This window comes from Cricetulus griseus, chromosome 3 (assembly GCF_003668045.3).
Source record: "Cricetulus griseus strain 17A/GY chromosome 3, alternate assembly CriGri-PICRH-1.0, whole genome shotgun sequence".
NCBI classification, from domain to species: domain Eukaryota; kingdom Metazoa; phylum Chordata; class Mammalia; order Rodentia; family Cricetidae; genus Cricetulus; species Cricetulus griseus.
This window is the reverse complement of record NC_048596.1, coordinates 167,984,824-168,129,002: the sequence shown is the minus strand read 5'-3', so window position 1 is coordinate 168,129,002 and position 144,179 is coordinate 167,984,824. Positions and strand designations below refer to the sequence as shown.

The following is a 144,179-nucleotide window of genomic DNA, read 5'->3' as shown; positions in this document are numbered from 1 at the left end:
AGTCTGTGCAGAGCAGAGGCCACACCAGAGCCAATGGGGCTGATTCAACCTTGCAAGCAAAACCAGCCTGCCAGAGCTTTCTTGACTGCTGCTAGGTCCTAATTATGATGCTCATGGAAGTGCATCTTATGAAGCTCTGACATTCTGGATGTGATCTGAGAAGAAGACAGCATCTCAGAGATGCTCTAGAAAAGGGTGTCCACCAGGAGCGAGGCTCCAGGACCAGGATGCAAATGCATTAATGGTCCTGAGGCTGGGTTACCCAGCCCTAGCTGAAGCCTGGAGGGTGGCTCTGAGAGAAGTACCACGCCCTCTATCCTATAGTTCATCCATCCCCTTCCCATAGCCCTACAGGCCTTCTGCACAGGTACTGAGTGGAGACAGCAGCACTCTCAGGAATCCGGCTATGCCTGTCAATCACCATCCTGTTTTCCAGCATCCCTGTAGCTAGCTATTCAGATAGGTACAACTTGAGCCAGGCCCAGGTTGCCCAATCTGAACTCCTTGCATCCGCTGGACCACTAGTGCCCAGAACCACTGCTGGGGGTGGGGCACCACTCTGTCATGGTAAGGGAGAGTGTCTTGAGTGTTTGTCACAGAACAGATATGAGGGCCTCTAAGCATAGCCAGCTTGGCATGGCAGAGTCTTTCACATTCATATCAACAAGCCAGAAATTCTTCATTGTCAGATTAAACCACCATCTAGAGAGAGTTTCTTCAGGGCCCTAGCAGGACTGTGCTTAGGGAGTCCAAAGTGGAGGGCAATGAAATTTTGGAGCTGTACTGGCCAGAGTGGAACTGGGAGGGTTGTGTCTATTAAGTCATGGTGAGATGCAGGGCTGTGGTGTCCATACTCTGGCCTCTAGATTCTGGGTTCAATGCTATAGAGAACTTCAAGTGACTTGCAAAGGTCTCTTTACTTCTTTACTCCTCAAAGTCTTACCCTTTGCAAACAGGGATGATGACAGAGCTTTTAGAGAAATGAGTTGCATATGGGACATTCTAGAACACTCCCTGGCACTCAACAAGCCCTTCTTGCTGCCAAGTAACTTTTGTGTGTGAGGCAAAGCTCTGTGAGTCTCAGTTTAATGTTGGATGAGGGAGGAGGGGAAACTGGGAGACTGAGTGAGAAGACAGAGCTGGTATGTGGAGGACAGGGCCTGGACACAGCAAGGTTCAATAAATCAGCAGTGTTGCTTCTGCATTATTGACAACCACATCCTGATTCTAACGTCTCCGCCTCCTCATCAGGTCGATCCTCTGACTCGCCAGCATCGGAAGAGCTGGAGGCTCTTCTCAGCTCGAATTCCTCTCAGTAAAAAGATCTGTGTGCTAGGACTCGCATTGGTGCGATGGATCACTGTGCTGAGTGAGCTGAGATTGATATGATTCCCCCGCCCTCTGCCTCTACCTATTGGGTGACAGCTTCTGTAGAAAGCAATCGGGGATGCTGGCCAGGCTGTTTTCTCTATCACTCTGTTCTCTTTCCAGCTATGCAGATGCAGCATCCAGCAGCTCATCCCTTAGGGCAGTGGTTCTCAACCTTCCTAATGCTGGGACCCTTTAATACAGTTCCTCATGTTGTGGCAACCCCTAACTACAGAATTATTTTCATTGCTACTTTATAACTATACATTTGCTACTGTTATGAATTGTAATGTGAATATCTGTGTTTTCCAATGGTCTTAAGATGACCTCTGTGAAATGGTCGTTCAACCCCCAAAGGGCTGAGACCCACTGCTTTAGAGTTATCCGGGAGCACCCAAGCCTACTACCAAGGTAAAAACAATGCTCTCTAGTCAATACTAAGGAATTCTGAGCCATGCTTGGGGGCTTGAATACTGAAAGCATCGTACCATGCTGGGGTTCCTAACCTGCTGAACCACCCTGGACTGGTGCTTCATCTCTCTGGGTTTACGTTTCTTTTTTTTTAAAACAAATACTAAATATTTTATTGTGGTGTCATATTCATTTCACAAAACCACAAGTGAGGGTGAGGTTCTTTCTCACTTTATTGGGCACTATTGTGAGAAATTTTTCCACTCTGGGTTTTTTTAATTCTTTAATTACTACTCATATTTACATATCCACCCCCCATTCCCTCACTCTCCCATCCTCTCATGTTCCCCACCAACACCCCAACCCATCCCTAAACTCCTCCCCAGGGATAGTGAGGCCCTCCACCAGGGACCTTCAAAGTCTGTCATATCGTTTGGGAGAGGGCCTAGGCCCTCCTTGCTGTATCTAGGCTGCAATAGTATCCCTACATAGGGAATGGGCTCCCAAAGTCCATTTGTGCTCCAGGGTTAAAGACTGGCTCCACTCTTAGTGGTCCCATAGACTGTCTTGGCCTCCTAGCTGGCACCCACATTCAAAGGGCTTGGTTCTGTCCAATGCTGTTTCCGCAACTTTATGACTAGGGTCTCCATGCTCTCACTAGGTCAGGTCAACTGTTTCTGGGATTTCTGCAGCATCGTCTTGGCTCCTTTGCTCATCCCTCCTCCATCTCCACAATTGGATTCCAGGGGTATGGTTCAGTGCTTAGCTGAGGGTGTCTGTTTCTGCTTCGAACAGCTACTGGATGAAGACTCTAGGAATGGTAACCAAGGTAGACACCAATCTCATTATAGGGGAAGGACATCAATGGCATTTTCTTCACCACTGCTTGGATTCTTAGTTGGGGTCATCCCTGTGGATCCCCTAACATTTCCCCTGTGCCAGACCTCTCTCCATACCTGTATTGGGAGCGGGGAAGGAGGAGGAGAACAAGAGGCCTGAGAGAGGGGAGGAATAGAGGAGGTCAAGAAAGGAGATGCCTTGATAGAGGGAGACAATACAGGGTTTTTGTTTCTTTAGGGAAGTATTAATAATGTCAGATCCCAAACATTATGTCAAAAGGAAAGCAAAACACAGGGCTTGGCTCCTCCACTGTAATTCAGAGCAGGATGAAGTGCCCTGGAATTCAAGGGACCTGGGTCCTTGCCCAGGCTGTGTGACCTCAGACAAGCCACCCCACCTGCCGTGGACTTGTATTGCATGTCTGTAAAATAGGCATTACACTCCCCAATCAGTTGTTTGTGTTCCTGGCTATTTATATTCTGCCTGCTTCCAAAAAGGATTTGAGTCAGCTTGTAATCAGATGCTATGAAAATAGACATGGAAAATCAAAGACCACAGGGAAGGAGGAGGAAGAAGCAGATACACTGGCCACACGGCCCAACATAGCTTCTGTGGCTAATCTTACCCTTTTTACTTTGGACCCCAGGAAGCACAGGGCTAAATTTGTTATTCTAGAGTTACACAATCTGAGCAATTACCTGTTCGAGGAAAACCTACTCTTCCGAGTTATTCAAAAGAGACATGTCTCTTCCCAGAATAAACTCTGAAAATAATCAACAGAGGTACAAACCTCTGAAAAATGTTCCACAAATATTAGTTTTTGCATGGATTTGCTCAATAACTGTTTACTGAACAAGAAGCAAGGCATTCAGAGAGGTGGGGATGCAAGTGAATGAAAGCAGCACCTTGTCTGCCCACGTGAAGTGTATTCCAGTGGAAGAAAACACACACTGTGTAATCACAGCAGGTGAAAAGGTAGGAAACAATGAGATGTTAGATGCTGGGGATGGGGATGTGCTACACTGAGAGCCTCAGAAACACCTCTGTGGAAAAGTTGGGACTGAATGGCAAGAGAAAAGGATCCCTACCATCACTTGAGGAAAGAGTATTTTCTGAAAAGGGGATAACAAGTGAAAATGTCCTGGAGTCAGAGACTAGAGAATGGCTTGGCACCTTGAGGAAGATGAAAGGAAGGAAGGAAGGAAGGAAGGAAGGAAGGAAGGAAGGAAGGAAGGAAGGAAAAGCGTAAGAAATGAAGAAGACAAGCAGGAGGGATGAGAGCAGAGTTGGGCAGAAGGCAGATCATGGAGGTCAGAGGTTGCACTCAAGGCTACATATTCAAGTCACCCAGAGAACCTTTAGAAAGGTCCCAAACTCTAGCCCTGTCCCTAGAGATTTGGACAGCAGTAGTCTGGGGTGAGTGCCAGGCCATTGTATGTTTCCAGAGCTCCTCGGGTGACTCTCCAGAGCAGGGCAGAGCTGGGGATGTAAGCAGGGGTTTCCATCTGGTTGAGATCTGAGTGTAGCTCCAATTCTCCTCATTGCTGGGGGTGAACAGAGCAAGCAGGAAAGGTGTGTGGGAAGGAGTAGGTCACCTGACTGCAAACAAGAGCTCAGTGTTCCATCTCTCTAGGCAACTGAGACATCAAATCGAAGAGGAAGCAGTAGCTGCTGGGTCCCAGGGTTCCGTGCTTGTAGCCCAACATGATCAACACAAATTTCAAAATTCCTTGGGGGCATCTAGTCTCTTTTGTATTACAGGCAGGCCAGGAAATACCTCAAGACCTCAAGCAGGGAACAGGAGTCCTGTGCCCCAGTTCCTGCCTAAAATCAGTCCCTACGGCCACTGCCGGTCTTGAAAGGGGCCTTAGAAACTTCTAAGAAAATGACTGGAACACAAGCACCACTGAGGCGCAGAGCCCAGGGAGGCAGCACGGGGGAGTGGGCGCCTGGGTGATACTGGCTAGCCATGTGAGGGTAGGGACTGAGTGTGGAGGAAAGGGTCTTGACTGGGGGTCTAAGACACACAGTGTAGTCAGAAGTCTCCTACCAACACAAATCACAGAGGGTGGGCAGCAGGATTGCAGACAGATATTTGAACTTCCTGTTTGGGCAGACATGGCAGGATCATACATACTTCTTTACCCACTTGAACTTGCCCTTAGCCGTGAAAATAGCGTGTGATTATTCTTGCCATGGCCTCCATGCCTTCCTCTCCACCTGTGCGGGACAACACTTTCATGATTAGGAAACCAGATGGTGTCAGCCTCCCCACCTTGCAGGCTGCTTGAGTGGGAAATCCACTCTGTTGGTGGAGGCCTTTACATTTGGAGTCAACCTGGCCTTGACTGCCACTGATTCCTCACTGCCCTGGCTGGAGTCCTACCCACAACTTTCACTTGTCCTGAGCCCATTTGAGGTGTTTCAAGCTTCATCCGCTGTGGCAGGACCCTCCTTTAACAGCTGATTTCTAGGCCTTCATGCTTCTAGAATGAAACAGGCCCACAGCCAGAGGGAGCATGGCCCTTAGCCTGCAGGCCGGCCAGCCCAGGCTGTGGAGCCCCCGCCCGGGCTGAGGCTCATTAGATGAAAGTACTATCACCTGTCAGACAAACTGCTAGAACTGTGATAAATTAATGATCAAATGGTACAGTCGGCGCAGCTACTGTACTGCTTCGGCGAGTTACAAGCTGGCCGGGTGCTTAAAAAATGCAGCCAGCATTAAAAAAAAATCAGGCGTTAAAGGAAAATGTCACCCAGCTTTTCAAACAGGATCTGTTTTAAAATGACCACGGACGGCTCAGTTTCGGGGTCTTTATTTGATTCCTGTTCTTTGTATTTCGTGTTATGACTCACAGGGAAGGGGGGGTGGATGGAGAAGGGACAGAGGGAAGGCTGGAATGGCTGTCTTCACAGCCTTTATCCATGCCTGGTGTCCTAGGTGGGCTTCAGCCCTCCTGATGGATATGGGCAAGTGCTTCCCAGGCCTGGCAGGAATGGGCAGTGATTGACAGACAGTCCAGGGTTTTCTCTCTTCACTCACTGTGAGACTCCGCTAGATGGGTAACAACGATCCCCAGTTGCCTGCTAAGAACACTGCTACTCAAGTTGTCACTAGGGTTAGCATTCTGGAGTGCCTACTGCATAGTCTTCACGTGCGTATATCATACAACCACTACAGTGTGTGTGTATATGGTAATAAACATGAAAATGATGAATGTGGTAATGATACTTGCCACATTTGAGAAAAGGGGCAAAACAGGACCAGAGAGGTCATGCCACTTGCCCACAGTTACACAGTTAAGAGGTAGAGGGAGAGACTGCATAGTTGTTTCTGCTGCCTGGGACCCTGGAATCTCATCCCTGAGACACTGTGGGGACACATTCCAAAAGGGAACTGGACAAAGGCTACCTTTGACTTCAAAGTACAGGACCAAACCTGGACCCCTAATCATGATAGGTACTTGTTACATAAATGTATAGGCTCCCTCCGTGAAGGGAACTGCTCCTCCCTGCCCTTCCGTCTACAGTTTTATGAGCTTAATTTATTCTTTTTAATATAAAATCTCATTACCTGAGCATGATAGTTTCACTTTCACGTTATCTTTGATATAAGAACAGAGAGAAACCTAAATCAAACCTTTAAATCAAGTCTATAATCAGCCCACACTCCTACTTACTTTTCAAATTTCTAAACAAAATTAAGTGGCAATACCTGGAGGCAAAGGAGGGGGGAAGAGAGAGAGAGGGGTGCATGGCAGGCAGGGACCTTCTGAGCACCCAACAGCCACAGAGAACATCACTACTCAGAGAAGGAGGAAGTCTGTCTGCTACTAGGCTCTTGCTATCCCCCACCAACCCAGACCCAGGTTTGGAGGCCAAATGTAATGAAGTTCGCCCCAAACCTGAGTGTGCTGACATTGATCTCCAAAACCCATTTGCCTCTCCTTGATGTATTTTTCAAGACATTTCCTATCCAGTGTTAATTTTCATAAAGGGGGAAATTGATGATCAGTTTAAAGAAACGCAGTTAAGGGTTTTTTTTTATTCCCCAGGAGCCTAAGGTGGGCAAACCCAATACTTAGAAGCTGAGGGTGGTAGGGCCAAGGAGAAGCATGGCACTAGCCTCGGGGGCTTGTGCCCACAAGAAGGAACTCCTGGGGGAGCTAGATTTGGGGTCTTGAGAGGGCTAGAGTGGAGAAGAGAGGAAGCTCCACTACCTATACAGAAGCAACTATATAAACCAGTAATGGATTCCTCCAGAAATCCGCTGAGCTAATATCTTCACGCTATAGGAAGTGGCCCAGGTCCCCAGATCCCCAAACATAGGCCACTAGTCTGAAGCTTCAGAGCCTACCTATGTGATCAGAGGAGTGAAATGTGCCACCAAGGAGGCCACGGGAGCCACAGGAACACAGTGGAGTGATCTGTGCCTCACCACTGGTGTGACAGTAAGCTCAAGCAAGCCATTTGAATGCTCGGGGCCTACCACGGTCTCTCTGTTTGTAAAGTGAGGAAAAACACTCCGAAGCTCACAGTGGGCTTCCATAGAATTACAACCAACTGGGCAAGGGCTGGCCTGTGGCCACACACACAGGTAAGGGACAAGGGTGTCACTGGAGCACCAAGACCTGAGCATCTTCTTTTCTTTCTTCAGCACATAGCTCATATCAGGACCTGTCCAAGAGCTCTCCTCTTCCAGGAGACCTTCCTTGATTGCTCGTCAGGCTTCAGGAACTGCTATGCCAGCACTCTTCTGGCCTCGGGTGATGGGTGTCTCTACAAAAGGAGAAAGGCCAGCAGCTCAAGGTCAAGTGATCTGGCTCAGTATGAAGCCCAGAAAAGTCACTTACAAGCTCTGAGGCCTCAGCAATTTTTTTTTCTGTAAATTGTGTTTTTAAATCCCTTCTTCACAGATGTTGAGATTAAATGACTCCCTTCAAGCAACAAGCTTGGAAGAGTCTGCAAGTCTCAGGAAGTGTCAGCAAATAACATTATCAGTCCTCTTATGAGAGCCTCTCTGAGCACCTGGGATGCCCTTGGCAATGTGTGCCTCACACACATGCATCCTGCCTGGGGGACTTGACACTGACATGTACTACATATACACTGCATACATGGGAGAAACACAGAGAGAGAACACTCTAGCCTGGGGGTCAACTCATTCCACACAACCTTTGGGAGATCATGTGCCTCTGCCAGGAAGCCACACACAGCCTTAAGCACAGCATAGGGGATGCTGACAGCTTGGACACTAAGCTGTGGTGTGCCTGGAAAAGGTCAGAAGAAGCTGCCATGACACATCAGGGATGACCAGCCAAAATCTAAGCCTCAGTTCTGTCACTGACTACCATGACACAACCCTAAACCCATCCCCTCTCTGGGCCTCAGTTTCCACATCTGTCTCTGGGAATTGGATGTAGTAATTCTCACAGTCCTTGGGGTAGATGTGGAACCCCACCATATGCCAAACCTTTTCTCTTACAAGAGAGCAGCAAATGATAGGGACCCCCCATCCTGTCTGTGAATTCTCTTCCCAGAAAGAAGGGCTCAGCAGGAAAAACTGACAGAATGAGGAACACTGTGCCTACACAGGATTTCACGGCTCCAAGGCCCTGGTGCAAAGGCCATGCTAGGCACCTGCCACATCTCCTCTCTTAGGACCTTTAGAGTATGTCATGCCAGGCCTGGAGCAACTTCAAAAGTGATTTTCCAGAGCCCTCTTCCCCAAGGTGTGCTCCCCAGTTCCGAGTTGTGCTCCCCAGTGTCTCCCTAAGGGGGATGAGGCATCAGAAGAGATTTCTTCATCTGCGTCATTTTTCCCCAATTTGTCCAAATGAGGATAAAATCTTTTGACACAAGGGAAAGAGAGTGATGGGAAAGAACAGCTCTCAGTCACGGGAAACAGACTTGAAATGGTTCCTGTCCCTCCTGGTGGTACACAGGGATGGTTTCTCCCAATGGGAGCCCACCCTGTGTCCCCAGAGGCTTTGACAGGAGTTCCAGTGTCCTCAGTCATCTGCCATTTCCCTAAAAATGAGTACCTTGCCTTAGGGCCCCTGTTTCCAGCCCAGAGAAAGAGCCTATCAGAATCAGGGGACTCTGGAGGAGCCAGCCTCACCCTCAGGGAAGAGAGCACAGGCTGAACTGGCTGCAGGACCTGGACCAGCCCTGGGGAAGAGGAGGGAGTGGTGGGCATGAAGTAGAAAGTGAACTGTGGCTCTTATGGAGGAGCTGTGTTATGGTTTGAATCTCAACTGTCCCATCCTGAAAGTTGCTATTAAAGAGGCTATGCTGCCTTTAGGAGGTGGCCCCTCACTAGAAATGGGCTACTAGGGTGTGGTTTTAATGGGTTATCTTCCCCCTGGTTTCTGCTTTGTTCTCTGATTCCAGTTCTGCCTCCATTCCCTACACCTACTGCCATGACCTGAGTGACTCTGTCATATCTTGTCCTCCATGAGGTTTTGAAATCCCTCCAATTTGTGAGGCCAAATGACTTCGGTCACAGCAACACAAAAGTATTAATTAATCAATGTGCTGATATTAATTAATGTGCTGAGGGAAAAGCTCTTTAAGTGATAGCATCAGGGGTAATATTCCAAATATTTATTGATGTTTCCCACAGGCCCCAGAAGGCTTTCTGGAACACATTCCAAGCAATCTGGGCTAAGTCAGACTTTCTCTGCTGCCCACTAAATAGCAGAAAATCTGAGGCTCCTAAGGAGGTCTGGGAGCCTAGGGTTGGAAGGTACCAGGGGGCTGTAGACAGGGACTTGCTGACCACTGCTTGGATATATTTTAATATTTTAACCAACAATGGGACCTGGGTAAGAGCATGGAAAAGGGGAGGGGCATGATCTCAGAGTTCACAGTTCCTTGTATGAATGTAGAGAAGTTCTGTTTCAGATGGATATGGTTGCACACACTTGTTATCTCAGCACTCAGGAGACTGAAGTAAACATATGGTCGTTCTGGGGCTAGACTGGGCTATATAGCAAAACACTGTTTAGAAAAAATGGAGGGGGTAAGGGGAAAAGAGAGGGAAGGGGAGAGAGGATGAAGGGGAAAGAAGAGAAAAGGAAGGAGAAGAAAGGAGGGAGGGAGGGAAGGGGAAAGAAGTTTCTAACCTGGATATAAGGGCCACCTGACTCAGAAGGCAGAAAAGGCTGCCTCTTTGCCTATGTGTGAGGTTCCCCAGTGGCCCTGGCTGGACAGGGACTGCCGATCTAAAGATGGCTATGCCAGTAAATGGGGTGCTTTCCAAACCTCTTTCTTGTCAACATTTCCAGATGGGAAAATCTCACACACAAATCTGAACTTCCAGTATCTGTGGGGAATTCAAAAGACAGCTAGAAGCCACAGTAGCTCCTACCCAGTGCCTGTGGCACCATGAGAGCTGCCGAGCCCTTAGTGTACACCTCACAGTCCCCAAGGCCCTTCACTGTAGTGAGTTACTATTGGCCCCAAGCAGACAGGAAGAGGGGCTGAAGCCAGAAGTCCTTCAGAAGCTCAGAGAAACTTCTGGAATGGCACCTTAGAAGCAAATTTGGGTAGCTTCTTGTTTGTGGTGCTTATGAAGATAGAATGAAGCCTATAAATCACCGAGAAGTGGCATTACATAGGAAGAAAGAGCAGGGTATCATAATTGAGATGTTTTCAAATCCTGTATTCAGAACTGTCCAATTGAAGGTGAGATGCTGGCACAGGTCCATAATCCCAGCTACTGAGGAGGCTGAAGCAGAGGATTGAAAGTTCAAGGCCAGCCTGGGCTACTTACAAAGTGAGCTCAAAGCAGGCCTGCAAAGCTTAGTGAGACGCTGTCTCAAAATGAAACTGGCCTAGAGGGATGGGGACAAAGCTGTCATGGCAGGGCCCCTGCCTAACTTCTGGCTCCTGGGTTCAATCCGAAGTACACATAAAAACCAAACAAAATTCATCAGGTTACATAACTTTAAGTGAATCCCTTAACCTTCCCATGTTTCATTTTCTCATCTGCAGCGTCATCATCCGTCTGAGAGGCCCACATCCCAGGCCATCCGAAGGGCGCTGTGGGCATCTTGAAGTCCTAAGCCTGAGGAGCATGTGTGTTCGCCTGTGCCAAGAACCTTTGTGTCCACCATATACAATTACTTCAAGTGCCCCCATCATCAGAAAGGCCCTGGATGGCTGCTCTCCACGCACTCTTTAATTAGCTCCCCTGTCTCCTTTTGCTATGAGTGAACCTGATATTTGGGCTATGACAGTGGGACACACAAAAAGGCTCAAACCGTTATTGTTGGCAATCTTCAGCCACTAAGAGCCAGGGCACTGGCCTGCAGAGTGTCTTAGCTGTGCTCATAGCCATTGTCTTGTCTCAGAGCTGTGATGTGAGGATGCTCCTCATATACAACTGGAGAAGCCCCTCTCCTGCCCAGGAGCAATCTGAGGCCCTAATGACCAACCTGGGATGGGGATAAAATGAGAGAGTGAGGAACACTGGGCAGCCAGTCTTGTATCATACTCTATCTGAACCCAATCATATGTTTACTCTCCTCCATGATGTAACTCCCATCCCCTGGTGCATTCTGCCTCCCCTATCCATCCACAGTGGGTGCCTTTGAAGTGGAGCCAGAGGCCACTGGGTCTCCATTTATTCAGTACTCGCTACAGAACCTGCCAGCCCAGCAGCAGGAGCCATTACCATTTTTGCCCTGGGAAAGAAAAGCAAAGATCTGAAACAGCTCTAGGAGAGCCAACCAGGGAATCTTTAAAATACCAAAGGTATGGGAAACAGGGATGGTATATCCGTTCCATTTTCCTCACTGGCTCGCTCGTAGCAGCAACAGGAAGCTTTCGAAGCGCTTTGGGCAGTGGAGCCATGAAAGGGCCAGTGAGTGTTGCTGGAAGGAGGAGGGACTGAATCACCCTCGGTTCCCACAAGAACCAGTCAGGGCTCACGATCCTTAAGAATGTTCCAGGAATCTTGTGGGCCTGGACTGGGGTCCAAAGTGGCTGCATTTCCAGCAGTGCCTGGAGCTACTGTTCTGGGACCACACTGAATTTTCATGAGTGCCATGGGGCTTGCTTGGTGCTGTAGCGGTTAGTGTTTATGAGGATAGGGTCTGTGATACAGAGAGTATTCTGTGCTGGTTGGGGAGCTACCATCCAGCAGTGTCACTTTGCTCTCAGAATCAAGTTCCAACTCTTCCCAAGACTCAGGCAGCCTCAGTGCCCATCCTGACCTTCTCCCTGGACCTCTATCCCAGACCTAGGCCCTGCAATGCAGACATAGTCCTCTGCAAAGCTTACTGAGTCCAAATACCTTCAAGCTTCTGGGCTTTGCTGTTCCCTCTGTTTGGACTTGCAGGATCCTCCTCTTGGCATGTGATGTTCATTCTCTGCTTCGAGATCTCAGTATGGACAATTCTTTCTCCAGGGAGTCTTCCCTGGTATGGTGGTTGATTGAAATGTGGACATGACTGGGTGGTGAAGCATCTAGACATCTGGACAAACACCACTCTGGAACAAGCCTAACATTTGAATATTTATACCAAGACAGATTGCTCTCCTTGGTGAGGAAGGGCCTCTCAGAATCAGTGGAAGGTCTGAATGGAACAGAAAGACCACACCACATGTGAATAAGGGGGATCTCTCCTGTCTCAGTTCTTTCACTCTGGAACATTGGGCTTTGTCTTTGGGGTTAAAACATTAGCTCTCATGGGGTTCAGGGTCAGGATTCAGCCTGGACGCAAACCTCTGGCTCTCTCAGGTCCCAGCTACAAATCTTTGGACCTAACCAATTCCTTCTAATACATTTTATCTGAATACACACTGCCTTGGTTCTGTTTCTCTAGGTAATTCTTAATTCACTAACCCACCCAGAAATTTCTCCCATTTCTGTTGTTTGCATATTTGGATCTTACACCAAAAATTTAATCCAATACCAATCAAAAGAACTTATTTTCACTCCAGTGACACACTGTCCAATAAGGCAGCCTCTAGGCCACATGTGGCTATTGAGAACTTAAAACCTTACAAGTACAAATTGGCATGTGTAGTTATAGAAAAATAAAATATGCATCATATTGGATGGCTCAATAAGAAAACAGAATAAAAAAAATCCTTGTTAGAAATTTGTTCTATTTACCACCTGTTAACATTGATCTTTATGTACAGGGTTAAATCAAATATATAATAAAGGTTAATTTTAAGTGCTTGTTTCCTTTCTGATATAATTATTGGAAAATATTGAGAGTGACTTTTGTTTCTCTTCCTGTTTAACAGAACCACTGTATCTTGAGGTATCAATCAGCTTTCTAAGTTCCTGAATCTGCTACCTCAAGATGGTTTCATAAGAAGAGCTCTTAAGGGTTAGCTGTGGCTAGCCAAATCCATTTTGCCACCTCCTGTGTCAATACAATAAAGTTTCACCGGAACCCAGCCTTGCCTACTCACTTACATGGTCCATGGCTGCCATAATGCTGTCTGGGAAGAGTAGAGTGTTCACAGTTAGACCAACAGTCTGCAGACCTCGGTATTACCCTCTGGACCTTATGAAAGTTTGTCAAGCTCTAGTCATTAGGATGCATGAAAGCTGAGGGACCAAAGCAGTTCCAACTCCTGGAAGCTTTGGTTGATGGTGGAAGTGTGGCCTTCTAGCTTCACTTCGCTTATATGTAGAATGGGACTGTACAGTAATGACCTCATGGAGTTGCCTAAGCCTTAGGTGAGGTGAGGCCTCTTGGGCACCTGTGCATGAGTGATGAGACAGAAAAGATCCTGCTTGGGGTTGCTGTCTGCTTTGCTGACCTTGGACCTCTCCTGGCCTTTGTAAAGAACTGTCTGTCCTGGACAGTTAGCTCTCCTAGGGCAGAAAGTTCTGTGTACCCCTGCCCCTGTGCCCACAGTGTCCAGTTCTGGGCTAGCCTGGAGCCATGGGGGCAGTACAGTCTGGCTCCCTTTCTTCACAGCTCCTGACTTTTACTTTGCCAACGGCCAAGGGGCCTGCTCCAAAGAGCTGGGTAAGGATGGGGGTGTTCCATCCCACCTACAGCCTGAACACTCCTTATTGTCCTCCCCAGTTGGGTCTTAGGGCTCTGGACCCTGAGGAGGCAGGAGGTGGTCTGTAAGTTCCACAGTATACAATAGTTTCCTCTCCCACCACTCATGGGGGCCTCTGAGTCAGTGAGAGGCCCGAGCCACATCCAGATGGGACGGAAACATATTTTTAGCCCCTATTGATCTCTCTCACTGAGAAGCCATCATTATCTTGGTGTAAAAAGGCAGCTGCTTGCGGCAGGAGTCTCGTGGCCCCTTTGGCCCATGGGTGCCCAGAAAATTGCTCTAAGCCACCAGTCAAGGAAGACCAAAATAGCTTCCCAAGCTAGCGGCTCGAGGGCCGGCCCTCCTGGGCCCTCGACAAAGGGCTAACTTTGACTCGTGCTAACATTATCCATGGCTTTTCTCGGCATCTTTGAAACCAAGATGAAGTCAGCCTCTAATTGATCTGTCTGTAGTTCTCAGCTCTGTCTGGCCACTGGGCAGTGGTGAGAGGCCTTTGGTAAAGTCCAGGGACCCTAATCCCCAGGGTGATTTGGCTGCCCAGGGCTCCAACTCATGAATAGCAGAGATCTACTACACCAAACCAAACTTGGGCCATGCTTTTATGATGTTCTATACCAACCCAAGTAAATGGCCTGAGCCAAGCTCCCACACAGTCCCCAATAGTGAAGAAATAAATCCATGCTCTCAGCCTAGCGTGGTGCCACACACCTATAATCCCAGGCTGGAACAAGAGGATCTCTAATTGGAGGCCAGTATGGGCTAAATGTCAAGACTGTCACAAAACCATCTAAACACAAAAGAATATACCTTCTTCTCAGCGCCACATGGAACTTTCTCTAAAATCAACTACATACTCAGCAACAATGCAAACCTCAACAGGTACAAAAAATTGGAGTAATCCCCTGTATTTTTAGGATCACCATGGTTTAAAGTTAGAATTCAACAACACAAATTGCAGAATGCCTTTAAACTCATGGAAATTGAACAATGCTCAATTGCATCACTCCTGGGTCAAAGGAAAAATAAGAAAGAAATTAAAGACTTCCTAGAATTCAATGAAAACATACCCAAATTTATGGGACACATTGAAAGCAGTGCTAAGAGGAAAACTCATAGCACTAAGTGCCCACATGAAGAAACTGGAGAATGGTCACACTAGAGAATTAACATCACACCTGAAATCTCTAGAACAAAAAGAAGCAAACTCACCCAGGACAAGTAGACACCAGAAAATAATCCCATTGAGGGCTGAAATCAAATGGAGTAAAATAAAACAAGTTCCCATGCCAGGCAGTGGTGGTACACACCTGTAATTCCAGTTCAGGAGGCAGAGGCAGGAGGATCTCTGTGAGTTTGGGGCCAGCCTGGTCTATAGAGTGAGTGCCAGAATAGGTAGGACTACACAGAGAAACCCTGTCCCCAAAAAATAACAACGACAACAAAAAACAAATCCTTGCTGTCCTGAGTGGACAGAGTGCAGGGTCACCACCTGTACACCAGGCTCCATGGCTGTGGAGAGCAAGTGGAGAAATACAGAGTTCACAATGGAGGGTCATGGGCTGTGTGACAGGCAGGGTGAGTTCATTTGTAATGTACTAGTCTGTGTTTAATAGACGGCTTTCTGGGCAAGGGAGGAAGAACCTTATTTGTGGCAATGCTTGCTGATTCCCATGATTAAACATTGCCACTGAGAGCTGATTTCAAGACACCACAGGGGTGGACAATGACCTTGGGGAAACACAGCAGTCCTCCATAGCTGCTGCACCAGACACCCAAGTACCACCCACTACATCTCTTCCTCTATGGCTCTGTGACCTTGAACTAGTTATTTAACTTCTCTGTGCAGTTAAGTTCTTGAGTATAAAACAGGGACAAGAATCAGTATTTACCTCTTAAGACCATTGCATGTTTAAATGTGTGGGAAACAGCTTAGCAATCTGCACGGTACATAGCAAGCACTCAGTGAATGCGGGTGTAGCTAATATCACAGCAATCACTGCTACTATTAAATTCAGAACTGAGTGTTAGATTATACTGGTGTGTATATAGTGTATACATGCGCATATGCGTGTTCTCACCACAGGACAGAATAAGTACTGAGGACTGGCAAGCCTCTGCTGGAGCAGGAACACATTGGGATCTGAGTCAGGTGCCTGGGGGTGGGGGGGATGAAAGGGGTTTGAAGCAAGAAGCCTAGGAAATCAAGGGCTACCAGTGGAAAGGATGCCAAGTTCAAGTTCAGACTGGACTCTTGGGTGTTTTAGATACAATGTTGGGGCCATTTGGAAGACTTGCAGGGAAATAGAAAACAGTAAGCAGACCACTGGGGGCCCAGATGCAGAGGGAGGGACCCAGTGGGGTTCAGAGCTGATCAAGCACATAGGAAGACAATACCTCAGCACACAGCAGTCATGTACACTTCTGTCAAAGGCTGCTAGTACAGGGAATGCTAAGGATTTGGTCTGAGATGTGGCTGGGGCTCCCAGCAATCCCAGAGAATACAGTTAGTACAGGGAAGTCATGAGCAGGCCCCCTAAGGCTTTTGGAGTGCCTCTGGCCAGTGACTCCCAGGCAAGTACATGCCAGAGAACTTTCCCTAGTGCAGGTACCATGCCCCCACCCCACTGAGGGTTAGGGCTTCCAACTGCACCCCCCTCCCTGGCTGCTGCCCCAGCACAGCCCTGACTAGGGTAATTGCAAGCGATAATTATTGTGTGCACACAAAGGCCTGGCTTGTTTTCTTATGAAGGTGGGGGCCTGGGAGCTTTGTTTGGGCCAGGAATTGTCTTGGAGCCTCTGTTTAGCCAGCACTGTCTCCTCTTTGTTAACATTCCTTGCTAACCGTGGCTCCTCTGGGGCTGGAGAAGAGGCGGCACCCAGGCCTTCCAGCCTCTGGCCCCCACCATATCTGCAGACCCCTGGGAACTTTGACCATACTTCCTTTCCCCCCAGATAGGCCAGGACAGGAACAAGACAGGCACTGCCAGGCCCAAAAGTAACCCTGTTCACCTGGCAGGTGCAAGACTCCATCTCAGGCAATGGCCTTAAACATGGGCCTTTCTCTTTACCCACTTCGCTGAAAACAGTCATTAGGTGTCACTTTCCATGGCAGCCTTCCCTCTCTTGGGGAGCAGTGGGGATAATTACACGTCCAGGCCCCTCGCTACCTTGCACAGCCCCCAGGACAGATGCTACCTGTGCTCTTTCCACACTTGGAGCCCATTCCCACCCAGCACTTAAACCGCCGACAAATGAATGTTTTCGCCTGTCCTGGGTTCACATAAATAGCCACAAATTCCTATAATTAACTACAGTAAGCTAGGCTGGGATTAAAACAAAGACGGGCTTGTTTACTGGGATGTTCTGAAACAAGCAATTTTCAGCATTACAGTGTCAACTACTGTCTTTGTCTTTGTTAAGCAAGGCAGCAGGAAAGAGGGGGCAGGCATGAATGGCGAGGGGCCCCCACATGAGCTGGATCACTGGGGTGATGGCTTTTGAAGCTCAACCAAAATCCCTTTGTCCCCAAGCTTCTCTAAGAGTCCAAGACCCACTCAGTCACTAGCAAGGGACATGGGCGGAAGGCATAGCCAAGACAGCCATGGGTTTGGGGGCTTGTGGAGGGTAAGAATCCATCGTTAAATTCACTTAGCAAAATGCCTGCAATTCCCACAGTATCAGTCTGGTCACTGCCCAGCTCCCTCTCCCTAGATTGGGCTTGCAGGCCAGTCCTGTTTCTTGGCTATTTCTTTTCATAGCCAGTGAGCTAAGAATGGTTTCATGATTTTAAATTATTAAAAATTAATTAATTAAAAGTGAAAAAAAGAGTACTCTTACACAGGACCTAAAAAATCACATGAAAATGTGTTCATAAAACAAAGTTTATTATAACACAGGTTCATATATGGTTATTCTGTGTTACAGTGCAGAGCTGAACACAAAAGTGAGTCCACATGGTCTGTGAGGCTTGAAGGGCTAAAGGGCTGGGGCTGTAGCTCAGTGGTAGACAGTTTGCCTAGCACACATAAGGCCCTGAGTTCAATCCCCAGTGTGTGTGTGTGTGTGTGTGTGTGTGTGTGTGTGTGTGTGTAAATACTGTGTGATACTTACTGTATCAGCTGTAAGCTGATGCCCACTCTAATACCTGATGTGATGCTCTACTGTCTTGTCTAAAAGAAAGGTTTTAAAGCAGATTTTTTTTCTTCCAAGTCTTAAGAAGATCCTCTTCCACATGGAAAGCTGATCATGAGAGTCTGGATACTAATGCAAAGTGGTGCAGGGGGGCGGGGCTGCAGGGCTACAGTACCCTACAAAGATCTTCCCCCTCCATGCTGGAGCTGCTCCATCACTCTGTAGTCTACATTACAACCCCATGCAGAGGAGCCATGGTCTGTGAGACCCAGGGTCAGAACTAGGGGGCTACAGACCCTTAAAGAGTAAACTTGGTCCACATTTACTCCTCAGACAAAGGTTTTCAGAGTTCATCCTTGGCACCAGGTACTTTGTGAAGTGTGGAGATAGTGAGGGGGACAGAATGGACCAGTCTCCACTCTCATCCTAGAGAGGGATGGTGACAGAGTCGGCGAGAAACTGAAGTTGGGTGATTGCATGATGACAGGGATGAGAGAGAGAGGAGAATGAGAGTTCAGAGAAACAAGGGGAAGCTAGGGGAAGAAAAGAAGGATTCTTAGGAGGTGATTCTAAGTACAGAATAAATGAGGCAAATAAGTGGAAGGATGGAGGAAAATTCAGAATTTAGACTTGAATAGGATGGTCTGGCCCACAGCCTTGCAAACTCTACAGAGAAGCATACTGGCAATTGAAAGAGGACAGACCTTAGTAATGTAACTAGAGACTTAGCTGATCCTAGGTCCATCACTTGGGATCCTAGTCAGATCCCCATGCCAGGACCCAAGAGCATGGAAGCTTGTTTCTGTTGGCATGATCCAGGAACTAAGGCTTGAGAAAGCTACTGACAATTCCATGCTCTGGAATCTCCATCTCTTGACTTCTAGAGATAGGTTCCAGGCAATGGTGGGCAGCCAAAGTCATGCCCCGTGTTAGTAACACATGACCACTAGTAATAGTCCCTAACCCTGAATGAAGCTCCCAGCATCCAACCTCTTCTAGTCTTTGCCATCTTGAAGACACACATTATGGCACTGCCATAGAGACAGTTTAGCATGTGGTAGGGTGACAATATGCCTAGAGAGTATACAAGGTGCTTAATAGCCATGTAGTGGTATTGATGGTGCTGGCAGCATTGTGCCAGCATGACCTCATGGCAAACTTGAGGACCTACAAAGGCCTCAAGCTGGCTAGTGCTAAGGAGAGGTGAGATGATGAAAGAGGGTCTAGAAACCAGAGGTGCATTGAGAAACAAATAGGCAACAAGATACTCTGCCCCCCAAGTGACCTTAGGCCCATGCCTCATGGTCCCTGGACCTCTGTTGCGTCTCTAAAGCACGGGAGTGAAATGAGTTGGACATAAATGCAAATGCAACCACTTAGAGTCACCATGAATAACAAATGAAGCAATAGGCAGGAAGTTCTCTACAAAACAGGAAAGAGAGATGCAGGTACCTCCAAAGTGTGGCAATGGGAGTCCAGCCCAGATGAGGGACTGTTACACCTTGGGCAGGAGGCTATCCATGCAGAAATTAGGTGGATCGCCTGGGAAAGACTACAGAGTTCAAGTCCCAGCCCTGGTCTGTGGGGTAAGGGTCTTGGGTCAAGCAGCTTGTTTTACCAGAGTTTCAGCTTCATCTCTTATGTAATGGGGGTAACAATGGGGCTCAGTCTTCCTGTTGACACCAGTAGCCTGTCATTGTATACACAAAGCAGTTAGAGAGTCCTCCATCCCTGTAGAAAACAAGGGTTGTCTCTGCTGCCCTAGGACAGCAGCACGGGTAGAGGACAGCCTCTGAAGTCAGGCTTGCTCTTTCTGGTCTGGGGGCTGGCCTGGATAGTCTCCCTTCCACCTTCTCTCCTCCCCTCCCTCTAGCTTCTCTGCAGAAAGGGAGAAATCATCTCTGCAGCCCTGTCAGACATAGTGGCTTTCCTTTTCAATGAATTATTTGCTAATTGAGCTTGAGGCATTAGTCTAAGATACAATGAGGGGCAAATAGACCAGCTCCCTGCTGGTGGAGGAGACAATACGAAAAATGGAGGCAGCTGAGGGTTGCTTCAGCCAAAGCAACCAAGGACAGCAGTGCCTTTGAGGAGACTCCAAGCACTATCCCAACCTGAGGTTCCCTAACTACGGAACCTCCATCCGCAGAAGTCTGTTACTGCACTCCCTTGGCTACTGCTTCCTAGTGACAGTCCTGGTTTGTCACTGGAAGTCCAGACCCCTACATGTCCCCAGCCACCAGCTCAGCTCAGGAATATGATCCCTCAGCCCAAAGGAGACTTCTTCCTTCCTTCCTTCCTTCCTTCCTTCCTTCCTTCCTTCCTTCCTTCTATCCTTCCTTCCTTCCTTCCTCCCCCCTCTCTCTCTCTCTGACTAAAGGTGCAATTTGGAGCCTCCTTAACTAGGGTCACACCCTGCTCCAGGTCCTCTGATCACTCTTGACTGATGGCTGGAAGGAGGGGACCCTCTCAGTCCCCCTCTGTCAACTGCAGGGTTATTTTGGTGGCTGTTATTTGGGCAAGGAGTGGGCTAGTGGCTTGTGGAAGGGAAGGAAGGAGGGACATGCTAAAAATACTGCAGCCAGACCAAGGCAGCAGGCTCTGTGTTCTCAGGGCCTAGCCTCCCTCCACTGGTGAGGAGGGTCTATCTTCAGTGTCTCCTGGGGTTCAAAGCCAGGAATCCTTTCAGACTAGCTGAGGTGCATCCTGGTGCCAGTAATCATCAGGAGGTCCTGAAGCCTAAAGGTAGCTGTATGGGTCACACAGTTACCTTGAGAAAGTTCTAGACACAGAGCACAGGCTGGTCCAGGGTGACCATGTCCTGCTCAGAACATAGTTTAAAGGAATCCATGTCTCCAGACCTTGTCTCCACATCTAAGTCCCAGCAATCTAAGGCCATCTTCCCTAAGAAGTGTGCAGTTAGTAACTATCAGCTGCCTCTGCTGTCTGCTCTATGAGCCCATAGTAGAGATTGGCCCTGAGGTCCAGGAACAAGATGACTCTTCTGAGCCTTGGCACAGTCCGGTCTGGAAGCTGGATCATCTCTGGTATCTCATCCAACATCCTGGGTCTCAGTTATTAGGCTCTGACCAACTCTGATCAACTACTGTCTGGATGACCCCCATGCTCTTCTCAGGTGGAAGCCCCACATGCATGGTACACAGCTCCACTCAGCTCAGAGATCAAAGTGTCCTGCACAAGGAAGCCCACCTCTAGCAGGGAGGAAGTTGTACAAGACAGGGAGCCCAGAGGGATCTTGAAGTTGGGAGCTGATCATTTATTCACTATTTGAATCTTCACTCTTGTGGTCCTTAAATATTCCTTGAGCGAGGACCACTGATATATAAACATTGTTCTAGGAACTGCCAATACAAAGAAGACAAACACAAAGCCTCAAACACTGTGGAAACCAGAGAGTAGAAGAAAAGACAGAGAAGGGTTGAGAGGGTAACCCAGCAGTAGAGTATTTGCATGACTCTGAGATCCATCCCTAGACACACACACACACACTCACACACACACACACACACACTTTGAGCGTGGTGACATATATCTGCAAACCTATAACTCTAAAGAGACAGAGACAGAAGTATCTTGAATATTTGGCTAGCCTGGGTTACTTAATGAGAGCGAGTCTAAGAGGTGGGGGAGAGGTATCGAGGGGAGGGGTGGGGCTCAGAAGTGATGGGAACCAGGAAAAGTAAGAAAGCATGGTTGAGAAAAGAGAATAGAACATGTGTGTTTGTGTTGTGTGTGTGCTCACATAATGGTTAGGGTCAAGAGTGTACCAAAAGCAGTCTTCTGGAAGTGAATGTGTAAATACCCATCTAGGAACAAAGGTCAGAAACAGACAAAAACAGCAACATTGAGCAGAAGGAATGATTGACCCCACCTGTCTACAGTCTCTGTCCTCATCATACTGATCCAGGAACCTCTGCCAGTATTTTTGTCTCCTTGTGGCCCACGCTCATCCCTCCCTAAAGGTGCCCATCTGCACCTGCCTAGGGAAGGGGCTCCAGGACCACTTCTAGCTGGGCTGTCAGAGATCCAGTCCAGGGCAGGTCCTGGATCTTCTAAGCCCCCATGAACCTTCACCCTGCAATTACCATTCTCTGCCCTGGGCTATTTCCTGCAGACTTGTAAATAGAACTTCTTTCAGCTCCACACACATTATGGTTTGTCTAAAACGGTGTCAAAGGAGCCAATTTTCCTCAACAGGAACATTGACTATAGAGGATTCCCGCAGGACTTGGGCTGCACAGGTCAAAAACAAGAACCTGGGGTGATGCAACTGCCTAGAAAAGCTACCTCGACTACATGGGTGGAGCCTGGCCTTGTCTGGGGGCAGATTACTGGGAAGATTTTGGGAAAAGTAAGATGTGGCGCTACAACCTCACCAGGCTTAACCAGCCTTACAGGACAGGACACCTAGCTCAGGAGTCGGACCAAAGCTGGCTGTTCCACTCCTCTACTTTCTCTGAGCTTTCTCTCCCTTTGCAAGCACATGTGAAATCCTGAGGCTTACCAGCTGTAATGAGTGACATCCATCTTGCAGAAGGTAGGGGGCTGCTCATAGAGAAACAGGTACAAAAGGTAAAGAGTGAAAGGCATATGCATCTGCACCCATTGTGCTAGCCATCAGTGACCATCCAGGAGGGGCAAGCCCATGTGACAAGTAAGACCTGAGAAAGGTACCTTCTCCAGGCTTCAGCAGGCCCCAGGCTCGGTAGAAAAGGAAGGAACTGGCCTATGTCTCTATCCTTCCTGTAGATGAAGGCGCTGAGGATGAGGAAGGTGTAATGACATATTCCTAATCACATTTTAAGAAATGTTTGAGGCAGGATTTGAACCTTGGACATCACACACACACACACACACACACACACACACACACACACACACACCCAAGTCTATGAATCTTCCACAAGTCCTAACACTTCATTCATTCTGACCTTGCTCTTGGCAGGGTGCAATAAGCAGGGTGTGTCTTGTAGTCAATGACCTTTCCATGGCCTTAGGGGAGCAACATGCCAGCGGTGCATGACCTGTTCCTTCCAAATTCTGGCCTGAGCCATACCAAGCCAGTGTCACCCAAATTATGCTTCCCTAGCCTTCTATGAATAAAGGTGCAGGGAGCATTTTGGAATCAAAACCACCCGTCAATCTTCCCCGGCTTTTTTTATTGTAACAAAACAAAGCTAGAACAGATGTTCAAGGAAAGTCCTAGCTGGAAAGTTACATGCCTTTGAGTTACATAAGAAGGTCCCATAGGGGACTTAAGAAATGTCTCAGTGGTTAACAGTGCTTGGTGCTCTTGCTGAGGGCCAGAGATCAGTTCCCAGCACCCAGTATGGATGGCTCACAACTGCCTGTAACTCTAGCTCCAGGGAATTTTACACCTTTTCCTCATCTCTGAAAACACCTACACACACACACACATACACACACACACACACACACACACACACACACACACACACTCATGCATGATAAAGTAAGATAAATAAATATTTTAAAAAAATAAGAATGTTCTAGAAATACAGGGACCCAGAAATCAAGTTCTGGGATCATACTTACCCTGTATATCATTCAACTCATCTAAGTTGCATCATGTCTCAAGGGGAACATATGTCAATGTGTGGCTGCCAATACTCCCATTTGCCTGCAGAAATGGTTGGATGTGCAATGAGACAGGATGAACAAGAGCACAAGTCTTCAGATCAACCATGTCTGAGCTCCAATGAGTGTGAGGTGCCTAATGGGTAGGAGAGTATGATACACAGCCCATGCATTCCTCCTCCCTCGGGGACTCATTTGATAAAGGCTCTCTTAAGTGTATATAAATGATAAAATCATAAAATCATGACCTACATACAAATATCAAGTGAATATTGACAAAGCTTTTGTTCAGAGATCAGAGGTAGCTTGCTTACCTAGCATACCCAAGGCCTTGTGTTCAAAGTACAGTTCAAAGTACAAAAGAAAATAAGAATATACTTCATGTAACTTATTAATTAATGAGGGAATCAATAAGATGCTATAGTCTGCTCAAAAAGAAAAATTCAAAGGACACAAATATACAGGTTTAATTAAGAGAGCAGAAAAAGAATTCACAAATAGGTTAATAAACAATCAATTAACTTTTCAACTGAGTTCCAACCCACAAAACTATTTATGTTGCTACATATGAGAACTGTTGGATTACTATGTCTTCTACAGCTTTCTGGAAGGTTTAAAACACCAAGGAACATTAAAATAATCTAGAAAGACTGGCTAGATAGGACGCCTACCAAGGCTGCTTCTTCCTGCTTCAAAGACTTCCACAAGTTTTCTTTACATAGAGTACTGTCAACCAACCATGTTAGTCAATTTTCTGTTGCTGTGACAAACTACCTGGAAAAAATCAACTTAAAAACTAAAAAGTTTAGGCTGGGAAGTGGTGGTGCATGCCTTTAATCCCAGCACTTGGTGGACAGAGGCAGAGGCAGATGGATATCTGTGAGTTCAAGGCCAGCCTGGATGACAGAGTGAATTCTGGGACAGCCAAGGCTACACAGAGAAACCCTGTCTCAAAAAAAAAATAAGAAGAAGAAGGAGGAGGAGGAGGAGGAAGAGGAGGAAGAGAAGAAGAAGAAGAAGAAGAAGAAGAAGAAGAAGAAGAAGAAGAAGAAGAAGAAGAAGAAGAAGAAGAAGAGGAAAGAAGGGGAAGGGGAAAGGGGAAGGGGAAGGGGAAGGGGAAGGGGAAGGGGAAGGGGAAGGCGAAGGGGAAGGGGAAGGCGAAGGGGAAGGGGAAGGCGAAGGCGAAGGCGAAGGCGAAGTTGACTTGACACATGATTTCAGGGGCCACAGCTGTCTTCTCTGCTCTGAGAACTGCTGGGATGCATCATGGATATTGGAAGGGCTCAGCCTAGGATGTGAACCTTATGTCTGAATTGTTCTAGATGTCTCACCTTGAATGAGGTACTCAGAATCTCTTTGCTATAATTCTTTCATTTCAGAGAGAAAGCAACCATGATTATAAACCCTGTCTGTACTGGCTACTTTAATATCAACATGACCTAAGCTAGAAACATTTGGGAAGAGGGAGCATCAAATGAGAAAGTGTCCCCACCAATCTGGCCTGTGGGGTAAGCCCATTATGGTTTGTTTGTTTTGAGTAATGATACATGTGAGAGGGCCCAGCTCCCTGTGGCAATGCCATTCCTGGGCTGGTGATCCTGGGTGCTATCAGAAAGACAGCTGAGTAAACCATGGGGAGCAAGTCAGCAAGAAATACTTCTCCATGGCCTCTGCTTAAGTCCCTGCCTCCGTGTTCCTGCCTCAAATTTCTACCCTGAATTCCTTGGATGATAGACTGTGATGTGGAAGTGTAAGGAAAATAAACCTTTTCCTCTACAAGTCATGTTTGGTCATGGTGCTTATCATGGTGATAAAAAGCTAACTAAGACATTGTCTCACTGGGTGTATTTGTCAGGACAGATGAGGTCATGCTGTATAACAAATGGTTTCAACATCTCAGTATTTCAAAATAAGATTCACTGACATACATGTTATTTTATCTTCATATTATTGCACACTGACAGGAGTTCTGTTCCATGGCATCTCATTCCCAGAGGCTGAGAGAGGCCACCTGCACTTTCATTAGTCATCATAACAGAGCGAAAGGACATGGATAATCAGGATGAACTCTGAAATGCTTCTACCCAGAACTTGCTCAGGCACGTTACAATAGTGTGCCTGACTTTAAGGAGACAAGGAAACACATGGAATCCTGGAGGGAGAGGAGCATTGGAAATATTGACAGGTCAGGTGGGATTCATCTTGAAGAGGAGCACAGAGAAATCCTTATTCATGGAGTGTTTTGGAAGTGATGGCTCTCACACTAAGTACTATTCCTGGAACAGAAACCACCATACTGTACAATGCTATATCATGTTAACTTGTTCTTACTATCAAGACATGCAAGTGTAATCCCTGAGGAAAAACAACACATGTCACTATGAAAGGTGGCAAATGAGGACAAATAGGAAAATGTGCTGTGGAATTTCCCCAGAACTTAAGACTATTGGTTTAACAGTCAAAAAGAAATACACTTCCTCAAAGTCATTCCTCTCAAATATATATATATATATATATATATATATATATATATATATATGGTATTTATTTATTTATTTTTAGTTTCCAACGTCTTTTACTGTAAAACCAAAAGCACAGGGTAAAGACCAGGTGCATCCTAGGTCACCTTTCCGCTTGAACAGGCCCTGACATTCTAGTCACATCCATGCTGGTTAACTTAAAGCTGCAGCAGAGGTATCAAGTGACAAGCCAGCATCTATAGTTGTACCAACAAGTGCTAGAGCCATAGAGGCAAGCTGTGTGTGGTTGGTGTGTTGAAGCTCAGCAAAGCTCAGCAGGGCTAATGGCGCCTGGGGTGTGTGTGGCTGCAGGCTGGTCTGTTTATTAATAAACATGCACTTCTTAAACCAAACCACTCAGTCCCTTTTAAACAGAGACAGGATGATGTAAACCCACTGCCACAACTTCTAGAAGGAACTGGATTATGTCATGAAACTGACCTTTTCTGGGCCTAGGAAAATTGCTGTATTAACACAACCTGGATTAATTTTACAAAGTGTGACTTTAGGTCAAACATATTCACAGAAGGGCAGTTTCACTAGGAGCTGCCAGGCAGGCTGCCTTTCTTGGTAACTAGTCTGCTGACTGCTATTGTAGTTAGCTTTTAAAAAATGGACTGAATTTCAAAATACAAAACTTGACAGGGGATGTTAAGGCATATGCAGGAGCAGTGCAGGCTCTGGAATCACTTTGCTCCACCCTGTATTCAACAGTCCAAACAGCAGAAGTGGCAGCTATACTGCTGGAGGGGCAAAGCAGGAAGAACAAGTAGGAACAGTGAAGAAAACATTTATGTGGAGTTACAGAAGGATCACAGTGGCATGGGGACAGCCAATATTTCTGCCTTCATATATCATGTTGCCAAGGTGTCCAATATCCATCTAAATATATATAATTCACTTGACTATTCTAATCAGACACCTAAAGGGACAAAGCACGTGTTCTCTCCAGCCACAGTGGGTAGCATGAGGTTGCACAAAGAGTCCCCACCACCTTGGTTTTCTTGAGGATACAGCTGTCTAGAAGCCTATCTTGCCCCTGGTCATGGAGGAACCCAGCTTGGCTTCATTGTTAATGAAGGACATCAGCCCCACGTAGGTCTCGAAGAGGAGTGGGCGCTCCAGCGCCAGCACGCTGTTCACCTGTCCTGGCAGAGGGTTTACCTTCTGGGGTTTCTTGACAGCTTGGATCAGGAGAGCCTGGAAGCTTTCCAAATGGCACAAGGTCTTCTCATCCATGCTGGCCATCGGGTGTTCTATGAAGGTGGTCTAGAGCATGTTTGTGGATATGTTGATGAAAGAAGGGCGGCTCTGCTTGTCCTACTGAATGTAAACCCCTAAGCCTTCTCGCTTGTTGAGCGACTTCGGAGGAAACTGGAATTCTCCGGAGATGGTGTCCACGGCGCTGAGTGCCACCCTGACCACCTGCTGGCACCAAAGGCTGATGAAGTCATATTTGCAGATGAACAGTGACTGGTCAGTGATGAGCACCAGCTGCTCCTTCTCCTCGTTCCAGTGGTCCATCTCGGGCAGCAGCCACACCCCCTGGATATCGCCATCCTCCACTGGTCGTACAATGGCGCGGATCTCCTCCACCACCTGCTCAATGGTGCTGGGGAAGCATGAAGTACTCCTTGACATTGGCATGTAAGGTCGTGGACGCTCAGCGGCCACAGTGTTTGGCGGCCCGGTGTGCAAGCCCCCAGACCGCCTGCAGTCGCATCCTCGCCAGTCGCCAGCAGTGTCGTGAGGATTGTGCCCCCTGAGTCCACCATGAGCTGCAGCATTGTGCTGCCACCGGCCGGCCCCACGGACAACAACGCCACCCCGGCCCCCTCAAATATTTTTAAATGTGTGTGTTACTATATCTAAATTTGATGTATAAGTCTCTAGCCTATTTTGTACTTGTCATTTTAGGAGACACTTGGCAATTGTTTGTCACCCAATATTGAACTGTCTTGCTGTGGCTATGTTATACTTATCTTATGAATTAAGGTCCAATTCCTTATGGAGAAAGTAGAAATGGCAAGCATTTGCTTTTGTCAGGATTCTTTTGCAGCTAGAAAAAAAATCACATGACTGAGTCTTCCAGTAAGATACAGTCTAACAAGACTGATCAGAAGCAGATGATTAGAGAAAAAAAGGAGACTATTATAGAGAAGCCTTTCAGGGGAGGTTGGCAGCTTTGTTTCTTCGTCACTTGAATCAGGTGCAGCATCTGGGGTGTCACCCAGGAGCAGGAGTCAGCAAAGAATGGGTGGCCAAGCCAGCAGCAAGTGCTATCACTTTATTTGACATTATAGGTACTCCATCGTTATTCTCTTTTGCTCCGTGACAGCCAATAAGTCACCTTGCATTCTTTAAATGTTTTCTCTTTAAATAAACTACCGTTGTTTGCTGTGTTTTCAACATACATATAAACATTCAAGTAATGTTAAAACTCATTTGTGTCAAATTATGTCATCCACAAGAAACACACACTGTACACCCTTTTGAAGAGTAGGAAAAAATACACTAAATTAGAGAAAAGCCAACCTGGTAGGACCCTTATGTTTCCAAATGAGAAGCCTAGGTATGCATTAGGAGAAGGAGCTGCCTAGGATTCCACAGCAGGTGAACTATGGCACTCACACCAACACTTGGATTCCTTGTGCTTGGCTCCACGTGCCTTCCAACAGGGCAGAACAGCTAGGGCAGCACGTCTTTCTCTAGGGCCAGTGGCAGACACCCAGGCAGCTTTTTGCCCCCTAGCAGCTGTTCCCCTGAGCATCCTAGCAAAGGTACCCCTTGATTGAGCTCTAAGACGGATAGCCAGACTCAGACCCAAAAGCAAGCAGGGAACAGGGGAGCAGGCTTTGCCCTGGAGCCACCAGACAATCACCGTGAAGTTCCTATCCCTCCAGTAAACAAGCTGTTGTGCCTCAGAGAACCTGGTAATAGCAGGCCCTGCCATCCTGCCCTCTCTTTGCCGGGAAGGGCTGCAATTACTGCCTTAACTGACTCAGATACCTCTGGTGAAGGGTATACATTTCCTGAAGTATATACAATCTTTGCAAACTTTCTCCTACACTCCCTTCTAGATCTGGGGGCTCTGGTTCTCTCCTTGCAGCCCCACCCTTAAAACTGCTCTTGGAATTGTAAATAGCCCACACTTCAGTCTTCCTTCCCTACAGGCAATGGGGTCTTTATTAAATGTAGCTCCTGTCTGCTCCTCACTGGCCCTGGCATCAGAGAGCCCTCTCTCTTGGTAACACTGAGATCTCATGCTTGATAATGTAAATTCTTCGGGACATCAGAAGGGCTCCTTCAAGAAGCCAGTAGTTCTGAAGCTTTATAAGGGGCCTGTTAATCCAGGCATAGTCCCACACCTCTAATCCCAGAGCTCTTGAAGCTGAGGCAGGAGGATGAGTTTGAAACCAGCATGGACTACATAGCAAAGTACTGTGTCAAAAAACAAACAGACAAAAAAACCCAGAACTTATTAAAAAACCCAAAGCTTATTAATAATATCTCTGTCCAGCTAGTAGTTGAATGGAAGGACAAATACCTGATCCAAGGCAGTTCTTGGCACTCCCTGTCCACTCTGAGTTCTGCAGAGGTGAGATGTCTGTAGAATAGAAACTGACTGACAGTGCCTGAGTGTGTTAGTCACTGTGGGTCTGTTCTTGGCACTCACTGTCCAGTATGAATTCTGCAGAGATGAGATGTCTGCAGAATGGACACTGACTGGAAGCTGCTGACTGAGAGATTGCCTAACAAAGGTACAACCAGCCATTAAGTGGCTTGTAAACAACACATGTCCCTTCTGCTTACCACCCATTGGGAAGCTAGACAACTAGCTCATCCAATTGCATGTAACAGGAAGAGAAGGTACCTCTAAAGCTCAGAAATGTGTGGTGAACTGAGAAGGCCTACCACAATAATCACAGAACAACCTCTAGGGATGCTGAGGGGATTAAATGAATTACATCTCTAATATGCTTTATTTTAGTATAGGCTGTCAGTATTATAGTAATGATGATGGTGTCGATGTTCATTATTAGTACTACTATTATCATGAAATCCAATTAGAGACTCCAGAGATAACCAGTCCAAAGTGCTTGCCTTGCAAGCATAAGGATCAGTGTTCGATCCCCAGCACCTCAAGACTACATGTGGGTGTAGGGCTGGAGGAGCAGAGATAAGGTGAGTCCTTGGGACTCACAGGTCAGCCAGTCAAGTCTACTCATTAAGCCCCAAGTCCAGTGAGAGACTTTATTTCAAAAAGTAAAGTAGGTACACCGGGCATAGTGGAGCACATTTTTAATCCCATCACTTGGGAGGCAGAAGTAGACAGATCTCTATGAGTTGGGGGCCATCCTGGTCTACACAGTGAGTTCCAGCCAGGGTTATGTAGAGAGATCCTGTCTTAAAATAGATACATACCTACCTACCTACCTACATACATACATAGGCAAAATAGAAAGCTCCTGAGGAATGACACCTAAAGTTGCTTTCTGACTTCCACACATGTAGAAACACACAAACACATCTAGGCACACCTGGGAACCACTATTCCCCACACATAAATAAACCAATTCAACTGTGAATGAAAGAATAATCACTGTTCTGAATTTTTATTACAATTATTACTAGAACATTTATGCACCCCTTGTAATCCCAGCACCCAGTAGGCTGAGGCAGGGGGACACCAAGATTTCAACGCTAGTCTGGGCTACATATTGAATTCAAGGCAACATGTTGGACCATGTTTGAGATGTAGGAAGGGAAGATGGGAGGAGAAGAGGAAGGGAGGGAGGGAGGGAGGGACAGAGAGAGGGAGGGACAGAGGGAGGGAGGAACAAAAGCAGGAAGGAAATATGGAAAGAAAGAAGGAAGGAAGGAAGGAAGGAAGGAAGGAAGGAAGGAAGGAAGGAAACAATGTAATATCAAAAAATATCAAGTTGATCTGCAAGAGTGGGGAGGAGAAGAAAGGAAAATGGGAGTTAATATTATCAGAATACATTAAATTCATGAAAACTTCATAATGAAAGCCATCACTATATATAATTAATATGCACTGATAAAATTTTGAAAAAGTTTTTTTTTAAAAAAAAAGGGGGGTTAAATTCTGACCTTGTCACTCATTTGCTGTGTGATCTTAGGAAACATGCTACTGGTCTCTGAGCCTCCATTTCCTTATTTGTTCGACCCAGTCTTGAACTCAATACCAAGCAATGAGCTTGGGGAATGGGTAGAATGTTGGGAGGAGTCAAGGGGCTGGTTTTACTTACCCCCATCAGGTGGGTTGACTGTACTCTTTGGCTCTGTTCTCAAGAAAATCCTGGACATTGGAGCTGTCTGCATCAGGCTGATAAATGTCAATCCCTAAATTATAGGTGACAGTGGCTTCTTAAAGAGGAAATGAATTGCTGCAACACAATCCAGCCATGTTGCATCAATATGACTAGCTAGTCAGCCATGATGTGTAGTCATTCGCTTTGATTTTTAAGAACCCGTTAGCAGCCAGCCCTAATGAGGCGGTTATAAATTGATTAGATTCCAAGAATCAGCACAGTTCACAGATTGTTTCAGAAACCCGTCAGGATCCCAGGGCTGACATCTCACTGGATTTAATGATTGCTAGAGAAAGTGTGCATCCCAGCCAGATACAATCACATTTGTCAGCATGATCCTTTTAAGCACAATTCAATTAAAGTGTTATTCTCTAATTTTATTAGAATCGGAGCCCAGAGCTAATGCAAGCTCCCAATATTCCATCAGGAGGGGAGTGTGCACAGTTTAATTTCCCTAATTGGAGTTTAGTGATCTAACATCCTTTTCATATCTTAATTCTTGGGATAATCTACCACTTTTGCACCTGCTACAATTCCTTTAATGGAAACCAGCAATCAAATGTGATGGTTCCGCCTCACATAGATTCCTGGGGTCACATCTGCTTCACTGAAGGGATTTTGCACATCTGGGTCTCTTGATTCTTCTGATCTTTTCACACCAATCTTGGTCTTGACCTCTTCAGTTTAGGAGGCTGTTGCCCAGATATGATCTACTTAACTACCAGGCTGGCAGTCTCAGAATCAGAGAGTGGTGGAAAGCATGGGCATTTGACTCAGCCTAAGTTTGGGTCACAGCTCCACCATTCACTCATCCATCTACTCATGTACCCAACCATCCACCCATCTACCCATTCACACGTTCATCCACCTACTTACCCATCTACCCATACAGCCACCCATAGACCCATGCACTCAACTAGTATGTAGTGGATTAGTGGGTGTTTGCTATATTCCAGGCACTGTGTTAGGTACTGGGGGGGGGTCCACTATGAAAAAACATAGCCTCCAACTTCAGGGAACTTACAGCCTGCTGGGAGAGAGGATCACAAAATACTAAGCATTCCATTAACTAGATAATCCACATGTTCACAAGAGATGGGAGAGAAAGAATGATGGAGGAGAGACCTACTCCAGACATGACAGTAAGGAAGATCTGTTTCTATAATGATGTGACATTTCAGCTGAGATTCCAAATGATCCCTATAGTCTGTAGACCTGGAGTGAGAGCAAAATAAAGGACCATGGACTCTAGAAAGTGGACCCTCTCTCTGGCTGGAGCACCTTGTCCCTGTCGCTAGACAAGTGTCACCTATCGGTTTATAGGAAGAACCCCAAAGTAAGAAGAAACTTGGATCATTTATGGAGCTAAGCCTAGGGATTTTGGATTAAAGGAAGTAGACTCTACCAAGAAATTAACTTATCCAGACAGGTAAGCAGGGTTGGATCCTGACGTACTTTGCAGTCAGGTCAGGTAGGGACTTAAGTGCCTCCTCTGTTCACACTTGGTATCCAAATGGGATTCTTTTTTCATCTTTTCTTAATTCCAATTTTCATTTTGATTCTTTGGTTGTTTAAGGTTTTGGGGTTGTTTGTTTTTTTCTCAGGAGACAAAGTCTTGTTATACACCTCCAATGGCCTAGAATTTTCTATCCTCCTGCCTTAGCCCTTTGAGTGTTGTGATTTTAAGTATATCAACACATCAGTCTAGGTGTGGCTATTAATAACACCCCTTTCAGGCTCCAAAGTGCCCAAGGGTGAATGTTCAACTACATGGATATACAGTTGCAGGCCAAGTAGAAACGCCTGTTTTTTTATTGATGTTGCTGCCACTGTGATAACATGAGTTTTCATACCAGTTTTGTACTCTCTATAGACAGAGGACAATTTATTGCCTATTCTTAAGGCAGAACACACTCTTTCTCTCCTTGACCCCATTACACTGAGTTGGGGGGGGCAATTATCATTTTCGTAGGATAGAGGGTACAGGGAATTGAACCTGGGACCTTGCACATACTAAGCCCAGGTTTTATCATTGAGTCACACTGCAAACAGGCATTTGTAATTTCAGTCTTCTAGTAGCAGGCAGTCAGAGTAGCCAGCAGCCAGCATATGATGTGGTATCTCTAGCATCCAGGATGCTGCTGCACACACAGGATTTAAAGTTCCATCTATTTTTAAGGCCCCCACTGACTTGTCTGTTGGAAAGTGAAGTGGAGAAAACAGGAGTGGATGGCAGCCAGGGTCCTTGCAGAGGCTTCTGCATGAGAGGTGAGCGTGGGTGGCTTTGGCAAGAAGGAAGCAGTGACAAAGCTGGAATGGGGAAAGAGTAGAAGTCAGACACTCATTTGTTCTATGACCCTAAGCATTTGGCTGACCTCACCAATCCAGTCTCTTTGTCTTGTGAAATGAAGAGCCCTTTATCAAATGGGGGTCTAGAAGTAATCTTATGCTGTGCTGGGAACACACTGTTTCCTGGCAGTTGGTCTGCACGTGGATGCACACCACATTAGTTTGGCTGAAACTATCTTCTAAGCAACAACAGCCATCAGTTGCTCTTGACCACTTTCTTCTAACTTGGTGCCAAAGGCCTTACTTGTCTACCTAGATGCGAAAGATGTCATCCTGGGCAATAGCCCATAGATTATCCTCTTCCTAAACCTAAGTTTCAGGGGCTAAGAAATCTTTCCGAAACTTAAGACAAACTCAGTGCCTCCAATGGAGTGATCATAGTTCCCTACTGTAACAGTGGAAGCCTGGGTGAGAGCCTAAACCTACCCTGGAAGTCCAGGACAAAGAAGGATACATCTTACAGCAATGCTGTAATCAAGCACCAAGCTGAAACCATTCTGACCTCTCCCTCTCAGAACCTGCATTCCAGACAGTCTTTCCCTTGATAGAGATAGGAAAACAGCTACATGTTCTTCATGGACCTCCAGGTACAAGTCCTTCTACACATTATCCAGCTGAATGTTCTCAGCCATAGGAGAAAGCTGTGCTTATGTCCCTTTGACAGGTGGAAAGACTCCAGGGAAGGTAAGCAACTTGTCTACCAAGTTAGCCATAGAGGATAAACTCAGCATAGCTGACCTCTGTCTAGGAACCACTTGCCACCAAACTCTTCTCCCCACCTCTAGCCCTGGAGCTTAGAACCTGGGAAGGGCAGAAGTCAGAGCTTCTCTCAGGTAGAGTGGAATGTCCTGAGCCCTGTGAGCACTGCACACTCCTCTGTCTTAGACAGGTCCAAACCAGCCCAGGGCCTCCAGAAGACAATGGCTGGGGCAGAAACTGCCCGAAAATTTGATACTGTTGTAGTGCAAAAGCAGAGCTGGCTAGGTTACCTGCTTCTGGTCTCTGTGAGGACTTCATCTTAGCAATGGCCACAGCTGAGTGACAAGCAAGGAATACGGCTTGGTCAGAAATAGCTTCCCATGCCCTCAGAACCAAACCTTTCCATGTCTTTTTCACAAAGCTTTGGAAGACCCAGCCTCTGCTGCACACCCAGCTCTGTCCCCTGTCACTCTCTGTGCCTGGGTTCCACGCACTCTGACCTCCTCTTTGTGCCTCCTCCTCTCTCCAGGTACTTGCTAACCTTCAATCTAGAACATTCTGGAACATTCTTCCTTCACAACTACTTTCAAGTGCAAATTTAGATGTCATTCTCACACGGGCTTTCACTGACTAGTCTATGAAGAGTATCTCCTTGCCCTTTACCCTACACATCTACTTTTCCTATAGCACCTACAGACACCTAACATCGTCTGACATGTATTTATATACTTCTGTCACAGGAATAGCACCGTTTTTTTGTTTTTTTTCTTTTTTCCGAGTTTCACTGATGGCTCTGTCCAGAACCAGCCACCCTGCATGGTTGCTAAAAGCTTACTGGATAGACAGATGTCATGAAATAGCAATTCCTAAAACACAGACTGCCAAACCTGAAATTATTCTCCAAATGGAGGCCAAGCCTCTAACCTTTCACTGAAATAAGCACAAGTTCTTGAACCAGAAAAGATGTGTCCCAGGCTAGAGAGCTGGGTCATAGTCCTGGCTGTCAAACAGATTTTAAAATAAAATACTAAATAATTAGAAGACACAGCAGTTGGGGGAGTGGGAAAAAAAAACACTAGTTTGGCCATCTATCATCAGGTGGAGTGAGCTCCCTTAGTTAACTTTCCCAAAGAAAGATCCTAATCCAGAGAAGCCATTGGTCAGCCCCACCCTAATCCCTTCCTTTGGGTGTAGTTTAGGAAAGAGCAGGAGAAGGGAACCATTTGCAGCAGGGTCAAAACCTGACACAGATTTGTAGACAAGGGACATGGTGCTCACCCACTCTCTGAATGCCATATTAAAATTTGAATCCATTGCTAACATGCAAAATCATATAGGCTGTGAAAATCCAGATCCCTTGCACTGCTTGAACCATGAGAAGACTGGGTGATGCTGAGTTCAAGTACCTGCTCCTGCTGGGTCCCTGTGGTGAACCCTGGGCAGGTCAGCCTTGCCTCCAGAACCAGGAAAGAGATCCTCAGCTCAGCTGAGGGACCTGAACAAACGTTCTCAAGAGGCAGGCCAGGGACTGCAGGGCCCAGGGAGGAAGTGGGGTCAGTGCTTAGCTGTGATAGACGCTGCAGGTAGAGGCAGGTACATTGGGACCTGCCAGACCTGGGACTGACAGGTGGGTCAGGGCAGACACAAATTCTGCTAGACTTACCACTGTCAATTACCAGAGCAAGGAAAATACTGGCTTCTCTTGTCTTCCTGCCCACAACTTCTCACCAAGACCTCCCATTGGCTGGACCCTGCTGACAATCAGTTGGTAAAGGATTGTGGGAAGTGTAGTTCATCTTTACCACGCACAGGAAGGCCAGAAACTGGAGAGGGATGGACCCAAAAGCAAACCAGCTGGTGGCTGGCCATCTTTTTGCCTACATGTACAGCTGCTATCTGTGTAGTCAGTGGTCCTGGGGGGCCCCGTCTTGTTATCCGAACCTCTAACAGACACATGCATGACCCACATTGACTACAGAAAGCCAGAAGCTGAACAAGGAAGGCCATAGGCATGGTGTTTTCAAAGGTCCTCCGGGAAACAGAAGAAGCAGACCCAGAGAACCCCACAAAGATGGCAAGCAAGTGTAGACTGGTACCCCATGTGCATCTGCTTCATGTCTGAGCCCTGCTTCTCTTTCTGCCCTTCTTTCTGTGGGTCCTTCCCCTGTGACCCCGCCCTCCCCTTCTCCCTCCTGAAGACCCAAAATGATCCTTATGAGTCCTATGTCTACTGCCTCCCAGGCTTGCTCTGCTAAAGATGGTGCCCGGTATAGCCCAAGAGTGGAGATGGGAAAGGACAGACAAATTCATCTTGAACTGTCTGTCCTCGGGGCTTTGTGTTAACATGTATGTAAATACATGGAGGAAGTGGTACTGTTCTCCAGTTGCAGATGAGGAAGCCTGGGCCAGGAAGGTTATTTAGATGAAGACAGGATAGTTGGTAAATGGAATAGTCTGACTCCAAGGTCCTTGGGCTTTGCACCCTCTCTGCTGCCTCCTGGTCTCTAGACCTGAGGAGCACCAAGCAAGGGAACAAGGTGCAATAGACTAGTGTAGGGGAGGGTATCTGGAGACACATGGGCCTCAGGGATCCTGGACGGCACAGAAAGCTGAGTGTTGGCTGGTGATGCTGGGACACTGAGAACTTGCAACAAGATGCTACTTCCCTGCTCCCCCTTCCTCCCAGCCACACCCTCTACCCTGGGCTGGAGCTGTGTGGGAGGAGGTCGCATTAGTGTACTCCAGAGTTCCCAATTTCATGTAGAAGGTGGGTACCTTGCTGTGGGAAGTGCTGATTCCACTGGAAGCATAAGGGGTCAGCTTTGGGAGCCAGGCTAGGGCCAATCAGAAGGAGAGAGAGAGAGAGAGAGAGAGAGAGAGAGAGAGAGAGAGAGAGAGAGATGCAGTTAAAACAGGGAAGAAGCCTAAGAGAAGGGGAGGGGAGAGACTCGATAAGCTTAACAGAGACAAGGAAAGAGAGACATGTTGAAGCAATTGGGAAAGAAAAAAAATATTGGAGAGGAGGGCAGAACTCTGAGCGCACCCTTCCCCTCCCCCAGTTCTGGAATCTACAGTGTGCCTCCCCTGCCCAGCTGGTGACCGAGTTTTTCTATGAATAACAAATGGAACAAGACTGGCTTCTTGAAAAAATGATTTGGGGAAATAATTCAATAATTTTCTTTTATAAGATGATTCTAGGCCCTTTGCTTCCTAGGATGGGGCCAGCGAAGGGTCAGGGAGGGAAGCAGGACCAGGCTCAGTTACAGGCCTGCTGGGTAGGGCAACCTCTCAGCCCATGCCTGTGTGTTTGTTCATTCTCCCTCTTCCCTGCCCCCTTCCACCTCTGCCTCCATCTTAGTGCATGACCGTCCCATCCAGGAAAAGGCTTAAGACAAAGGACAGTGAAAAACAGCTTGTGGCTGTAGGAGAAGCATGGGAGAAGTAGCAACATGCTACAATCTAACCTTCCTGTGCTCACACAAAGTACAAAGAACAGTTGTGACGATGATGAGCCAAGGAGTCCTGGAATCTGTAGAGTTACCCTTAAACTGGTGTCATCTGTGTGTCCTGGATTCAGCCTGGTCACACCCTGTCTATTAGCTGTGGGCAGGAACAAGGCTGGGAAGGTTCCTGGGTCCATGAGAACCAGGTAGAAAGATGGGTGGCCTTTTCCCCCAGGAAGGAACAGCTTTGCTTCCTGACTATGCAGCCTGCCTCAACATTCCCAGGAAGAACCCCAAGAAGAACCTCCTCTGCAGCCTTTCCTTGCCTTCTTATATTTGAGAACTAGGGCACTATGGGGGCCTCCACTATATGGTGCTAACCCTAATTGGATGTGGCTTCCTTCCTCAAGCCCTCTCACTTTCCTTCTCTCCTGTTTCTTCTGCCCTCAAAAAAAAAACCAAAAAAACAAAAAAAAACCTGTTGTACACCAAGCTCTATTATACCCCTCCCCCGTGTGTGTGTGTGTGTGTGTGTGTGTGGTGTGTGTGTGTGTGTGTGTGTCTATGTGAAGGACAGAAAACAGCCCATACTGTTCCTCAGGAAACAATCCACTTTTTTTTTTTCTTTTTTCTTTTTTCTTTTTTTCTTTTTTTTTTTTTTTTTGAGGCAGAAACTGTCATTGACTTGCAAATTGCCAAGTACTCTAGCCTGGTTGACCAGTAAGCCCTAGGGATCTACCAATCACTTCCTTCCCAGCTGAGATTACAGGCATAAACTACCAAGCCTGACTTTTTTTTTTTTTAATGTGGGTTCTGAGGATTGAACTCAAGTCTTTGTTTTTTGTAAGATAAACACTTTACCAACTGAATTATCTCCTTAGTCCCTATTCTAATTTCTGTAAACATGTCGATAAACAAAGTAAATGATTCTCTGCCCTGTTAGGATAGAAAAACTGCAGATGGTAAAAGACAACACACAACACTCTAAACAACTGTAAGAATGGGAAGCAAAGAATGCCCTAGGGCTAAGGAGTGTACAGGGACATTGGTCACTAGGCTGGACATTTGGAGCCAGCATTATGCGAGGGACATCCTGTGAGCAACTGGAAAGAGTAGGGGAGGAAGCAGAGGATGTGTAGGCAGGCGAGGCAGGACAATTTACTCAGAGTGAGATGGGAACTCCCAGTGGGTCAGTGTGGTACCTCCAGTTATAAAGCCATGGATATAGAGACCAGGTCAGGATCTCTGGAGGATGCTGAGGCAACAGGCCAGGGAGAATGAGTCCAACTAGAGGCAATGGAAATAGTAAAATGGGAGTGGAGACTATGGCATCCTGAATATACTTTGCAGGTAGAGCTATCAGGACTTGCTTAAGAATTGGACAGAGTCATTGTCCTTGGATGCCCACAAGTGAACCCTGGAGGCATTGTATGTGACTGTCTACATGAGTGGGCCAGGAAGCCTCAACCCTTAGCTGGTGGCCTCCACCTAGATGACAGCAAGGCAGGAGGCAGGCTCCTGGCCCTTCTCTCCAGGAGGAGGGGAATGTACCCCCTCAGAACACTTATCCTTGCCACCCCTGCAGGGCGCTTTGCTGAAAAGTGTGATCAACTCCCTTTTTGCACAGGGGGAAAATATGCCAGGATTTCCATTGATCCATCCTGAATCAATGCTTTTAAAAATCTTACGCACATTTGGCTTAAGAGCCAAAGCATGCATTTTATGTTTTGACATCATGTCATCGATCGGAGGCATGCGTCTTTGCCCCACCTGCCCAAGCCCCCCACCCACCAGGGCAGCTGGCCTGGTAGCACTATGCCCTTAATGGCCTTGCTCCCACCTGCCCCTTCCAAGCCTGCCCTGGCCCCCAGCACGGCCCTTTCTCGGGTTTTTGAAGGGATCGATAAGGTGCTGAGGCCTCCCGCTGCTGCCTGTCACTCACACACCACCATGCCATAAATTATGCATTTGCCCCTCTCTCCTTCTGTCTCTAATTTCTATTGCGTTTGTTGATGGCTCTACGATGGTTGGCTTTTCTCAGCTTCAGAGGCAGGGATACTATTGAACTATGGTAAAAATATGGAGCTGGGGCAGTAGGTTTAGGAAGGGGACAGACATACCAACTATGAATGTCCAGAGAGATATCTAAGGGGGATGGTCTGGAACGGAGAGCACTAAGCTGTGGCCTGTGGTCTTGGTGACTTCTCCTTGGGGCAAGGGTGCATCCATAACCTACCCTCAGCCCAGCAGCTGAGGAGGAGAGGCAGAGTGGCATTTGCTGTCTCCAGCTGGGTCTCCTCTGAGGCTCTGGGGTTGACAGGCACTTTGCTGAGGTTCACTGTGTGTGACAATGACCATGGACACAGCTTTGGCTTGCTGGCAGTTGGGCTTCCTCCATCAGGAGTCCCTAGAATACCTCCCCTGGGTGGAGTGTTCAAAGAACAGGAAGCTGGAGGCAGAGCACTTACTTGTCTGGCAGGGAGATGACCAGGGTTCCATCCCTAGTGCTGAAAAGAAAAAAAGAAAAGAAAAACACTGAGGCCTACAAGACAGTCTCTGTCCCTTGTTCACCATGTGACAAGACAAGCTGTTCCCTTCCTTTGAATGTATCAAAGAGGCTGATGATTTGTGTCCCCCAATGTGGCTAGTCTGTCATATTCATGACAATCTTACTGGGTCAGACATCTCAATCCCTACCTGCAGAGGAGCCCACTGAGGTCAGAGAAATGAAGTCAGTTGTAACAGGTGGAGTAGCTGGAGGTGAGGGAGCTGGGCCCAGGCTTTTCAGGTGCAAAGGCTGTGTTCCTTCTGGTCTCTGGTGTTCTGAAAATCTGTCCCCAGGCCTTTGCATCCTTGTCTGCTGTCAATCTCTCCCATCCTGCTAGGGATCTTCCCCACTCCTATCTAGTCAGGCCTCTCCCCAGTACTGTCCCTGTCACTATGTCCACACCCATTGGCACCTCCTCTCTAGGAACATCAGACTGGTGGTGGTTGGTTGGTTTGCCCTGCAAAAAGCATTGAAATAAAATCTAGGCCAGTTGTTCCAAGTATTACCTCTGCCTTGCAGTGTGTCCCGGAGCCAATCCTTTCTTCCATTGTGACCTCAGTTTCCTCCTCTGTGAAATGGGCTTGAGGAGATGCACACTTTATATACTTCATGATGGAGACAGGAGAGGACAAGGGAGAAAGGGAGAAATTCTCAAGATGGAAGTAGATAGTGAGACCTAGGGTAGACTATGAGACTCAACAATGAAACACTTGCCAGTATTCACGAGTTCTAGGTTCAATCCTCAACACCACCATATAAAGAAAAGTAGATATTGTCTAAGGAAGTACTTTGAGACTCTAGATGTACATGCAACTAACTGGTGCAAACTATTCATGCTACTGTTTTCAAAGTCCTACTTATGACTGGGGAGAGGCAAGGTGGATAAAGAGCTTGCTGCACACACAAGGCAACCTGAGGTCAGCTTCCCAGAACCCATGTAAAAAGCCAGCATGGAGATGAGCACCTGTAATCCCAGTGCTGGTAGGATGGAGAAAGGCTCACTGGAAGCCACGTTAGCCAATCCTTGAGCTCCACATTCATTGAGAGATTTCTTGTCTCACAGAAAAAAGTGTGAAGAGGGCAAGCAAGATGGCTAGGCAGTAAAGGTGCTTGCAACAAAACCTGATGACTTGTGTTTGATCCTTGGAACCCCCTGGTGGATGTAGAGAACTGACTCCTGCAAGTTGTCCTTACACACACACACACACACACACACACACACACACAAACACACAAAAATAAATAAATAAATAAATAAATATTTTAAATTTTGGGTTGGATTGTGACATATGAAGACACCTGGAATCAACCTCTGGTTTCTGTGCATACAATAAATAAATAGACAGGCAGACAGATAAATCAGATAGATAAATTGTGCTGATTAGCTTTGTTGTAAATTAGACACAAACTAGAGGTATCTGGAAAGAGGGAACCTCAACTGGGAAAATACTGACCTTTAGGCAAGTTTGCAGAGCATTTCCTTGGTTGATAATTGATGTGGACGGACCAAGACTACTTTGGGCAGTGCCACCCCTGAAAATGTGATCCTGATTTGTAGAAGAAAGCAAGATGAAGACATTAGGGAATGTCTTGGTTACTTTCTATTGTTGTGATAAGAGACCATGATCAAGGCAACTTCTAAAAGAATGTGTTTAATTTAGAATCCATGATTTCAGAGCAAAGGCATGGCAGCAGGAATCTCGACGACTACTCCAAGTGACACATCTCCTCCAACAAGCCCATACCTCCTAATGTTCCACAAACAGTTCCACCAACTGGGAAGCAAATATTTAAATACCTGAGCCTTTGGGGGTCTCATCCAAACCACCACAGGAAGCAAGCCAGTAAGCAGTGCTCATCCCTCCATGGTCTCTGCTTCAGTTCCTGCCTCCAGGTTCCTGCCTCTAGTTCCTGCATTGGTTTCTCTCAATAGACTACAAGCTGTAAGATGAAACGGACCCTTTCTTCCCCAAGTTGCTTTTGGTCATGGTATTTATCACAGCAATAGAAAGCAAACTAGGAAACAAATAAATTCTCCTTGCTGCCCATGGAATGAGCCTTACCAGAGCAGGCAGATGCTCCCATAGATGTTTAGGGGAAACCCAGAAGCCAGCTCAGGTTGCTGCCATAATGACCGCTGCTTGTAAGATCCAGGTTTCCAACAAGAGGTAGGGCAGATCTCTGGGTAACTGACAGCTTTAATACATTTCTCGGAGTTCACTGTGTGAACTTTGCTAAGACCAATGCCGAGTGCTTGTGTTGACCCTCAAGGTAACCAGGACTCGGAACTGACACTGTGTTTCCCTACTTCCTAGAAAGAAAACGTCACTAGACTTGAGCTGAGACCAAGCACAGTGAATCACTCATGCCTGCTTACTCATATGTTCACTCATTTTAGTTTAATTAATCATTAAATTGATCCAGAGAGCACTTGCTACCCTGCCTAGCACACATTAGCTGCTAAACAGATGCACCACTCACTGCTCTTGAGAGGACCATGTGCATGCATGAAAGACCCCATTCCTCCCCAGATTTTGAACCAACCCCTTTGGGCTTTACATATCAATAGGAGTTCAATCCTCAATGACCTCAGTCTAGCAGGGAAGATGAAGATGGGCATTGATACATGTTGAATATTGATAGTTGATAAGTCTAACATAAAGCAGCTTAACATGACTCTAACATAACACGCAACAACCACCCCCAACAATAAAACAAGATAAGGAAGAAGATGAGGTGGGGATGAGGACAGGAGGAGAATGGGGAGTTGGGGCTCAGCCACCTGCTTCGATTGAGCCCTCAATTAGAGAAACATAGGCTTTGGGACACCGCTAATGGCTGCCCTGCCTGCAGGGGGCAGCAGTTACCCATCTCAGGTAAGTGTTCCACAAGTGGGTTAGATCTGCCAACTGTAAAAGAGGCTAGAATCAATCTTCATGCCCACTGTCTCCCTCTCTCCTTTTCTCTCTCTCCCTCCACAACCCAACACAGGACACTTTCTACCTTTAAAAAGCATGGTTCCATTTGAACAAAGCGGGCACTTGTATGACTCTGGAGCTGTTTTACAGCAGGAAACTGTTCCCAGCAGGTTTTCCTGGTGGCATTGTGGTCTAACTTTGAGGGCCCACTAAGATCTACAGGTGGAGGTGAGAAGAAAGATGGATGTCCTAGCTGAGGGGACTGTGGACCAAAAGTACAGAAAGAGGATCTTCCAAGGTGTAGCCTAGAACTATTGGCCGGCGACTGGCTGGCATGTAAGGGAGAATAATTCATGGGATTCATTTTACAGATTAGAGAACTGAGGCCCAGGATATCAGATTTTCTTGACTGTTAGACCACAGGGAATGTGGAAGGAGGACCAATCTGAAGTAATAGGTTGGAGATCAATTGCAGAGGGCCATGAGAGCCAGGATAGGGGACCTCAGCTTAAATAAGCCTGAACTCCAATGAGTCAACACTCTGGGGCATTGTGATCAGCCCTGTACTTGATCTCACCAAACCTTCACAGTATTTTCACCATCCACACTGCAATTCAGAAAGTCAAAGCCACATAGCTCCAGTTCCCTCAGCTGGAAGTGGCAAAGCAGGTGCTCACACCTGGGTTTGTCGACCCCCAGAGGCTGTAGTCTTCACCCTGTGTGACACTCAAGAGAGACTCTTAGAAAGAGATTCTACTATCTGGACAGTTTTCTGTCCCTTAACTCATTGGCTCCCCAAGTTCTATGGTGTTTTATGGACTGGAAGATTGGGTTTCAGATTCAGGAGGAGCCCCACCTCTTTTTAAACACAGCTGTCTTGGAGGGTAGGGAGAAGGCATGTTCTGAACAGGAGTTGTTTAACTAATTGCCAATTATCTCTGAATAGGCTATGGTTTCCAACAGCTGGGAGGGATTTTGGTCCCTATCCACTGCCTATACGGCTGGTACTTGGCATGTGGTGGGAACTCTTGGCCTCTTGCTGCAGACAAGCCCGTGCTTCATCCTCCTCTGTGCTTCTGTGCTTCTGGGCCAGTGTAGGAGGGTACTGACCATGGTGTAGGAAGTTAGGTACCCCCTCTTCCTCCTTCCCTGCTCTGAGTACCAGTGCCTTGCCCGGAGAAGGACAGGCTCCTCTCCCTGGACTTCTATCCATGCTGCCATGCCCAGTACACTGCAGTATCTCCCTGTTCTTACGGGGTTCTTACTCAAAACTAAGGCCATCATTGCTTCTCTCCTGCACCCCAAATCAATAAGAAAATCTAATGGGAGGCCTGAGTATGGGCGGGGTGCATGCCTATAATTCCAGTACTCAGAAAGCTGAGGCAGGAGGACCACCATTTCCAGGCCATCCTGGACTATGAGGCCATCTCAAAAAAGAGAAAAGTAAATCTAATAGAAAATGCCAGAAGACCCCAGGGCAGATGGGTGATGTTAATTGTCCCTTCTGGCTATATCTGCCAATTCCCAGGAACAGGCTGAAGGGCAAACCTTTGTAAATGTTAATCTCCTTATGCTAAAGATATTGAACTGTCTTTGATGTTCCCAAACGTGTTGACTCCTATCTTGGTAGAGGGTGTGTGGCCTCCACAGGCCAGGCACTTGCTCTGTCTGTTGGCTCTCTCCAGGGGCTGAATGATGGTACTCACCTCAGCTGAAGAGTGAACAGGGCCTCCTTGAAAGCCAAGTGTGGGGTGGGTTGCAAACGTGGTGACATGCAAGGTCACTTCACCCCATTACTGGAAACTAAACCAATCAGAGTCATGTTCTCTGTCATTCTGGAATCCAGTGAATTCTCTGGATCCCAGTGAATGACACTCATTACAATCTCCTCCTGCTGATGGGAAAGGAATGTTGTTTTCTGTAACACGGTCGTGTTTGGATTGGTTAAGATGCTGCTAGTTGCTGTAAGGACCAAAGAGGAACATATATAACAGCTCAACCACAATGGAAATTTGTCTGTCTTTGATGTCAAGCCAGAAATGGAGCTCCAAGTGAAGATTGAGGGAGTCGGCTGTGGTCCTTTGATTTTTCCATGTGTGGTTTCCAAGATGGCAGGACTTGGTAATAGCAAAGTGTGGGAGGAGATTGCTGGTAGCAGGATAGAACACCATCACTTCCTATAATCAACCAATCAATCAATCAATCAATCAATCAATCTCTCTCCCTCCCTCCCTCCCTCCCTCCATCCCTTATAATTCCCTTCTCCCCCTCCAACTCTCTCTCTCTCCTCCTTCGGTGCTAGAGATTGAACTCAGAACTCAGGCAAGAGCTCCACCACGGAGGTATAACTGCAGGCCACATCCCTTCTCACCACCCAGTCACAGGGAATGGGAATCCTAAGGAAGGGGCAATGGGGACAGAAGGTAGCCCTTGATTGAGATCATTCCCACTGCCAGCCTATACCAAAGAAATGGATGTGTGATTCCTTCACACACAGTTAGCCTATGTGTCACCTATTGAAGCTATGAGGAGATAGCTGCTGACTGGTAGTTAAGTTTCAAAATGTAGCTTTAGGTGAGACACTTACTTCATCTTTCTGAGCTTGGTTCTCCCAGTCTGTGGAACGGACATGGTTGGTGCAGGATGGAAGGGGATGAGGCCATCTGTGTATTATACACTGTTAAATGTCTCCCTGTAGCTGTGACTGTACCGATCCATTACCTTTCTTATCACCAGGGTGAAATACCTGCCAGAAGCAACTCAGGTGAGGAAATGTCCATTTGGGCTTGACATTTCAGGGGGTTTGGCTCATGGTTACTTGGTTCCATGTGCTTAGGCAGAACATCATGGCAGTGGGAGTGTGTTACTGAGAAGTGTGTAACGTGAGATTCTCCACCTCCATGTCCAGGAAGCAGAGACTACATCAGGAAAGGGGGAAGAAGGCCCAAGGAACTGCTTACAGTGACCCCTTTTCAGTCAGGTTCTCCAAGAGTTTCCATTACCTCTCCAAATAGCACTACTAGCCAGGTCCAGACCCTTGATATGAGAGCCGTTTGGGGGAAGGGAAAGGCACGTCATATCCAAACCATAACAACTGAGCTGGAACCTCATGGTGATTTAGGGAAAACATGATATAATTGGAAATGTATACAGATTCCAAGTTTCCCTTGGAGACAGGGGTTGTGGGGCTGGCAACATTATGTCCACATTCCTATGCAGTGCTGAATGTAGAAGGTATGTGTCAGTAATGGTCCCTGCAGTCCCCACTCCTCCCACAGAGGACATGCTTTGAGACCCCCCACATCTTACAAATGTCCTGCAGAGTGCTCATGAAGCACATCCGAGCTTCAGCAACAATTTAGTTTTATTTTTGTGTTTTCAGAAGAACTTAGTCTTTTCCAAAGCTGTGGGTCAGCACCTTGCTAGATACAGCAAGGGGTACGGGAGCATTGTGGGCCAATGGCTTCAGGAGCTCATCAGCTCCAGAACTGGCTCATTAACAGCTAAGGATGAGGCACTTGCCATTGCTAGTGTTTTGTCTTAGTAGAACAATGTGCTGTTAATACCACACTACAAACTTTAGAATCCTGTGGATTTTTAGGAGATAATGAATAGGAATTTCTGAAGAGGGTTTTATTCCAGAACTTGGAACACTATGTGTCTAGTAATATGATTGGAAGTTAGCCTGCTGGGACTGGTGCTGGCAAGAATGAATGATTGACAGCTGTAATTGATTGACACTGGTGAAGATGCCAGGGGTACGACTTTGCCGGGGCAGGCTGGATATCTCCTGCCAATGTCTGCTTGGATATTGCTGGGAAGGCAGGGGGTGAGCAATCAGAGAATCCTTTTAATGGTCTGTTGACGGAAAGAAGTCAAGAAATGGTTATAATGGGCAGAGCAATGAAACAGGAGAGCGGAGGGGAGAAGAAAAGGGATGGGGAGGGAAAGGAGGATAAGGAAAAACAAGATAGAAAACAGAAATGGCAGGCAGAGGGAGGGTGGAAATGAAAACTTTGAAAACTCAAAGCACAAGATAAGGTTTGATGCTGTAACAAATGACCCAGTGTCTCAATGGCTTCAAACAAGTGTTTGCTTCTCTCTCATGGTATGCATCCATTAAAGATTAACAAGGTCGAGATCCCACATCCTCTGTCTGGGGCTATTATCATCAGGAATGGAGTGGAGGGTAAACTATACTGTGTTTTAGTATCTCACTGGCAGCAACACTTTTCAATTCTATGTACATTGTGTTGGAGAGCGAAGCCACCTGGGAGGACAACCAGAATGACTGGATATCTCCGGCGATCCTAGGTCTGGAGGAGATCTGTTATCGCTAGGACTCTTCAGGTTAGAAGTAATAAAAAGTGAAACTTAGGCTACTTAAATAAACAGAAATACTCACTCTCTCTACCAAAAGTCCAATGGTAGCCCCAGCAGTCTTCGGGCAAAGCTTAATGCAAGGGGTCAAAGCCACTAAGATCTGGTCCCCTTCCATGTTTCATCTCTGTTCTCTTCCACTGGACCTTCATTCTCAATTGTCACAGTCCTGGGATTCAAGCTCAGTAGGGTGCATTAGGGTTGAAGAAGTGGAAGTGTCTACTTCTCATCAATTTTAATAACAGTATTGTAGGCCTGGATGTCCCCAGGCCAGTCTCTGTATTCAAAGGATGGAGTGCTGGCTATGCCTCAGTCACTCGTTTCACCTGGGACCCAGGAGTGAATTAACAGCATCCCAAGTTAAGGATACAGGGGAGGAGAGAGGTGTGTCCAGGGAGAAAATCAGGGGCTAAGATGAAATCTGGGTGTTTATTTAAAAAGAAAACCAAAACTAACAAAATGTGCTGTATCCACGGCTCTCACCTGGTGGTTTTCTGTGTACTGTTCTGTAGATGTTTTTAGGGGCTGCCTGTAAAAGCCAGAGTGGCAGTCTGCACTTTCTCCTTCTCCTTTCAGTAGGATCAATGGTACTTCACTCATTAAATGCCTATCAGGAAATCATCTCTGGGGGCTATTGAGAGCCATTAGATGTTTTAGGCAGGGAAGTTATACTCACATATGAACTGAAAACATCTTTGAAACAGAAAAAGAGGAACTTCCCTTTGGGTTTAGCACTGCTGCTCTATGGTCCCTCCTCATTTTAGTAGCCTGAGGTTCCGAAATGCAAAAGGCTTACCTTCACACACACCTGGCCAGAATGGGTCCCCCAGCCCATGAGCTACAGGGAAGCTTGGAAAGTGAGCCTCTTGCAAAGGGGCATCAAATTGTCATAACTGGTTCGGATATAAGTAATTTATTCTCTGGGGCTGGATAAATTGTCACCCCAAACCAAAAGAGGTGTCCCTCAGAAAAGAGGGAGGAAGGAGACAGCTGGTGAGGGACTAACAGCCCTGGTGGGCCAAGTCGGGTCTCATTGTAAGTTCTCTTAGGGGAAGTCTGGACCCTCTACGTCTGTTTGTTCCTTAAGAGACCTAGGAAACCACCTGTGACAATCACCTTGAATCCTCATAGCAGTCCTATGAGGTAGTGAACAGCACATTGACTTTAAGGTGCCCTCCTGAAGCCAGGTGTGGTGAAGTACACCTACACTTCAGGAGGCTGAAACAGGAGGCTTATGAGTTCAAGGTCAGCCTGGGCTTCAACATCAAGACCCTGTCTTGGAAAAAGAAATATTCTTAACACTATGACTGTGTCTCATTCTTTGGGTAGAAAAACTGAGAGTCAGAGTACCCAAGGTTGCTCTAGTTACTTTTCCCGTGACTGTGACAAAAGACATGACAAAAAAACAACCAAGGACATGTTTATTTGGGCCCGCAGCTTGAGGCAGAGGAAACAAACCAGGGGAAAATTAGTGTTCAAGCAATGTGACTCCAACACAATGTACCAGGAGAAGCCCTGAGACTTGGGCCTATATTGGAGCCTGGGGTCAATAAAGGGCTTCAAATCACAGACAGAAATTCTGCGGCTTTTCTAAGCTTGGGTTTTGTTTCTCTGGTGCTCTGCATCCTTCTATAGCTCCTCTGCTGGCCTGGAGACAGAGAATGAATAAGAGGCTAATGAGCCAGTCTGTGCTGAGAGGACCAGAGCTTGGAGGAGACAGAATGCACTTTAAGGTGGGACTCTGTAAGATTTCAATCACTCCACATGGCTCTCCTCTCACCGAACTGAAGATGATCACTGCTTGGTCTCAGAATCAGATGAAGTGCAAGCTTAAAAAGTTCCTCCTTCTACTCTCTTCCAGTCTGAGAGCCAGAAAAACAGTTAGATCATTCTTAAAGTGGTCTGCCACTCTTTCCTGGAGCTGTCCCTGTGCAGAGAATGACAATGAGGCATTGTCAGACTCTTTGCTACCTTGGTCTGTTTTCAGATAAATCCTCTAGCTGAGCCTTCGTTTCTTTATCTGTAAAATGGGGACAATAAGTGCAGCAGGGTTTCCTGAGGTCCCTCTGACATCTTTTGCTGTAATAATTGGCATGTATGAAGTGCTTAATAAAGTAGCTATTATTACTGCTAACAAGATAATTGTTTAGGTAACATCTTTACTCTTGAACAGTGCAATTAGCAGCTTTCAATAAAAGAATGGGTGTTGGAACTCCTGTGTACTCTGTATTTAACCCTCAGGGCAGACTTGCGACTCATGACTTAGAAATGTCAGAAGATGAAAAGATTTGACTAAATTCAAGAAGTTATGTATAGTCATTTCCTCCTACTCTGAAGATTGCTAGTGACAGACAGATAAGGAGCTAGACAGACAGGTAGTAAATTGTAAAAACTAAACATATGCCTCCTGTTTGAAGTTCTGAGTGCTATTTTCGAAAGAGAAAGAACAAGCAGCTCTGCAGCCACAAGCCCCTGCTTGTGTGACAGAAGTTCATGGTGTCACCTCTGGGAGTTTTCATTATTCAGCTGTTTGGGACATGAGTGATTGATGTAATTAAAGTTATTGGTAAAGAAAGACTCAGTTACCAAGGGACAGATGAGTCAGCAGGCAGTTTAAGTAATGAAATAATGTTGTAAGGAGTATTTCTTAAAATACATTTCTCATTTTGCTTTAAACTCAAGACATCTTAAACATGGTAGGTCAGCAAAAAGATGTGAGGTGGCAAAGAACAAGAAGACAGGCTACACAGTCTGAGGAATTTTTTTTGTTGTTTTTTGTTTTTTTTCCTTATAAAGCCATCCTCGTTGGGTAGGCATGATCCCAGCCAATATTTGTTACAAGGCTTATATGCCTTGTCTCATTTACCACCAGAGGCCTGCACGAGCGCGTACACACACACACACACACACACACACACACACACACACACACACACTGCAATCTTACTGATGAAGATACTGACGTTCAGAGGGGCAGAAGAACTTACCCAGAGGAACTCACCCAAAGTCCCATAGCTGGTGACTGGCCCACATGGAGAAGGAGACCAGACAGGCAAAACGCTTAGTGGCCTTCCCATCCCACAGGTCCTGGTTTGGGACCTCTCTGTCTATACTTTTGGCCATTTTGCCTGGATTCACTAGTGTGCTTCAAACAACAGAGGGCAGTTGCCAGGACTTGAACACACATCAGTCTGATGTCTGAGTTCATTCTGAGTTCAGGAGCACATTCTTTGTGAAAGTACAGAGAATACACTGGCCTGAGATCTGCAGATTTGTCATCATTTCCATCAATCTGTGCTGAGTACCCAGGGCAGCAAGCTATGGGCTCGCACCGGTGCTACTACAACGGCCACTGGGCAAGGAAAACATGGGAAGGACATGGTTTAGTCCTTGCCAGACATGAAGGCTCAGACTAGAGCATAGCAAGGAGAGCATTGACAGAGGTCACTTAAAAGGATACCAAGGACTTGAGAGTGAATTTGAAGGAGGTATGGGGAAAAGAAGATTCCTGTGTTTTTACTGGAAGCTGAGTGAGGCTGAGAGAAGGTGCTGATCTGAAGTTACAGAGGGTTCCAAGCTTCTGTTGGAAACATTTTGGAGTTGCATGTGGTTATTTGGGTTGAAGATTATGTTAAGGAGTTGGGTGCAAGGCTTAGAGCAAGAGGGTTCTGCAAGCTTAGTCAGGTGTGGCAGTAACACCATTGGAAGACATGACTTACTTACAGGCTGAGTAGCGTGCAGTGTACCTGGTCACCCATGCAGGGAGAAAAGAAGAGAGCAGGAGTAAAGGCATTGCCTTAAGTGGCATTACAGTTTGGTACCCAATGTCCTTCACTTGGGAATACTATTGTCAGAGTTAGGGTTTTATTGCTATGAAAAGACAACATGACCACAGCTGGCTTACAGTTCAGGGTTTTAGTTCATTACTATCATGGCAGGAAGCACAGTGGCATGCAGGCAGACATGGAGAGGCAGCCGAGAATTCTACATCTGAATCTTCAGGCAGTAGGAAGAAAATACCACACTGGGCCAGGCTTGAGCATCTGAGACCTCAAAGTCCACCTTCAGTGACACACTTCCTCCAACAAGGTCACACCTCCTAAAAGTGCCACTCTCTATGGACCTATGGGGTAATTTTTATTCAAACCACCACACCAATCAAGGTCTCTTTGTCACTGCAGTGTTTGCCTCACTTGTGAGTGGTTAGATATAGGGAGCATGGGGATGCTTGCAGGCAGACCCTCTTGAAAGGAGACGGCAGCCATCCATTTGGATCCATCCTGGGGTCCCCTGAATCACAATTCCACTATTTCCACACATTTTCCTCAGAGGTGAAGATCTAGATCCTATCCTCCCCCTCTACCCTCTGCTGTAAAAGACAAAACAGACCAAGGTCTTTCACCTTTACATATTCCAGATAGCAGAACAGAGTGACATCATAGACCAAAAGAGAAAGAGGGACACAAGCTCTCCATAAGCAGGTCATAAGTTCTTCTGTCTAGTCCTGGCTTTCCAAGAAGCTTATTCTGGGTTGAGGTTGGGAATACCCCCAAGGCTGGAGAGATGGCACCACTGACTGCTCTTCCAGAGAACCCAGGCACAATTCCCTGAACTCAAATGGTGGTGCACAGTCTATGACTCTGATTCCAGGGGATCCAAAGCCCTTTTCTGTCTTCCATGGGCAACAGGAATGTGAGTGGTGCACAGAGAGGGATGACAACAAAACATTCATACACATTAAAAAGAAACTAAAAAAAACTATTAAAAAAGAAAGAAAGAAAAAATAAAAAAGCAAGGAAGAGAAGGAGGGAGGGAAGATGGAAGGAAGAAGGAAGGAAGGAAGGGTAGAAAGAAAGAATGAAAGAAAGAAACAAAGAAAGAAAGAAAGAAAGGAGTTCTCAGAAAGCTGGCATGGGACAGAGGCACCAGGTCATGAGGCTCTGCCAGCCACTGGCTGTGAGATGTTAGTAAGAATCTTCATCTCTCAAGTTCTTGGTTTCTACACCTGTAAAAGAAGTTGGTACTCTTTTCCAAAGTGTGGTGACAATATGCCTAGTGGGTTGGTGCAGCAGCAGGCCTGAAGTCCCAGCTCCTCAGGAGGCAGTGGCAGGATCTTGAACCCAGGAGTTCTAGGTCAGCTTGAACATTAGAGACAGCCCTGTCTCAAGCTGAAAGAGAAGAGAACACACACACACACACATACACACACACACAGAGAGAGAGAGAGAGAGAGAGAGAGAGAGAGAAACACACAAGTCAAACATCAATAACAACAACAAGCCCATATATCATAAGATGATTTCATGTATTCCCAAAAGATAGCTACATAACTTTGAGGACAACATTCAAAGCAGAAGAAATAGGAACTGTCAGAGACCCTGAAAGACACTGGCTTCCTTAAAATACAGGGAGGGACCAAGTTCATCTGGATTCCCTTTTCATCATTGTCATCTGCACTTACCACAGTAGCCATAAAAACATTTCCCTCAAAATTATTACATGGTATAAAATTTGAAGCAATTGAGTATATAAACACCAGTCCCAACAGAGAGTGGACCATGACTTTCTCAGATGTCCTTCCTTCCTATCTATACCTTTGACAAAAAAAAAAATTAGAAGGATCAAATAAAAGGGAGAAGGGAGAGAGTGATCTGAACATCAGCATCCATCTCTCTCTGCTTCCTGATCTTTGCTGATGTGAGCCAGCAGCCCACAAGGCCCCACTGTCACAGCCCAGTGCCACTCCCGGTGTCATGCCTTCCTTTCCCTGGTGGATTATATCTCTGCAAACCGTCAAGTAAAATTCTTTGAAAGAAAAGAAGAAAGAATATATAGAGGAAAAAATAACTCCATTAACCAAAGTAAAGCAAACCGATGAATTGTCTGCCACACTCTTCATGACAGCAAAGAAGTAGTAGTTATTCAAACAAGCCCTTTTCCCCAAGCAGCCATGAGTCAACTCATGGGATCCACAAATTGGTCCTCAGCTGCCAGCGTCTGCGGCTGTACACATGAGTATTTAGAAAGCGCCTCCCACCACCACAGGGTCTGGATTTAAATACCCAATGCAAATACAGGACAAACAAAACAAACAACAAGAACGCTTGTGGTTTGGATCTAAAAAGAAAAGTCTTAGGAACAACTAGGCGATGAGTCTAATGTCCAACCCTGTTAGCTGGGAAGATGTTTGGAACATTTTGGAACCATGAAGGCATTAAGAATCTAGGGCCAATAGATGCCTGAATCTACTTGAAAGAGGTTGAGACATTGTTCCTAAGGGCCTGTGGGTTCCCTTGGGGAAAAGACCTGATAATTTACAGAATAAAACAAATCCCCAAGCTGGCGACCATCTATATATACAACACAGAAATCAGGAAAGGCAGTGAGAAAAGGCAGTCAAGCTGAGATGTCAAAATAAGAAATGCAAAACAAATGCCCAAAAGACTAGTGGTTCACAGCTTGCCCCAAGCCCAAACCTTTGTCTGGTGGGATTCACTCTGCACGATGGTGAGCAAAGGAATATTAATTTTTGCTTCTGCTATGTGAGAAAATTGTAGGCAGAGAGAAGGTACTTTAGACCGGAGAAATGAGCACATCCTATCAGATAGCAATTACCCAGGGCAGACAACGATTTGGCAGGGAAACAGCCACGGGTCCCTCCTTGTTTTTGAGTCTCTGGGAGAGATGGCAGCTTTTCCCTCATCTGTACTTCACACACGAAGTGTTGAGGAAGCAGCCCTCCACCAGCAGTGCTTGAGGAAGGCTAAGATGTTTCCAGGCCCAGCCTAAAAATATCTCCCTTGACAGCCTGTCACAATGTCTGAGATTCCACCATTATAAATTCATTCCTCTCTGTTAAGGCATTTTGTTTCTGAGAGTTCTCTGTTAAAATACAGATATCCTGAAGAACTTAGCTTGGGTGAGGCAGGGCAGAACTCAAGCCAGGAGTTAGAAGACCTGGTTTCGGGATTTGCCTCTGCCTATGACCTCACTTCGTGAGCTTAGGGGGACGAGTCATTCTCTTTTCCCAAACCTCAGATTCTAGGAACTGGAGGAAGGGCATGGACAAAAGGAAAGCTCTGATCACAACATGCTAACATCTGTGGCTTTGGGGGAGGAAGTGTCCACTTTGGAATCATCCATGGACATAGGCATCTTACCCTGGGTGTTTGAATATTTTTGTCATGGGCTTCTTGACACATCCAAGAAAGCCCTTTTCTCCAACAGCTTGGGTGTCATGCCAAAGAATATCTGGCTTTCTTCTATCTGAAAAAAATTTCTTCACTTCCTGGGGGAGGAGACTATGCTTTCTTCCTGACTCTAACTACCACACTGGTCCTAGGTGTGTTCTTCCCTCAGGATTCTCTATTTTCCTCCTAACTTGTTCCTGTTTCTAACCATCCTCCCAGCTCAGCTCAGATCACATTCCAGGATGCTTATAAATATGAGTTAGATACTCAGACCCCATCACACCATCTGTCTTTTATCACCAATACCCAAGATCTCCTAGGACCTATAAGGGTCCATATAAATTGCTCTTGGCTTGCGTGGTGGCCTTCTCATTCAAAGGTCTCTGCAAACCTGCTCCCTGCTCAGAAGGTTTATATTTTCTATTCTTTGTGCTTAGAACTCTTCTTTCCCCAAGTTTCTGCTTGGCAGGCTTCCCATCATCCTTCAGGTTTCTTGTCACATTACCACCTCCAAAGGCGCTTACTGGGCTCCCTCACAAAAGAAAAAAAAAAAACAAAAACAAAACTGTTCTGTACCCTCTTCAGTTGCCCTGTAGCTCTCATCACACAGATACTGTGTGAAGTCGTTGAGGCTCACTAGTTGAGCTAATGTCTGGCCCTCTGGAGTAAAAGTGAAAGGAGGGTAGAGCTTTGTTTTGCTCATACTGCATCTTTAGCCCAAAAGATACTCAGTTAGTAGTAGACACAGGAAGGACATAAGAGTTGAAGCACAATAAGAACACCCTGGAGGGCTCAATGCCAAGGTCTTCTCTTCCAAGATGGTGGATGTTTTGGAAGCAAGGGTGGAGTTGTTTGGGAGTCTGGGGCAGACAGTATGAATGGGCACAAAGAAGGTGGTGAAGGCATTGAATTCTGAGAAAAGAATCTGAGATAAACTTAGAAGCCTTAGAGGCTGCAGATTCTTGTTTGAGACCAAAGGGAGTAGCCCAAAGGTTCTTGTAGCTATATTCCAAAATGCAGGTGCCTATAGATGAAGTACTGCCTGGTCAAGGATGCAGGGAGTTCCCAAAACAGCCTGGGGGTGGCCAGAGGGAGGCAGTGACGAAGGAGACATGGGCAGTTTCTGTTGGTTTTCTCTGGTCAGACCAACCGATCACTGGTGAGTCTGACTGCCTTTCTAGGCTCCTCCAAATTTTCCTTTCAAGAGCCTGCCGGTGGGTGCTATTGGCTAGGGGAAGTGGAGAGGAGTGCCAAAGAGGAGCAGCCATGCTGGCAGGATCCTGCCTCTCTCCCTCCTCTGCCCTCATCCCAGGCCTGAGCTAGATTCTGCAGGGAACCTAAGTCTAAGAGAGCATACCTTAATAGCTATACTGAAGGGCACCGTGTGCTACGCACTGTACTCCTCCCCGGGGGGTGTTTCAATCCCTTTTCACAGCTGAAAACATCGGATTCAGACTGGTTATTGAAACTGCCCAGGAGCACTTAAGAAGACAGCTCTGAGCCATCCTTGTCGAAGCAGCCACCCGGTAGCTATGCTATATCCGGAACACAGCTCATGCTCACGGCTCAATGTTATCTCAGGCTCCACAGTCACTATGGAGTCCCGAGGCTTCTGCCTACCTGTGTCCTACTGCACCAGGCCCAGCCCTGTCCCAGGCTTGAGCCTCTTGCCCGCAGGGGGCGATGGAGGGCAGCTAGAACCCGCTCTCCTCTTCCAGAACCTCCGGATTCCATTCTCACTTCTGAATCTGGGGTCCAGGACCGCCCACAGGAAGCATCCTGGACGAAAGCAAAGAAATGTATCCAAAGCCGGACACGTGGGAAAACCCTTGTAGGCGCTGGAACCCGGAGGCTGAATCCCAGCTGGGTTGAGCGCCGCAGCCAGGCTCCGGATGTATATGGAAGCTCTTGAGCCCTTGTTTGATGAACAGCGGCCAATAAATTCATTAATCATCATTTTATGCCTCATCAAACCCCCTCCAGGCCCCTCCATGGGAGTTACACAAATTAGCCCCTGAAAAGACAGTAATTTCAGTTTAGCGAGGTAAATGCTCCGCGCACACAGCTTTCCTGACAAGCCCATCCATCAGCTCGTTGGGACCCAGCATGTTAGCGACATCGGTGCTGCCCAGTCCAACCCCTCGAAGAACAGATTTCCAGTCCAGACCAGATTCTGGAAGCTGGGTCTAACTGGGAGAGCGTCCCTGACCAGAGAGCCCCTCTCCTCTCCTTTACACTCACTCTCATCAACCTTCATCTTTCTGAACAGAAGAGAAACTTTTCCAAGAAACCGGAAGCCCAATTTGAGACGCACAAGCGGATCCACTGGCTCTGGAGGTCTAAACTGCTGTCTCAAGGAGGGAAGAGTCAGGCAATTCTTTCCTTCAGAATAGTTAGTTGTCCGGACTCCGAGACACTTTGAAATTATTGTGTCGTGTATTGAATGCATAGAGTATTGGGGGGGGGGGGTCCAGGGATTCCAGGCGATTCTGAAAGCAAATTCAGGCTCCAAAAGAAGGCCCTGTAGGGACAGAAAAGGGGTCCTTTCATGTTGAGGACCGCTTCACCTGACTGAAGACAGGAGAGGAGGTCCACTCTCCACTCACCCGCATCCACCTAAGGTGGAAGGGATGACTGGGGAATAAAGGAGTTTCTATCTAATGCACTTAGCTGCTGTGACCCAAACACCAGGGTTAGGCAAGAAGGCAGAGGGGGACAAGTCGAGGTGAGGAACGACGAGGAGCCAGTATTTGCAAAAGAGACAACACCTCCTGGCCTTCCCATCTTCCCAGCCAGGCCGCACAGAGGGTTCCAGGGGGAACACCACCAGGCTTTGAGGGCATGCGAAAAGGAGTGCGATGAGGTGGCGCAGGCCTCGCGGTGCGGGCCTGTCTGTGCACCACCGCTGCGAAGAGCTGCAGAGCCGAGCAATGCGCAGCTCCTTCATTAGCTTCCCCTCCACGCGGCGCTGCATGCCTCGGAAAATAAGTTAGCAAACGGGGAGCCGTTTATCTCTTTTATCTTGGGGCCTGATCCAATTAAATAAGTGCACATTTACATTTGCATCCATCAGGCGGGAGCGCTGAGAGCCTGGGGTTTGCTCGGAGCAAATAAAAGCAGGTTTCACTGGGAAAGTGACGTCTGGGCGCGCGGGACTCGTTCCGGAGTCAGAAGCCAGCGCTGCCGGGCGAACAGCCTTGGGGAACCCAGGGTTGGGGACTGGAGCCCAAGAGAGGCAGAAGACCCGGAGCAGCCCCGTGGGGCAGGCCGAGCAGAGTTTCAGACCTGCCCCGGGGGCGTTCTCTTGTTAGGCCCAATCTACCCACTGTCAGTGGCTCAGGTTTGTATTTGTAGGGAAAACGAAAAGGAGAGAGGGTCTAACCTGGCCACAGAGGCAGACGTGCAGGTTGGGCCTAGGAACATTGCCAAAGCTTTGGCTAGCGAAGAAAGTGGACGGCAAGGTCCCATTCGGGTCTGATTTCTGTCCAGTTCGATGGCCGCCGAGAGGCAAGGAACGCTCAGAGCCAATCCAAGGACACACCCTACCCTCCTCCTCAACCACCCTATGGCACTTCTGTGCCTTACTTGCTAGCCGAGGTGAGCACTGCGAGCTTTGCCACTCCAACGCCATTAAAGGTACTGTTGAAATGAGAGGGTTCGAAGCAAAGTGAAGGGGAAATAATCCTTCCTTTATTTTGTAATGTCCACACACGAGCCAAAACGGTGTTGCTGGGTTAGTGGCCTGGTATGTTCCTCCGGAAATGGCAAACCACAAATTAAACAAGATTTTGTGGGGTTCCTGGCGCACGAGCGTGGAAGGACCAACAGAAGCAGAAACAGGGTACACGGGAAACGGAGTGGACCACGATCATACTCTCGCTAAATCCCCCACATGCAGTCTGCTTAAGCCTAGACCTGCAGGCTACTTGGGTGCCTACACCTCTCAATTGCCTGCTGTCTGACTTTTGAAACAGTGAGTTAGCTAGGACATGCATCTGTATAGTTAAAACTGATTTAATCAGGGCCTGCTACCCAACTTCCCAGGGCTTACTAGGTCATAGAGTCCAGGACCTAGGCAAGTTGGAAGCAGCTTGAGGTCGCCCAGTTGAAGTGCAGAGCCAGGGCAGGGCAGTGAATGCGGGCCTGGCCAGTTTTGGCCCAGCTCCTCACTGCGAACCCGGTGGCTCCGGGGACCAGTAGGCGGCGCCCTTCCTAACCTGCAAGCCCCGGGCTCATCTTGAGAGTTCAATTCTGTTCCTTTCACTTTGGGCGCTTTGAATTGACCTGCCCCGAGCTTTCACCAGAGTAGCATGTTACTTGTAGGGAACAGGTGAGCTGGAAGGCCTGGCTTGGGCCCAAGCCACACGCATGACCCTCCTTCCCTGAGTTCCTTTGGGCCCCAAGATTTGGATAGTAAATGTCAATGAGTGGTCCGAAGGTGTTCACAACGTCAAAGGCCTCGCACAGGCACAGGCTCTTCACTCGGACTGTGAACCACTTTTTCCAGGTCCTGATACATCACTTCTGGGAGAAGGACCCTCTTTGCCATTTCTCAAGGCCCTGGCATTCGCCCTCGAGATTTCACCAGGATATTTCTTCTTTGACTACTAAATCGTTTAAACTGATTTGGCCTGCACAAAGGGATAGGGGAAGGAAACCTGCCTCAGGAGACTGACTGCAGAGACCCCAAAAGTAGTCCCAAGAGCCGCTAGAGATTAGGCTCCTTTCAGTCCCTAAGTGCTAAATTAAGGTTTTTTGTTTTTTGTTTGTTTTTCTTTCCGGGGGTGGGGTCCAAAACTGGCCTAGCCAGGCGCAGGTGATTGACACCACCTCAGCTCAGCTCTAAGGCATTTTAGGGGCGTTTTTTAGGCACTGTCTCGCATTTTTCGTGTCCAGATCCAAGCCTGCAAACAAATCCTGACCCCAGCACTGACTAGAAGCACCTCGTGCCCACACCTCTAAGATGCATTGCCTCCTGGACCGCTCCAGAGGAGTCAAAATGGAGGTTCAGGGTCATGGAACACACAGCTACTAGGATTAAACGCAGGTGTTATTTTCTACATGTCCCAACTCCAGCAGGCTACCTCCAAATTAACAAATCTTTAGAAACCAGAAAAACAGCTGACCACCGAAAGAAAGAAAACCCTGCGCTTCCACAGGAGTGTGTGCGGTAGTTGAAGTACGCAAAGAAAACCACAGACTGCAGACGTCAAGCTCAGGAGAGATGCAGGGCACAGCGACTCGGGCAACAGCTGGCCAGGCCGGGTGCCTGCACTGCCCAGTCCTGAGCCTGCGCCTGAAGCCCCTGGGTGCGGAGAAAGGGCGCGCGCTCCGCGGCGGGCGGCGCGGTTCCCGTTCCCAGGCAGCCCGACGGGTATGCGGCTGGAGACTCAGCCTCCGCGCTGCGGAACAGGGAGGACGCGCCACGTCATTTGCATATTCCCAAGAACACAAGGGAGCTTGTAATTTTCTTTTAAAAATCGTGGGCAGAGTTTAAGACCAGTGCTTCCAAAACCCCGCCGCGCTGACGTGGTCTTTAAACTTTCCCTTAAGAAAAGCGAACTGCCTATTCTTCAGACTTTTCAGAAAAGAAGATGACTCCTGGGGTTGCATAAGCATTGGGGGGTGAGGGGAGTCGATTGTGAACTGTGCTGGGAGAGGGGGCGTGAAGGGGAGGGGGCAGGGCAAGTCATCTCTGGAATGCAATTGTTTAAAAAATCATTTATAATTAAAGGGACAAAATAAAATACGATCGTTTCATGTATGTTTAATCGTTCACACTAGTAGCTTTATAACCATTTTCCCTGTGAGAATTTTCTAATGTAAATTCCTATTTTTTTTTCATCACTGTTCCTTAAAGCCTCTGGCTAACGCAGCTTTCAAACTTGTTTCAATTCCGATAAGCCAAATGAGTCCTGTTGCAGGTTAAAAAAAAAAAAAAAAAAAAAAAAAAAAAAAAGTAAAACTACAACAGGGTGAAAGTTTGGGGTGTGCTTTAAAACCCGAGTAGGGCAAAAGTAATGGAGGAGAAATGCAAATATGTACATTCTGTTTTAGCCTAATTATCCACCGTTGTGTGCAAACACGTTCTGTCCCTACACGCAGTCAAATTAATTCCCTTCGCTGGGGTATGTTTTTGTTGTACCGCACCCCAACCCCCAACCCCCAACCCCCAACCCCCAATGCCACAGAAAATTTCCCATGAATTAAAAGGGTTGGCGATTCCACATCTCAGGTGCAAAATGGAGAATCGAACAGGATAACCAAACCCGAACCCCGGGATTGGTGGGTGGTGGCTCTGGGTGCTGTCCCTTGATCATTTGGTACCGAGATGAATCCCAAGTTTTCACTGAGCTGAAATAAAGCGGACTAAAACGAGAAAAATAAACCCTCAAAAACACTTTTGTAGCAATCTGAGCTGGGAAAAGTGCTAAAGCGATGACAAGCCTCATCAAGTCCACAATGGCCTCTTTATCTACGCAAATGGCCTAGAGCTTTTGAAGCCACTTATCCAAAAGGGAGCCCGTGGGGGGAGGGGCCTCCGATTCCCTTTGGGGGCTGTGTTCCTTGCCGCTGGTGACTATGATGCTCCCTCCACCTCCCACCCCTCTTGGGCATACGCTCCCATCTCAGAGTCTGCAAAATGCAGGCTCGAAATTCAGGACAAGTGTGACACCTACCTGTGAAAGGGGGGAACCGTCGAGTTGCGGGTTTGTGGTCCCTGTTGGTAGGCTGCGCCTGCATCCACAAGGCCGCAGGCCACCCTCACGGGCGCGGATGGAACAGTCACTGATTTAATCAAATCCAAAGAAGAGCTCAATGCCCAATTTTGAAGGGGTAGAGGAGACTGTGACTTGGGGAAGCCTTCCCATTTGGCATCCCCCTAACGCTCCTTGCCCGCATTAGCCAACAGCACCTTTGAAATAGTAATAAGGGCTAAATCCGGCATAAAATCGAACTCATTAGCAAAGTTCACCAGCTGATTGCTTTGCATAAAACACGACACTGATTGGAAGTAATTAGGTTAAGCGATGGCTCTCGGGTGGTGCGTGCCTCTGCCTTGGTTTGCCATCTTTTCTCCCTTCTGGCACACACTTGGGTCTCTCTCTTCTCGCTCCTCCAGGGTCCAATCTCCCCCTCAAGCAGCCCTCTACAGAGATTCAAATCTGCATTCCCAGACTGAGCAGCTTCCCCCGGGTTAGTGGCCTAATCACGGTTTCCCCAGGCACACTGAGTATCTGTGGACAGCACCTTTCACTCCCCACTTTGAAAAAAGTTACAGTTGCACCTTTTGACCAAGGCAATTGACAATTTATTGAAGCTTCTGAGAAGTAATGAGTGGCTCTGATTATGTTAAAATCTCCTTTAATTAAATATTTTGCATTTTACAAAGACCACTGCAGTTTCTTTTACTTTTTAAATCTAAGAGTATAACCTGTTTCCTTTCTGTAATAATACTTTAGCTCATACCCAGAAAAATCAATAGGTGTAAAAAATTAAATTAAACTTGTATTTTTAAACTATGAAACAGTTTGGGGGAACACAAATGTATATATTTATATTACAAAAAACATTAAATGCCTGTACAGGTGTCTTGATCTCATAATTTACTTCAAAGATACTGAATTATCAATTTAAATACAAAATGCTACATTAAATATACAGAATAAGATTTAATACAAATCTTAAGTTTTTTTTTTCTTTTCAGTTGGCTAAAACCATTTTTTCGAGTGTGGAGATGTATACATTTTTATGTCATCCACCTCCATAAACTATAAACTTCTGAATAAGAGGGGTAGTTTTTTTTTTTTTTTCTCTTTCTCTCTCTTGGTGATGGAAAAATAACTGCCAAGGCCATGGTTTTAATAAATTAGCAAAGTCCGGGAGTACCGCACCCGAGTTAAATGTCGGACATACCTTTCTTCAATTCATAGGGAGTGTCTTTGCACAGGTCTAGCTGAGACTGGCTCCGCAACATTTTCGGGTCTTTAGCCAAAACGTCTGCTCGATTCAACACCGTCTGGTTTAATCCATTGAAATGAGAGCCAGGACCCGCTGTGGGTCCTGGCCCTGGCCCTGGGTGGCCGTGAAGGTGTCCGAAGGAGCCATAGTTCGTGTAGCCAGGATAGAAGGGCGCGGTGTAGTAGAGAGGCCGGGACAGCACGGTCCCGCCAGGAAAGGGACACTGCGCCGAGGGCGAGCGTGCAGGGGCTGGGGCCGGAGACGCGCGGCTGCCACCAAGGGTTTGCCCGCCCACGGGCCCTGGGCACGGTGGGCACGGAGAGCCCTCGCTCCCGTCCTTGACCTTGTCCGAGGAAGTGGCTATCTCTGCCAGAGACCACAGTTTGGGCTTGGCGAGCACGGCCGGAGGCGGCGGAGGAGGTGGCGGTGGCGAGTGGATGACTGAGGGCCCGCCAGAGCCGGGGGGTATCTCTCCAGCCGATGGGTGCGGGCCAGGTGCTGGCGCGACCGCGGGGTAGTGAGGACCCGCATCCTCCGCCAGACGCGCGTTTGCGGGCCCATTTGGGGACGGCCCGCCTGCGCGCGGGGGCCTGGGCAGCTCTTCGTGGCGGACCTCAGTGGGCGACTCCTTAAAATCCGAGTCGCTGAGGCTGCCTTCGGTCTCTTTGCCGGCGGGACTGGGTGGCCCCTGCAGCCGTTCGCAGCCCGCAGTCGCCTTCTGTTCTGCTCCTCCTGTGGGAGAAACCCAGGCTGTCAGAGGCGTGGAGGCCACGCGGCGGGGCCCCGGTTCCTGCCAGCAGAGGCAGGGACCCGTGCGCGCCCCCTCCAGGCCCCCTTTGCCTTTAAAGTCCCACTCAACACACCCTTTCCCGTATCCACCAACCTGCTTCGGGGCCCTCGAGGTCGCCCTTGTCCTCGGGTTTCTGTGGCTCGTCCTCGTCATTCTTCTCCAGATCGATGTTCTCCTCCTCCTCCTCGTCCTCGCTGCGGTTCCGTGGCGTCCATGTCATCTTGTTCTCTTTCTTGAGGCGCCGTCGAGCGTTGGCGAACCAGGTGGACACCTGGGTGAGGGTCATCTTGGTGATGATGGCCAGCATGATCTTCTCGCCCTTGGTGGGGTACGGGTTCTTGCGGTGCTCGTTGAGCCAGGCCTTGAGCGTGGCTGTGGCGTCCCGAGTGGCGTTCTTCCGGTACGCGGGGTCCCCGTAAGGGTAGGAGCCCAGAGGCGCCGCGTAAGGGTGATACCCCAAGGAACCTGCCATACCGGGAGTGTGGTCGTAGGGAGAGCCCTGCGGGGGGGGGGGGGAGTAGGCAGAGATTAAGTGAGTGGTGGTGGTGGTTGGGGTGTGGGCTTCACTGCCACCTAAGGCTGAAACCTACTTTTCCTCTGTCCCTGGGTCTGCATGTCAGCGCGGCCCTCACTCAAGCTTCCCCTGAGGCAGACCGAGCTGGTTAATTCAAACACAAGTGACCCCTCCCCCTCCTCAGAAGGCAGTGGGTCCCCCAATTTCTAAATCTGGTCCTTCAGGACCCCTGAGGCTGTTCAGGGCTTGGCACACCACCTTGAAGGCCCTCATCTACTGAGAAACCCGGGGCTCAGATCTGGCCTCTGCAGCAGGGCCCACGGTTCACTTAGAGGCCTGAGCAACCTCGGCAGCGACTCAGAGCTCTACGCCAGGGCGGTCGCTTGTTGGGTGCAATAAGGGACGTCGGGCTCTTTCTTTAATCCTCGGAGAAACTCTAAGGACAAGCTGAGCTTTAGCCTGCACACCGACGGTCCAAAAATACTATCCCTAACCGAAGCGGTTGCGCTTTTCCAGAAAGCACACCCGGCCGAAAAAACCCGGATACACCGCAGCTCGCTGGACGTTTCAGAATTTAATACTTTCAAATCGGATTGCGAAGATAGGATTATGGATTTGCAACATTTTGGAGGATTAATTAAAGGCGAGGCCAAACACATTTACATAGATTTTGCTCGCTACCGCTGTTCAGAATTCGGCTTTGCTTCTTTTGAACTACTTTTCTAAAATAGCAAAACAAAAAGAAAAAAACGTAAAAAAAAAAATGCAGGTTGGCCCAGAGCTTTGAGCCAAATGTTGTTCTTTAATAGTCACCCCCAACCCCTCCCCAAACCCTTCCCTTCTTTAGCTAAGCAATCGCCGGGAGACGTGGTGGCTCTTGAGGGAGCTACTCCGGAGCCTGAGGCTTGGGCGAAGGCGAGCAAGACAATCGCTCAAGTTTGCAAGGGCCGCGAAGCTGGGCGGACGAGGTGGCGCCTAGGCCCGTGTCCCCCGCAGCCAGCCACGGTCTGCAGGCCTGGTCCCGGCTGCCCGCCCTCCCGCCGCGGATCCAGCTCACTCACCACGTACGAGAAGGCGGCGGCGGCTGCAGCCGCGGGGTCAGCGCCGTACTGGAGGTGCGAGTTGTAGCCCGGAGACGGAGCGGTGAAGGCAGTGGAGCCAGCGTAGGGCGAGAATGCGGAGCCCGAAGACGAGCGACCGAGCTCATCCGTGCGGGGCCCCGAAATGACGCTGGTGCTATATGCGGGGCACGAGTAGAGCGCCAGCGAGGCGGACGGCTGGTACAAGTAGCCCTGCGGGTAGGACATGGCCACACACGGGCATGGGGCGCGCCGCGCCGCGGCGGCCAGCGAGCCGGGCGGCGCCCTGCGAGGGCGAGCGAGCGGGCACCTGGCCTCTGGTTGCCCCGGGCCGCAGCTCTTCGAGCCCCTGCTCCCGGGCTCCGGCCCGCGGCGCCTCCTGGTTGGCTTCCCGCGCGCCTCCGGCTGCGACCGCCGCGCCCGCACCTCTGCGCGCCCCGCTTGCCCGGGCTAGGCTTTCTCTCCCCCCACCCCCCCTCGCTCTTTGCACCGGGGGGCTCTGCTTTTGGCTTTGCAAAGGTCCTGCCAAGATGCTAAGTTGGAAATTGAGGATTCTGACGCCTTGTGCGCGCGCGAAGCTCCTCCTTCCCGGGGTGTAGTCGGTGGGGGGACTGGCAGGAGCCTCTGGGCGGCCGCAGCCAACCCGGCCGCCAGGCGCGCCTCGCCCTCTCCCTGTTCCTCCCCGGCTCCTCTCCCGCTCACTGGCGCTCCCCTCGCCCCTCCCTAGCGCCCGCCTCTCCTCCGCCGCCCCCCTCTCCTCCTCTGCCCGACCTCCCCCTCCTCCCTCCCTGACTCTTCCTCTCCTCTCTTTCTCAGACTCTCGAGCGCCGGCCCCAGGATGACAATCACATCCCAAGCGCGCCGATCGCTTCCAACTTTGCTCTCCTCTGCTAACTCTGGGCGGAGCGGCAATCTCGACGCACGACCGGCCTCTGTCGTGTGTCGGGCCGCTCGGAAACACAAAGGGAAAGAAAGAGACACCGGGCTGCGCTTGGGTGAACGCTCAGCGCCCTTCTCGCCAGTGCAAATAGCGAAGTTGGCGGACGTCTTATTCTCCGGAAAACTGGCCTCGGAGGTGGTTCGTCACTTGCTCCACAGCGGCTTCTCCCTCCAGCCGAAGGTCTCTAGGTTGAGCCGGAGACCTGGAATTTAGGTCCCAGAAAGAGCCAATGGATGTCCGCGCCCAGGGCACACAGAGGCCGAGATGACCGCCTCTCTTTGCCAGCCGCAGCAGCAGGTGGGCGAGAGCCAGGCCTAGGCTGAAGGACCCTGGCTGGGCCTTCCTTCCACCAACCCCTGCCAGAAGGCTAGAGGAGGCTAGTGAGGAGACTTGGGGACTCTGGGTGGGGGTGTGGCTTTTCTTTGGACCAAGGAAGGCAGTGAGCAAGAAGTACGCGGCGGAGAAGCAGTTACACCCGAGTAGGTCCCCCAGGTCGCTCTCAGCCACATTGCCACCCCATGCAGCGTTGCTTGCTTCTCATGGCTGGCTATGGGCAGTTCGCCCCGCCAGGTTTGTGGTGACCGAGGGTGTGGGATCTCTTCCCTTTTGTTCCACTAAGTCTCCTTCCCTCTCGCTCGCACCCGCCCCCGTTGCACTGCAAACACTGGGCAGAACAGTGTCTAACCCAACCGCTGTTTGTTTAGCGAGGCCCTGGCCGGGCAAACACTCACCAATGAATCACAGACAGATCCCCCCCACCCCGCTCCCCCGCAACATCACCACCACAGGGCAATACAGTGAGAAGGCAAAACAGACCCTCACCCCTGGTCTCTACCTCCCACCGCCGCAAATTACAGACGCACTGGAGCTCAGGGACAGACAGGGGCGCTGGTGAACCAGGACCGCGGCCGGCATAGCGCACAACCCAAGCATTTTGTGGCCTTTCACAATCCAGCAACGCGCAGGCTGGAGCATAACTATGCACAAAGTTTCGCTCAATAATTTTGACCCTCGGGACGCACAATTTACTGAGCTGGGGCCACCGCACACACTAACCCCACCCTGACCACATTGGGACCAGCTCCGCGGCGCGCTTTCACGCACGCGCGCAGGCTGCCCCTTGCCTGGCAGTCCAGCTACAGGTTCCGCCCCCAAGAGGTTGGACCCCTGCGGACTACATTCTCCGAGAACCTCTCGGCCCACCCCACCGGTCCCTTACACAGCCCTCGTCTCTGATTGGGCGCCGGCCTCCACTAGCCCCACCTCTGGATGATGCAGCCGCTTCCTTCGGAGTCCCAGCGCTGAGGGGGCGTGGCTGGGCGTGGCTTCGGCTGCGTATTGTCATGGAGACCAGAAGCCGTCCGCCGCTGAGGCGGGCGGCTGTGAGCCAGGCGGAGCGGCGCGCCGGGCCGGAGCCCCGGGGAGCGCGCGACGGCCTGAGGCTGCCTCTCGGGCTGACCGTTCCGGGTTCCGGGTAGGTTCGGGTGTCTGCAGGGAGCGTCTCCGCCCCGACGCGAGGGTCCCCGCCTCCTGCAACCGCACCGCCCCCGGCTCCGCCCGCTCAGCCCAGCTAACGGTCGGAGCGGCCTGCCACGAGGGAGCGTCCGCGGCCCGCGCAGAGCGGCGCACCAAGCGGGTGTCTTGGACACGGCCGGGCCCCACGCGTGGGCCGCCAGAGCGTGAGACCCGCCAGGCGGGTGCTTCAGTCCGCGTGCAGGAAGGCACGCGTGAGCGTGTCCCCCGGGCCCACGCGTGTCCCCCTGAATCAGTGTTTCGGCTCTCGTCCAGGACGACGACTTCTGAAAGCGAGCCAAGGAGGTTTGTGCCACCGAGAGCCCGAGTCTGTCACGCAGACATCCTCATTACATAATCCTGCCACTTGGGCGGCTTCGCTGTTTCTGTTCCCCCTCCCCAACTTGCTCCCCACCCTGTTTTTTTCTACTACTGTCTTCTTTTTGGTGTGAAGGACTAGAAAGAATCTTGCAAGATATTGGAGCCTTTAGAATTTATGGTTCTGTTTCCGTGGTTGTCACCTCCGTTCTACATCAAATTTAAGGCTCATTTCTTAAGGATGTCTCTATTTTCTGCTTTATTTGCACATTGATGGCTCTGCTGCTCGGCTGACCTCAGCCGCCTGCGTCAGATACAGAATTGTGTTAATAAGTGAGGGAAGGCTAAGGCTGATCATTAGCAGGCAGACGGAATTCACAGAGCATCTGGCGGCCTTTCTTCCTGTTTATAAGAAAGGTTTTATATTCTCGCTAGGTAAACACAAGGTTTTAACTTTTTATCTTGATACTGGGAAGGATCAACCCCCCAACACACACACACACACACACACACACACACACACACACACACACACACACACACACACACACACACACACACCTTTTCTTTACACACACACACACACACACACACACACACACACACACCTTTTCTTTTCCGTTCATCAGCTTTTCTATTTGGGGACTTGCTCACTTGTTAGCTGTAGTTCCGGCTCTCTTGTTGCTGAAGCTCTTTTTCCACCAGCAGAGGTAGGACCTATCTAAATTCATGCCAAGTCACCAAGACTTTTTCTTCCCCTTGCTGCTGCATTCGTATATTTCGAAACATGTTGTACTAGAGATAGGTTATTCGGATTGTTTTTTAATGTAGCCTTGTTAAGCTTCATTTTAAAACTTGCCAAGGGTTTATTGGTTTGTCATGCCTGCACGGATCCAGTTATGCCTAGCTCTTAAAACATAGAGCTTTAAAATAAGAGCTACGACTGTACTGCCAAGATGTGGCATGGCGCTTGCTCTTCAAGTTTTGGACAGGTAGAGTTGTCATTGTTTCTATCAAGTGCAAAGGAGGTGACGACTGTTTATTTAGTGTAATATCTGTTTACAGCTAAAACTTTAAAGACTTACAAAAGTAGATCTGCTGGATTTTAAAGATCTCGTCTTTCTTGTGGCAGAGACACAACACCAGCATCAGAAAAGGCAACAGATTGCTTCTGTCATATCGCTTTGCTGTTTTCGAGTGTACTTAAAGGATTATGATTGATAAGGCTGTCTTGCTGGAGAATGTTGACACAGGTGTGCATCGTTATCTTAATTAAGATCCAGAGAAAATGTTGTCTATAAATGGAGACATAAGAAGAGGGCATAATTTTGTACAGTTTTGCTTTTGGAGAATTTAATTGCTCTTGAAACCTGTCTTTGAGCTTCCAGATTTTGTGAGCAGTTTGGCAACAGAAGTTTTAGAGAGGAATGATAGCTTAATGTTAAGTGTTCTGGCATGTTTTAATACTACTTGTGGCTTTTTGGCAATACCTTGTGTCGGCGCTCTTTGTACTCTGTCTTTGTGGAATAATGGCTTCTAATTTTGAAAGCAAAACATAAAATAGAGGGCTGTATTGTTAGGCAGACATTCATTAGTGGTCAGAACCAATCTGTTGTTTAGTGTGCAAGAAACAGGTCATAAAGAAAAGGTAAATAGATGAGAAATGTATGCCTTTTAAGACTTGGAGAAGGAAACAGTCTCTCCAAGTGCCTTGATGATCTAAAACAATTCCCTTTTCATACCATCAAGTACATTGCTACAATGTTTATGGAATAGCTCGTTTTCATTTGTAGAAATAGAGGGAAACTTTACTCCTTCCAAAATACTACCTTATATATTTTGACTGGTGACCAATGATAATAAAGTATTAGTTTAGGACCCAGTTTATAATCTGGGTAATCGTTAAAATAGTATCACCGTCCTTAACTAGAAATCTCTCCAAGTGCAAACAATGACAAGGGGGATGCTGGTGGCCACTTGCCCTTGGCTTACCCTGTACCTCATACCCCTTAACATAAGAGCTACATTAAAATGTTCTCTCCTCTTTGTAGCTCCACATTTCCTGGAAGCTGGCTGTCAATCAGCATTTGTGTAAGATGTGTCCGTGCTTTCCTTCAATACCAAACCTCAGGGTAGAAAAAGGAAATGAAAGTGGAGGGGACTGTGGGCATATGATGGGAAAGGCCAGGTGTAGAGTCATGCCTCATTCTTGACTTCAAGGATAATTAGCTGGTTAGAATTACATGGGGAACTAAAATCAAAGGAAGACTTACTTAGATTTGTTTGCTGAAACTGAAACAAGAGCGATAATTTTGAGATAATTGCTTTTTTTTATGCTCCAGACCCCTCCATCAAAATGTTTTCTCTGGCAGCTACAATTCCTATCCTTTATACTGTTATGAATGTATTATTTTTACATTATGTATATTGTATTAAAAGATATGGAATATTAATACAGATGAATTATCCATTTTAATTAATAATACAATTATGAATGTTTATTTGTTCTAGAACTCCTAGGAAAAATTAAGATGTTCTTTAGTTAATGAGTTGGAAATGAATGAAATCGTGTAATCCTTTGTGAATTGAATGAGTTGTTTAAAATAGATTATGAGCACAGTGCCATAGTTGGGACAACATTTTAATTCCAAAACATCACCACCTGCTTTGAGTGGCAGCATGTCTGTCTTCATATATTTCTCTTCAGTTTCTACATTGCATTAGCTTCTGTTTCTAACATCATTTTGGTAGAGAATAGTCTTTCGTAACAGAACAGCAGCTGACACATCTCTGTGATCATGTAAAACCTAGGGGTGATTTTTTTTCCTTATTCCGTAATGACTAGTTTGCTTTCACAGCTCTCCTCTGAAGTGCAATACTGATGACTTATTTCTGTATAAATTGGCTGTGCTTTCATAGCTCTAGTATACCTCAGCAACAATTTAGCTTGCAAATCAACTTAGATGCTTCAAAATTGAAAACCAGTATATTGTAACATAGTTTGAGTGTAAGTCTTTATTAGTGAGGTTGCACTTAACATTTGTTCAGGAAAGGAGAATATAATTTTCTCCCGCAGTTGTCATTTGTGTAATCCATTTTTCCAGCCTTTTCTCAGGATAATGATATTCCACACCTTAATACGGCTCTTATTTGTTTATTTACCATAATATGGAGTGATACCTTGGAGAAAATTGGATTAGACATTTATATCTAATATCCCCAAAGTATTGCTAGAGTTTCTGTGTTCTTTTACACAGAACCATTTCTATTTCCTGTACAGGTGATAAGTACAATGTTTCTATAATATATTTGGATATTTCAGATAAGTTCACTTCCAAGTATGGGGTTATTTCACATATGGACTGAAATTTGTTCTTGTACATACCGAGACTTATCTGCATGCTTTGGGTGTGCCTATATGTGAAGCTCCCAAATAGCAGCAAAGTGGCTTCACCAAAGTATACATGTTAGTAATAGGGGCAAAGTGTGAATGGTGGGGAAATGCCACCTTTGATTGTTAAAATTCTATTAGTGCACTAAATAGGAATTTGGTAAATTTAAAAATTGTTGATTTGTGGAATGTCTGAATAATTTATTATTTGTCTTGGAATTGCATTGCATAATTTATTTGAATTATATAATTGGATAGTGAGATTTATAAACAAGTTTTTACAAATAAAATCAAGACCAAGGTTGTGATGTTTAATAGAAATTAAATTACTATTTAAAGGAAATAATGAGTTGCAACAAATCACATTTTGGAATTATTTTTATGATCCTGTTCTTTTAAGAATAAATTTAGCACTATTTTCAGCCATTTGGTATCAAGATCTTAATTATAGAAAGTATAAACTGTATGTAAAACTTGTCGTTGTTATTGAAAATGGGGCTCTGGGTATAGGGGAAGAAAGGCTTTGAGAAAGAATTACTTTGCAGAATATTTGTGCTATTTAACTAATAGAGCAAGGAAATGGGCTTAGTGAATTACAACATTTATTATCAATAAAGTTGGTAGCTGACCCCCCCATAAGATAATTTTACTGAAAGCAGTCTAGTTAGTATAGCATTTAGGAAAACAAATGCTTCTCTGTGAATTGTTGTGGGCATTAGCGTAGTCTTGCTGCAATATGAAATACTGTTTAATTGTTTGTGAGTAATAGACTTGTGTTCCCTGTACTGAGTGGAACCTAGAGAAACTCAGGGCTAAAGCATTATAGTAAGCTCGAAGCACAGCACAAATGTAAAGAAAATGTTAGGCAGGCAAAAATAGAATTCCTCTTTGTTTACCTTTAAGCTTAGGGATCTGTTCTATTTTTAAACCATGATAGAGTTGTTGAATTTAAACGTAAGAGGATTGAGGTTTGTTTTCTTTTTCTCCTAAGCATAAATAGTGACTGTATCCATCATTCAGATTTATCAAGTTTCATATCTCTTGTGAACTGGATTTACTATTAGGATTCAAGTTTCATTAAAGGTATTCAAATACATTAGAACTCTTCACCTTATATGAAATATTTACAGTGGGGGCATTCTTGAAAATATCAAGAGCCATCCTTTTTTGAGGAATATGTTATGGCTGATTAATTGAGAAGGTTGTACTAAATGTTCTCTAGTGGAAATAGCTAAAGTGCGCTTTTTAAGAAATGCATCATCCATGAATAAAATCAATTGAGGTATCAGTAATTAAATTGTAATTCCATGAAGGAAGGAAGTGGTAAGAGAGATGAAGCTAACTGTGGCCATTTTCTCTTTAAGAATTGCAGTGTCTATTGGATTCCTGACTGCCCGTGGAAGGAGGTGATAGTATTACTACTATCTATCGTCAAGAGCACTTTTCTCTGCAGTCCTGAACCTTTATCATACATGAGAAGTCTGTCCAGTAGACAGCAGTTTAATTTTGAGCTATGGGAACCATCCTGTTTTTCTCTGCTAACTTTGCGAGTCTGCTTCTCCCAGGACCAAAGGCTGTGTTTAGAGAGCTGAGAAATAACATTTTGGCCTACTCAGCACCCTTAAAATAGCTTCTTTCTGCGAATTAGATCTGCGATGGCGTCCTGCACAGCTCTAGCAGATGACATTTCAGTTTGGGATTGACATGCGCTCAGCCTGTTGTCCAACCGTCCTCATTTACCTCCTGTTCCTTTGTTGCATTTACCTAGGGGTGTAGTCTCCATGGTGGTTGACCGCCAGCCCAGCCCAGTACAGGTGAGGACTTTCAGGTTGGCCCTGGGATGCTGAGACCCCAGGAAGAGAGCAGCTGGAGATAGCGGGCCATGGTTTCTTTGCTTGGTTCCAGCCCAAGCTCTATTGGCTTTCAGAAACCCTGGCGAGGCTTTCCCTTCCCACCCCTCTAGGTTGGCTACTGTGTGCTTTGCAGCTGTTGCAGGAGCTCACACAAAATAGAAGACTCTGCTACATTCTGGATGGCATTTCTGATAATTTACCCATGTACAATTTTGTCTTCAGAACTACTGCTGGCATTGAAATCTAAGATTCCTGAAAAACAGCATTGGGCTTCAGCTATATCTTCCAGAGATGCTGTCTTCTGGCCCTGTATTGCCATGTTGACCAAGAAGGTTCAGTTATAAATCAGTCCATTCAGAAGAGCAATTACTTTGACTGGGAGTGTTGACACAGACCTCAATTGTTTAATAGTATTTATATCTGTTTGTTTTTCTTTTTAAGAAAGGCAACATTTTCCCTGTCATCACAAATTTCTAGCCCCTAACCCATATGTAGTAAAAGGCTTCATGGTGTCTAATTATATAATTGGAAAATGGTAAGAAATGTGGTAGCTCAAATTGATTTCTTCCATTAAAGATACTAGAGCACATTTACAATTGCAGACCTTCAGAAAAGACTCTGGGTAGTCTGGAAGTGAAGTGATGTTTGAGGGAGCCCTGGAGAAGCAGGAGAAATATTAGTTTTAAATTCCTTTCCCCATGTCTTGTCGAAGGGTGTCAGTCGGAGAACCATTACAGTGTAGTCAGAAAATGCCGATAGCAATGTGCTTATTTGGAAAGCAGTTTACATTGGCACAACAATTCAGAATTGTGGCCGTGACCAGCTTCACCCCTGGCATGGTTGGGTTATTACTCTTGCTTTTAATACAGCGATTGACAGTACAGCTTGTGTTTAGAGTACAGCATGTTTTCAAGCTGATTACTACAACATTACAAAGTTGAAATGTGTTTATTAATAGAAGGAGAATGTAAAATTCAACATTTGGGCATCCAAGACTTTTCTGCCAATTTTTTTAGGTCATTGAGTATGATCTTGACATGTATGACACTATTTTTTGTCATTGTTACAGTGATAGAATTGTAGAGTTTTCTGGAACCCATGTGTTCCAGGATTTGTTAATTCCAGATTTTGTTGTCTATAAGGTTTTTCTGAAATTGAAAGTACCAGTGTTTTAGAGAGTACAGTTGGAGTCATAGGCTAACTTCCCACCCATCAGGACAAGGGAAAGCAGCCTTGATTAATTTCAAGCTGTGAAGAGGGCAGGTAAAACTGTTCACAGCGGAAATTTACTAATGCACCAACCATTTAAATTAAATGTTTGTTAACATAATAGTGATGGCATTTTCTCCTCCTCCTCCTTGTGGTTTTGTCCAACTCGATGTTACAGCGGCCGTTGCACTGACTGTTAAGTGTTTAAATGATGACACCATTATGTGAAGTGATTTTGAAATGAGAGACTCCAGCCAGGAATTACATCTGCTCCCATCTCCTTCAAATCATACTCGATGGCAGTACAGATTATGATTGATTTGTTTGTGACAGATTGCAGGAAGCAGTCATTGATTTTTCAATATTTTACCTTAAAATTATTTACAGTTGTAACCATGGGGAGGTATTTCCATGGGCTGTCAGCCCCTGAAAGACTAAGATAATATTCCCTGCTCTCTGACAAGACAAATTACCTGTAATGAGTGCAGTAGCTGAAGGGTATACTTTTATTTTAAAATATGTCAATAACCCCAGTGACTAAACGAATATTGATTTAGCATAATGAAGCCTGAGTAATGTGAAAATGAGCTTTTTCAAGGGGCATGGTAAAGACTTTCTTTTTAGCTGGTTGTAAGAAGCTTTTCATTCCTCCCAGCTAGCTAGGAAAATGCAGTTTTCAGAAGCAGCCCACAAAAATCATGATGTTGCTTGTGATAACTGGAGTCTTGATGCTAGCCGGGCCCTTGGTTTTTAGGGTTCTTCTCAAGTCTAATTCTGTCTTCATTTTAGTCATAGAGTAGCTGCTGTTTTGTTTGATGTTGTCTTTGACTGGCTTAATATTTTGACAGTTTTCACATTAAAGTGAAGGTGTACACACAGCCATCTGTAGATGAGATGACATGGGGTTGTATTCAGACATTTCATATGAGTTGTAGTATTTAACGCACAGTGTTTCATGGCAGGCCACCTCTGTCTTGACACTGGGTTGTTTTCTCTGCAAGTGAAGATTAATCCCCTGGGTGCTGGTTTTTAGACACCAGTGCAGACCTCCATTTTTGTCAGATTTTGTTCCCTTCTTTCCTGTGATCCTAGACTTTTTATGGACTAAGATGCCAATACATAAAATCCTTTGTACAAGAAATAGATACCACGTATCTATACATCAGAATGTGTAAAGATTTTAGGTCTGACTCATATCTCCATGGCTCCAGTGGTGGTGGGAGAAAGTGTGGTAAATTAAGCTGGTAATGTTTACCAGGGAAAGACACATTCAAAGACAATAACCCAATGGTATTTCATGGGATCCTAGCTTATTTTATGGTAACGTAAGTCATAAAATCAATATATAAAATCTTTTTAGAAATTAAAAACAACTTGATTTAAGGGAAGTTTGGCCAACTGACTTGTTTCCTTATGAGTTGGCCTTGGAAATGTAGGGGGCGGGGGGATTGACAATTCAACCAATGTCCAAGTGGAGAAAGGGTGAGCTTGAGAACACAGAATTATTGTTTCACATTTTCCCCAAGAATTGCCTCAGATGTGTCATGGTGGCCTCTGTCACTGTTTTTGTTGTGCCCTGCAGTAAACAGGGTGCTCTGTGCAAAGCTCTACCTGTAACTTCCTGAGCCTAAGGGTTTATTTCTACATCACCACCCCCACCTCAGGCTCTTTCTCTCTTCCTCTAAGGGGACTTCTGAAATAAAGAAATCTGAGGGATGTGCCATTGGAACTGGTAGCCTGAAGTCTCCAGCCGTTTATATTGCTTTTATAGTTTGTAGATTTACATCTTTTAAGGGTAAAGATAGTTTTCCCTCCCTAGATTTTTTACATAAGGTACCTTTTCTTCAGACCACTCTTTGTTAAACAAAACCACCTCTATTGTAGTTTGGTTTATTTGGTGTAAAATAAAGCATTATAGCAGTAACTTACAACCCCATTACTTAGTGTGTATTTCTTCATTTGACAATGCATGGAAAATTATATTTGTAAACTTAATTTAAATAGTGAAAATGAAATTTGTTTCATTTTTGTTTTTTTGAAGAAAATTATTCCCTTGAATATTAGACACTATTCTATTTCTCTCTCATAAAAGAAATCCTGCCCCAGTTCTTTAGGGAAGAACTATTTGTAGAAAACATTTTTGTTTTTAAATTATGCATATGATTATATAGGTCTAGTTAGAAATAATAAAGGAAGAAAGACCCTTGCTTTCAAAATCTTTCTTGTTTGTATTAAGACGGTTTACTTTGACATGGTTCATACCAATCTACTTAATTTTTTTTCCTGAATTCACTTTACTGTGTTTCACCTGACTTTCTATGATAACTTAATATAGGAACAAATTAGCATATAATTCTATTTTCCATATGACCTCCACAACTTGCAGAATTATACCTCCCCTTGCAGGGGAGCTTTGGTCACTTATTCATTCTAGAGCCTTGAGTGTTTGCAAAGATGCCGTGTACCCTGGCTGACATTTTTGTTATGGAAACCATTTTAAAGTAGCAGTTAGATGGAACACTTCACCCCATTACTAAGGTATTAAAATGTTTCCATAAGGTAGCATTTTCAGTTAGTATTCACAGTTGATTAGTGGTTTATCTTCTCCCAACTATGAAGCGGCATGGTCAAGTTAAGTTGGAGTCAGTGGTGTACAAGTTATTAAGGACTGACAATGATCATGACAAATAATTATTATTTTTAGAATCAGCCAATGTTCTTGGGTTTCCTGAGATCTGTTTCCGTCTAGATGCAAAGGACATGGAGCACGCTGTTCAGTGATTCTGGCGTGCTTGGGGGTAGCTGTTTATAGTATTCTCCCAGCTCCAATCTTCAGTTGCTGTGCAGGAGGTAAAGCACTTCCATATCACTAGTTTTATTAAAAATGCTTAATATTACAGAGGATTATTGTGTATTTGCTGCTTTAATCAAAAAATAGGGAAAATCAAATAAATTTTATGTTAATTCTTTTTGTTCTAAAATGTCTTTATTTGATTAAATGAATATTGATGATTGGAGAAGTTTTAAAAATTCTTTTGCTGTTGTGATTTTTCTAGATATCATTAGGTAGATTCAAAATCACTTTCCCGCCTGCCTCTATTATACTTATGGGAGAAAAAAGATGCTAGGCATCCACATAAACTTTTAATTCTCTTATTACTCCCCCTCCACCCCCAATAGGACATTTCCTCCTGAACAAATATATCAGTGCAGCTCAGATTCTGGAAGAAAATTGCCTCACCTGGCAGAGCCCTCATTTTGTGTGGGAACATCAGCTTTGTGTAAAGAAGGCTGTCATCCCTTCAACCTTTGGGTAGCTGTGACCTACTTCCTTGCTGTCTGGGCACCCACTGTAGCAGCCTTTGTAGCATCAGTAGAAAAGGGAAGAATTAGTCTACAGAGGATGCCTCCAACCCTACTGGCAGGAACCTGGAAGGTATGCATCTACCAGGCAAGGAACCAGGACATTCAAGATGCCAACTGGTGCAGAAATTGCTATGGGTTTTGTATTTCATCTACCTCCATAGCTGATACAAAGACTCAAAGCCCTGGAGTGATTTCTAAAGCATAGAGCTCACCATAGCAAAGCAAATTCAGTAGCTGGAACACTTCCCTCGTTTTGGGGGGCCAGTGGGGAGTATCAATGTGTGTGTGTGTGTGTTTTGTTGTTTTTTGGTTGACACAGTGCTTCTATATACCCTTGGCTGTTCTGGAACTGTCTATATAAAACAAGTGGGCCTCAAACTCATAGGTATCTGCCTGCCTCTGCCTCTTGAGTGCCATCACTCCTGCCACCCCTTCTTAATTTTTTTAATTAAACTTTATATTTTGAGATAATTGTAGATTCAAAGGTAGTTATACAAAATAACTACCTTTCTTGAACACTTTCCCCAGTTTCTCCCAGTAATAGTATGCAGTATATTTAATGTCACAGCCTGATTATTGATATTGAATAATCAAGATAACATTTCCATCACCATAAAAACCTTGTCTTTTTCCTTTGTGGCCATGACTATTCACCCCCCCCACTGCTGTAACCATTAGTCTGCCCTCCATTCCTGTGAGTGTTGTCTAAGGACATCAGGTAATCTTTGGGATTGGCTTGTTTTATGAAGCTTCAGGTTGTGTGTGTGTCTATTTTAACCACCACCTTTTCTGTAGCAACTCAAAGCATAGGAGTGCCACAGTTTACTCTTCATGGCTGGGGTGTCATAGTTCTTTCTGGGCTTTGATGACTACAGGTAAAGCTGCTATACATAGTCATGTGGCTGTGTGTGTGTGCGAATATAAGTATATTTTCCTGGGATGTATAGTCACTAGTGGAATTGTGTAGTTAACCTGTATCTATAGGTGATTATTTTTCAAACTGTAATTGAGTTTTGAAGAGCAAACAAGGCAAGAAAGGTATCTATATTTTTATAACAACTATATTAGTTAATGATTTTAAAACATGTAAGCTATCTTAAGTTATTTGTAGTTAAGAACACATTGTTTCAGAATCTGGGTATATATTTTAGATCATCTCTCTTCTTTTCTTGGTAAATTTTCCTGGGTGTGGAAAGATGTACACACTGTTGCTGCAAAGTTCACAGTTTGCTCCAGAAAATGTGGGGCAGTTTTCCAGATTTAACAGAGACTGGACACCAAGACTACACCTGTGACATCTCGATCTATAGACTCCCATTTTGGCCACTCCATCTCACCTGCAGAATTATCCACATGGTGTCAGATTGGTGGGCATACAGAAAGTGTTTTAAATTCATCTTGTACTTTGAGGATCCCCTATGGAAGGCCTCACCCTCCATGGGGAGCAGAAAGGGTATGGGATAGGTAGGGTGTTAGTTGGGGGGGGGCAGGGAAGGAGGAGAGGGAGAGGGACCTGGGATTGACATATAAAAATAATTTCCTAATAAAAAAAGGAAAAAAATTCATCTTGTGCACTTTATTAGAGAAAGAAAGAACTAAAAAGTGAAAAGTAACCCTTTTTGGGTATATGGTCCCTAAATAATGTAGCTACTTTAATGTACACAATGCTTAATGGATAAAAATAGCTTTCATTCCCATCCAGCCCTTCTGGGAGTTATACTCAGTTAAATTTTACTTACTGAGACATGATAATATCTTGCAAAGCAATATGTGATATTTTGAAGAAGATCCATGGAAAAGAATTTTAAGGAGTGATTGTTATTCTGATTTCCTTTCATACGATGTAATTCTTTACATAACATATAATGTGACACCTGGCTGTCCTTGTCCTCGAACTCACTTTGTAGACCAGGCTGGTCTAAAACTCAGAGATGTAAATCAGGCTGGCCTAGAACTCTGCCTGCCTCTGCCTCCCAAATACTGGGACTAAAGGTGTGCATCACTAAGCTCGGCCCAATCTTTTTCTTTCTAAGAAACACTGGGTGTAATTAATTAGACCCAGTGATTCTTCCCAGAATCCAGATTATAAATTTCTGACTTTATTGAGTGAGGAACCAGGCTTAGGCTACCCCCTGTCTTTCAGTGGCTTTGTCTTTAGCCTAATGTGGTTATACCCATCATTATGTAAGAAAAATAAGATAACTAAATGTTCCTTGCTCTAATAAATGACAAGCTAAAAGATGAGATGCACACACAAACCTTTTGAGGCTAGTGCAGTGATTGATTTGTGAAAAATGTATTGGAGTATCTATCCAGAGTCATAGTACTTTGAGAGACTGGGACTCTACCAGTAAAGAAGACATCACAGTCTTAACTCATGCTTCTAGACTGGGATGTATAGACAAGGAAAAACGTCAAATAACAAGGAGTGGACACAGTAATACATTATTAGAACTTAGAATTCAGGAGACAGAGACATTAGTGATGATGAATTTGATGAAGAAGCATTGGGTAAAGAGACCAAGGGCCAGTCAGGTTTGTGTTTTGACCTGGGGAAGCAGGACAGCCACCATCAAGAGGGACACAAACTGGAGTAAGATTGCAGGTTACCAGAGTGAGAACGGGTCTAGCTAAATTTCTTGAAGCATCGAAGTGTCTGCCTGGACAGCATTCTATTTAACAGTTACTTGTGTTTTTCTGAACTCACCAGAAATGAGGTGTCCTTTACAAGAATTTATAGGTTTGGGTTTGTGAGCCTGAGATAGAGCAGTGCAGTTGGCATTCACCTAGCCTCTAAGAGACTCTGGGCTCCCTCCCTGCAGAAGCAGGCAAATCTGAGTTTGAGGCTAGCTTGGTCTACAGAGTGAGTTCCAGAACAGCCAGAGCTACATAGTGAGACCCTGTCTTGGAAAAAAAAAAAAAGAAGAAGAAAGGAAGAAATTGTTTGGGGTAATAAGTGTGTATGTACCACTGCTTTGTAAGTACAAGGTCAGAAGAGAGTGCTTAAGAACCTTTGGGAAATGCCATCAATTTGGGGAGCTTTGTTGTGACATAGGCCCCTTTAAGAAGAATTTCAACCTCCTTCCCCAGTATATACTAGGCAAGCACTCTGCCACTAGGATATATCCCTACCCATCTTTTTACTTCTTCAAGTTTGACAAAGAATTCTCAGGTTTCCTGCTGTTTGGTTGTCTTGCCTCAGCCTTTAAGATCTGGTATTACCAGTCTGTGTCTTCAAAATGGCCGAATTGTTTCTAAATTACTAATAGTCATAGACTCAATCAAAGTGGTTATAATACACACTAAAACTAAAATACTCATGATTTTATATTTGGTAGATAATATTGATTCTGGTAGCTCCACATTTTCATAGGAATAGGCTCCCTTTCTGGCCAGCCTGTTTTACCATAGTTTCCTCTTTCATATTGTAAAATGCTCCATTCACTTTTCAACAATCCCTCCTGGTCTGGTTTAATCCTGCTAGCCCTGTCTCTCCTCTGTTGCACAGGGAATGTTTGCCTTCTTAGCTTTTTGCCTCTGGGAAGCTGTGGACATGTCCTCCTATCTGCTGTCTGCATGGTCTTATCCGAGACCCCATGCCATCTGGTTGTTTAGCAATCCAAGGGACTTTTTGACAACTTGTAGCCTACAGTTCTCATCTGTGTGCATATCATAGTGTCTCTGGCTCCTGCTGCTGGGCTCCATCTTGGTCCTCAAAGATGCTTGCTCCTGGCACACTTCCCTTCACCTTGGCACTCTCCATTGCCTGGGCATAGGTGTGTAACTTTGCTTTCCTGTGTCTCCTCCCTGAGCCACCTCTTCCTCAGCTGTCATTGCATCTCTCCTGCCCCAGTAACCCAGGCATCAAGTCACTGTTGTAACAGTGTCATCTGTCCTCTGTCATCCTCACTTCTCCTTTCCAATATTCTTCCTTTTTTAAAATCTAAAGATCCAAGCTTTTTGTTTTGTTTTTACCTATACATCTCTCCATGTTCTCTATGGTCTCTATAACACTTCTTTTAGCTTTTTTTTTTCTTCCATAGACATAGTTTCACTATGTTGTGCTAGCTGGCCTGAAAATAGAGACCCACCTACCTCTGTCTCCTGAGTGCTGGGATTCATGCTCAAGTTGTTAGTTTGTTTTTAGCCATTTTTCCATGTGTTCTAGTTTTGGCAGTTTATATTGCAGAATCTCCTTGCTCCAGAAGGCTTTCCTTGGTCTGATACACACATTAAAACACCTCCATTTCTCTTGGATCTCTAGCATCTGTATTTTGTTCCTTTTGGGATTTTTCTCCCTGCTTGCTTTTCTCTTCTGTCCTCACACACCCTCTTAAAGAAGATCCATTGGAGTTGTTTGTCTGGGCAGTGTCTTAGTTGACCTGTGTTGCTATAACAGGGTGACAGGATGAGTAATTGGAAGGAAGAGGATTTACTTCCATGGTTCTGAGGCTGGTGAAGGCCTTCGAGCTCTGTCCTCACATGGCAGAGAGGGAGAAGAAGAATCCACTCTCGTTCAAGCTCTTTTTATAGCAGCATTAATCCATTCATGACATCTTCCCATTCAGATCCGCCTCCAAATGCTCTTGCCATTGAGGACTGCGTTTCCAACACAAGAGCTTTGGAGGTGACAGGATCACTCAGGCCACGGTAGTTCCCTTAGCTTTAAATGTCTGCATTTGGCCCCAGCTCTAGCTGTTCAAAGTGCGCTTTTGCTCCTTGCAGTGCTCTGTAATTTCCTCCTGACAGCTGGGGTGAAGAGCAGGGTAACAGGAACTGTAGCCTTCAGGGATGTACAGAGAGGAGGGGAAGCACGCTGCAGCCTTCTGTGAACCTACCCTGCCATTTCTGCTTAGTGGGCCAGGATGGCCAGAGCTGGGTGTTGTGGGAGCTCAGATGAGCCTGACGTTGGGTCAGCTGGGCTCTGACAGATGGAACCTTTCAGGTTAGACTAGGTTAAACTCTTCTACTGGGCAGATCCTAGTAGTAACAGAATAGAATAGAATGTTCTGGCATATTTCACAGTGCTTCCTTTTTTCCCCCTGCCAGAAGCCCAAGGAAGATTTATCTCCAGTATTGGCTTTCTGGAGCTTGATGAAGCTCAAGGAGAGACATTTCAACAGCATGGGCTCCAGCTGCCTGCATTCTCCTAGTTCTTCCTGGCCAAATTTGAATGCAAGACTCAAGCAGCTGGCCAGTCCCAGCTTGGGTTTTCCTACTGTGGGCCTGTTTCCCAGAGGTCTCTACTATGAACAGTCATTGTTCTCTATCTACCTATCTCCAAATTGGGGGTAGCATTTTTCTCTGGGACCTCGGATTGAATAGAAGTCATTTATTTTCCAGAGTTTACTTCTCAGGGGTGATTCCAAGTTCTTTGTATGCCAGGTAAAAATTACAAAGAAGCTTTTAAGAACAATAAACTTGTGACAAAAGGAAAAAGTAGGAACAAAACAAAGCATTTAGAGACTTGTAATTTGACAGTACACCTCACCCCAGTTTATGATTCTGTGATGTGTGAAAATCTCTCCACAGTTTCTGCAGTTTGGATTTGAAATGTTCTCCGAAGACCTCTTGTAAAACATTGGCTTCAAGATGGTACTATTGGGAGGTCACAGACCTGTGAGATTGCAGGCCAGGAGGTCATCAGTGTTATGACCTTAAAGGACTCTGTGGGACTCTGGTCTCTTCTTCTTTGTTCCCTGGCTTGCAGTGTAAGAAGTTTGGTTCCATTGTGCCCTCCTGCTGTGAATGTGTACCATAGGTCCAAGGCAGTGAGCCCACTCAGGACTTAACCTCTAAAACCATGAGTCAAAATAAGCACTTTCTCCTTGTAAGTTCCTTTCTCTGGGATCTCATTACAGTGACAGGAATCTAACAGCACATTAAAACTTCAAAACAAAGCCGTGAACTCTAGCAGTGTTTCTACCTTGAAGACAGAGCATGGGAGAGAGAGTCAAGAAAACAAAGATTTGGAACCAAACAGTTCATCTTGCAGTTGTCTTAAAGGTACAAGGTAAGGTTAAACTCTGGGGTGCTCAGGGAAGGAGAGTTGGAGGTTTTCAGAATGTTCTTGGTGTTGAGAACAGAGGTATCCTATATTCCCATCTCCTACTCCAAGTTTCTTCAGATCAGCCACTGTCTTCTGCTATTAAACTCAACCAAAAGAAGACACTATTACCCAAGAGCCTTTGCTCCAGCTCCCATCAAAATCAGTGTACAGTATCTACTTCAGACCCTTGTCTGTCCTTGTGCTTACCTGGCATTTAAGCAGCTTGCAAATTACAGCTGTGCTGGGGACAGGTTATTAACACCTACTGTGTCTTTGTGATAGAACACCGAAGCAGAACAGTGCAGAGGTTAGTTGAGCACACAAATGTATAAGCTGTGTTTGCTTTCCTAAGACTTCTTCTCACCTGAATTGGAGTGTGTGTAAGTTCACTTTCATTTTGAAATTCCAATGGGAATAAATTTATCATCAGTTTTGAAGAAGACTGGTTTATCTTAGTTCATGCTAATGTTATGCCTGAGCTATTTACTATGGGCTTAGTTATTGACCTATTTTATTTGTCATTTTATTGCATACATATTTTCAGCAGAGATGCTTACACTAAGCTGTATTTATTTATACTGCAGTACATTAACCATAAAACTATCTAAGTACACCCAAACCACTATGATCTGCAGCCCTCAGGGAGAGGCTTTTCAGGGTAGCCAAGTCTTAAGAATTAGCAGGGGCTGTTGGTGCTTAGATCTTGCTAAGAGAGCCTATCTACCTCTGAAATAATGGGTGGAGTCTCACAAATGTTGACCCTAACTCAGGATCATCCGTATAAGCTGTACTGTGAAACTCAGTCCCTTAGAGGACTTGGTATCATTTTTGTCTTAGTTCTTTCTGACATTTCTGTGCCATCCATTGTTGCCAGGGGTATTTCTCCTGGCCCTGCCTGTTGATCTCTTATGTCCTGGGCTTTGAGGGCTTGGAGACCAGGTAATAGAACTGGACTCTGATGTGGAATGGTCATTTGCAAGCACTGTGTTAAAGACTGCCATTCAGTTCTGTGAGTTTTGTTTTGTTTTTACCACTCAAGTGGCAGGATGGGAACTTGCCCTGGCTCCTCCTCTCTGTTGTTGAGGTCCCATAGCCTCCTGCAAAACTCATCCTAACCTGGGAAGTCGAGCTCTGGGTAAGCCTCAGATACGGGGCTAGTTGAACACACTCTAGAATAAGAAAGTCAGTTTTGACACTGGTTGTACAAAAAGGTGTGTGTACTAAACAATGCCTTTATTTGTCTTGCCAGTTCCCTGTTATCTTTCTTTATGGAGTTGGCAAATGGAATGAAGAACCTTATGCATGCTAGGCAAGTGTTTTACCAGTGAGTACATCATTAGCTCTCCTCCTTCACTTACAAATCCCAAACAGACCTTCTTTCTACTTGTACTCTGTTGGAACTAAATGTAAAGCTTTAATTCCTAAAAAGGTCTTGCAAGGCCCATGGTAGCTCTGATTTCCCTCTCTGCTGTGCATGCTTTATGGATGCATTATACACCCCATCCTGTTCTTGACATGGTCACTATGAGAAGCTTTGGTGGGTGTGCCCTTAGGCTGGAACCCTCAGGCATTCATAGGCCTGCTCCTTTTCACCTGCTCTAGCATCTTTGGTGACTTGTCTCCTCAAGTCTTCAGACACTGAGGATTTAAGCTGTCCTTTTCTCTGAGCTAGAATCAAGAGATTGGCTGCAGGTCAAACCACAGCTATCAGCTTCAGGTGGACCTGGGCCCTCTGCTTTCAATGCCCATGGGCTTTGCTTACTGCTTCAAACTACTAGTGTGGCTGAGTAACAGGTAAGGCCTAGTTGTGACTGTGTAGATGGGCTGCACATGTGGTATGCTAGGTCACAGGAGGAAAGAGGGAAAGGGAACTTGATCCAAGGGTATGGAATCCCAAGGGGAGGTGTGGCTGGACAGTAATGAAAACTGTTCATGTGGATGTAATGACTAACTCCAACTGGCTACCCAGGCCCAATAACTTGGAACACTGGTACTCTACACTGGCTTTAATGATTACTATAGTCACAGTGTTTAGAATTTAGGTATTTGTTTAGTTTGTTTGGGCCATATATTTGCTTATTTGTTGTTTTGAGAGAGCATCTTCCTGTGCAGTCCAGGCTGGCCTTTAATTTGAGAACCTCCTGCTTCCATCTACCAAATGCTGGGATCGTAGGTGTATGCCACCACACTGAGCTTTAGCCTTATATTATTAGTCATTTAATAAAATCATTTTTCAAAACTAGGAACATGATCATTTGTGAATAAAATTCAATCCATTTCTTTCTTTTTTCCCCCCCTCAGTGCTGGGCATTGATCCTAGGGCCTCATATATACTAGTCAGGAATTCACTGAGCTACATCCCAGCTCCTGATATATTTCTCAATACAAACAGTATCTGAACCATTTATATTGAAAGTGCAAATTCTCTTTACTTTTCAGTTTAAAATATAGTTTTGAGGGTCTGGGAAAAAATACCTTTGGCAAGTAATTATTTGAATATCTGGATTTGATATTATTAGTTTATGTTCATGTGTGTGGATGTATAAATGCCATAACAGAAATGTGTAACAACTTGTAGGAGACAGTTTTCACCTTCCACCATTTGGGTCCCGGACTGAGCCCAGGTCATCAGGCATGGCAGCAAGTACCTTTACCCACTGAACCATCCCAATGGGGCCTCATTTACAGGTTCAGTGGTTTATCATATTAAGATTGTTTAATGGTCCCCAACAACCAAAAAGGTATTGTTAGTGATAGAATATATCAAACCAGTGGTCTATTACGATGTTACACTCCATATAGATTAGTATTTCAATAAACCTTCAAAGAATTTATAGTTTTCTTTTCTGTGTGGCCATGTGTATTTTTCAATGATCTTGGCATTAGTTCTTGAGAAGTCAGCTCAACCTCAGAATTCTAAAAAGTCCTCATTATCCACTTTAGTCTAAAAGAGATCAGCAATTTAGGTTGATCTATTTATATTAACTGACTGGTACTTCCATGCTAATCCTGTAATTAAGATTCATTTCTCAAAGATGTTACTATAATCTTAGAAATATTAAAGATTTAAACCCTAAAGATTGGTATGGAAATGATTAAATTTTCTCTATTATTTCTTCCCTCTCTCCCAGAGTGATTAATTTCACTTTCAGTGCCTTCCTTCCCGAGCCGAAGTGCTTCTGTAGAGACTAATTCAGTGAAACCTGTTTAGGGGATCATCCCTGCTAGACAGACAGCTGCGAGGGGCATCCGCTTCCCAGCATGGATTTCAGATTATGACCAATGAGGAGCCGGAGCTAAGGAACACCTGTCAGCGATGTTTGCTGCAAGGAGACCAGCTCTTTAATCGAATTTCATTGTACTTCAGAAAAAGGTTTATTTTAAATGTGGCGTCTGCTTTTATGATTCATTCCTCTCAGCTGAGACATCACTTTGGGGCTTATTTATGATGTTGTTCTAGGGTGAAACGAGAAACTGCAAGAAAGTATTTCAAAAGGCGGCCTTTCCCAGACATTCAATTAGCAACCTTGTCATGTGGGAAAATAAAAAAAGCAATGGAAATCTTTAGTTTTTGTGTGTGAATATAATTATGATAGGGATCCTTCTGAACACACTTTAGAGTGTTGAAGCTGGATAGTAAATGCTCTCTGTGAAGTCTGGGGAACTTTCCTTATGGAAATCCATCTCGCTTATCTGTGATGTGAGCAGAGCAAACTATCATTGATGCTGATGGATTCTGAAAGGCCATGCTGACTTTCAACTTGGCCCTAATTGGAGGCCCTGCTAAGCCCCATAATACCAGGTACCTTCTCACAGCTGCAGACCATGGAGTGTAACTATCAGAAGACAAACTTCACTGTGCAAACTGTAATTTAATGGTATAACTGTGTGCAGCCCAGAATATCAGTTAATTTTCAAAACATTTTATTCTACAGCAATTAGCTCAGGTCCTGGAGGGCAAAATGACAAGAGGTTACTCGTTCACTATGTATTTAATTAATTGAAAAATGCTCCAATTGCCTTTACAGTTGTTATTAGAGAGTGGAATCAGTGTTGCCAGCGCTCAACCATAATTGGAACCCCAGGGAATTAAATATTTAGCATTAGTAATGTAACGGCACTTAGGACACAAATTTCTATTTTCGTAATGAAAGCTATACACTGTGAGTGCAAGCGGCTGAAAGGACAGCTGTGACAAGCGAAACGGCCTGGGACATTTCAATAAGACACCTCATTGGACAGCAAGTCTTACCACATTATGCGTTTGTAAGAGACCTGCAAGTTTAATTCCCACAAGGAACTCGTAGCCCAAGTCTTTAGCGTCCTAATTGCATGCAGGATGAACGGTTGGGCAAATGTCTTGCCATAAGTGGCTGAAATTCATCCTGCTTTCCAAACAATCGCATATAAGTTCGTGCCTTTGTCAATTTAAAAATACTGAGACTGTCAGGAAATAAGGAGCTTGTTTGTTTTCCATTTAATTATATTTTAAGCACACATGCTTTCTGTGCTACAATGAGAAAAGTTAGCTGTTGGTTCTAATGAGCCGCAGTGTAGATGCTGGAGACCCTGAGGGATTCACTCTGTAAATTAGCTGGATAAAAAGTACTTGGTTAGGATATAGTTGATGGCTGAGCTGTTCGGAGAACCAGTTATGGTACTGTCTCTCACTGCTCTTTCATTCTAAACAGGCCCTGTAGAGACTTTAACAGCTGCCCATTAAAGCTGCTCAACTTGTCAAAATGTATTATATTACTCCACTAATAAATAGTATTAAAGGGTATTTGACTTCACCTCTCATTTTCAAAGGGGATCAGGTTGATAAACACAACTGGCTTAAGCTGGTCTTATTTTAATTTGTTTATGTCAGCTAAGTAATATTGAAGGGCCATGTTTTAAATTTGCAAACATTACCTTCCCAGGCAGGCAAAACTTCCCAAATATGATATACAGTGGAAACAAGGAATTGAGACACTTATTGTAGACTGTTTCTCATTGAAAGGTGCCTGATTTTGACATTGTTAGGCCACTTTAAAGAACCTGAGAGCCCTTGACTAAACTGACAACCTCAGAAAAATAAAAGTCACAAGATGAATAAGTAATGTCACAAGTTTCTGTTGATTTTCCATTGTTCCTGTGTCTATTTTGGATTATTCAAAGTGATCGTGATTTTTTTTTATCAATTTTTAAGCATTTTTCAAAACAATGCATGTTTACTTTAAAAAAATACTTTATTTGATAAAGTCTTCCTTAGACCCTTTCCCAACTCTGCCTGCCTGCCTGCTAGTCTCCTTTGATAATAGGTTTTTTTTTTCTTTTGGTCTTGTTTTTTTGCATGTGCATGTGTATATATGTGGTGTGCATATGTATGTATCTGTGAGTATGAAGGCCAGAGATTGACAGTTGACATAAAATGTCGTCTTAATCACTTCCCACCATTTTTATTGGGGCAGGTCTCTCAGTTGAACCTGAAGCTTGATGATCAGCTCATTCACCCAGCCAGCTTGCTCTGGGTATATATTATATACATACACATGTTGGTCTATGCTTATAGATCATAATGGTGCCTCAGATCACTCACATTTAAAAATTTTGTTACATTTGTTTTCAGGGAGTGGTCACATGCCAAAGTGTATTGGGGTGTTGATCAGAGGACAACTTGCAGTTCTCTCTTTCTATTATGGAAATCCCAGTGATAGAACTCTGGTGTCAGGCTTGGCAACAAGCCTCCTTCCCAGATTAGCCATCTCACTGGCCTGATGGGAGTGCTTTTTATAACCATTAGTACATATTGTGCAGGTACAAAAATGTATTTATCTGTTGATTGCCAATGCCATTCAGAGTAATTCAGTTTTGCCATAGGAAATGATACTGTGCTGAACATCTTCCTAAGCATTTGAGTGGGCATGGATGGGTACAGGGCTCTGTGCGTGTAACACAGAACTGTGAATCATCACGGACTGCACCATTACTGTGTGCTGGGCATTGTTCAAAATAACTTTGGTAACTCGTTCCATCTCTACCCTAATTAAGAGTTAAGGTATAGCCAGATGGTGGTAGCACACACCTCTAATCCCAGCACTCAGAAGGCAAAGGTAGGCAGATCTCTGTCAGTTCAAGACCAGCATGGTCCACAGAGCTAGTTCTAGGACAGCCAGGGCTACACAAAGAAACCCTGTCTCCGAAAACAGAAAAACAAACAAACAAACAAACAAAAGAGTTAAGGTGTATTGTTAGCCTTATTTTATGTAAGGAAACTGAGGCTCAAAGGGGTTAAGCTCCTCAAGGCCACCAGAGTATACTGTTAGCCAGTCTCTTGTGCCTTCCCCCATGTTCGCACACACGTGTACACACACACACACACACACACACACACACACACACACACAGCAGTACCTTCCTTGCATGTGGGTTCAATTGTGGTTTTCCATACTTGTTGCCATCACATTTCTTCTGAGAACTAAACTGTTGTGTCTTTTCTCATTTTATTGTAGTATGGCCCCATTGGGCCACACAAAGATCTTGACTGATTAAGGCTGTCTCTTGTTTTTAACAGCTGGGGTCTGAACCTCCCATGCTAGGCAAGTCTTCTACCACTGAGCTACAACTCCCAGCACTTTTGTTTTCTTTTGAGACAGGATCTCACACAGTCACTCAGGCTACAACTGACTCAGCAGCTCAGAAGGCCTCAGCCTCCCAATAGCTGGGATTATAGGCTGTGGTTTGGATGTCTCTGATACAGGTAATCATGTCCCCCCTTGGCCCTGTGCCTATATTTTCATTTTATGTTAACATTACTAAGATTTGCTTTGTGGACTGGGATATAAGGAAACTTTGTAACCCCAGGGGTGCAAAGAAACATTTTCCTATATAGTTTTCCATACTATTAATTTATTTTGGGTTTTTATCTTAGACCCATATTTGAATATATATATATATATATATATATATATATATATGAAATAGATGAAAATCAAGTCTTTGATTTGTAGTAACTTCTGCAGCCTCCTCTTCCTTTATCTAATGTTAAAGCTCCACTTGTATTCTCTCTTGATAGACAGTTCTTCTGGAATATTCCATTTGTAGACTGCCTGGCCTTGTACCATTCCATTTTCTGTTGTAAGTGTCAAGTCTCTTCATTAAAATGATGTCCATTGTATACATCTAATTCTATAAAAAGGAGTTCATACTCTTACAGACATAGTGAATGAATCCCAAGCCTGACAGGAGGGTGGTGAGTTCAGGCTGTCCTGTACTGCATAATAAAACAACCTGTGAGAATGGTTAACAACCAATGGCAAAGGGAACTAAGGTTACAGATGCCCAGGGTGATTTCTCCAGATTACCCAGGAGATCCTAGAGTAATCACGAGGACTGTTAAATGTGGAAAAGGGAGGTGAGGGAAGTGGTTTGAGAGTGTTGGAGGATGAGATACTCAGCAGAGCCCTCTGGCTTTGCACCTGAAAGAATGGGGCCCCAAGCCAAGGGCAGCAAGCAGGGACTGCCAGTGAAGAAGACAAGACTGTAGCCTCCTTACTCTCCTGAAGAAAGCAGAACTTGGCCTGTGCCTTTGATTCAGATATGAAAGAAAGGGCTGTGGTGATTTGTTACCACTGCAGAGTGGGCAGGGGGTTCACACTGAGACAGGAGGACTGCCAGGAGCCTGAGTGAGAGAGACCTGTCTCAAAAAACCAGAGCTTAAAACAAAGTTGATATGAGATAAAGCCAAGACTCTTGGTTCTTGACTCTCTGGCTGCTTCAGGCCTACTCTCATCAGGATAGCTAAACACCAGTGACTGACTACACACATGCTTGTGGGGCTTGTTGTTACCCAGGTGGATCCCCTTTCCTATTTCAAAAGAAATTTTAATTTTAAACATTTACTTTTTCAGGTGAGCCTTAGAATCTGCAATGTATTAATGTTGACTGAGGGTTTGGTTGGGGGATGTAGGTAGCATATAGATTCCTGTGGGGGAGCAGATAATAGCATCCTAATCCTGACTCAGTAGGCTACCTCCTCATCCTTGAGTGATGCATAGTCCTTGAATCAATGAGTGAATACAAATTTCATTTTTGTAGCAAAGGAGGATAAATATTCACTTAAGATTTTCAACTTATCTTTGTAAAACTCTACATAGAACTTTGATTTAGAAATATCCTCAATACCAGTGCTGTGTCTATTTTTTATTTATTTTATGTGTATGGTCTGCATTCGAGACTGTACCTTGTGTGTGTGGTACCCTTGAAGGCCAGAAGAGGGCGGTGGATCCTCTGGAACTGGAGTCAGACAGTTTTGAGCCACGATGTGGGAGCTGGAAATAGAATCAGGTCTTCTCTTAACCACTGACCATCTCTCCAGCCCTGTGTCTACTTTCTTAATCCAAATGCAGTTAACTTTAGTTTCTGTATTTCTTTTCTCTGTCACACCAGAGATTTATTGGCATTTTAATTTTTTAAATATTTTAGGGTCTTGAGTGATGGATCGGTGGTTAAGAGTACTCGTTGATCTTGCAGAGGACTCAGATTTGGTTTCTAGCACCCACATGACTGCTTATAACCAACCAGGTTGTAATACCCTCTTCTGATCTTGCCAGGCACCAGACATAAATGCAGTGCACCTAAAGATGCAGCCCAAACATTCATATACATAAAATAAACACTAAAATTTTCCTGGGTATGTTGACTGAATGCCTAGTTTGGGGTTTTGGTTTGTTTTGGTGTTGGTTTTTTGTTTGTTTGTTTGATCTCTCTTGACTTGTAGTAACTACTTTCAGGCTATGAATTTTCCTCTAAGCTCGGCATTGGTTTCATCGACCAGCCCTCCTGCTGCAACCTCTGTGTACAAGGCTTGGAGGTGACTGTCCTTCCTGCTGGATTCTGTGAGTGCCTAGTCTAATGTTCTTCTATTTATCTGCTGCTTGCTATTTCATTCTTTTACTTGCTATATATTTAATAAACTCATTCATTTCAAACCAAAAGCATGGTTACTGTGCTCATTCTCGGTATAGAAGACACACATGTTCAAAAGGAACTTTGAGGGGCTTTTGGCTGGCTCAGTAGGTGAAAGTCCTTGAGTGAAACAGACTACCTGAGTTTGATCCTCAGAGCCAGTGGTGAAAGGAGCAAACCTCTGGGTTGCCAATGAAGTCCTAAGTGAGTGTGTGTGTTGTCAGACTCAGAGAAATGGCAAAGCTTGGGTAGGAATGTGGGCTGTATGAAGAAACCACTGACCAGGGCTTCCTCCAGAATGTTTACAGCCTGAGACTGCTCCCCTACAGCGACCTCCTACTGAGAAGAGCTAACCCCTTCTCCACCATGCTACACATCATAAACTCACTGAATTTCCAGGCTGCATAGAAGGTGCATCAGAGCCAGACCAGCCCACCCCATCCCAGTTTTTTTCTGTCTACCATGTCTTCATTCCTTTGTCACCTCAGACAGATTTCCCAGACCACACTGTGCAGGATGCAGTAAGAACCAATTCCCAAAAGTAGTCCTCTGGCTTTTGCACACATGCTGTGGCACAAGCATGCCTGCACTCACACATGTCACATACACAATAATCAAGAGCTTGTGTTGTATGGCTTAGGAAAACTATCTTAGGTCTGCTCACTAAATCAAGCCCTGGTGCTGAGCTTCACAGGCGTACAGGTATCTCTTCCACTGTGTCGCATTGGTAGATGCGACAATCAAGGTCCCTTGATTGATGCACCTCAAACTCTCTTTGTCCCTTTTGATTGTAGGAGGAAAGCTGTGCCTGTGGCACTCCTGGCTGGGAACTGCCTTGTGATTTTCTTTCCTTCCTGTTTTAGAAGAGTGGGGTTAGTTCTCCCTGTGCCCCCAGGCCCAAGGCAATGAACTGTCTGTCCACAGTTTATTTCTCCTGGTAGGGAGCACACTGAGCTGCATACATCCTAGCTATGGCCTTCTGTGCCTGGAGTATGGACTTGAGATCTGTCAGGCTCACAAGGTGCAAACTGAGGAATTCACTCTCAGGGTTGAGCAAGATCTGCCCTCTCTTTACAGTGCATGGCTCCCTGATTTCTGTCATCCAGGCTCTTAGTCTGACTCACTGCAAGCCCCACCCTGCCAATAGTCACTGTCTGAATGGCTTGACAGAGATCTGGGCCTTATCTCTGTGTTTATCTTCACTCCATCAAGAAGGAAGACCTTCATTTTCATGAAGGAACTCCTATACCTGCTTGAGTTGTAGTATATTCTGGTGTTTCAATCACTTTAAAAAATATTTTAAATTCATTATGTTGTTTTCATGTGTATGTGTCATGTATGTGTGAATGCAGGTGCATTTCCTGGTATTATTATGTGTCCTGTGTGTATGAATGCAGGTTCATTTCCTAGTGTTGTTGTTATGTGTGTGAAAGCAGGAGCATTTCCTAGTGGTGTTATCTTGTGTATTCGAATGCAGGGGCTTGCATTTCCTGGCATGTGTGGAAGTTAGAGGACAGTTCCCAGGAGTCAGTTTTTGCCTTCCATTGTGGATTCCAGGGAGAAAACTCAGGTCTCAGGCAATCACTTTTACCTGCAGAGCCATTTTGCTGGCCCTTCCTTGTTCTCTATTTTTATTTTTATTAAAGAAAATATGATTAATCAGTTGATAGTGCCACTGAGAGGTTTATAAAGGAAATGTGTCATTGCCTCACCCCTCTTCATCTATTCTTTAGAGGCAACCCTTTACAATTTCCTTCAATAGCATATTCCTCTTACAGATTATAGCTAATGAATGCATGACTCTTTGAGGAGATCTTCCAATATGAAAGAAAAAGGCCTAAACAAACAGGAAAATGGGACTTGTAGGAAACAGACTGCAGATCCACAGTAACCTGCAAGAAATGAAGGATACTGTGTCTACACAGATAGATGGCGCTCTTGGGGAAACAGAGCATAAGGAAGTAATCAAATACAGAAACAAGGACATAATTAACTAATTTTCCAAAAGCATGATCAGGGAAGTAGTGAAACCTTCCCCAACAGTAAATTTTACTTGATCAATAATAATTGCAACATCAAATCCTTATTTAACCACAAATTATACTGGGCAAGATGTGATGCCGTGAGCCTGTAAAGTAAACACTGGAGGAGAGGCTGAAGTAGGAAGATGACAAATTTGAGGCCAGCCTGGGCTACTGAGACTCTGTGTCAAACAAAGAGGCATCCTGAAGTACATTAGACCCATCTGGCCAGCCCATGCTCATCCAGCACCTGCTTCTGGGGCCTCTCATTTTTTTTTCCCTCTGTTGGGGTAGTTGTCTGGACATAGGTGGTAGATGCTCAGTGTGCCCTAGGGTTAGCCCTGGTCCCTCATCCACCCCCACACCTGGCTCTTGATTCTGGGGCCTTCGTTTTCATTGAGTGATGGGGAATGTACTGTGAATGTTTATCTTATTGATTGTTAAATAAAATACTGTTTGGCCAATGAGACAGCAAGTAGACGGGACTAGGAGTCAAAGAGGATTCTGGGAAATGTAGTAGAGAAGTGATGATCCAGACAGGAAGTGACATAGCAAGGAGACTCATATTTAAGTGAAAGAGAAACAGGAAGGCTCTCTTTTCCCCTTAGCTCCTGCTCCAATGGCACGATGTGATCCACCAGCAAGGAGGGACGCCAATAAGGGGTCCGATAAGATAAGTCTTATATATAGATTTATGATAGTTAAGAATAAGCTAGTAGATGAGGAATCCTAGTCATTGGCCAAGCAGCATTGAACCTAATACAAGTTTCTGTGTATTCATTTGGGCTTAATTCGGGCAGGCGGCTGGCGTAAAGCTCACACGTGGCGGTGGGGCTCAGCGGCTTTTGGCGTAAAGATTTATCGTAACAACTGAGCTCAGTTTTTATCATTCCATCTACATGATTTAGTTCATCAGTTCTCCATCTGCTTTTTGCCTAATGTAATGATTTCCTTTAAATTTGTTTTTGGGGTGAGGGGGGCTAGAAAGATGGCTCTGCAGTTAGGAGCACTGGCTGTTCTTCTAGAGGACCCAGGTTCAATTCCCAGCACCATGTGGTGACTGTCACTCCATTTTCAGAGAACCTACTGCCCTCTTCTGGCCTCCAAGAGCACTGTATGCACATGATGCACAAACTTATATGTAGGCAAACACCCACACGCATACAAATAAATCTTAAAAATGCTTTTGATATCTATTATCTGTAGTATCCTCATTGTCTTTTTCTTTTTTAATTTTAATGTAATAACTTTGCAGAGATTAGGAAAGAGGATTAAACAAATGCAGTGCTCTGTTTATTTCCAACTAGATGGTCCCTTCTGTTTCTGCCCCTGACACACACACACACACACACACACACACACACACACACACACACACCGGCCCCCGTGATTAATGTCCAATATTCTCTTGCTTACAGCATGGGCCTAGAAAATACTTGATTATTTCATCATCCATCCTTTAAACTAGATTTGCCCTATCTTGAGACAAAAGTGTACCAGGCCTATGTATTCCTACACAAGTATATTTATTCAAGCCACCAAAACATTTCTTACAAAATTTGTCTTGAAAAATTTAAACTTATGGAAATCCCAGTAATGAATGAGTTCTTCTCAATTCTTCCTCACTCAGGAACTGTCTACATTTTGTTGCACTTGCTTGCACTCACTCTCGGGGATCCTGTAACTTTCTGCCCCTCCATTCGTCAACTGGGGAAATTCAGCAGTGATACAGTTGTCTAACAACCATATTCAGATCTCAGTGGTGATTACTGCAAGTTCTTCTGTAAAGACCCAATCAAAGCTCACTCCTTCTGTTTGTTATTTTGTATCTTTGATCACATTAAGGTGAAAGTCTTGTTATTTTGTTCTGGTGATTCTGAAGTCTGTGATGGGTCCTGGCCTGTTGTAGAATCCAGTTCTTCTTTTTCTTTGTTTCCTTTTGTTTTTTAAAGATTTATTTATTTATGATGTATACAGTGTTCTGTCTGCATATATCCATGCAGGCTAGAAGAGGGCACCAGATCTCATTACAGATGGTTGTGAGCCACCATGTGGTTGCTGGGAATTGAACGCAGGACCCCTAGAAGAGCAGTTGGTGCTCTTAACCTCTGAGCCATCTCTCCAGCCCCCCCTCCCAGTTTTTTAATCTACACAGTTAGTGTGAGTTCTTTGCTGTTCATCTTTTCAGAGGGCACAAGGTGTTTCTTAGCTTCAACCATTTGATTAGGTGATGTCTGCAATCTTCTCCACTTCCCAAGAAGAAAGGGACTTCTTTGTAAAGAATATGAGACCCGAGGCTAGGAGATGGCTTTGCAGGTAAAAGTGCTTGTAGAAGAAGCATGAGGATAGGAGTCATCCTTCCAAATCCACGTAAAAAGCTTGATGTAACATCATGCACTGGAAATCCCAGAACTCCTCCAGGAAGCTTGAGGCCAGCCACCCAAATACTCAGAGCAGTAGACACCAGAGGCCCTGTAGCAGTTGGAACGTGAGAACCAACTCCTGAAAGTTGTCCTATGACCTGTACACATGTACACAACCACACACATACAATAAATTACATCAATCACTCAATAAATCTATAGATGTTAATACATGCTTATGTCTGTGTAATGTTCATTGCTCTCTTTCTCCCCTGCCTCTCTCCTCTCTCCTCTCTCTCCTCCCTCTCTTCTCTCCCCCCCCCCTCTGTGTGTGTGTGTGTGTGTGTGTGTGTGTGTGTGTGTGTGTGTGTGTGTGTAGTTTTGTAATTCTGGGAATCAAGCCCAGGGCATCATGCATGCCAGTCAAACACTACCACCCAACCCTGCAAAATAACTTAATTCATCTTAGTCTCAATAGAAGCAAAGCTATTTTAATGTGTGTGGCAGTTAAGTTGGTTATAATATACATCATATAGTTCAGTCCTATCTGAGAAGAGCTAAAGAGCCGTCCATATCTCACTAGTCAATGTATCACAGATAATAAAAACCCAGAGACAGATACTGGGTTTCAAGCTTCAGAAAAGCAAAGCAGCCACACAGTATAGAGTTTTCACCTCTACAAATGCTTGGACCAAAGGGGTAATCATGTCCTCTGATTGCATCTCCTAACTGCACTGCTCCTCAGACTGTCTAGATTGCAAGGAGTTCCTTTCTCTTCCGATTATATTCCTCTCTCCTCCCAGCCATATTACCCCTGTCTCCACCTCCCTAGTGCTGGGATTAAAGGTGTGAGCTCCATTTCTCTTTTAGACTGATTCACTCTCATGTAGTCCAGAGTAACCTTGAACTCACTAAGATCCATCTGCCTCTGTCTCCTGAGTGCTGGGATAAAGGTGTATACCACCACTGCCTGGCCTCTGGCTGTGGCTAGCTTTGCACTCTGAACTTCAGGCAAACTTTGTAAGGTCATAAACAAAATATCACAAGTAAGTGTCATTACTAACTGAATGGCTTAATCCCCGGGAATGTTCTTTCCTGGTGTCCTTAGAGGGTGTTTTTTTGTGGCAGCCATTGTACAAGGGCATTGTATTGTGGATCATTTCCCAGCAAATACAAAGCATCTTGAGGTAGGGAGGGGGCGTCATTTCCTAATCTACACAGGTTCCCATTGGCTTTAGATATGGGGAGTATATCATAATGATCTATCACTTAAGTAAATGGCCATGTTTAAGGCAACAGTTGGGGAATACTAGAGCTACATAAGTAATAGAGAAACAGGTATGGACCTGGGAAGTAGGAAAGCCGAAGCTCCCAGGCAGGACTCTGAGTCTGTAGCAGAAAGCAGACACGCAGGTAGAGAGCTCTGCTTTAGAACATGGAAGATCAATGTGTTCTTAGAAAAATGAATCATAGCAGGTGAAGAGTGGTCAGCTCCAGGACTTGACACTCTAGCTGAGGAGTGTGTTAGGAGTGCTTGCACTGGGATAGCCAGCCATGGGGAAGCTTTGGTGAGACCCTATGAACACTCAGGAAACAAGGGCAGGGGCAGAGCTGGGAGAAAATGCCTTATCCAGGACTGTCTAGTATTGAAAACATTCAGGTGGTTGTCTCTATCCCTCTGTCTCTCTGAGCATTATCTCCATGGTGATGAAACACCAACAGACCAACCCCTTATCTTGTCTCTGAACACCACAGCCATGTTGTGTCTACCGGAACAGACACTGAAGAAGAGAGACAAGGTATCAAAGACATATGTGAACTGGACAGTTGTAAACATGGGACTGGCTGCACCTGTCTCTCCCTCTCCTCTCTCTCCCTCTCTCCTCTATCTCACTTCTTCTTACACACACACACACACACACACACACACACACACACACACACATGCCACAGAGTGACACTACATTTAGCTCATTGTTTCAAAGGCTTGTGTGACTTCCATTCCTTCTCCTGACTTGGATGTGCTTCAGGAGCAGGTTCCAGCCCTTGGGAAAGTGCTGTTCTAAGGTGCTGTATGTGAAGCAGGATGGATTCTCAATAAACACTCCCTATGGAAAGGATAGGGCAGGCCCTAAAGACTGACTCAGGCTTCCCCAGGAAAGAGAACAAAGAACAGCCTGTAGATGGGGTCTTTGCTTCTCATTAGGTTGTCTGTTTTAATGCAATGGAAATAATTCTTAATCTAATCACCTTACTGTAATCAATGTGTAATTTCAAATTCCTGTGCTTGTTAATAGCTTGAACTCCAAGGGTAGGGTATAGACCAGTGGGAGAGCTCTTACCTAGTATGTCAAAGGCCCTGGGTGCAATCTTTAATGCTGCCATAAAAGAAAACAAACAAGCTTGGCTTCCAACCATAGATAGGGGTTGCATAGGGAGTGCCTGTGGACAGAGAAGGTTGACTTAAAGTGTTAATAATAAAATCTCTTATTGGTAGGGCATTTACTGTATGTATGCCAGACATTTGCTACCTGGGTAGCATGCACTTTGTATTAACTTCCCCTAAGGAAGTGTCTTAGTCAGTGTTCTATTGTTGTAAAGAGACACCGTGACTACAGCATCTCTTATAAAGGGAAACATTTAATTGGGGCTGGCTTATAGTTCAGAGATTTAGTCCATTATCATGGCAGGAAGCATGTCAGCATGCAGGCAGACATGGTACTGGAGAGGTAGCTCAGAGTTCTACATCCTACCATCCACCTGCACAAGGTCACTGTCAAAGGCCTGGTACCTCAGAGGCAGGAACAATCCACAAGGTCATCCATCTGGCTTACCTCCTGTCAACACTGAGCAGAGGTGGAAACCCAGTGTTTGCAGCCACCCACCAAGCAGTTGCTACTGGTATTGAGTGCTGTCATTTTGGAGTGGGCTCTTCACAAGCAGCCCTAGGACTAGGTCTACTTATCAAGGTGTACAGTAGCCTGAGGCTGGGTCACATCATTGCCACATACCCATCCCTTGTCTCCAGGGCAAAGGAGTAATTTGAACAATGGGCTTTATTTCCTTCTGATACAATAGGAATGGAAGACATCTAATATCCCAGTGGTCAGCTTCCCAACTGCTCCATGTTCTTCATACCACACACCCTCTTCACAGAACAACAACACAGATAAAAAAGCAGCCCCACGTGACTCTAGAATTTTCAGTATGATACACAATTTTAACTAAAGTCATAGGACATTTCTTCCTTGCCCTCCCAAAAGTCCCCACAGTTCCTAATAACAAAAAATGGTCCGAGGGCAGAGGGAATAAAATCAAAGGAAGTAGATTCCACATCCTGGTGGCATTTATCGCTGCTGCCTGTGGCCCTGTGTTGAGCAGCTGACCTGATGTCCTTACAGCTAAGTCATCGTTCACCTTTAATGGAGTATGTGACTTCGAAAGCCTTTTTGGACTGCAGAGGAGAGAAAATGGTAATGGATAGGGTCATCCCTTATGTTGTCTGTGTTCGTTTTCGATCCTTGCCCTTTCTGATTCCTAGAGTCATAAAGGAACTGAAGGCCAGAGGGATTTGAGGGGCTTCTCCAGATAAGACACCAGAAACCCCAACATTTGAGCAACAGATTGCATTGTCCTGGAAGCAGTATGCTGAAGCATCACTAACTATTGTTTCAAGTTGAGACACTCAGCGATACTGAGCGAGTGCCTGAGCTCCTGGTCTTCAGACAAGTGCATAGCTTTGCTACTCTGAAGAAAGCAGCTGCCCCAAGCCTTTTACACAGCATGACAGTTCTGCTGGTACTGGACTGTGAAGGCTGGCCTGGGAAGGTGCTGCTTACACAACACCAGGAAACACACATCTGTAAACCCTCAGCATGCTCCACTGGGCAGAACGGAGGAGGCTGCTGTGAGTATAAGCTATGTGGACACCATGATTTCTGAAGTCCTACTTGTGGCTAGCTTGTGTTTGTTTGTTTGTTTGTTTGTTTGTTTGTTTGGCTGTTACTGGTTTCCAGAACTGGAAAGGGCTTTTAAAGTCTTCTAGATAGTTTTCTATGCTGAAAACAATTCAACATAATTCTTACTTAGTTCTACTTTTACATTTTAGATGACAATTTTAAAGGGCACTACTGACCTTTTGTAAAATTTCTTGCTACCTGCTAGGCCTGGGGTTCAGTTGCATCCCAGATACTCAGGAGACTAAGGCGGGAGTATCCGGAGCTCAAGGCCTGACCAGACTGTATGTAGTGTGAGCCCCAGGCCAATGTAGGCCACTTAGTAAAATACTGTTTCAAAATAAAGCTGTGGAAAGAGTGCCGGGGAGTAGCTCAGGGACAAGCACTTTCCTGGGCTTTATGACTCTCTGGGTTCAATCCTTGGTGTAACAAATAAAAGGTTGCTATATGAATCAGTGTAGTCTGCTGACAGATCTTTCGGTCTCATCTCTGTGAGAACTTTGTTCCCTACCATAGATACCATAAATGTACTGGTTGTTTTTCTAGATGCTGTGAAATGCCTGACAGAAGCAATCAAAGGAAGGATCTGTTTTGAGTCATAGTTGGAGGGGACACAGCCTGGGGTGACAGGGAAGGCATGGCAGCAGACATATAGGACATTCATATGGTGTCCCAAATCAAGAAGCAGAGAATGGTGACTGATGCTGCTTGGCTTTCTCTCTCTCTTCATCCTGCCCAGGACCCCACATTTAAGATGGGGCATCTCACCTCAATTAACCTACTCTAGACACATTCACAGATGTGCCCAGAGGTTTGCCTCTGTGGTCATTCTAAACTCCATCAAGCTCAATCAATTCAGATTGATCATCATAGCAGGCCAGAACCCCAAGGTCCCTTTTCTGTCTGCTTGATGCAAGGGGATGAGTTGAGCCTTTCGTGGGGCTGTTCTGTGATTTTGGTGAGAAAAGGGAGAGGCTCTCCCTCTACCCCTTGCTTGGCTTGAGTCCAGTTATCTGACACTGTCCCCCTACTCCCACCTTTGGACCACTGGGGTGGACCGTGGTTAGAATTGAGCTAATGGTTTCTCCATGGAAAGCAATTTGACTATTTGAGGGCTTACAGTCACATTCTCAGACCCTTTGGCATCTTTATGTAGACACTTGGGCTTGCACCTAGGAAGCCATGCTGGTGACTCTTCACTCAGAACTACTTTTTGTGGTGGGTTGCAGAGGGGCCAATGATTCCCTGTCAACTCAGACCACTCTTGCAGTCAGAGGTATGGTTCCTAACAGAAGCAAACTGAGTTTGGGACCCCAGTATTTCCCTCGAATTCTAGGGTTTGTCTTCTAGGGCTTGTGCTCATGTATTCCATAATCACATTTCTCAAATATTAAGCAGTATCTATAGATTGCAGAGCAATTGATTACCAGCGTGTGAGCCTCAGATCTACTGTTGTAGGGCAGCCCAAAGCCTACCAAGGTGACTTGCCTTCCTCTGCACATCTGGGGTTCTATGTATTGGTGAGCTCAAATGTTATAGTAACCTGGAAAGTAATCAGCAAATGGCCTTTGATGGCTTAGTGGGGGGTTTTCTTCTGTTCTCAAATAACAAGCTTAAATGTCACAAGAAATATACATATACAGAAAATACATGGATTCAGCATGGCTAACAAGGTTGAATTACATCCAGTACTTGAGTTGTCTGAGCTTTGCTGGCCTTTAATTAGAGGATGAGGATTGGAGGCTCATTAGCCAATGTCCCCCTTCCAGAATGGTGCAGCTCATACACTACTAGCCCCCCATCCTCAAGCTGTCCCTAATCCATTGCATTGGACTTTTATGAACCCAGATGTGGTCTTGTAACCTTTCTCAACACAAAAGGAAACCCATGGGACTGGCCACTTAAGAGAAACTTACACTGCAGCTCCATTTCAGGTAGCTTCATCTAAGAAAATATCAGTGTCCTCCTCTTTCCTCAGTTATACAGACTCGTGCCCAGAGAGCTGCACTGTGTGTGTGTCATAGCTTGGGCATTACTGTCAACATGGCTGATGTTGCTATTCACAACCCAGACTTACAGCATATGTTGTAGGAGCCACAAGAGTGAAAAGGGTCCAAAGTCTCATGCAAATTCAACTTCCAGACACAATAAACTGTTACAGACACTGGCTTTCAGTCAATGCATAAAGACACCATTAGTTTGGAGAACTGAGTGCATGGAGTCTTTTAGTTGAAGTTTCAAAAAAAGTCTTTTTGGTTGGAAATGAAATATGTTTTTTCAGATTGTGTTTTAATACCTCAGGACATGAAACCCAAGGCTCTGTATTATGTGTTTTTATTCACAACTGAACCAACAGTGAAACCATTAATTGAGTACTTACTGTTTGCTGGTTGCTATGATCATTATTTTCAATGTGACTTGTATATATATTCATTTGTGAGAGTTGCAATAAATAAATAAATAAATAAATAAATAAATAAATAACGTCATGAACTGAGTGACCTCAGCCACAGGTAGTGATCTCTCACAGTAGTGGAGGTTAAAAAGTTTGGTCTCGCTGGGCATTGGTGGCACACGCCTTTAATCCCAGCACTTGGGAAACAGAGGCAGGCAGATCTCTGTGAGTTCGAGGCCAGCCTGGTCTCCAGAGCAAGTGCCAGGATAGGCTCCAATGCTACACAGAGAAACCCTGTCTCGAAAAAAAAAAAAAAAGTTTGATCTCTGAAGGTCTAACTTCTTGGCTTGCAGATGGCTCTGTCCCCAGGGTCCTGCAGTGTGTCCAGGTCTTCCTAAGGACATCAGTTGGTTAGGTCAGGATCCACGGTGAGGGTCTCACTTGAGTCTAAACACCTTCTGAAAGACCTGGGCTTTAGACTGTCACCACTTGAAGTAATGTGTGACTTCAACACCTGAGACAGGGGTGAGGGTTGGGGGAGCCCACAACGCGGGGGGGGGTTGCAGGGAGGGACAGGGGGGCATGCTTCAGCCCACAATAACATTGATGCCTTATAAGTTTTATAATGAGTTTATTGCCACTTTAGAAAAACAGAAATAGAGATTGCTCAAGGCGAACAATGAGCCTGGTGAGTCTAGCACACTTGCACATGCTCAGAGTTTCATAGTCACAAAGTGTGTCACAAATAACATTTGTTTTATGGAGTGAGTTTTTAAGAGACATATTCAGGCTTCTAGATTGCTTTCAAGAGAGATGCCTGTGTTGAACACGTTTGGTAAGCTCACTTCTTGGGCCCTCGAGTTTCTTGTCTATGAGAGTTCTAATAGGACCTGCCTTATAGGACTGTTCAGTGGGGACTCTGGGGTAGCTCACATAAATGCTTAAAACCATGGTTACATGTGGTAGGTACCCAATATTATTGGTCACTATTAGTGTGTGTGTGTGTGTGTGTGTGTGTGTGTGTGTGTGTGTGTGTGTGTTTTGTCATGAGAAGGATGCAATTTTAGATGCAACCAAATGATGGTTAGCATTCCATATTAGCATCTGCAAGTGTCATCGGCTGCTTCTGTGGACCCATATATTATCACAGTTTTAAATGTTATCATTTCAGTGCGCTGTGTCATTTTACATTGGCATCATGTCAGAGGCCAGTGTAGTATGTCAAAAGGTTTTAATTCCTTGGCTGGGTGTCATAAATGTGGCACAGCACTGTGAATCAGACCAACAGTGTCTGAGTATAACATATGTTGGGCATGCAAGTGGCTTTTTCTTGGAGTTAGGTGACATGATAGCTGTTGTGGCTGCCAATTTTTTTTTCTCAAACTCCTAAAAGACCATAAAAAATGATAATTATGCCCCTAAAACCAGTTTCCAAATGTTCTTGGTCACCATGGAATGGAGGAATGGCCATGCAGTCATTTGTTGGTCTGAGCCCCAAATTAGGCAAGCAGAATGCTGGGGGAGAGCATCTTAGAGCTCCAGAGCTGTGCAAGCAAGCACACACTGGCAAGCAGCCTTCAGTGCTCTTGGTTTTCTATTCCATTTTGTTTTTAAACTTTTTTTTAATTTAAAAAACTTATTCATGCAATATATTTTGACTCTATTTTTTCTTTCTTTCTCCCAAATCCTCCTCACACCCCTACCTACACAACTTTCAAGTTATTTTTTTCCAAGTTCTTTAAAACAAACAAAACCAAAATGGTAACAACAACAAAACAATAAGAAGCATACTCGAAAACAAAAATTGAAATAAACAAGCAAGAGACTGATAAGACAAAAAAAAATACACAAAGCAAAATGAGACAAAAAGTCTAGAAAAATACCTTTGAGTTCATTTTGTGTTGGCCAGCTACTCCTGGACATGGGGCCTGCCCTGAGGCATGGTTAAGGTACTTACTCAGTGAGACTTCACTGAAGGAAACTCATTTTCCCTTTGCTCTAGAGTATCACTTGCAGACAGCCTCTTGGTTATCGATGTGAGCCTGTGTCAACTACCCCCTCCCAGGGCTGGTACCCCCCCCCATTGATCCTATGCAGGGTTTGTGCATGCTTGCACAGCCTCTGTGAGCCATTCTTCTGTTCTTGAGAACAAACTGGAGGCAAATCAGATGAACTAGAGACAATTAAAGATGCTTCATCTTTAGTTAGCTAGTGGACTATTGTTTTTCTTATGCCAACAAAAATAAACAATCTAACAAATAAGTTATTTTGACCAATGGGCCAATTTTATATTTCCTTATCACAATTTACTTTGAGTAGACCCTGATAGAAATATAGAACTTTCAGGCCAGGTGTGATAGCACATACCTTAATCCCAGCACTCGGGAGGGACGGAGGGAGGGGCAGGTGGATCTCTGTGAGTTTGTGGCCAACCTGGATGACATGATGAGTTTTAGGACAGACAGGGCTACATAGAGAAACCCTGTCTCAAGAAAAAAACAAAACAAACAACAACAAAACAAAAACCCAGAACTTTCATAAAGGCATGGAAGGGTGTTCTATTCTTATTCATGGAGCTCTGACTGGAAGATATGAACTTGCCATAGTAACTTTCTTACTTCCTGGTACTTTGCAGGCATTGTCATTTCTAGGGCGACAGATTCTAGGTAGTTCCTGGTGGCCTACTGAGAGTTCAACTGGATAAGGGGATGGGGAGTCAGGGAATGCCGTGTGGACAGCTTAGGCTAAGTACAGGAATGGTGGGGAGAAGCCAAGCGTGTTATTTATTTATTTATTTATTTATTTATTTATTTATTTATTTATTTGCTATGCTGGGGATTAAACCCAAGGCCTGTATATGTTAGACAAACTCTCTCCTACTGAGTTATGTTCCCAACCCTCATGGAATTGTCTTAATTGTCTGCCTTTCGTCTCTCACTCAGAAATTAGAGATTCATCACAGCCTATTTAACAACACATTTCACCTAACTCTCACAGACCACATAGCTGGACCATATTTTTTGTGGTAGTTCTACAAATGAGGATAAAAGCACTTAGAGGAACGAAGCATAAAGAAGAAACGAATGGATACTTCTGTTATTACTGCCATCAAATGGTTGAGTTCCTGCTCACAGGGAGCACTGGAATTTGCTGGCTTTCCTTGGCTGCTGCTGAGCATCCAGGCAAGTGTTGAAACAGGCCTCATTCAAGTGATGGCTGGGGAGAGGTGACCAGGCCCTTCTGCATTGGGTCCCAGCATTCAGTGATATCCTGAGGCTCTCCTGAGGGTCATGTCTCACATAATGGAGTGTCACCATGGTCATTGGCATGTTGGTGGGCACATAACAACACCACTGTGGTTCTGCAGCCCCCGAGGCACATTTAACAAGCCCCTTAAGATGGTTGTGCCCCAAATTAGAGTCACCAGTAGGGAGCCACACTTGAGGAACTGCTTTAATTACTGTAATTGATGTGGGAAGACCCACCCTGAAAATGTGGGTGGCAGCTTCTGGTAGGAACTTGTTCTTTTCTTTTGTTTTAAAGGACATGGCAGAAGGAAGAGAGTTTGTCCTTTGCTAACCTGGTCTTCTCTCCATTGCCTTATCTTGTCTGTCCTTGCTGCTGCTGATTCCTTTACTGGTATTCGAACCAGCATTCCCAGGCTTCCAGCACCAGTTAAGGACCACCAGCAGATCTTCAAGAAGCCTCCAGGTTTTCTTGGGTGCCAAACTGGGACTGATGAGGCACTCAGCTCTGTGGATTACAGACTGAGCGACTTCAGGGTTCTCTCCAGGGAGAGACAGCCACTATGGGTGACCCAGACTGCTGAGGCTCCAGCCTCAGGGCAGCTACCGGACTTTCAGCCCCTTGGGTTTGAGACAGCTGTTCTTATTGTAATACAAACTAATTTAACAAATGCATGTGTGTGTGTGTGTGTGTGTGTGTGTGTGTGTGTGTGTGTGTGTGTAATTATTATATCAGTTCTGTTCCTCCAGAGAACTCTGACTAATACACCACTCTAAGGGTCCAGCAAATGAGGAGTTAGTGGCTTCAGTGACAATAACACTGTTTTTTGAGTGTCTATTGTGTATTACACCCCTCTTTAAGGAATCCTTATGTAATCCTCACACTGTAAGGTAGATATCACCTCATTGTACAGATGAGAATGTTAAATGTGGCAATGATAGCCCTTTTGCTTTGTTTTCAGAGGTTCACAAGAAGCTTTCATTCCCAGACACCCTTAAGTGGGAATAGATAGCTGGGAACCGCATGATTAGTTCTGGTCAGTAGGAAATAAACTCCTCTCCCCACCCCCTGCTGAGATACCACAGGGAGGACCTCAGCCTGGTACACTGACATCCACAGAGGACCTCATGTGAGTTGACTAAACCTGTATTGCACATAACCACTGACAATCAGAGGTTTGCTTGCCATGCCTTGCCTATCCTGGGAGGTTCAGAGAGAAGTCACCTGGCCATGATTTCAAAAACACTGGTCTGGAACTCTCACCTCAGTCTAAGACTACAAAGCTGCTTTTATCTTTTCTTCTCTTACCTCTTTGCTAGGATATGGAGGAGTTCTGAAGTCCACAGTGCTATAAGTCCCTAAAGTGTCCTGGCTGGCACATCACAATGGAATTTTCTTTGATTTCTCTTTCCTTACCTGTCATACACTAGATTAATGGATATCCAAATGATATTTACTCTCCATCTAAGACTTTACTCCACTGGTTACTTTCTAAAAAAACAAAAAAAGTAAACAAGTAAGCAAGCAAACAAATAAACAAAAAACCCATTGCAGTATAATGGAAAACAAAAGTGCTCACTTCTGGCAGGATTGTGACCAGGTGACCTGTAACCCACTCTTTTTTTTTTTTTCAAAGAACAGATGGACTGTTTTGTGTCCCTGTCCACATACACAGGCTGGGCCATTTTCTGAGCAGGGAATTCACCAGGTGGAGAACCCTGGATTAGAGGAAGCACCCTACCTGCACATTCTCTCTCTGTTGTCTCTGTGTCTGTGTCTCCCTCTCCTCTCTCTCTCTCTCTCTCTCTCTCTCTCTCTCTCTCTCTCTCTCTCCCCCTCTCTCCCTCTCTCTCTCAAACCTTGTTATTGTACCACAGGCTGGCCTGGAATCTGTGATCCTCTTGCCTCAGCCTAAATGCCCAGGAGACAGTTCTCTGGGATGTCTGGCTGCTCTGTGGGAAGCCTCCTTGCTGGAAGAGATTCAGTGGTGAAGATGAGCCCATGGGAAATAAATTCTCTCTAGACAGTTTCTCCTAATATTATTACAGCTGAGACTGAAGACAACATGGCTCAAAAGCTCAATGCCAAGACGTTGCTGGCCTCCATCACATACACACAACACTTCTAGAAAACAAAAAAGATAGGATAAACCTTAAAAATAAGACTGTCTTCTCCCCTTTACTGCCAAACTGTTCTCTCATCACAAAGGTAGCAATATCAGCTGGGTCTTTTTAAGCATTTCCTGGAAAATTATGTCAATCACCTACCAATAGGTATGCACTTTTAATCTAAAGGGAGCAAGTTGTCTCTGCTTTTCTACTTTGTATGTCTGATAAACAGAGCATCTGAACCAAGCACAGAGTAGTTGGATCTGCATGGCAGAGGCAGTTCCCCTTCGTTGGATTGCAGCTTCATGGGGTGCTCAACCCTTGACTTGTTGACTCTTCCAGCCCTGCACCTCTCTGGTCACCTTGTTGAAAGGACTTTTGCAAGTGTTTTCCTAAATTAACTCCCCAGCATGGGACTGCTGAGATAAAGACCAGGCCTTCTATAGAAATGACCACCAGGCCTTCCACATGCTGAGGGCAGCCCAGCCCCAGGAGTGTAGAGGAGAGAGCCTGTTCCTGCCCACAGTGGATATTGTCAAGTCTCATTTGTGCCCACATGCTAGCCTAAGGATATTCTGCTGTGGCTGCTTTTGTGTGTATATATTTTTTATGAATGAACTTGAGCACCCATTCATGTATTCATTTCCGGTTTGTCTTCTTTGTTTCTGTAGGCAAAATGTCCATTTTCCCATCGGATGTGCCTTTTCCCTGATGAATTACATATACAAACGCTTTGTGAATATAACAATTAATGCTGGCAAGGATGGGGATGCTGTTAGTGAAAATGTCAATTAGTATGGCCATGTTGGAAATCAATGTGAAGGTTTGTCACAAACTAAAACTAGAGTTATCATATGACCCAGCTGTACCACTCCACCAGAAGGAGTGCGATACCCACCCACCCCCAAGACCCTGCTTAGCAGCACTACCCACTGCAGTGGATTGTGAAATCAGCACAGGTACCCAGAAAGATATAAGAGGACCAGAAAGAAATAAGTGAATACAGGAAAATGGGGTCTGTATACACAGTTAAGTTTGAGTTGGCCATAAAGAAGAAAGAAAGCACACAATTTGTGGAACTGGAGATCAGCATGAGAAGTAAGACCAAGAAAGGGAAATATGGCATGTTGTCTCTCATGCAGAGTGCAGAGGAGGAGGGGGAATGGAGAGCAGGGGGGTAGGACTTATTTAAGTAGAGGGGAGCATATCTGGGGAAAGAATAAGTGTGGTAAGGGGATATGAGGGCAAGGTGGGGGCGAATATGATTGAAGTGCATTATATCCATGCAGGAAAATACTGTAAGGAAAGCATTACTATTTTTGCACACTTAATATACACAATTTTTAAAAAATATCACATTTTTTTTTCTTTCAAGACAGGGCTTCTCTGTGTAGCCCTGGCTGTCCTAGAACTCACTCTGTAGACCAGGCTGGCCTCAAACTCACAGAGATCCACCTGCCTCTGCCTCCCAAGTGCTGGGATTAAAGCCATGCACCACCATGGCCCAGCCCAAGCAACCTCTTTTTATTTAAGGCAACAAATCCCTGATAACTTTTGGCTTTAGGCCATAAATTTTGAAATTTATATGTGATTAAATTTACCAATCCCTAAGAAGTTGGACTAGATTCCAAGATCCTTCCAAGTTTACAGAAGACTAAATATTAGCAGCCACAAACACTAAAGCAACTCTAATGGCAAATTCTGTCTGCATTCCACGCATGCATGAGGGTTACCTGGCTGTTAACCTTTGTGGGATCCTTTGAGCTCTCCCTTAGGACACTCAGTTGCACATTGCAATAATTAAATAGCTGATCCTAATCTGGTGTGGTGGTGCAGTCCACAAGAAAAACATAGGCAAGAGGATTGTGAGTTCAAAGCCAGCCAGGTCTCCACAAAGAGTCCCTGTCTTAAAAATAAACAAAAATCCAAACAAATAAACAGTTGATTCTATAGTCAAGATAGGACTTTAACGTGTCTTTGTGATTGTTATGGAAACCATATCCTTATTACCTCATCTGTGTTTTAAAAGGCAGGATGGCTCAGTGCCTAGCATTGTGCAGTGGGTTGGATGAATGTAATTATCAGGGTAAACGGGAAATGACTGAGGAAGAGGTGGACCTTCCCAGAAGGTCTGCAAAGCTCGGGACACCTTAAGATTTCTTCAAGGGGAAAAGAAGAAAACTAAATACAACACAACAAAACAAAAAAAACCAACTTGAATGAAGATCTATTATAACTTACTTCAAGAAAACTTGAAATAACTAACTTACGACAGTTTCAAACTTTTTGTGAAACAGGGACAATCATAGGCTGCAAGCTTTCACAGCTGTCACGTTTAAACACTGGAAGGGAAGCAGCCACGTCAATTATGGAGCTTCTCAAAACCTGGATATTTGTGTCAATCACCAGAGCTCCTGTTAAAATGTAGATTTTGATTTGGGTGGCAGCTGATAGGACCCAGGTTCTGCCTGTCTCAACAATTGCTAGGCCTCACCTCTTCAACACACACACAAACACACACACACACACACACACACCTTGACCATTTGCCCCAGGTCTGCTGTCCCATTCTTCCTTCTCTTTCCTTCTTTCCCCTTCTCTTGGTTCACTTGACAGTATTTATATATGTGTATATGCATGCTAATATATGTCTTTATTTTTCTGCTTCCTAAAAACACCAAGAAACGGGCTGGGTTTTTTGTTTTTTTGGGTTTTTTTCAGAAACCACAATGCGTTTCATGAAAAACCATTGGGCACAAAAGCCAAACATCAACAAATTGATACTTTCTTGCTTCGTCACGCCTGATTTAAGGAAATGAACACAAAATGGGTTGTGATTTGGAAATTGACTTCAACCACATTTAAAACTGTTCTCTTTAAAATATTAGCAGTTGAGTGTGTAAGCCAATATTTATTTTCTAATCAAAAGTTTTCGGCAAATGGTTTATAAACGAGAGAAGAATGCCTCAGAAATGTTTCTGGTAATCGAACTGCAAATAGTATATTTTATTTCTTTAAATGGCAGACACTGGGCTCCATCTCCTAAGATTCTTACTGCTCCAGGAAAAGAGAGAGCATGAAGAAACTGGCCACTGCACAGAAGTTCAAAGCTGGCACTTCCCACCAGTCATCACCATAAATAATTTTGTAGAAATAAGTTGAGGATCCTGATACATTAAGGGAAATCTATTAACAGAGTTTCTGCGTGGAGAGGACCCCTTAAGAGATGCTCTCAGAATTCCATTATCTCAACTGTCACTCGCCACCGGATTTGTCTTGGCGCTGTGTGTTTTCATGAATTACCCGAGCTGTTTGTTTTTCCTTTATCAGCCATCACCCTGTCAGCCAGGCCATTCATAACAACTTTTGGCAGCTCATCAGGGGAGTTCAGAGGCTGAATAGGACCCTATCAACTCTCACACCTCATTGTGTGAAACTGTTTACCGCCACTGCCTTTTCTGTAAATATTACAAGCAGAGCCCTGAAAGGAAAGATGTGTGAAAACAAAATGGCCTGCCTGGGAGCACAGTGAGGTGGAGGGGAGACTGGCAATTCGTGGTCCCATTAATTATGCTGAGTCATACTTACCCCTCTTGGAAAGTTTTGTGTGTGCTGGTTAATTAGACAACATTGAATTTGACTTTGCATCTGTAGGGGGTGGGGGAGGTGGGTCCAAGTGAGACTTCTGTAATTAGGGTGCACAGATCATTTCCGTCACAATTCCACTCCTGTCTTATTCAATGCCTGCTTTTCCAGGATTTTCTTACACTGTCTTTTGTGCTCGACTGGTAATTGTGCTGCTGTTAGATGAACAAAGCAACAGGACAGTCTCTGGATTGAGTTTTGCTGGTCATGCAACAGAAATAACTTCCTATTTGAAATGAAGCCACTGATCCTCTGCCTAAGTTCGTAACAGTGTAGATGGTGTCCCCTGACCCATTTCTTCAATCATTATCCTTAGATAAACGTAGGCATAGATTTTAAAGTGTTAAATAATTCTGAATTTAGGAAGAAAAATAAAGCCTTCCCAGTTTCCCTCCTCCTTAGTCTCTCTCTCTCTCTCTCTCTCTCTCTCTCTCTGTGTGTGTGTGTGTGTGTGTGCATATGTGTGAGTACCCACCATAGGGAAGGAGCTCCCTTTGACTGTTTTGAAGGTGATGGAATTGGATTGTGTTATTGCAATCTGCTTCTTTCTGTTATAAGTGAGTTGTTTTAACTTATTTTTCTATAAAACAAAGGTGTAATTTACACAGAACAGGATTGTATAAGTTCCATGTGTACAAATCAAGTGAGTTTTGATACATCATAACTTCCCTTTTTCAATGTTGTGGTACCTGAAGTCAAGCATGGTCTGAAGTGCTACATTTTTTTGAAATGGCTATCATCACAGTATACTATCACAGTTTTTCTATTTTGTTATTATGTGTAATTGCTCATTAGTTATGCCTACTTAATATAGGTTGACATGAGTATATATGTAGCATTAATTCTAATTGGTATTAATAGTAAAAACTCAGAGTCAGCTATCAGGGGTGAAAGCTGAAAGGTGAAAGGGTGACAGAGAAGCACTAGAGCCAGTAGAGAGTTCTTACCTCTACCATGCTCAGACCAAAGGGCGATCCTGTCCTCAGACTGCATCCTCAGACTACTGCCTCTGATTGCCATGAACTCCTTTCTTCTCATTTTATATTCCTCTCTCCATCCAGCCATATCCCTTCCTGTCTCCACTTCCTTAGTGCCAGGATTAAAGGCATGTCACTCCAAGTGCTGGGATCACCTTTGAGTGAGCTGTTTCTCATTTAGACTGGATCAATTTCATGTAGCCCAGGGTGGTCTTGAACTAACAGAGATCCATCTGACTCTGTCTATCAAGTGCTGTGATTAAAGGTGTACACCACCACTTTCAGGCCTGTCCAAGACACACTGCTCCCAGCTCTATCATTTACATCACGTTACTCTTTCCCAAAAGTCCATGTGCAGAGACCTAGAGAAGGTACTCTAGTGTGTCTGGCCTCTTTTACCCAGTGATATTGAGGTGGGGTAGAAAGGCAAGGAAAGTTGAGAACACGAAAAGGGAAATAGGAATCAGATTCTTGAATTTGGTTTAAGCCTGTTACCAGCAGGGAACCAAGAATCCCAGCATCATTACCAACTGCTTAAGGCCTTTCTCCCTGCCCAACTGTAAACCTACAATTTGCTAGGAATCTCACCAGAACCCCCATTTATGGGGAAAGGACATATACTAGACACTCTTGTGCAACCCTAGTGGCTTCTGGTTTTACTGTGTAGGATTACAATTCCACTCAAGGCATCTCTGGAGCCACTGGTATAATCTTACATGAAGGGAGGGAGAGAGGGAGAGAGGGAAAGAAGAAGAGAGGGAGGTTTTTTTTTTTTTTTTTTTTTGCAATCATTTGGTATGTAATTTGAGAGTCATCAAAAGGTATCTATGGTCAATGTTAAGACCATTAGTTGCAACTCTCCCTTGAAGAGCCTATACCCATCTGGGCATGTCTGTCTTTCTTAGTGCTTAAAAACATCTTCAATGAACTTTACAACTTTACTTCTGAACTGGCTATTCCTGTAATTATTTTCAGTGTTGAAGCCATGAGACCTTAATTGAGGTCCCTAAGAATCTAGAGGAAGTTCTCAGGCTGCTAAGGGTGGCAGCATGGAGCTCTCTCTCTCTCTCTCTCTCTCTCTCTCTCTCTCTCTCTTTCTCTCTCTCTCCTCATCACCAACAATGTTTGAGATTCACAAACAAGTTTGTTTCTGTTAACTGTCAAGCAAGCTATAGTCACTCCATCACAGCAGAATATTACTGCCTATGTGTCAACTCATTAGTTGACTGTCATTTTGGTGTCTTCATTTTAGGGTTGTTGAATCAGTCTATTACTGATTGTTAGTGACCCTATATAGTTTAGATAGCAAGTCCTTTGTTAGAAATAGAACCCAAAGGTTGTGGAGATGACTCTATGGATAAAACACTTGTCCTCCAGGCATGAGGACTAGAGCTTGGGTCTCGAGAATGCACATAAAAGCCCGGCAGGCAGATAGCCTCCTACAATTCCTGCACTAGGGAGCTGAAGAGGACACTGGAGCATTAGTTATTACATTGAAGAAAACCTCAGAGGGCACCAAAACATGTAGATGACTCATTAAGGAACAACAATAAAGCAGTTTCCTCTTGTATTGGTTTGACCAAAAGTGAGGCTAAATTTGAATTCTCTACTTCTCTCCCTGTGCTTTTGTCTATAGTTACCAGTCTATCTACAATCTGTCTGGTGTATGTGTGTGTGTGGTCTATCTCTGATGCTTCTTTGTGTTTTGTGTCTGCCTGCTGTGCCTCTGTATTAATTGAACAGCACAGAAAACATGACATGGAAAAGGAAAGAGGGAGTTTTAAAAGAACTCAATAGAGTTTTACAAAAGAAGTTACTTTCCTTTTCTCAACAAACTCAGAATAGTATCCAATGCTGCAAACAGAAGTTTGTTTCAGAGTATTTGTTTAACTATGCAAAGATGTGTTGCATTTGTTTATGTTGCAGAATACTTGCTTAACTATGTAAAGATGTGTTACTGTTTTACCTTGTCTGCCTAAGACACTTGATTGGTCTAAGAAAAAGCTGAGTGGCCAATAGTGAGGGAGGAGATATAGTCAGGACTTCTGGACTGGGAGAGTCAGTAGGAAGAGGAATTTAGGCTCAGGGGAAGGAAGAAAAAGAAATGCCAGGGGCTTGTCAGACAGCCAGACACAAAGAAAGCAGGAAAGTAGGACATACAGAATGAAAGAAATGAAAGCCCCTAGGCAAAACATAGATGACTAGAAATAGGTTAAATTAAGTTGATAAAGCTAGCAGGACAAGCCTAAGTTAGGGTGGAGCATTCATAATTAATAAGTCTCCATGTCTTTATTTGGGAGCTGGCTGGCAGCCCAAAGAAACTGTCAGCTACAGAATTTATGAAGCTGTAACCACAAACGTTTTCAACATTCATGCCTACATACAACCATATTTGTTGTATATGCTGGCTTCCAAGAAGTTGGCTGCTTTCAGCAAATGATTACCACAACAAATACATACACATATACATAATTATGGGTCGGGAGCATGGAAGAGTGCATTATTCAAAATTAAAGCTGGTAGCATGGGAAAAGTCCAAAGCACAGTAGGGTTGGTTCCATTGTTCTCTTAGAGGGAGGTTACATTTAAATAGGCTGATTACACAGGAAGACAGCACAAGAAGTATGTAGTCTGTGTCTTGAGGCATGCCATTACCTTGACTGTGAGGTCCAGAAAAGTCTTTCCAGAGTCAAGAGACATTTTCATAAAATTGTATCAACACAGCCAGGAACAAGCTGGCTAGCTAATTAGCAGGTTTGGTGAGCTCTGACTTCAGTGAGAAAACCTGCCTCAATAAATAAAGCAAAGAATGATTAAGGAAGATACCCATTATGAGCTTCTGCCCTGAACATACATGTTCACACATGTGTGGCCATACACATGTCAGCATGTGAATATATAGAGACCTGTACCATGCATATGCATACATGCAAATGATCAATTTTGAATTATTTTCATATTCTATGACTATCCTCAGTTTTCAATTGTGGTATTTGTTGACTAGAAGAGTTAAATTTTGGTTATATCCAAGCTAGGATTTTATGGAATCAGACTCTGCACTGAGCCTCCATCTTACTTTAGCTCCTGCTACAAGGAAGAGGTTGAGATTCTTTTGGGGTTTTGTTTTTAAAATGGGTATAGTGAATAGGATAATTTTTTCCAACTTTTTCCATTGGACACACACACACACACACACACACACACACAGAGACATGTGTATGTGAAAATCAATTGATCACACATACATCTGTGATCTATTTCAGAACTCTATCCTGTTTTGTTGGCCTTTAATCTTCATGTAAATAATTACCAGCTTGAAAGCTGGAAATAGGCTTTTCAAATTTGTTCTTTTATAAGTTGCATTGACTAGTTCTCATTTTTTGCATTCTTATATACGGTATTAGTTACCAGTACATTACTTTGTCAGTCACTGGAACAAATTACCAAAGATTAGCAGTTTAGGGGAGAAGAGATTTCAGAGAGCCTCAGTCTATAGTATCCAGGAAAGAACAGCCACAGAAACAGCTCTGACTGTGATGGTGGGAGCTCATGGTGGTGGCTAGTCACATGGAGTGGAGAAGACTCAGGGGCTGGCATAACACTGAAAGCCTGGGCTTGCAGGGTGGGACCTTAGTGGCCTGCTTCTAACAGCTAGGCTCCACCTCAAAAGGCTCCATAGCCTTCAAAAAATAATCACAAACCCAAGACCAAGCTTCCCAAATGTAACCCCATGGTAAAAGGCTGGAGGCTCTCAGAGTCTAGTTATAGTGTATACAGTGGGCAATGAGCATGTTAATTTACAATAGAAATCTTCCTGGGTACCCAGTGTCACAAAGCTGACCCAATCCAAGTCTTCCTTAGATCTTTGGGTGTTACTACACATAGATCAGTTAAAAGAGAATTGATTGGCACCTTAGCAACACCATCTATTAGCATGGTTTTTAACTTCTTGTTTAGTAACTTCCTGTGATATATTCTGGCTTTCCTATTCAATCCCTTTTGTTTGTTTGTTTTTGTTGTTTTGTTTGAGACAGGGTTTCTCTGTGTAGCCCTGGCTGTCTTAGAATTCATTCTATAGACCAGGCTGGTTTTGAACTCAGAGATCCACCTGCCTCTGCCTCTGGGATTAAAGGTGTGAGCCACCACCACTGGCTCTTGTTCATTTCTTACATTGTTGTGTGATGTATTGTACACTGTGTAATGAGGTATTGCTATGATTGGTGTAATAAAAAGCTGAATGGCCAATTGCTAGGCAGGAGGTATAGGCGGTACTTCCAGGCAGACAGAGAGAACTCTGGGAAGAAGAAAAGTGGAGTTACCAGGCAGACTTGGAGGAAGCAGGATGGACAGTTGGAAGAGGTAATGTCACATGGTAGAACATAGATTAATATAAATTGGTTAATTTAAGTTATAAGAGCTAGTTTAGACAAGCCAACAATAAAGGCCAAACTTTCATAATTAATAATAAGTCTCCATGTCATTATTTTCAGGCAGATGGTCCTGATGAAAAAGTATTACTACATTATACAGTTTTTATAAAACTTAGGTTATTCATGTTTTTTCACGATCATAGAGTTGTTTTTCATTTTCATTTTAAAGCTGTTTTGATGGGGGAAAAGTGTAATTCTTTTTGTTTGTTGACCTTGGTTCTGTTTCTGTGGCAGGTTCCTTAGGCAGTCTTGTATATATCATCATGCCATCTACAGAATGGACATCCTAGGTGGTGGTGGTGGTGCATGCTTTTAACCACAGCACTGGGAGGCAGAAGCAGGCAGAGGCAGGTGGATCTCTGTGAGTTCAAAGCCTGCCTGGTCTACAGAGTGAGTTGAGTTCCAGAACAGTCAGGGCTACACAGAGAAACCCTGTTTCAAAAGAACAGAATGGACATCCTTCTAACTGCCATGCCCTTGCCTCATCAGCAAGGGCTTCCAGGACAATGTTTACCAGAGATGAAGGACGTGGAGATGTCATTTCTGGCCTCAGGAGAAAGCGTTCCATTTTGACCATAAGTATGGGGTTTTGTATATGTCCTTTATTAGATGGACAAAATTCTTCCTTTCTTAGATTTTTTGGAAGATTTCATCAAACATGGTAGTTTTTTTCTGAAATGTTTTTTAATCAAATGAGAAGTTTTTTTTTTTTTTTTTTTTTTTTTTTTTTTTTTTACTTATTTTGTTACTTGATTCACTACACACACTATTTCATTTCTTTTTTTCTTTTGTTTTTTGAGACAGGGTTTCTCTGTGTAGCCCTGGCTTTCCTGAAACTCACTCTATAGACCAGGCTGCTCTTGAACTCACAGAGATCTGCCTGCCTCTGCCTCTGCCTCTGCCTCTGCCTCTGCCTCTGCTCTGCCTCTGCCTCTGCCTCTGCCTCTGCCTCTGCCTCTGCCTCTGCCTCTGCCTCTGCCTCTGGAGTGGTGAGATTAAAGGCATCAACAGCATGTACCACCACTGCCCAGCCACTATTTCATTTCTAATACACTAATGATCAATCCCAGCTTAAGTTCCTATTGGTAATGTTTTCCCTTTGCACATACTACTAACTTGAATTCCTAACATTGTGTTCAGGGCTTTGGCATCATCACTCATGGAGGATGCTGGCCTATATTCTCATTCTCTCTCTCTCTCTCTCTCTCTCTCTCTCTCTCTCTCTCTCTCTCTCTCTTTCTCTCTCTCTCTCTCAATTCTCAGACTGTTTTTGTGTTTGTTGCCTCAGCCAGCCTGGAACCTGCAATCAACTCTCTTGCCTCAGCACCCAGAGGATCTTGCAAGCACATGGCTGCACCAGGCTTCACCTCCAACCCTAGTCAGGCTCTGCTAGCAGGGATGCTCTACTCTCAAACAACAGCTTGCAAAGTGCTCCCTCTGTTTTCAGAAGACTTGAGTTTGTTTTTCCTTAAACCTGTGGTAGAACTACTAGGACTGGAGAGTAAAGGCGCTTGCTTCTTAAACACAAGGATCTGAGTTCAAATCCTCAGAACCCTTGTAAAAACCTAGGCATGATCATGAACGCCCATAACCCCAGCACTTGTGTGGGACAGACAGGATGGTCACTGTGTCTTGAGAGATCCTTTCTCAGAAGAATATGGTAAAAAGGGATAAAGCAGATTACCAGATCTTCTCCTCTGGCCTCCATGCACACATGGGCACCTCATACATGTCCATATAACACACACATACACACACACACACACACACACACACACACACACACACACACAGAGAGAGAGAGAGAGAGAGAGAGAGAGAGAGAGAGAGAGAGAGAGAGAGAGAGAGAGAGAGATGAGAGAGAGCTCTTTGTAGAACTAACCAATAAATCCATTTGAACTTGGGTTTTTCTTTGTTGAAGGATTTTAAATCATGAATTCAATTTTGAGATTAGATAAAGGTCCTCTGACTTTTTCTGTTTTCTCTTCTAATTTTGTTAAGATATGTTGCTCAATAAATGTATCCACTTGTGATAAGATGTTGAATTTATAGACATAAAATCATTCATCGCTTTGTCTTCTTGGAGAGTAGAGCCCTTTATCACAATGTAATAGCCCTCTTTATCAGTGGCAATACTTCTTATCTGAGGTCTATGTTGATGTTAATAAAGCTGCCACCTTCCCTCTGATTTGTGTCTGCATGGTGTGTCTTCCTACCCCTCTTCATTTCTATTCCCACTTTTACATTTTTGTCTCTTTTTAAATAATTGAGTTTGTATGAGTCAGCGTTATTTCTACTACTGGATTATCATGTATATGTAATAGTTGATTTGGGCTTCACCACCCCATCTGATTTGATCAAAGTCTATTTTCAAATACTATGATTTGGCTCTGTGTCTCCTACAGAGCAGCAGCAGGTCGCCAGGCCTTCCCTCCTGGTCATGCTCTGCTTCCTGTTCCTCCTGACAGATGTCACGAACAGGTAAACATTGTGCAGAGCAATTAAAAGTAATGGAGCATAGGGCTGAGGAGACCGTGGTGTGCAAGCCTGAGGACCCAAGTTTGGTCCCCACAACTCAAACAAAAAGTCTAAGCATGATGGTGAACGCTTACAACCTGGGTGCTGAAGAGGTGGGGACAGCTGGGTCCCTGGAGTTCACTGGCCAGCCAGTCTCACCCATTCAGCAAACTCCAGGATAGTGAGAGAACATCACGTTGGTAATTAAAAAAATAGAAAAGCTGGCTTGGTGGTACCTGCCTGTAATCACACACACACACACACACCATAACCCCCTCCCCCCACAGGAGGCAGAGACAGGAAGATGGTTTTGTGTTTGAGCTTTAGGCTGCATTGTAAAACTTTGTCTCAAAAAGCAAACAAAACCAGCTATGCCTGAGTTGTAGGCCTGTAATTCCAGCACTTAGGAAGTAGATACAGGAGGGTGACTAGGCATTCAAAGTCAAAGACACAGTATATTTTGAGGCCAGCATTGACTGTATGAGAACATACCTCAGTAAAACAAAAAACAGCTGAGCACCGTCCCACATGCCTTTAAATCCCAGCACTCAGCAGGCAGAAGCAGGTTGGTCTCTGTCAGTTCCAGGACAGTCAGGGCTACAAAGAGAAACTGTCTCGAAAAGTAAAAAACAAAAAACAAAAACAAAAACAAAAAACAAAAACAAAAACAAAAACAAAACCACCAAACTTACCCTTTTAATGGTCTTGGACTGGAGTGCAGGGACACAGGTGTGTATGATCTGCCATTTTTATCTGGACATCAAATTTGAATGTCACTAAAACAGGCTTAGTGATGAGAAGGAAACCTCCTACTCTCTTTGTATCTTATTTTCACATCTTAAAGGAATTTTGCCTTCTCAGGGAGAAGAGTTAACAACAGTTGGTGTTCAGGCAATGCGCATGCGCTCCTGCCATAAGAGCTGTCTTGTAGTAACTAATTTAACGACTATAGCCAGTTTCCTATACAGAAACCCATCAATCTTCCTTGTTATAGATGAGAATAAACTAAGGTGTAGAAAGATGGGCCATTTGCACAGGGATGCATAATGGAATCATGGCAGAATTTAAAAGAACATTTGTAGAATGCATTCATTTTCAAGGCAATGTGTTTCATAATGATGTTTTCAGCCGTGTATGTCAAATACTTTGAGTACACTCATCTTGTTATTCTCTTCTGGCCTCCTCTCCGCCTGTTAATACCTTCTCGTCTCATGTCATATATAAGCCTACATGATCTGTAGCTATGACTACCTATATCTTTATATCTACTTGATAGTAAACTTGGTTCTGCGTAGGAGAGAAAGCATGCAATATCTGTTTTTCTGAGTGTGGCTTATTTTGCATTTTGCTTAATACAAGGACTTTAATTCTATCTATTTTACTGCAAATGGCACGGTTTTGTTCTTCTTTCTGGCTGAGTAAAACCACATGTTTTTAAAACTTACTCATCTGTTATTGGGCATCTAGGCTGATCCCTTAACTTGGCTTTTATAAACAGTGCCCCAGGATAACATGGATAAGCAGGGTGTCTGTAATTGGCTGGCTTGGACTCCATTGGGTATATTCCCAGGGGTAATCTGGGTCATGTGGTAGTTCTTGTTTTATGTTTCTGAGGCTCCTTCATACTGATGTTCACAGTGGATGGACCAGTTTTCAATCCCGCTTGCTGTGTGTAATGTTTCCTGTCCCCACCCCCATCCCAAACAGCAGTTGCTATTGTTTTCTTAATGATGGCCATTCTGGGGTGAGAGGGAACTACAAAGCAGTTTTGATTGGTATTTCCTTGATGGCTAAGGATGTTCAACATTTTTCATAATGACTACTGGAGGAGTGTCTATTCAATTCATGTGCTCGTTTATGGATGCTGGGAGGTGAGGTTTGGGGTTTCACTTTCTGAGTTCTTTACACAGTGTGAATGCTAAGCCCGGATCACAGGCATAGCTGACGGAGACTTTCCCACACTGGAGTCTGTCTTTACTCATCAGCTGCTTCAAAGAAGCCTCTTCTTCCACAAATCCCACTTGCTACTTGATTTGCTGGGGCGGGGGCTATACTTCTTGGGAAGCCCCTGCTCATTCTCTCCCAGTGTCTCCTCTGTTTTCCCCTAGCAGTTTCAGTGTACAGATTTTACGTTAAAGGTCTTTGATCCATTTGATCTTCTTTTGTGCAAAGTGAGAGATTAGGGCTCAGTTTAATTCTTTACATGTGGAAGCATCGTTTGTCAAAGTTGATATTTCTCCAACGTATGTTTTAGTCATCTTTGCCAAAAAGCAGGTAGTTGAAACATCGTGGATGCATTTAAAGGTTTCTGTTTATATTCCATTGCTCTGTATGTCTGCTTTTGTGCCAGTGCTGGGCTGTTTTTGTTACTATGGCTCTGTAGTATAATCTAAAGTCAGGTGCACAATGCCTCCAGCATCATTCTTCTTGCTTGGGATCACTTTGGCTCTTCATGGTTTTTTCTGCTTCTACATAATTTTTAAGATTGTTTTTTTCATTCCTTGAGGAATACCAATGAAATTTTGATGAGGACTGCTTAAAACCTGTAGGTTGCTTTTGGTAATATAGCCACTTTCACCATACTGGTTTTTGTTGGTTTCTTTTGCTGTTTTTTGAGGGGCATTGTGAATGGGACTCTTCCTGATTTCTTTCTCAGCATGATCATGATTGTTGCACAGAAAAGCAACTGGGTTTTCTGTGTTGACTTTGTATCCTTCTCCTCTGTTTGTCAGGTCTAAGTGCTTTGGGTGGTGGTAAGGTTTTAAGTACAGGATTGTGGCTCAGCACACCATGGTAGTTTAACTTCTTTCTTTCCTATTTGGATTTCTTTGTCTTTCTTCTTTCTGATTAAGAGTTCAAGCCCTATACAGAATAAGGCCAGAAAAAGTGGTCCCCTGTGTCCCATACCTAATTTTAGAAGGAACACTGAGTTTTTTCATCTTAGCATAATGTCAGCTCTAGGTGACATTGTACTGTCATATAGCACCAGAATGCCTATGCCAGCTTTTATTATGTTGAAGATTGTTCCTTCTATGCCTAGTTTCTTCAGGGTCTATCTTATAAAAAGATATTGAACTTTGTGGAAGGCATTTTCAGTGTCTATTGTGAAAAACCTTGCTGCCTCCATTTTAAGCTTAAAAGCTGTCTTATAGTAAAGACAAAGTAGGTTCCTCCCTATTTATGATGAAGCCTCTGTTTCTCAAGGATTGGGCTAAACCCCACCTGTAACCTTACCCACAAATGGTTCTCTACTGTCTGTTCCAGGAATGGTAAGTATATCTTTGCTTCAAAAAGTTGTTTATAACCATCTTGCAACCCTATCTTTGTTTCAAAAAGTCGTATGACCCTCTATAATTACCATGTTGTGATATCCTGTTTTTTTATCATGTTAGGTTCTCCTCCTGTAACCCCCACCAATTCCCCCCTGCATTTGGAAACCCCCTACAACTGAGCTATAAAAACCTTGTCTTCCTCACATCTAAAGCTGACCTCTGGAACCCTACTTTAGGGGGAGGCAGCATGTGTACAGAAATAAAAAAAAAACCTTGCTTTTATTAATTGCTTGCTTTAATTAATTTGGTCATGATGATTTGGGTCAATGGCCTTTCTCCTCCCATCTTTGGGATTAACAATTGAAGTGGATTTGTGATTTCTGCCCTTGAGTCTATTTATGTACTTATTGAATTTATTGGTTTGCGTATGTTGAACCATTCTTTTTTACTGGGGTGAAGCCACTTCATGGATCACAGTATGTGATCTTTCTAATGTGTCATTGAATCTGAGAATCGAATCACTCAACCACTGGGTTTGAATCACTTTCAACAGATGAGACGATTGCATTCAGGTGATCTTTCCTTCATGCACACCATCCAACCTTACTCGAAGAAGATCAAGCAAATGCACACCTACTTCCCATCACAGACTCAGAGCTGTTGTTTGCTGTGGGGTACAGCAGAGTTCGGAAACCATCCACTTCACAAAATCTCCACTCCTCACCGAGAAGGCCTTCAAACCCAGAACTGTTGCAGCTAGAGCAGCACCACTCATCTGATTGCACAGAAACCACCAGAAGCACATTTGGTAATGACTGCTGCTAGCATTCTCTCAGCCTTTGGGTTGCCCCTGCAGCCTTTCTTCCTGCCTCCACTTCTGTTCGTGCACCTCAGTTCTGGCCCAGGAGGCTTTGTAAAGGCTCTATCCCAGAGCCTAGCCTGGCCTAAGCTCAAACATCTTTACAAATGTCTGATGTGGGAATAGACCCAGATTGTTGACCACGGTGAGGTACATGCATGTACACTAAGCGCATCTTTTGTCCTGATGTTGTTTTTCAGTGGACAACTGAAAAATAATGCATATCCACAGTAGATGCTCCCTATTGTATCCGGAGAAGCTGCGATTAAACAGAGGGTTAACGATGCAACGTACCTTTAGAACGGCTAGACAGAAGCTGCCTCCCAGCAGGGGCCTAATCAATACTTACATTTTCACTGAATGAATGAGCAAAATGAAAGGGAATCCTTGGTGACTCTTTTTGTGAACAAGAAGGAAATTTTTGTTACTTTGTATTGTTTGAAGAATAGATCTAATGCTAAGAACATCAACATAACACAGAAGGAAGCTGTAGTTCCTGGAAAGCCCCACAAGACAGTGACTGTGGGTTAGGGTGTACCCCTAGCGCAAGACCATCTCCTCCCCAGCTCAGCACCAGCAAGGGAGCTGAAGCATTTAGAATGGTGCAATGATAAACCACCAGATGACATCCAGGTCAGTGCAGACATATTTCTGTGTACTATGATCATCTGTCTCAAAGGCAGAGTGTACACAAAACAATAATTGAGCGACTTCTCAGGAAAGATGTGATGGTACTGAGAGGCCAGAGGGCATGTCATCTCTGGCAATCACCACGTCACTCTGTAACCTCAGGAAATCCCTAAGATTCAGTTGTCTAACCCTTTAATTTGGTGCACTAATATAATTTCATATTCTTGTGAGGATTAAATAAAATACCCAATAGCCAACTAGAGTACATGCTGCTTAAATAATTATTGCTGCTTAGAGAATTCAGGGGTTGAGGCTGTGGCCATCTCTCTCTCTCTCTCTCTCTCTCTCTCTCTCTCTCTCTCTCTCTCTCTCTCTCACACACACACACACACACACACACAAACCACTTGACAAAAACAGGGCAACTTAAAAGGGAGGTCTTTATAATCTTCCTTCTTTATCTTTTCTTTTTTGTTTAGGAATTTTGAAACACATTTGCTTTGTTTTCATTTTGAGATACCTACTCTCTAGGTAGCCCAGGCTGACCTAGAACTTACATCTTCCTGCCTCAGCCTTACTAGTGCTAGGATTATGTGTGTCCCATTACACCCATCCTTGAGTGACATTTTTTTTTCTTTTTCAGAGCACAGGCAATGACATGGGAAAGGGGCTTGAAATTCTTTCTGAGAAATGTCTTTCACCAAGGACATAGGCTCATAGGACATACCCTGTCAGTGGATCATGAACACAGCAGTAACAATGGGCTCTGCATGGCACAGTGATTAGCTCTAGAAGTCAGTGAGGACCCCATCTTCCTGGCAGGCCTCTTCCTTTTCACAGCACTTCCACACACACTGCCATTTTCATTGTCACAAAAAATTTGTGTGAAGAGCCTGAAATAAACATCACCTCCTCACTTTATAGAGAAGTGAGCACATTCCAGGAAGTGGAATCATCATGCCCAAGGTTACTCACGACTCATGACTAGCCTGGGGCTTAAGCCCAAGTCCTTTCTTTGGGGTCAGTGTTTTTGTCTCAGTGAACTTGGGAACCTGTTTGGTCAACCAAATGCATCCATTTTACTACTGAATGTCCTAGTTTACATAGTTGATTCTTAAGAATTTGTATCACAAACTTATGTCTTATCCAGATGCAGAAATTAAAAGAGGCAGCCTAGTTTATAAACATGGTCTTTTAAAAGTTGTTTGTTAGAATTCATTTTCATACAATGTATTTTGATCATATTCTTTTCTTTTCCCCTCCCCCAGATTCTCCTAGATTTACCTTACGCCCCTATCTACCCAACTCGATGCTCTTTCTCTCTCAAAGAACAGAAAGAAGAAGAAGAAGAAAAAAAACCCAGATAACCAAAGCAAACATACAAACAAAGCAGTAAGACAAAACAAACAAAACCCCCCCCCACCACCACCACCACCAACAAAAATACAAAAAAATATGGAGTTTGTCTTGTGTTGCCCAACTACTTCTGAGAATGGGGCCTGGCCTAGAATGTGGCATCAACCAGTGTGATGTAGCCAGTGGCATGCCATTGGAGAGAACTGAATTTCCCTTTCGAAGCACGTATCAGCTGCAGATAGCTCCCTGGCTAGGGGTGGGATCCTGCGTTCACTTCTCCCTCTGGCTGGAAGCTATGCAGGTCTTGTGTGTGGGGCTACAGTCTCTGTGAGTTCATGTGTGTGTCAGGCCTGTTTCCTTGGGGGTCATCCACCTCCACTGACTCTCACAGTCTTTCTGCCTTCTCTTCCACTTAGATTCTTTAGCCTTAAGGGCGGGGCTTGATGAAGCCCTCTGATTTAGGTAGGACTCAGTGTTCAAAGCCTCTCTTTCTCTGCATATTGTCTGGTTGTGGGGAGGCTGTGTTAATTCCCACCTACTGCAAGAAGAAGCTTTTCTCATGAGGGTTGAACAATGGGTGGAGTGGTAATGTCATTAAACCTTGCTTCTGTTTGAACCAATAGGGAATGGAGGTTTTCCTAATGACACGCTAAATCTTTTAAAGAGAACCTTTAAATTAATTTTTATGAAATTTATAGTTGAACAAAATAATGGGGTTCACTGTGACATTTTCTTACATACATACTATGAACTTTGAGATTGTATTGTCTCCATCATCCCCATTCCCTCCTCCCACTTATCCCTGCCTCCCCAGATAGTTCTTCTATCCCAGATAAAAATGAAAAATACATATGGTATCTGTCTTTCTGAATCTGGCTTATTTCATGATGGCCTCCAGTTCTGCCTATCATCCTGCCGGTGACGTGATTTTGTTCTTTATGACCAAGTAACACTCCATTACCATCTTTTGGATTTCTGATGCCATCAAGAGGAGGCTGTTATGCCTCTTTTTGGTCAAAGGCTGGAAGATCCGAAGAACGGCTGGATGTGCAGAAGCGGTCAGTTGTGCAGGTGAAACACAGGTCGCAGCTATTTCAGCCAGTCCATCAGTCAATCCACCCCTCAGTCCAGGGAGACTGAGCAGGAAGAGTACTGCTCAAGCATGGTCCTGCCTTGCTTCCTGCCTTGCCAGCAGATGCTGATGAGGCTTCCGTAATCCTTTTCTCTCCTGTGATTAACATTCTAAACTGTTACCTAGAATAAATTCTACTAATCTAATCTAATCAATGCTCCAATGAACTTTGTTTTGTATGCAAAAGGGAGTTGTGCTGATACCTCTGCTGGCAGCATAGGGAATTCATCTTCAGTGACAAAGTCTCTTTATGCAGAGTAAATAGGATTCATCTCTATAGTTCTCAAAATGAACCATTGTCATGTAATTGGCTTCCTAGTTGATGTTTGACACTCCTTCTTGAGTGTCTTAGGGTTTGTTGCCATGATAAACACCATGACCAAGAATGATCTGGGGAAGAAAGGAAAGGATTTATTTAGATTACATTCTACATCTCAAGTCCATCACTGAAGGAAGTCAGGGCATGATCCTGGAGACAGGAACTGAAGAAGTTGTGGAGGAACTGTGGCCACTTTGCTCCGAATGAACACACAGACACTATATTAATTATTAAACTGTTGGCCGGTGGCTAGGGCTTCTTATTGGCTAGCTCTGTCTTAGTTATTAACCCATTTCTATTAATCTATGTATTGCCATGAGGCTGTGACTTACCCATAATCTGGCATGTTGCTCCTTTGGCAGCATGGTGTCTGTTTTTGGCCTCTCTCTACCTTCCTCTCTCCAGCCTTCTCCTGGTCTGGTAGCCCCACCTATACTTTTTGCCTAGATACTGGACAATCAATGTTTTATTCATCAACCAATAAGAGAAGCATATATACAGAAGGACATCCCTCATCAAGGCCCAGTCTCACTTCTCTGCCTGCTGTCTGCTGCATCAGGATGTAAGCTCTCAGAGCTGCTCCAGCACCATGCCTGCCTGCCTGCTTGCCATGCTTCTTACATGCTGAGATCATGGACTAAGCCTCTGAAACTGTAAGCAAGCCTCCAATGAAATGCTTTTCTTTTTTTAAGTTACCTTTGCCATGGTGTCTCTTCAGAACGATAGAACAGTAACTAAAACAGAGGGTCTCTTTTAGAACAGCTGTGGACAGATTCTGGTCCATACTAGCCCAAGGGCAATGGCGTTCTATCAGCTCACTCTCTCCTTGGGTTTTCTTGCAGGTCTCTAAGAGTCCAATGTGTGACTCATGCCCACTGGTGAGAGCATGCTAGAAATGACCTCACATCATAACCACTATGACATACCCTATAAGTACCCATTTGTTAAAACCACAACCACTGAGCCAGTGAGAGGGCTCAGCCAGTAGAAAGGCTGGCTGGCAAGTCTCACTACCTGATTTTAATGCTCAGGACCCACGTGGTAGGAGAGAACCAATTCCTGCAAGTTGTCTTCTGACCTTCACACAACAATGTAGTACATAGGCTTAAAAATTTGTTCTAAGACTAAAATATGCACATTTCAAAACAAAGTTTTGCATAGACTACATACCACAACCACATCCACAAAGCCAGTAGATCTTGAATTAGCACAGCTTTTTTTCCAGTGGGCTCTGTGTGCTAGAGACAAGCAGATACACAGTCCCTTAAAGAGAGGTCTCCTGACTCAGTGTTAGCTGCAAAAACTGCACGGCTCTTTTAAGAAGTCCTGCTACCAAATATCTAAATGGTGTTTATGAGCAGCCAGTGACATGCTTCTTGGTGGTGGCATGAACCTAGAAACTCCGCAGAGTTGTGGCAATAAACATGGCTCCCACCATGTCTAGACATGAAGCTAGACTTTCAGGAAGCCAAAGAATGGGGAGAAGCCAGCCTCATCTTTAATCCTAGCCATGCTGCTTAGCAGATTAAAGGCTCATGTGGTCAGAAAAATATAGAGATATACAGTAAAGATAGATTCAGAGAGGAAAAATAAAACCTCTAAAAGGTTTGCACTGTATTTAAAAATATACATAGGCTTGGGAAAGAAAAGAAAAAGGACAGAGAAAGTCCTTAAGAAATTGAGTTACTAGGTGTGGTTCCACATGCCTTTAATCACAGCACTCGGGAGGCAGAGGCAGGCAGATCTCTCTGAGTTCAAGGCTAGCGTAGCCTACAGAGTGAGTTCAGGAAAACCCTGTGTCAAAAAAAAATAAGATAAAAATAAAAGAAATAGAGTAAAAAGAAAAGCCACGTGAAGATGTAAAATACACAGAGTCTGGATACTGTATGTTATTGTATTGTCTTTGAATTGTTTGACTGCTGAGGAAGGAACAACAGCTGCTAAAAGACATTTGATTATAAATACTGCTGAATTAATCCAACCTATATATTTTGAAAATTCCTTGACTTCAAACTTTAAGTCTAAGGACATGTTATCTTGGAAAAGAGGTTCTGCTTTTGTTTCCACAGAAGATGAAAAGCTGTGGATTCCTTCCAGACTAGTACGGTTTGACCAAGCAGAATCCCATGAAACAATGACCCAGATTATCCAACATCCACAAGAGCTGAGACCAGGCAGCCTCACAGACCACTACAGCCAGCATTTGGCCATGATCCTGGGTTTTCTCAGGATCCCCTTGGGATTGACAGTGCTCCCAAACAGTAAGAAGCAGTTTGGAGAGAACTGCGCCCACATTCCCAAATATTGTTTATAAATGTTTGCTTTCATTTAAATCGGGTTGGTTATAAATGGTTAATTATCACAGTCAATCTCTTTGCAAAAAAAGGAAATATAATATAGAAATGAATACTTTATATTGATAGGGATTTCGTTTTACTGATACAAATTTAAGGTCAATTTTGTTATATGTATATTTCTATCTTTTTTAGGTATTATGTTTATACAGCACATTTAAAAATGTAGTGTATAATTAAATACAGATTATAGATAGTCACACATAATAGTCAAAATTTATAGTTATGTTAGTTAGGTTTTATAGATATATAGAAATATATTTCAAATGGTTAGGTATTCTTCAAAACCTTGCAAAGACTTACAGAATATGGCATTTAAAATGGTTTATTAGGGTTTTTCTTGATAATGAGATACAACTGCTTCTGGCAACACCAATTATATCAGAGAGGAAGATGGACATCAAAGAAATTCGTTATGGAGTTTGACTTCAACCTGGCAAGGATAGCCATTTGAACAAGAAATTGTTCTTGCCTGGACTGCTTGACAGCATGCTGTCAAAACTGAAAAAGCAGGTTACAAAGAAAAGTAACTGCTGAATTTGCCAAGCGACAGGATGGTCCTTCAAGGTTCCTGCTTCATCAAAAAGTCTGCCAGACATTCTGGCCTATAGTCTGAAGAGGGATGCCCCAACATTATAGATGAATTTTGGGTGACTATCCAGGCAGCAAGATGTCTCTGTCAATTCTAGAGTTTATATATTATCTTTCTAGGGTCTTTGATGGAGTTTAAGACAGTTATGGTTATGGTTTTTCTTAGTTATGATAAAAGATAAGTTACACACAAAACTTTAGACTCACAAAGATAGGATAGATGATAGAATATTTTCTTTAAATTTTGCCAAATGTTAGTGGACTAAATATTGTTAACTACATTTCTTGCTTGATAACTGTTTTATTATATGTAATTTTACTATGTTAAAGTTAAAACCTTCCTTTTTATTCAGACAGAAAAGAGATGATGGGGGAATATCATTCTCTATGCTGTGAATATGTTTCTCTTATTGGTTGGTGAATAAGCTGTTTCAGCCAATGGACAGGCAGGATATAGCCAGGCAGGAAATCCAAAAAGGGATAGAGAAAGGCAGAGTCAGAGAGACACCATGGAGCTGCTGAGAAGGCAAGAGATCCAGGTATCATCGGTAAACCAAGACCATGTGGAGATACACAGATTAATAGAAATGGGTTAATAATTAAAAGAGAGCTAGCTAATAAGAAGCCTGAGCCATCAGCCAAACAGTTTATAATGAATATAAACCTCTGTGTGTTTATTTGGGATTAAATGGCTGCAGGAACCTGTTGGGACAGAGACTTCCATCACCACCGAATCTTTCTGTAGATGCCCACTCTGAAGTGCCAGCTATCAGCTTGATTATCTGAGGAAATCATGGCTTCTTTGAGGCCACTGTTCAACACTAGAAAACATGAGCCTGAGAGAACTTTTAAATATAAACCAATGGCTCTTTGCCTTCTGCATTTTTTGTTTGTTTGTTTTTCAAGACAAGGTTTCTCAGTGTAACAGTCCTGGCTGTCCTGGAACTCACTTTTTAGACCAGGTTGACCTCTGCCTCACTGAGGTCTGCCTGCCTCTGCCTCCCAAGTGCTGGGATTAAAGGGATACGCTACCACCACCCGGCATGCCTTCAGTATTCTTCTACAAAACCCAGAGGAAGGTTCTATGCATTCATTCACTTATTTGTCTAATAATTACATACAATATTTACATTTACAAAGTTCTTTACAGAATAACAGGATGGGGAGACATTTCTAGAAGGGTATAAAATTGTCTTTTCTCTCATACTAATTTATTCCTTTGATTTCTATAATATGCTCTTCATACTTGGTCTTCTGAGATCATGCACAATGGTAATGTGTTTAAAGTAATATTAATAAAAGATTGTTTTGTGTCACTCTTAGGGAAGGCTGACTTGGGCATGTGCATCTCTATTCTTCACAAATGTTATGTAAGACAGTGCAGTGTCATTCCCAGAACACTGTCTGGAACAGCAGCCTTGTTCCATTTTGAAATATATTTAACTCCCGACCCAGATTTCTTTTGTTGTATTTAGTTTTTTCTCTTGGGGTGTTGAGGTATTCATCATTTTGGGTAATAAACAACCCTAATTAGTGTTCCTACTTCTTTTTTCTTTGTTATTCCTTCCTTCCCTCTTTCCCTGTTCAGAGGCTTTGGTGAGAATAGCTAAAACCATACTGACAAGCCAATAGTTTGTCACTTTTTAAGCCACTGTAAGGTATTTTAAAGCACCTTTACCTCTGTGTTTTCAGTGTTTATCTTGCACATTGTCTCTTCAGTGAGTCATATTTTACTGTGGAATGCATGACAAATAAGGATGGAGACCAAGGCCACTGCTTACACACCTTCTGGGCTCCAAGACATGACTGTGCGTAATTAGTAACTTAAAAAGCTGCTCTCCAAAAGGTCACACTGGCTACTATTATTTTTTTCCTTGCAGTGAGGCACCTCCACAGAGTAAAGTTTAGAAGTGCAAATGTAGGGTCCTGTTCAGAAGGAAGCCCTCAGAGTAGGCACACTAGCCAAGTGCTTCTCAACCCAGGCCATGTGAACTGACTGTAATGCACACTATGAGCAATCCTACTACATTGAGAACCAGTGGGTCAGGAAGGCTCCTATGTGTCCTCTGGAAAATTGTCTCCCTTCTGTAGAGTTGTTAGTTCCTGCTGTCCCCAGCTGTATGGTCCTGAGTCTCACTTAGCTCCAGCTGACTTTAGACCTTAGGTATCAATTTGTCAATGTTTTCGGGAATTAGTTTGATTGTCCTCAATCCAGCATCCATTTAGCCTGGTGATGCTGTAGGCACCCTCTCCTCAAACCCCACAGGGCTGCTATCTCCTGTCCTCCTGGGCTAAGCTCTGGCTGCACCTGTAGGGTAAAGATCTTGCTACCCACATTTGTAGAAGTGTCCCCACTTCTAACAAGTCTAAGCATCCATCATGATGCAGTCTCCCTCCAGAGTCACCCCAGGCTGGAGGTTTCTGCCACTGAGTCAATAGTGGGGTCAGCATCCTTGCATGTGAGTACCTTCATAAAGCATTGACCACCTCTTTGACTCATGGAGAAATCAATTCCTCCCGTTTAGCAAGAAGCCTGGTGAGGGCTCATGGCAGGAGGCCTGAATGCTGAGAATGGGTGGAAAATGGGGCCTATTTTGGCAATCAGTCAACCTCAGAGGGGAAGCCAATAATTTACTCATTGGGCATTTGTGGGAACATTAGCTATACTAGAGTTCACTTTGATCCGAAGTGAAAACAAGGTGTCTGGTGCTAAATTAACAATCATTTCACTAGAAAGCCTCCAAGTTTGGGAATTTGGATGCAACTAAAGCAAGGTATGTATTGCTTAGAAGTGTCAATCATTAACCCCAGAGTGTCTCTCAAAGGCCTGAACTGGAGGAGAGACCAGGCTTACATAGGTACCACCAGAGGCTGGTAGCCCATGCACAGAGCTGAATGTTCCTTGGTGGCAAGCAAGGCAGCAGCTAAGGATCCTGAGCCACTGAAAACCTCTCTGGATTAGACTGTACTTGGTGCATTCAACTTCTACTCACCATTTTGCCCATGGCAAGGGACTCCTTTCTCTAAGTCCCCTAAGGCACCACAGTGGACTGAGGAAAAAGTGGCCATGCCATATATCTCTTCCTCTTTGAAGCTCTGATAAACCACCCTCCCACAGTGAAGAGTGCATGGCATGTTGTGATGGTAGCTTCAAAAGCTACCATGGAACTAGAGATCTGTCAGTGACAAAATTGAGAACAGTCATCAGGCTCTTCATTGGGCATGAAGCTTGAAGGAAATATTGAGCCAGGGAGCATTGGGTGTTGCTTTTTACTGCAGCAGAGTCTGACCTATCCTGACTACCTGGAGTACTCTAGAACTCCACTCAACAGGGCTGAGTAGATGGTTCAATGGTTAGAACACTTCCCCTGCAAGTCTGAGGACCAGAGCCCAGAACCTATATAAAATGTCAGGTGGGTGGAGATACCCAGAGCAAGCTGGCTAGTTTTATGGGCAAGCTCTGGGTTTGCCTGAGAGACCTTGCCTCAAAAGATAAAGCAGAAGAGTAAAGGAGAATCATTCCTGGCATCAGCCTTTGGGCCTCAATGTACACTGGCACACAGGCAAACATGCTCAGACATACATGCAAACATGCCTGCATACATGTACATAATACACATGCATGAAAATGTAAAAAGAGAAAAAATTTTAATATCTAGCCTGATAAAGTAGAGAAAAACAAATTTTTCATTACTAAGAGAAGAAAAATGAATTATATTTAATAAAGTATGTAAATTTATATATGTAATATATCCTAGTACTATATATTCTATAGTGCATACCATATATACTATATGCTGCAGTATTCTATCAGTGTACATATATTATGTACAGTACTCTATACTATTTAAGGACACCCTTTCCAGATAGCCTTAAGGAGATGGATAACAAAGAAACATGTATTTGCTGTCTTCCTGTTTGTTCTAAGCACTGGGAAAGAGGCTATTCATGCAACACAGCTGACCCAGAGGATCAGGGTAGCCTGAATTTTCTAATAGGGATAAATGAAGAAGCAGCAATCAAATGAAGTCATGTTCTTTACCCCAAATCACACACCCAGAGATCTTACTGTCCCTTTCTGATCCCATAGCCTTGTCCTCCTCCTGTAAGGAATGAGTATGGGGGTGGAGTTCTTTTAAATTCTATGTGTTAGGTGTTTTTCTTGCATGTGTATCTGTGCACCACATTCATGTAGAATCTTTGGAGGACAGAGAGGTAGTTGGATCCCCTGAAAGTGAAGTTACAGATAGTTGTTAGCTGTAACTAACTAACTAACTAACTAACTAACTAACAACTAACTAAAAACCCAAGTCCTCTGGAAGGGCAGTTGGTGTTCTTAACCACTGAGCCATCTCTCCATCTCCAAGGAACGAACTTTTAACCCCTCAGAACTTGTTAGTATCTCCTCCTAGCCATTATTCATTTCAAATAATTTATTGTGTTCAAAGCTATAATTCTTAGGCTGATTTGCCCTTTGATTTCACCTAGACTTATTTTTATTGACCCTTGAGATCCATGGACTGACTACCAATCTGCCTTTCTGTTAGACAGTCAAACTTCCCCATGTCTGTTTAAAGCCAGAATAACTGGAAGTGTCTTTACTACGGGTTTAAAATATGCAAGGCTTTCCCTATTTGATAATGGTGATAGAGAGAAATAGGGCATGGTGTGAAGGAGGCTGTTAAGGAAAAGATGAAACTGTGATCAACCAGTAGATGCCCTTTGGTGCAGGCAATCTTTCCAGCTACTATCCCATGACTCTTATAAATATTCTTGTACTTTAAAAGGACCTTGGTGACTCTTGGGATTGATTAGCAAAGTGAGAGGACACTGAGAAGCCCTGAAGCAAATCTCCAACTGCCCCTCTGCCTGCAAGTCGGACAGAGGGCTCCCCTCAGCCTACAGTCTTTCAACTCATGACTTCCTGATGAAAAGCCAGCATTTCTCTCAAGTGTAACAATATTAATTATCAAGTCATTTTAAAACACATGTGATGTATGTGTGCATTTATTTCACAGGAATGGTATAAAGATTAAATACTTAATGAATCCATTTTTCATATCAAGGATATATTTGCCCTATGCCTAAATATATCTCTCCCTTCTGTTTCTCATGAGAACTATAACTATCTTTATTATGTAATCAGTAATATATCATTTCTTCTAAGCAGGATCTAATTTTAGCACTATGATGAATGGCCCAGGAATGAATTCCACTGCCCTCCACAAAAAGGAAGATACATCAGACCTGCCCAGGTGTGTGTCATTTCCTTGTCTTGGGAGCTCTCAGCTTTCAAATGGCAGCCTGGATTTTTCTGGATGGAAGCTCCATTGTGTCTGTGTTTTGGCTTGGTAAGCACTACTGGGAAGTGGCCAAGGGTGCTTAGTAACCAGTGCTAGATCAGCCCTCAAGGTCTGTGTCATTCCTGTGTTCATGTTACTGTATGGTACATGGCTAACTTGGTGTTTTCTTCAATTCATTTATGAGCAGGGAGCATTTATAGAGGACCACACCCAATTCTCCTACTACCTCAGTTTGATTACTACCATAAAGAACTTTCACTTTGTCTTTCATATGAACAGGGTCTTGTGTAACTCAACTCTCACATTCTCCATGTAGTTACGGATGACATGGAACTCCAATTCTTCCATCCTATCTCTTGGGATTGCAGATATATGCCGCCATATGAGATTTAAAATGCTTGTTTTTATTTCATGCTATCTGTGAGGCTAATAGCTGCTTCTGCACACCAATGACACTTCATGGTTCAAATTATAATTTTAAAACTACCATCCACTTTTCAATTCCCTATGGGAGAAGAGTAAGGCCTCACTCAATTCCCATTTTATAGATGTGCAAACTGAGACCAAGAGAAATTGAATGACTTATTCAGCTTCTGGGATATGGTCTGATGTATTCCTCCATGTCTTTTATTTTAATGACATTGCTGACATAGGACAGAAGGCTAGAGATGTCTGCTTGTGTAACAAGGAACTGTCTGTGTGAGGCTTTGAAGATCTTTGTACTAAAGCTGTTGACTCTAAGATGAATTTTAGTCAAGTCCTTGAACAATAACAATGTAGTTGGCCATGCCTTTTCTTTCCTAGTGTTGCAGGAGATTGATTCTAAAAACAATACCTCCCCGGCCTCTATTCCTACACTGCTTGCAAAGTCATCCAGTGAGAGGTGGACTTCTTACCTTCAAGCATGAGTTTGTCTTCTCCTTATTTCTTCAGTGCTGCTCCACCCATCCCCTACTCTTACCCCTCAGCCCACCTGACTTCCACAACCACAGGTCTGTCTTTGCCTGAGATCTGTCTCTGGCTGCCAAGATCCTACTTGCTTGCTGTGGTAGTGAAAATAATGTATATTCACAAATTCTTTAACATCCCTCCCTCACTCTGTCTTAAATGTGGCCCAGACCTCATGACTTGGCTTGTTCATACCAGACAAAGTGTGATGGAGGAACTGACTTCCAGAAACCAGACCATAATAGATCCTGTGCCCCAACATTACTCTCATCACTCACTTTGGGGTAGATCAGATGCCTCCAGGAGATGATGCTCAAATAGTCAAATGGTAAGTTTTACACGCTGAGGAATTTGGCCTCTGGCCAGCATCAGTCAGCTCTGTCTGCCCAGCCATTTGAGTGTCTTATGCAGAAGCAGATGCAGCCCATGCTAAGCCCTCATATTTGAAGAGTCCTGGCAACCTCATGAGGAACTCCAATGCAGTGTCAAGCAGCAGGCACTATCCCAGGACTTCTGACCCTCACAAACTGCATGGGACAGTGTGTATTCATTACTGTGCTAAGTCACTGAACTTTGATATACTTTGTTGCATCTCTCTATATAACTAAGTCCATCCAGATGTTGTGCTAGAAAGAATGGCAGATTTTACAAAAGTATCCGTCTACCATGGAGGTAGAGTAGCCTCTATGGGTAGTACCTCCTCACACCTTGGGTAGGATAAATGAACTCCTAGAGTCTCTCCAGGACTGAGCTTCCAGTTTCCCAAAATAGTGACAGGACTGATCACACTTTTTGTTAAGGGAGTGCAAGAAGCCGTGAGGGAGTGAAGTCCTAAGTGAATGTGCATTATTGACATGGGCACAGCCATGATAAAGACCAAGGAACAGGACCCATTGAAATTGGCAAAAGTCTTCCTCTGTCCAAGCAAAACGGTGTACTGGTTATTGACCAGTGTGTGTGCAAAAGTTAGCCACTGCAGATGGAGTCTCCATCTACTATAGGATGGAGACCACAGAGCCCTCCACCTGAGACTGCTAACACCTCCTGTGTGTGCTGCGCATAGTAAATACACAGAGGCTCCAGGTTGTGTTGAGAGTAGGTGCAGCTTTGTCAGAGTGAACACAGGCCACCTCAGTTTTTCTATACCTGTATCTACACATCTGTTGCTTCTTTAGTGTCTGACCTTTCTATTCCCTCAGTGACCCTAATCAGGGAGGCAGGACAAGCTGAGAAGATACTGCCTTCCCTCCTATGTCTGACTTCCTCATGTCCCTTGTCCCTTCTGGTGCTTTTTCACTTCCCATATTACTTACCTGTTCCCAAGTCCTCATCTTAAAATCTTTGTGTTAGGAAGTGAGAATGCAAACCAAGGAATATTGGTTACTTTTCTCATAGGTATGACAAATTACTTGACAAAAGCAACTTCTAGGGGGAAAGGATTATGTTGGTTCCCAGTTTTAGAGATTTCAGTCCACCCTGGTAGAGAAGGCATGGCACTGGGAGAAGCTCATTTTTTGGCAGTGGCAGCTTGTCAAGGTGGCTTGTTCGAATGGCAGCCAACTGAGAAACAGAGAAAAGCAAGACAGGAACAGAAGTGGGCAAAACCTTCAAAGGCATTTACCCCATGACAGTTCTGCCAGCCAGGCTCCATCTTTAAGGATCCGGGGACTTTCCATACTCTGATATAATATTAGGCAGTTGCATGTGATCAGTTGCCAAGCCCTGTGCATTTTTTCCATTTAAAATATTCTTCTCAATGGACCTCATTAAAATACGCCCGTTTAAGCTTACACAAAAACAAACACAAACTTCACATGTAGATATATTTTGGTGAAACTATTTGCTTCCCTCATTTCAATACATTTTAAAATTCAAAGTCAAGAAAGGAAAAATCCTTGTTCAAGATACAAAGAAAATCTTCAGGGACAGATTAAAGAAGGGAAGTAAAATAGAAGCACCATTCAGGCATGTGGCTCTGAGGGCCTTGTACCCTGGAGGAGGAAAGTTTGAGCCCTGGGGTTTCTGGGAGCCAGGACAAAACTGCCCATCTGAAGCCTGGTATCCTAACTTGCCAATCTGGTGTCTCCTGAATTAAGCATCAAACTGTCCACCCAGCACCAAAGATAGTCAGAGACATTTGCAACATTGCTGAGCTATGTTGCAAGATTCACCTCACAAAAAGACAGATTCGTGCAGCAGGCAGCAAGGCCTGGATTCTGTCTCTTGTGCCATAGGGATCTCAGAGTAAGAAGCCGTTGTAGAATATTTATTGTTCATGACTGATAAGTGTAAATCCCCTCCAGAGATGGCCTAGAGCAGGTGAAACCTCCACAGGCTCCTTTTCACTCACATAGTCTCCATGAAGATGAGCTTATAAAAACCGAAAAGAAGAAGGAAACAAGCCAACAGATAGGAAACGTGAGAGATTCTTCACCTCAAAATAACAACAATCCAGAAGGGTCAGGGTGCTCTAGATATTCCCAGATGTGAAGGAAGGCCAGGGGAGTATAAATCATAATTAAAGATTCTTTGAAAAATAACACAAAAACTGGGCAAGATAATGTAATAATTAAAGTTTTAGTAATTGAAATAAAATGATCGAGAAATCAGTGGACTATAATGTGTATGTAACTGGTAAGAGAATAAATGAATTGGGAGGCAAGTCTGAGAAAATCACTCAGAATTCAACACAAAAGTCTTCTATTGATTGGTGAAGAGTTTTGAGATGGGTTTAAAAAAAAATAAGAGGCAAGGAAGGAGATAAATCAAGAGTTTCTATTATGTAACCCTATGTCCTCAAATTAAAAAAAGAAACTAAGGGCCTGCTAAGTGTGAACCTTTAAACCTACCAGAGAGAGGGGGGCTGAAGAACTGGCTCATTGGTTAAGAGCACTGACTTCTCTTCCAGTGGACCCAGGTTCAATTCCCAGCACCATGGTATCTCACAACTGTCTATAATTGCAGTTACAAGGGATCTGAAACCCTCATACAGACACACATACAAGCAAAATACCAATGCAGATGAAATAAATAAATAAGAGATGTATTTGCCTGGTGGTGGTGGTACACACCTTTAATCCCAGCCCGCTAAAGCAGAGACAGGGATTTCTGAGTTCAAGGCCAGCCTAGTCTACAGAGCGAGTTCCCAGGACAGGCTCCAAAGCTATAGAGAAACCATGTCCAAAAAAAGCCAACCAAAAAACCAACAAACTACCAGAGAGAAAACAAGATCTACAAAGAAAAGGAAATAGGCCTCCTGAGAACAAGACCTACTTGTCTACAGCACACCCCCAAGGACCCTCTCCCTTGAATTAGATAGCACCTCCAATGTTCTGTAATAGTTTGTACACAAAACGTGCCTCCCCAAAGAGGATCACATATCAAAAGCACATGTGTTGAGATGGAGTTTGTCAGCCTGGGCACCAGAGTGTCCATGCTGGATAGAGCCCTCATGAGACCAAAGTACACAAGTTGCTGACCTTCTGCTTTCTTAAGTCCTCTCAAGTACAGGGACTTCCTGTTTCCATAGCGAATCTAGACCATCCTGACTAACAGAATGCTTAGTCACAAGCTAGAAAGGGCTACCTAAAGTCACACCTTAGAATTCATATATTCATACTTAAAAAATACATCTTTGAATAATGATTTGCAGTTGTATCCATTTTCCTGCAAAGTCATGATTTCACTTCCCTTTCCAGCCAAGTAGAATTCCATTGTGTATATGCACCACACCTTTCTTACGCATTCATGTGTTGAGAGCTACCTAGGCTGCTTCCATTTTGTAGCTATGACAGAGGGGAAGCTACTGGAGGAAGGCAAGAAGCCAAAGGAGTGAGAAGGGACTGGGAAGAGAGAGTAGGGCACCTATAAAAGCAAAGTTTTCTGAAAAAGCCATAAGGAAATCCATTACTTTGCATGCTTTTTGTTTGTTTTTTGTTGGGTTTTTTTGTTGTTGTTCTTCTTGTTGTTGTTGTTGTTTTGGTTTTTTTGAGACATGGCTTCTCTATGTAGCTTTGGCTGTCCTGGAACTCACTCCATAGACCAGGCTGCCCTCAAACACACAGAGATCCACCTGCCTCTGCCTACCGAGTAGTGAGGTTACAGGTGTGTTCTACCAAAAACTCCCTCGTTGGCTTCCCTCCCTCCTTCTCTTCCTCCCTGTTGGTCTGTCTGTCTGATAGAGTCTCACTATAAAGCCTAGGTTGGCTTTGAACTTGTGAGCCTCCCACATCTGTCTGAGTTGGGATAAGAGACAGGCATGTGCTTTGGTGCCCAAGTGCTTAAAAATAATGCCTGGGTGGGCTAGATAGTTCCCATGCTAAGGGTTCTTGCCAGCAAGCCTGACAACCTGATTTTCACCCACACATGGTAGAAAGAGGGAGCACACTCCTGCGAGGAAGCACACTCCTGAAAGTTGTCCTCTATGCCCCCTCCATAAATAAATATACCAAAGTTTAAAAATACTGCTGCCCAACTTGTTTGTGTCTGCTCCCTGTTGCACAGGTTCTTGGGAGCAAACTTTGGAATGGATGCCTCCACAGGTGGGCGCTGACCCCAGTGAGCAGGCAGATGCAATAGGCTGTTCAAAGGAAGTTTGGGAACTATGCAGAGATAAGGGACTCAGCATAATAGCAAAGCATTATACTCAGGCCATTTAAGTGGGATCAGTTGTGCTTCAACTGGGCTTTGAAGCCATTCTCTGTGACAGCAGAACATACACTAATTTATTACTGTTTTACTACCCTTGAATTTTGCTTATTAATTTTATTTTATTACACATTTTTTTTACTATGCTTTTCCTGTTAAACACTCATTATCTTTCAGGCACCATCGGAAGCACTTTCAATAAGCAGGGAGTCGCTTAACTCTCACCGCATGCCTCCGGCAAGGAAGGTCTATCCTACGTCTGTGGATGGAGCGTGGTGGTGGCTAGGGATCTGCAACTGCCCAAAGTCTCAAGGCCGATATGGCAGCACTAGGCGTTGTATGAACCCAGACGCTCTGAATCAGAGTTCCATCAAGACCATGCCTCCTCTGCCTTAGCAGATCATAGCCTGACCGCAAGAAAGGCTAGATTCTATGTCAAGAAAGTCTACTTTAAAAGGCTGGCAAGCATGTGGGACATTTTGGGAAATGTTTCTATTAAAGAAAAATACTTTTTTTTTTTCTTTTCTTAACAAGTGTTGGTGCCTCTAAGGGAATAAAACGGGTTATCAGGGAAAAAAAGCCACACGTGGGAAGCAGCAGCCAGGGCCGGGTAAATGAGCAGACCCAAGTCTCAGTGATCTTATAAACGCCATGGGAGTGATAATCATAAACCCTTTAAGCTCTTTCACGTACAACGAGGAGTCTGTTTTCTTCAGCCATATAGCTTTTGTCTTTTAACTGCATTTTTCAAACAGAAAAATTTGCTCCCCATTGATGAGCAACTTCCCTGACTTTATAGCCTGGGAAGAAAGGGTCATGACTGGAGGGAGGGATGGGAGAAGTGGCTGCCAGAGAGGCCTCGGTGCCATTTCATCTCTATTCCGGGTTCCTTCGACGGGTAGGAGCAGAACTCAGACCTGTGCAGGATGCAAATGCAGAGGGGAGAGGAGGCTGGGGTTCTGGCAGGATCTCCCTCACTGGGGACACGGGGCAGTAGGCATTTCTTAGGCGGTAGCATTTTACTCCTGGCTGCCACAATGCCATCTTTGAGGCACCATTAACAGAGCTTTGGAAACCTACATGTCGGGTGTACCGGATCCCTGGCCCTGAGGTGGGTGGGGTCGTTAACCCACCTTCTCAGCAGCTTGGGCTTGGATGTGCCAGGCTGGGTGACCTCAAGTACTTCGTATCTATCAGGCCACTTCTGACGACCCCTAATGTGATCCACATTCGGGACTCTAGTCCCAGGATTTATGAGGTCTAACAAGGGGAGAGAAGTGAGGCTGGGACCTAATTGTGACTGATGTGAAACAGACATGTAGAATGAATGGCTTTACAACATTTTCTTTGAAGTTTGTTAAAAGCAGTAAAGTGATATTCACTATAAGTAAAACCTGCTGTTAGAGAACTCACTGCAGGGGAACCTTGGCTTTTGCTTTACTTCTTGAATTTTAATTTGCCACTAGGAGGTTTTGAAAATTTCTCTCTAGACATGAGATGGCAGTGAATGAGAGAGAGAGAGAGAGAGAGAGAGAGAGAGAGAGAGAGAGAGAGAGGGAGAGAGACTCTGGGTAGTACAATGAAAATGATTAAAGTGTAGCATGTTGTCATATAATAAAATGAATAAAAATCAGTGTGACACATGATGGTAAAGTGTAGTGATTAACCCACCTACATTATACTTTTCCTTATGTCCTTCCTGTTGGAAGCTTGTTGGAGATGGGAACTTACTATGTATCCCAGGCTGGCTTCAAACTTGTGACCTTTATCACCACACCCAGAATTGAAAAAAAATAATAAAACTTATTTATTTTGGGGGGAAGGGTGCACCGTGGTACACAGTAGGCCACAGTACAGTATTTCTCAACCTGTGGGTCATGACCCCTCTGGGGTCAAAGAACTCTCTCATGGGGTCAGATATCAGATATCCTGCATATCAGATCTTTCCATTACAATTCATAGCGGTAACAAAATTACAATTATGAAGTAGCAACAAAATAATGTTGTGGTTGGGGGTCACCTCATCATGGGGTAATAAAGGGTCGTGGCATTAGGAAGGTTGAGAACCACTGTCGTAAGACAGAACTCAGGAGTCCAATTTCTCCCTTCACCATGTGGATTCCCAGGACTGAATCCAGGTCATCAGGTTTGGTGGTGGGTGCCTTCAACCAATAGGCAGTCTCAATGGCTGCCACACCCAGCTTTGTAATCCTTTTTATATGGAGGCTGGTACAAATGTCGCATGCAGCCCTGCTTGCTGTCAATCTCATCAATATCTTCTTTAATTCTCCAGCATGCTTCTAAAAGACTGCCAGATCTTGAGGAGTAATGTTTCAAAGATTTAAGAGCATTCCCGGGGTCTTAGAACTACAAGTGGGAGATCT

General features: G+C 44.7%; 2 protein-coding genes, 2 long non-coding RNA genes and 1 pseudogene across 9 annotated transcripts; 1 reads left to right on the top strand and 4 right to left on the bottom strand.

Moving 5' to 3' along the window:
* Window positions 1–25,964: 25,964 nt before the first annotated feature.
* Window positions 25,965–30,303, bottom strand: LOC103159712 (annotated as a pseudogene).
* Window positions 30,304–30,369: 66 nt separating this feature from the next.
* Window positions 30,370–60,936, bottom strand: LOC103159711. 5 transcript variants are annotated; one of them, XR_003483393.2, is made up of 7 exons: window positions 56,415–60,936; window positions 45,812–52,772; window positions 42,370–45,401; window positions 41,761–41,853; window positions 40,813–40,911; window positions 39,879–40,265; window positions 30,370–33,577 (listed from the first exon to the last, which is right to left on the bottom strand). It is a non-coding gene; the product is annotated as an uncharacterized LOC103159711 (long non-coding RNA). The 5 variants fall into 5 exon arrangements; XR_003483391.2 differs by lacking the exon at window positions 30,370–33,577 and having other exon boundaries at window positions 38,549–40,265; window positions 42,370–42,617; window positions 44,931–45,401; XR_003483392.2 differs by lacking the exon at window positions 30,370–33,577 and having other exon boundaries at window positions 38,549–40,265; window positions 45,812–45,970; window positions 47,630–52,772.
* A 1,147-nt stretch (window positions 60,937–62,083) lies between these two features.
* Window positions 62,084–65,742, bottom strand: Irx5 (iroquois homeobox 5). The gene is made up of 3 exons (XM_027405595.2): window positions 65,122–65,742; window positions 63,640–64,045; window positions 62,084–63,488 (listed from the first exon to the last, which is right to left on the bottom strand). The coding sequence occupies exons 1-3, from the start codon at window positions 65,365–65,367 to the stop codon at window positions 62,695–62,697; spliced, it is 1,446 nt and encodes a 481-aa protein (XP_027261396.1). The 5' UTR covers window positions 65,368–65,742; the 3' UTR covers window positions 62,084–62,694.
* Window positions 65,743–65,912: 170 nt separating this feature from the next.
* On the bottom strand, window positions 65,913–68,295 carry LOC118238499. The gene is made up of 3 exons (XM_035441677.1): window positions 68,280–68,295; window positions 67,343–67,937; window positions 65,913–66,281 (listed from the first exon to the last, which is right to left on the bottom strand). The coding sequence occupies exons 1-3, from the start codon at window positions 68,293–68,295 to the stop codon at window positions 66,188–66,190; spliced, it is 705 nt and encodes a 234-aa protein (XP_035297568.1). The 3' UTR covers window positions 65,913–66,187.
* A 151-nt stretch (window positions 68,296–68,446) lies between these two features.
* On the top strand, window positions 68,447–142,289 carry LOC103159710. 2 transcript variants are annotated; one of them, XR_003483388.2, is made up of 12 exons: window positions 68,447–68,619; window positions 77,543–77,798; window positions 83,590–83,741; window positions 85,027–85,101; window positions 86,909–90,519; window positions 90,835–90,896; window positions 92,552–92,656; window positions 100,652–101,017; window positions 124,210–124,464; window positions 126,414–126,537; window positions 136,068–136,248; window positions 141,973–142,289. It is a non-coding gene; the product is annotated as an uncharacterized LOC103159710 (long non-coding RNA). The 2 variants fall into 2 exon arrangements; XR_004769254.1 differs by lacking the exon at window positions 77,543–77,798 and having other exon boundaries at window positions 68,448–68,619; window positions 141,973–142,288.
* Window positions 142,290–144,179: the final 1,890 nt, after the last annotated feature.

Coding starts and splice junctions, on each gene's coding strand:
- Irx5 (XM_027405595.2), bottom strand. CDS start 65,367: ATGTCCTACCCGCAGGGCTACTTGTACCAGCCGTCCGCCTCGCTGGCG. Junction 64,046..65,121: donor CCGCCGCCTTCTCGTACGTG/GTGAGTGAGCTG, acceptor CCCCCCCCGCAG/GGCTCTCCCTACGACCACAC. Junction 63,489..63,639: donor CCTCGAGGGCCCCGAAGCAG/GTTGGTGGATAC, acceptor TTTCTCCCACAG/GAGGAGCAGAACAGAAGGCG.
- LOC118238499 (XM_035441677.1), bottom strand. Junction 66,282..67,342: donor AGCGGCTGCATCATCCAGAG/GTGGGGCTAGTG, acceptor CCTAAATTCCAG/GTCTCCGGCTCAACCTAGAG.